This window comes from Erpetoichthys calabaricus, chromosome 11 (genome assembly GCF_900747795.2).
Source record: "Erpetoichthys calabaricus chromosome 11, fErpCal1.3, whole genome shotgun sequence".
NCBI classification, from domain to species: domain Eukaryota; kingdom Metazoa; phylum Chordata; class Cladistia; order Polypteriformes; family Polypteridae; genus Erpetoichthys; species Erpetoichthys calabaricus.
In genome coordinates, this window is record NC_041404.2 from 43,768,357 (window position 1) to 43,890,252 (window position 121,896).

Here is a 121,896-nt window from a genome sequence, read left to right on the forward strand (position 1 = left end):
GTGGACGCTCTAAGGTAGGGGGTCCTCAGTCACAGTCCTGGAGGGCCGCAGTGGCTGCAGGTTTTTGTTCAAACCCGGTTGCTTAATTAGAAAGCAATTCTTGCCACTAATTGAATTTCATGGTTTGTTAGCGCTTTAACTCTGCTGCCTCAGGTCATTCTCATATCCGAGATTTTCTTCCCCTTTCCAAATGACTTGAAGGCTAACATGGAGGAGTATTTCTCAGTCCTTCACTTTTTTTCTCTTCACTTTCCTTCCAAGTATTTAATTAAACCAAACAGTGCACAATAAATACACACAGAGGTGTAAATGGTATCAAGCTAAATGGAGAAATGCTGGTCTCTTTTGTCATTTGCATGTTATTGCTAATTAGGAGCCATTAAAAACCGAGAATACAGCTGTTTAAGACTAAAATACGCAATAAGGGTTCAAAATCTTAACAAGCGAGACAACTAAAGTGAAGCAGAAGTGTTACCTGAGCAATAAGTGCTTCTTATTAAGCGATTGGGATGGAGCAAAACCCTGCAGCCACTGCGGCCCTCCAGGACCGTGATTGAGGACTTCTGTCCTCAGTGGTAGACGTCTTCACTAACAACAACTGTATCCTGAATATTTACACAAGAACATCAGAAATGTATCCATCAAGTCAGTTTGTTTAGCCAATAGCTAAGCTGTCCCAATATCTCATCCAGATTCTTCATGAAGGTTGACATGGCGTCTGCTTCACCTACGTGGATCAGCTATTTGTTGCAGATCCCCACCACTCTTTGCCTAAAGAAGGCCTCCAGTCTAACATGCACTTCCTCTTAATTTCCAGTGGCGTTCTCGATTACACGGTTCACTATTTAGTTGAATGAAATCAGAAGGATCTACTTGATGCCTTTGAGAACTTTGAAGACCTGGATTAGGTCCCAATACTTGGATTAAATATGTTTATTTCTCTTGTCCTTAACTACTGTGCTGCTTCAAGTGCTGTTATGTCTTTCTTGTAATGTGGTGGCCAGAACCACACACCATACTCCATTCTCACTAATGCATCATTCACTCGAAACATAATGTTCCTTGATTTATATTGAACAGCTTTTACAATGTAACATCTTGCTTGCTTTTTTGAATAGCTTCTGCAAACTGCTTAGATGACAAAGAAATTGTCCCAACAAGTCAAGTCGGGAAGCAGGCGCTGGCACAGCTCATTGCCACACTCACAACACGATGAAACAACTCGGGATCCCGGTTGACAATCCCCCAGGCAGACACGCGGTCCAGTCCCACCCTTTGGCAATGATCCTCTATCTGCCGCAGCCAGGTGTTGCGTGGGCGACCCCTTGGCCTGGTCCAGCCACTCAGGTCCTCACTCCACTGTCGCACTTATTTTGCTCTAATCGAGATGTGTAGCAGATGCTGATGACACGTTTTTGATTTTTTTAACCCAGCCATCTTCATCTCCGTGATTCACATTTTCATGCTGCATGTTGTTTTGATCTGGTTTTTCCATTTTTACCCCCTTAAAAAAAACTTTACCAAAAAAATTAAAATACCTAAATACACCAACAGGAGTTTAACTGTTAAGTTTTAAGACACAACTGTTGTGCGCGGCTGCTGCTGCCTTGAGTTTACCAGGTGCAAAATCTCCCATACTGCCATTACTGATGTGGAGTTTTCATACTTGTTTGGTGTCTGTAAGGGATTTCCTCCCAGTTCTTCATAGACATCAGGTACATCTCAGTCATCTACCAATTAGCTTAAAATGTGTAACCAACGAAGGATATACATACAGGACTTCATGGTTGAGAAGCTCTTATCTGTTGCACCTACACACACAATAATCTGCATTTCTCAAACGTATTCAACATTCAAAATATGTAAATGCTAGGCGTCAATACACTTAAAAGATCTTCACACAGACAACTTGCTCTGCTCGCCAGAGTCCCCCCCCCCCCCCGAAACCCCCCTTAATCGGTGATACATTGGGAAACAAGTAACAGGAGTTTTTTTTACCTCCTCTTTGCTCGAGCAGCTGCTGGCTTGCTGCTACTGCATGCCGCATGATCTGAATTTGTGCAGCGCTTCAAACATTTAAAAGCCTGTACAGCACCAGAACGTGTGATCTCTTTATATTTAATATTTTCCGTTTGTTTGCACTAATGTGATCTTTACTCTCATTTTTGGAGACTTTCGAATTTTCCAACTTCCATTATCTCTAACCTGCTCTGCATGTGTTTCACAGGACTTGCGTCTGAAGGTTGTAAGTATGACGTGACCCGACCATCTCGCGGGAAGTGAAAAGTGTCTCTCTTCAAAACATCACGTCTCATCCCCGGGAAAGAGTCTCGTCTCGTCATTTTTTTTTTTTTATATATATAATTGAGAGATATTTGTATCTTATGAACAATTACACTGCAAATGTAACTTTCCAGCTACAGCCCCCCAACCTCATATACAAATCAGACATTCTGTCAAAAGAAACCCACCCAGCTTTGCACATCTCACACCGATGTCTATCCCACAGTCTATACTGGTTAGTCTTGATGAAGACACAGACAGCATTTCAACAATATAAAGAATCTACCCTTTAATGGTGCCGGAGACTGAGGGGGAAAAGGGACCTTTCAATGGGCATCTCAGAAAAGGAGCGAAACTTGGCCATAGATCTGCTCTACTTCTATATGTGCCAAAGATTCAACAAATCTTTCAATGATCACATTTATCTTGTTTAAAATGGTCTAAAATGTACGTAAGGCAAAATCCAACCTGCGAGTATTACCATCTAGCTCCAGCATCACTAGGCCCTACGTTTTGGGAACGCACTAAACTGACATCACTTGGACAAAAATCTTTACATACAGTGCATCCGGAAAGTATTCACAGCACATCACTTTTTCCACATTTTGTTATGTTACAGCCTTATTCCAAAATGGATTAAATTCATTTTTTTCCTCAGAATTCTACACACAACACCCCATAATGACAACGTGAAAAAAGTTTACTTGAGATTTATGCAAATTTATTAAAAATAAAAAAAAAATTGAGAAATCCCATGTACATAAGTATTCACAGCCTTTGCTATGAAGCTCAAAATTGAGCTCAGGTGCATCCTGTTTCCCCTGATCATCCTTGAGATGTTTCTGCAGCTTAATTGGAGTCCACCTGTGGTAAATTCAGTTGGTTGGACATGATTTGGAAAGGCACACACCTGTCTATATAAGGTCCCACAGTTGATAGTTCATGTCAGAGCACAAACCAAGGATGAAGTTAAAGGAATTGTCTGTAGACCTCCGAGACAGGATTGTCTCAAGGCACAAATCTGGGGAAGGTTACAGAAACATTTCTGCTGCTTTGAAGGTCCCAAAGAGCACAGTGGCCTCCATCATCCGTAAGTGGAAGAAGTTCAAAACCACCAGGACTCTTCCTGGAGCTGGCCGGCCATCTAAACTGAGCGATTGGGGGAGAAGGGCCTTAGTCAGGGAGGTGACCAAGAACCCGATGGTCACTCTGTCAGAGCTCCAGAGGTCCTCTGTGGAGAGATTAGAACCTTCCAGAAGGACAACCATCTCTGCAGCAATCCACCAATCAGGCCTGTATGGTAGAGTGGCCAGATGGAAGCCACTCCTTAGTAAAAGGCACATGGCAGCCTGCCTGGAGTTTGCCAAAAGGCACCTGAAGGACTCTCAGACCACGGGAAAGAAAATTCTCTGGTCTGATGAGACAAAGATTGAACTCTTTGGTGTGAATGCCAGGCGTCATGTTTGGAGGAAACCAGGCACCGCTCATCACCAGGCCAATACCATCCCTACAGTGAAGCATGGTGGTGGCAGCATCATGCTGTGGGGATGTTTTTCAGCGACAGGGACTGGGAGACTAGTCAGGATAAAGGGAAAGATGACTGCAGCAATGTACAGCGACATCCTGGATGAAAACCTGCTCCAGAGCGCTCTTGACCTCAGACTGGGGCGACGGTTTATCTTTCAGCAGGACAACGACCCTAAGCACACAGCCAAGATATCAAAGGAGTGGCTTCAGGACAACTCTGTGAATGTCCTTGAGTGGCCCAGCCAAAGCCCAGACTTGAATCTGATTGAACATCTCTGGAGAGATCTTAAAATGGCTGTGCACCGACGCTTCCCATCCAACCTGATGGAGCTTGAGAGGTGCTGCAAAGAGGAATGGGCGAAACTGGCCAAGGATAGGTGTGCCAAGCTTGTGGCATCATATTCAAAAAGTCTTGAGGCTGTAATTGCTGCCAAAGGTGCATCGACAAAGTATTGAGCAAAGGCTGTGAATACTTATGTACATGGGATTTCTCAGTTTTTTTTATTTTTAATAAATTTGCAAAAACCTCAAGTAAACTTTTTTCACGTTATCATTATGGGGTGTTGTGTGTAGAATTCTGAGGGAAAAAAATGAGTTTAATCCATTTTGGAATAAGGCTGTAACATAACAAAATGTGGAAAAAGTGATGCGCTGTGAATACTTTCTGGATGCATTGTAGGTACCTTGATGTCACACTCACTCCTGATCCATTAATGGTGAGGTTTGGTGTACTCCCAGATGGGGTGAAGTGCATAGGGAAAAATCGATTGTAACATCCAATACCACACTACTGGCACACAGATTTACAGTATCTTACTTAACTGGAAGAATCTGAAGCCAACTTGTACAAGTGTGGTTCTACATAATCTCAAATTAATAAACAAAAAAAATTCTTAGAGGATATTTCCTAAACTTTTATTTTTTAATATTGCAAAAATTCATTAGTATTGTTTTTGAATATTCATGCTAGGCCTGTGATTAGTTAATAGCATACGAGACCCAATCTATTACATTTAAAAAGTTAAGATACTTTATTTTTTGCTTGTGTCTCTCTTTTTCTCTTTCTCTTGGATGAAGTTTGAATCTTTTTTTGGCTTCCCCCCCCTGTATTCATATATTTTCTTCTCTCTGTATTAAGTTTGTAGTAATTTGCTCTATCTATTATGTGATTTGTTTGATTGAGTAGTACGCCATTGTAATGTTCTGCTTTTCAAAAATAAAATTTATATATAAAAAAAGGTAAATGGACGATTCCAATTTGGCAGAGTACGAGAGTGGACGTATGCATAGATGGGTTTTGTCTGGGACGGATTTCTGCCCTGCACCTGGAATCAGACTAAGTGGGCTTGAGAATGCTATTAATTATGTTTAATAAATGTTTTGGGAAAGCACAGCTAGGAGCATCACTGGAATCTGCAGTGGAAAATTAAAATCTGAACTAAAAACACCACCAAGTTACCTTTGATCACAGAATATACGTGGAGTGAATATCTGCCTAAAATTAAATGAGCCTCCATCATGCAACACAACTTATCTATGTTCCAAATATTTCTGTAGGTTATCTCTTCATACAGAAGTAACAAGTTATTCTAAACAGAATCACAAAGTAACTCATTTGCACTGCTGGTAATGCGGTTTTCTAAATTTCAGACATAAATGATCAACTCTACAATTTAATTTTGAAATAAAGTGAAGACAACTATGTCTGTTCTCCAAAGAATAAGGCTTATACAATGTATATGAAATGTACTCACATAAATTACAAAATAAATATATATTTGAGGTTAAGACAGCAGTTTCAGCTCCCTTAGTAAGCAGGATTACTTCTTCTAGCAAATCCATGCTAACAATAAGGGAGTCGACAACTAAAAAAAGGATGATGGCTCACATCTAGTAGACTGTATGCAAGTCTGCAGGGGATATGTTGTCAGGGCAATGTGTTTTAAAGATGGCTCTTTTCTGCAATACTTGATTAAAAACAGATATCCCAGATTGAAGTAATTAATTTCACTCCAGTGTTTTGTCTTTTTCCTACTAAAGACAGAACATTTTCCTGTTTACTTACTGATATAACAGAGAAATAACTGTCAGAAGAATTTCTGCCAAGAGAGGTAAATGGTGCAAATGGCAAAAAAAAAAAAACTCCACTTTAATTGCCAACAACTGCGCAGGATTTTAAAAGTGTAATATTACTGTTACTGGTATGCTTAATCACTGTCACTGTCGTCTTCAGTATCTTCTTTTTCCTCATGTGGCGTTTTCTTCCCCACCGGGTCCTCCAGCAAGTCAGAGAAAAAATCATCCTGTCCTGAAACGGCTTTCTTGCTTAATGATTTAAGGTTGCCCCCTTTCCTCTTTCTATTGCGATATTCCTTAACTACAATGTCACTAAGAGAGGAAATGTCCCAAAACTTCACCTTCTTGTCATGGGCACAGCTTGCAAGAAACTGACCATTGAAGGATTTGGTTATTTGTTCAATGGGTTCTCCCACATGCTGTCCAATGCTGCCAATCACTCGGTTTGGAAAAAGGTTGATAGCCCTGAGGGTTAGGGTGAGGGAAAAAAAAACAAAAAAGTATATTAAAATTGACTATCATTTAAGATTTATATGACAGAAGACAAAACAAAACTGAATGGTAACAAACTTAACTTGCCTTGCATTCTGAGAGGTTATCAGTAACAGTTGTAAATGAAACATACAGAGCAGCAAACACCACTCGCTACACAAGCTAATAATTTTGCTTTAAAATGAGATCACATATTTTCACTGAAATAAACTAAAATTGAGAATTCAAATAGGAGTATTGCTATTCTTGCTTCTGAACTAAACTCTGTAGTATTAGTAAAACTGGACCCCTCTGCACTCAGGATGACTTGTTGGCTAGCACTGCTGTACCAGAGATCTCATTTCTACCTTTCCTTTAATAATCAGTTTCATAGCTTTACCATATATAATTTTAAACATTTATATAATGCCTCTGGTGGTAATGTTGATATTTTAGTTATTTGGAGTTTTAAATAATTGTTCAATGATAAAACACATAAAAAAAGACAGTTTCAGCTAAATAGGAAGAAGCTACATTTCAAAATGAATAAGTTTCAAAACTGAAGATTACTAAAACAAAGATTTTTTTTTTTTTCATGTATTTGGGATTGTGTGTTTTCATTCTGTTCTATTTCTGTTCTGTCATGCAATATCTATTATGCAATATACTGTACACTTGGAAAAATGTAACAATTTATTTCAAAATGAGAATTTGTGAATTTCATCCTTCAAGACTTTGCCCTCCTGGCCAACGTGCTAGCCTCATTGCGGTCCTGCTGCTCACATATGGGGATGTGGATGTACAATTTAAACAGATTTTAATTTTTATGTGAAGTGTTACATTTGTATCCACACAATGTATAACTGCCCGTGATTGCATTTCGATTTGTTTCTCTCTATTTAATAAAATGACTTTTTCGAAGGTTTGGCTCTGAGATTTGTTAATTGTCTTTACAAAAGCTATTCTAACATGAAACTGTTAACGTTTTAATATGAATGGCATATCAAGATCTCCTTTGGTGTCTAATGTTATCCGGGGGAGATGTACTACATTACCGTTCTTGGATACATCCTTCTTTCTACAGTAGTTTGTGCGGTGGAAGACCGGACGGTGTCAACGGTTGTAGATATTCTTCGTAATATTGTAAGTTGATGTTTTCATCTTCCACACGATCACCACCAACTGTTTCAGCATAGTCTACTGATACGCATTTAACCATTTTGCCGTGTTACCGATTGATATTTTTGGCGTAAATCGTTTGACTTCCTCATTTCTAGGTGCTAGGATTGCCCGTGTACTCATTTTTTCTGTTGATAAGCTTTTGTGTTGAAATTCTTCAATAAGATTTGGACATAATATGTCTTCTTTAATTGGGAACTTAAAGTGAGGAAAACGTTAAAATTTATAAGAGCTGAGAGCACAGGAAGTGTGTCCGACAAAAGCACTCACAAGACTAACAGGTGAGAGGACCGTGGTCTTGTTTGAAAATGGGCATGACTTTTAAAAATATCACGGCAATATTCTCGTCTCGCGAACTTGAAAAAAATCTTTACCAAAAAGTCATGTCTCGTCTCCTGAAAAGTCTCGTCACATCGAAAGATTTTTTTTATATAATAGAGAGATACATTTTTTACTTGCTATTGATTTTAGCATTGTGAGGATGGGTGTCATTTCATCATGGCGCATACTCACATACGTGCAATGTAAGTCGAAATAAAACACGGATCTACAATCGCACATGCATTCTTAAAGCTGCTTTTTATACTCGGCAGAATTAATCCTTGTGTGGATCAGTTTTTGTCCTTTTTTTGTTTGTGTTTTTGCAGTGATTTTATGTTACTGATCAATTTTTTTTTTGTTATTGTTTTGTAAACGTATTTGTTCTGAAAAGTATGTAGTGATATTGTTTCTTGCTATTGGACACAGAAAATGTTTAATTATTACTTTATGTAATTTTAGTCTGAATTTGTCTTCACCTAAAAAGATGTTTTTGGATATACTGCAACCAGCTGTAAAAATGTGGAGCACTTTGGGAAAAGCTCTATATTATTTTAGTTAATGATTCAGCACTTTTATATATCATAAATCATTTCTACCAATGTAAATGAAACCTGCACTTTGCTTTAACGTTGCCAATTCAGCTGTTTACACAAAATAGGTTATAGATGGCAAACAAAAATAAAAAATACACAAAAAAGTTAGTGTTAATATATGTTTATGATCTCTCATTGATTTTTTATTTAAAAACAAACATTACAATTTCTCTGTCTTTCTCTCACCAAAAACTACCTCACACTTTAATACCCTTTAATGGTTTCATTACTAGACAGAAAAGAATTTGTGCCTTATAGGTTCCAGCACCAAGTTCAGAGATCAGATGAAGAAATGTGTGGAGTTTGCAAAAGAAAAAAAAATTGAAGTCAGTGATTATGAATTAGCCGAGAATAACCAAGTGTAGGGCAGCACGGTGGCGCAGTGGGTAGCGCGCTGCTGTCTCGCAGTTAGGGGACCTGGGTTCGCTTCCCGGCTCCTCCCTGCATGGAGTTTGCATGTTCTCCCCGTGTCTGCGTGTGTTTCCTCCGGGCGCTCCGGTTTCCTCCCACAGTCCAAAGACATGCAGGTTAGGTGCATTGGCGATTCTAAATTGGCCCTAGTGTGTGCTTGGTGTGTGGGTGTGTTTGTGTGTCCTGCAGTGGGTTGGCACCCTGCCCAGGATTGGTTCCTGCCTTGTGCCCTGTGTTGGCTGGGATTGGCTCCAGCAGACCCCCCGTGACCCTGTGTTCGGATTCAGCAGGTTGGAAAATGGATGGATGGATGGATAACCAAGTGTAGGAGTGAGTGTGTAACCTGTGCACTTTCCAGGGTTGTGCTTGTCAGGATAGTCTCTGGTGTTATGGATCTGTTGACTGATTTAAAGGTGTTACATGGGTTAACTTGCTCTTTATAACAAAACAAGTCTTAGGAATTCACCACAACCTGGAGCTGTCACTGTCTGGCACCACACACGCTGGATGATGTCAAAGTCTTTACATTATCTGCTCTAAGGCGGTCTTTCACCAAGTTAAAATTCAGAGCATCTTACCTGATTATGCCATCAATTGAAGCAGCACAAAGAATGCTGTCGGTGATTGGTAAAATGCTGTCCACAGATTCTGCTCTCACTGCAAACCGATCGCTAGTGGCACCAAATTCATCCCAGTTAAAGAGATAAATCATTCCTTCACTGGAACCACATGCGACTTTCTTCCCACGCTGATGAACACACAAAAAAAAAATGATTAAGAGCCAAAGATGGTTAAAACAAGAACTCTATTTCAAAAAAACCCTTTCTAATGCTCAACAGCTTAAAACTATCTGTGGTAAAGTCAACTCAAACCCAGTCATACCTTCATGATTGCCACTGAGGTTAGATCTCCATTCTGAAACTCTGAGGAGAGTTCAAAGCGGCGCCTTTTAATATTAAACACACCCATAGTGCCATCTCCACTGAAACATATAAAAGTTAAATTTAAAAAAATATGCTGACTGAAGATGGTCCCCAACATTAGTACACATTGTAAATAAGCACTTCAAAAGTATTAGAATGTAAGCCCATATTTCTTTCAAATTACCAGCCCCTCAAAAAATGACATTTCAGAATAGTCTGACAACAATTTGCTGTTACCTTGTGGTTAGAAGAATTTTCTTCTGAGGGTCAATAGTAATGTCACTAATGTAATCTTCATGCTGCTTCATTTCCATAAATGAAGTTCCTTTCCTTAAGTCCCAAACCTTCAGCATCCCATTATCATCACCAGTTGCAAACAGATTCTCGTCAATCAAAAGCAGGCTATTTAAAGAAGAACTGGGGAAAAAAAGTATAATGTAAAATGTTACTTAGACACAGCAAAATGAATTTTAAAAAGGCTTGAAAAGAAAAAAAAATGCATTGTTATTTTATTTATTTTTTTACACAGTTAATGCACAGACTGCAAGCTACATAACTTTAAGCATTTTCAATGCAAATCTAGGACACTTACAACCTTGAATTATGAGACTTTTTTTGATCAAATATTAAACTTAGAAAAAAAAAACATTTTATGCAAAGTTCATATGTGCAGATAAAAGGTATAGTATTTATATATCACTTAGTTCTGGAGTTATGACGTTACAAGACCCTTACAAGTTTCATTAATCACATTTAACAAAATAATTTTTTTTTTAGTTTTTCTTTCTGTTTAGTCATTTTGGTGTACAGTGATCCCTCGCTCTATCGCGCTTCGCCTTTCGCGGCTTCACTCTATCGCGGATTTTATATGTAAGCATATTTAAATATATATCGCGGATTTTTTGCTGGTTCGCGGATTTCTGCGGACAATGGGTCTTTTAATTTCTGGTACATGCTTCCTCAGTTGGTTTGCCCAGTTGATTTCATACAAGGGACGCTACTGGCAGATGGCTGAGAAGCTACCCAACTTACTTTTCTCTCTCTCTCTTGCGCTGACTTTCTCTGATCCTGACGTAGGGGGTGTGAGCAGGGGGGCTGTTCGCACACCTAGACGATACGGACACTCGTCTAAAAATGCTGAAAGATTATCTTCACATTGCTATCTTTTGTGCAGCTGCTTCCTGAAACGACATGCTGCATGGTGCTTCGCATACTTAAAAGCTCGAAGGGCACGTATTGATTTTTGACTGAAAAACAAACTCTGTCTCTCTCCCTCCCTCCCTCCCTGACGGAGGGGGTGTGAGCTGCCGCCTTCAACAGCTTTGTAGCGGCGGTGCTTCGCATACTTACAAGCCAAACAGCCCTACTGATTTGTATGCTTTCCTCTCTGTTTCCTTTGAAGAGGAAGATATGTTTGCATTCTTTTAATTGTGAGACAGAACTGTCATCTCTGTCTTGTCATAGAGCACAGTTTAAACTTTTGAAAAAGAGATAAATGTTTGTTTGCAGTGTTTGAATAACGTTCCTGTCTCTCTACAACCTCCTGTGTTTCTGCGCAAATCTGTGACCCAAGCATGACAATATAAAAATAACCATATAAACATATGGTTTCTACTTCACGGATTTTCTTATTTCGCGGGTGGCTCTGGAACGCAACCCCCGCGATGGAGGAGGGATTACTGTATGTGTGCATGTAATGGTCTTCTGTAAAAAGACATATTGCCTGCAAAAAGCCATATTGCTTCCTGGGGACAAATAAAATGCCATCTAAAAAGTGTATTGTGCTTTTAAACTATAAGTTTTTTTTAACCTCATAAAGGAATACTATATACAGTCAGTGATCGCTTTACTAGGTTAACCTAACCAGTATACTGTAAGGCCCCCATTTGCCCTAAAACATCCTGAATTGTTAGAGACATGAATTCAAAAAGGTGCTTAAAATATTCCTGTAAGATTTTTGTCCTACAGCACCACACAATTCCAGCTACACATTCATGCCGAGAACCTCTCACTGAGGCCACTTCATCCCAAAGTTGTTTTTTTGGATTTAATTCTGAGGACTGCACATGCCGTTTAGAGTGAACTGAAGTCACTGTCACGTTAATGAAATGCTTGGTAACATGGCAAATACTCCTCCCCAGAAGTAACCATTTGAAAAAGGGTAGACTGGCCATTAGAGAGTGTCCATTGTCTGTAACAATGCTTACTTCAAATTACACCCAGTTGGTTTTAAGAGGTCTTACGTGCATTAAAAAAAAACAACAACACTCCCCACATCACTGCACTGCCACCACCAGCCTGTACAGCTCACACAAAGCAGGAAGGATCCATCGATTTTTCCCCCATTTTTGGCAAATACTGACCCTACCACCTGCATATCACATCTAAAACCAAGGTTTGTTAGATTAAATTATACCTTTTTCTATCTTGAATTGTCCACTTTTGGCAATCCTACACTCATTGCAGCCTACCAGGCAAGGATATTATTTGATTATTTTAACAAGTGACGGGTTACATTCCTCTGGCCACATTAATATCACGAGTTTTCACCACAGAATAACTGCTCACTGGATTCTTTTTTTTTTTTTAATTCTGCCATTCTCTAAAAATTGGCACTACAGGAACCAACATGTTAGGCCCCAACAATCATACCATTATCAAAGTTACTACCATCTGTAAATAGCTGGGAAAGAAAAACAACACTACAGAGAAAGCTCCCCAACATCCCGTTCAGGGTTCTGATTTTGCTGTTAGTCATTCATACAATTTATTTTGACTTCTCTCCCAGTTATCAACAACAAGAAAACTCCCATTGCCCATAAATACCTGTGAGCCTTTGCAATTTTGCTAACTAATTTTCCTTGCTCCACATCCATAAGGTGAATTGATTTATCCTTGGAAATGCTGAAGAGTTCTGGGGAAAAAATAGTACTCGTAAATTAAACACTTAAGCCATTTTGGACACTTAAGCTACTCAATAATTTTAAGTACAGTGTAAATCAAGACCTTTAATACAGCACTACTGATGCAGTGTGGTACTCTAGAGACAAAAGTACTCATTGTCAAAAGAACACATTCCATGTAAATTATGACTAGACACTTAGTTTCATGTTATTAGCTAAAAAGAATATTCACATTTGCAATAAAAAATGAACAAGTCAAACTTTTTGTTATACTGTTTTGGAACAACTTCAAATTTCATTATAAAGAGGGAGAAAACAGGGCTTAGTAGTAGTTGCTAAATAAAAAATATGAAAGCATAAATCTATTTCAAACAGCTCTTAAATCAAATTAGAGTCACAGGTAAATTAACATGTAGAAGGAAATCACTTAAGGTTTCTGCTCTCAGAGAGATGAAGAAAACTAAAACATAAGCACTGACTTTGGCCATCATGTGAGAAAGCCACTTCTCTGCAGGACTTCAGGTGATGTCCAGAAGACCACAGTTCTTTGTTGCCTCCTTCTATGCATGAGTATTCATAACTACAAAAATAGAAAAAAAACATTATTACACATTGGACAAAATGAATTGGGCAATTGTGACGATGCGGGTTCGGCTCCATGCTCCCATCTGCTGTTTAGGAGCCCTTGAACCCTACACCGTCGATAATGTTACCGATGAACTAGACAGTGAGGCAACAACATAGCAAGCGGATGGTACAAAAGTGCTTTTATTTAAAATCCAACAAAACAAAAACAAAGTGTCCACAAATAAATAAGTGCAGTGCTTCCCAAGAAGAGTCATTAAATAAATAATCCATAAAACAAACGTGGAGGTTTAAAAATCAATAAATAGAACAAAAATAATAATCCTTTAAAAGCCGAGGTTAAAACACCGCTGGAAACAATCTCTTTAAAACACAAAGCCCGGTGTGTTCATCTAACTAGCGACTCCCCTGCTTCTCCCTATTCAGGCTTTGCAGCAGGGGGAGCCACTCTACCTGCAGCTGACCTTCTTTCACTTCAAAACAGGTCTGGAGGTCTCCTGATCCTAGCTTCGGTTGCGCACTAATCCCAGACCGGGACTTAGCTTCTCTCCAACGGCCAGGACTCCCACGCTGGAGATTATCTGCTGACTCCCGCTGACTTCCACGGTGAGTCACCTCCCTCGTTAGTCACTCCCACTCTTCTCAAAATGCTCAGCGGGAGCGACTACAATCAACTACCCTAGGTGTTAGATAAACACCTTGCTAAGGCCCACAGTCCAGCTGCACTCGAGCCTGCTCTCGCTCAATCTCGCGCTCTCCTCACTTCCTTCCAGCAACCTCCGTCTCTTTATCTTTCCGTTCCTCTCCCCTTCTAGCCAACTCATGCTTCTATATACAGTGGAACCTCGGTTCACGAACGTCTCGGTACACGTATAACTCGGTTTACGACCAAAAAGTTCGCCAAACTTTTGCCTCGGTTCACGACCACACACTTGGTATATGAACAAGCCAGTTTCCCTTTCGGTTTGTACGTGCCAATGATTTCTGCATGTGTTGCATTGTTCTCGGTCAGACGTGCGTGCGTGCTTTCGCTGTGAAGTCTTTGTGCTCTATTTCATTTCCCTTCCAGTTCGTACGTGCCGATTACTGTATTTAAGCACGTGTTCAGCCTCTCCCTGTTCATTGTTCTCAGTCAGACGTGCGTGCTTTACCTGTTAACTCTTTGTGCTCTACAGTATTTCGTGTGTTTTTGCAGTTAACCATGGCTTCTAAGCAAGTGAAGAGTGGCGAGAAGTAAGTGATGCAATATTATTTTTCTCTTTTTTCAAATGTTCATTTTTTCCCCTGTGCTTAAAACTCATTTAAAAAGAGTGTTTACAGTGATCGGGTTGTAATGCTATTAGCGTGAACTCCTGTAATGTTACTTTCTTGGTTGGCTTTTAAATAAAGTTTGGATTTGTTCAAATGTTCCTTTTTTTTCCCCCCTGTGCTTAAAACTCATTTTAAAAGAGTGTTTATACAGCGATCGGATTGTAAGGCTATAGCGCGAACTGCTGCAATGTTACAGAGAGAGAGGGGGCTCGCGTGCTGCCGAGAGAGAGACCCTGCGCGTGCAGCTGAGCAGGGAGCCTGGGTGTTTGTGTCAGTGTTATTCAATGTTTTTACATTAGTTTACTACTACACTGTGCATTCTATGGTGTAATTAACTATATTTGTGCTTAAAAATCTTAAAAAAAAATATATTTACATACAGTTCCTACAGTCTGGAACGGATTAATTGTATTTTCATACAATCCTATGGGGGGAAACTGCTTCGGTTCACGACCAAATTGGTTTACGACCAGAGGTTTGGAACGAATTATGGTCGTGAACCGAGGTTCCACTGTATTTCGAGAGGGCATAGGGGCTGCGGCAAATTAGCAGCCCCAGAAAAAATCATGGATGCGGACGGTCTCTCACCTGTGCACTTAAGTGAGAAACACCCACATCGCAAATCGCCCTGAGAACTGCTGCAGCCACAACCACCATACCCCCTTGCTAAGCTGCGAGCGCAGTGATTATTTATTTAAAACTGGCCTTTGGACCCGCTATACCACAGCAATACACAGAATCAAATAGCAATGCGTAATAAGCAAGTTTAACTTTACTTCTGTCCTCAGTAGATTAAGTCAAAATTACATCCAACAAGTAAAAACAAAATTCCGAAACTCAAAAATCAGACAAAATAGTCTCTATAGCAATTTGCACACAAATATTTGCCGACCAGTTTAAATAATGAACATTTTAAGGTTTTCTAAGTGCACAAGTGCCCTGCACAATACTAAACCAGTAATGTAACATTTATACGCTACAGTACTACTTCATGCAGATATACTGTTGAAACATCACCTACACATAAATATCACCATCAAGATCACCAGCAGCTAAAATTTCTCGGGTTGGGTGGAAGGCTACAGTATTCACTCCAGACTCAAACAGAATATCTTCAGGTGTCTCCCGAATTTTAGGCTCCTTTTCTTCTTTATCTTCCTCCTCCTCCGCCAACTTCTCCTGAACATACAATCAATACACATTAATTAGAACTTCCATAAATATCTCATTTTTTTTTGTAGTACTAGGGTGTTGTACCGTGTTAGCCATTATGAATGTAGAGAAAAGCCAAGCAAAATGACACCTTTTATTGGCTAACTAGAAAGATTAAAATATGCAAGCTTTCGAGGCAACTCAGGCCCCTTCTTCAGGCAGGTATCATTTTTTTTTTGCAATTTCTTCATATTACTTTATAACAAAAAAATACAGAAAAAGAAAGATGAGAATAGAAACAAATATACCTGTACTCCACAATAAAATACAAATGAGTTGATAAAACGATTACCTGCATTTTTAGTAACGTCTGCACACCAGTAGTATGGCTTGTTAGGGCAGATATCAAAGCGAGAGGAATTGAAACAAAAGTCTAAGTTGTCCCCTCCAATGTGTTTCTATTTGGTCTAATGATCCATCTTCAGGAGGTCCCCCATTATGCTAAAATACTATTCTCAAACATGTTAAAAAAGGTTCTAAGAAACATAATTGTCAGTACACAGAGTCTCAGTTACTGCACAGACTCTAACCCCTCACAGGTGTTTTGAACATGGGATCATCTCCAGATCCATTGTGTTCATTAAAAATCCCTGGTGCTCTTCTCCACATGTTTTGATTGTAACTCAGCTCTTATTTTATCCTCCTTAGAGGAACTTCTTCATCTTCTCCCCTCTCACATCATATTTAAACTTTCTGATGCATCGTCTTTCAAACCGGCTTACCACCAAATTAGAATTTTCCCTCTGGGTATCACTGCTGCTAAATGGATACTGACATCAAGATGGAAGACCTCCAAACACTTAAATGTCCACTCTTGGAAACTAGCATTTTACATTGATTTGCATCGTCGGAAGTAATTATTGGGTTACTGGAGTCTCTAAAAATGTACCAACTGAATGTAAATTGTAATATGTGTTAAAATTTCTAAATTTCATATATACTAATTGAAACTATTTTTTCTATTAGCCTTTTGATAAAAAATATAACCTCTTTTTTAATTTTGCAAGTGTTGTCTTTAGTTTTAATGTTACTCAGTTTTTGCAACTTATTTAATAAATAATAATAAAGCCACAACTACTTTAACTTTTAACAGGTTAGAGAGCTAAAAAGTAGCCTGATGATTCATATTGGCCGTGATAAAATGCTTTGGATCTTCTATGTTGTGTACTTTGACTCAACATCATACAACTCTTTGTTCTGTTGCATATCATACTGGTGTGTAGTTACTGAAGAAGACAACTAAGGACCTCTGAGGCATTTGTTTCTCAAACTACACATTCTGATGTCCTTATCCACCCACTTACCCATCAGGGCCTTCCCCCTCTTTTTCTATCCTGGTTAGCTCCAATTTACCCTCTTCTCTCAAGACAGTAACAAACACCTTTGAATGAAATATTCAGTTTCTTAACAATCTGTCACATGAGATATGAAATAACCTTCAATTTGCAAAAAAAAAAAATAGACTGACTGGCTATTTTCTGAACCAGAACTGAACCTTAGGAACGCCAGCATCTTGTAACATGAGTGGACAGGATAACAGGTTTCAGTCTTGCTAATGCAGTTTGACTGGTTTCTCCGATAACCAATTAACATCTAAACTGGACTAATTAAGGATACCATTAAGACACTGAAGGAATTGCTGCTGAAAATGTGGATTTGAAGCCATATGTGAATAAAACGATTTAAAAAAAATAAATAAATCAGTCATTTCAGGCAGTAATAGCCATTACACACACTAATAATGCATTGGCTATTTTTAAAATCAATTTAATGGTATCTTGATAAAAAAAGGTATCAATTTCTATCAAAAACATGAAACTTTGAACGACAACAAACTTTTGACCTGTACAGTATATTGGCTTAAATTACAAATGAAGTCAGAGTCGAAGGTATCATAAATTGAAGAGTTGGAGTTGAAGGTTGTGTGTATCTACTCCACAAGCCATGGTTTTACAATTTAATTTTTTCTTCAACACTCTGCCTCAAGGTAATAAATCCTGCTGCCTCCCATCCTTGAGGCATTCAGTCTAGGAGTATGGACAGGAAGAAGTGTTAACATTTTTTGAAATGTTTATGTTTTGATATAGTATGTAGGTATGTGTCAATATTGATTTATGCAAGTGTATCCATGTGTGTGTAACGTACTTGTGTGTATTGTACATATATATTTATGTGTATGTGCATTTGAAAAAATATACATTTATTGATTTCTTTTTTGTATGTTTATAGGCTCTGACACATCCCCGGACAGCTAAATCTCTCTTTGTATGATCTGTTTGTCTCTCTCTGAGGAATGGGCAAGTTGGGGGTGCAGAGGGGTTGGGTGGGTGAGTGGATTTGATAAGATTTATCCTGTATATGTATGGATGGGCAGTGTGTGCATGCTATTCTCGGTTTTGTTTCTTTTTATGTAATAACGTGAATGGCAATTTATTTTTTATAAGTTGTGTTAAATAAATTAAAAATTGAATACCAAAAAAAAATAGAAATGAAAGTGCCTAGTGCTGGTCAGGATAGGTTCCAGTCTGTCATAGATGTGAATTGGATCAAGTGTGTCTGAGCTTATTATTATGTCTTTTGACAGCTTTGGTAGTGATGCATAATTTATACCCACTGGTTACTCAGCACAGCTGACCTCATCCTTATAAAATCACAGCTTAAATGATGGCTGTAATATTAAAAAAAAAAAAAAAAACCAACAACAACCTGTTGCTACAAGTATCAGAAGTGGGCATTTTATGCAAATAAACAATACAGTAATCCCTCGCTATATTGCACTTCGCCTTTCGCGGCTTCACTCCATCGCGGATTTTATATGTAAGCATATTTAAATATATATCGCGGATTTTTCGCAGCTTCGCGGGTTTCTGCAGACAATGGGTCTTTTAATTTCTGGTACATGCTTCCTCAGTTGGTTTGCCCAGTTGATTTCATACAAGGGACACTATTGGCAGATGGCTGAGAAGCTACCCAGCTTACTTTTCTCTTTCTCTTGCGCTGACTTTCTCTGATCCTGACGTAGGGGGATTGAGCAGGGGGGCTGTTCGCACACCTAGACGATACGGACGCTCGTCTAAAAATGCTGAAAGATTATCTTCACGTTGCTATCTTTTGTGCAGCTGCTTCCTGAAAGGGCATGCTGCACGGTGCTTCGCATACTTAAAAGCTCGAAGGGCACGTATTGATTTGTGCTTGAAAAACAAACTCTGTCTCTCTTTGTCTGCTCCTGACGGAGGGGGTGTGAGCTGCCGCCTTCAACAGCTTTGTGCCGCGGTGCTTCGCATACTTAAGCCAAACAGCCCTATTGATTTGTTTGCTTTTCTCTCTATCTCTGTGACAGCCTGTGCTCCTGACGCCCACTCCTTTGAAGAGGAAGATATGTTTGCATTCTTTTAATTGTGAGACGGAACTGTCATCTCTGTCTTGTCATGGAGCACAGTTTAAACTTTTGAAAAAGAGACAAATGTTTGTTTGCAGTGTTTGAATAACGTTCCTGTCTCTCTACAACCTCCTGTGTTTCTGCGCAAATCTGTGACCCAAGCATGACAATATAAAAATAACCATATAAACATATGGTTTCTACTTCGCGGATTTTCTCATTTCGCGGGTGGCTCTGGAACGCAACCCCCGCGATGGAGGAGGGATTACTGTACATATTATGGCTGAAGCCCACCTCTGTCAATGCCATGGAGTTTATTGCTATGAAATTTTAATTAAACTGATCTCTGGATCAGGTTCTGCAAAATGTACAAACAGAACTGGTGTGAACTGGGCATGTGGAATACCACCATCATTATACATTCTGGCACAAAAATATGGAATAAAAGTAGACTAAATGTTTTTGATTTAAAATAACCCTATTTAGTAATACGTTAGGCTCCAGGGATGGCATTTTTTTTATTTTATTAAGAACAAATAGCATTCCATACAAATAACTCAAGTTTAACAAAAAAAGATTCAAAGCAAACAGAGGTTGCATATTTTATACTGCATTGTTTGTGGCATAGCAAATGAACACAATTTGTTTTATTATCTTTATTTTTTAATGTAGCTGCACACTATTGGGGCTCCATTATACCAGTTCTTTCTAGTTTTCTGGTTATTCGAATTTGTACTTGGGAGGGGAAGAACTCTAACCTCTACCGCTACGTTGTGGTTTTGTTAGAATGACATGTTTTTCACCTTTTAACTTCTTAACTAGTGCTCACTTCACTATTATTGCTCTTATGTCTAAGCATTTCTTAATAACTTGCATACAAATAACAAAGCTTTGCAGATTTTTGTGCATTAGCTACTGTATCAAGTAACAACTTAAAAGTTTATTTAGAATGAGAGATGATGAAACTCTGGAAAGGAAACAGCATTTAAATACATATGTTGTCTTATTCAGCATACAAAAATTTTTAAACTATGTTCACATGCATTAAATTCAGAAAAGTAAAAACAACAATGTAATTATACTAGAGAGTTAAGGGAAGAATTAAGACAGTAGGAAGAAAACAAGCAATAAATCAACATTTATTTAATACAACAATTGATTTTAATAATAATAATAATAATACATTTTATTTATATAGTGCCTTTCCCATGCTCAAGGCACTTACAGAGTAAATAAAGAACGGCAGAATACACAGTATATAGCATTGTACAAACCAGATAAATAAACAAGGAAGATTAAGACAGTAAATTCTGAAAATAAAAAACAGACAACATAATTGATGGTCTCGCACACACATACAGGTTACATTAGCATCTTGACAGAGAAGTAAACTGAGAGAAAGGTAATAAAGTCAAGTAGAGCTAAAAGCCTTCCTGAACAGATGAGTTTTGAGTTGTTTTTTAAAAGAATTCATGGAGTCAGCTGACCTGATTAATTTTGGTAGGTCATTCCAGAGTCTGGGTGCTATACAGCTGAAGGCCCTGCTGTCACCCATGGAGTGTAGATTAGTGAGGGGCACAACAAGATTACCAGAATCAGAGGACCTTAGTGGGCGGACAGGCACATAGTGATGGAGAAGGTCGCTGATGTAGTTTGGCGCGAGGTTATTTAAAGCTTTGTAGGTTATTAGTAGGATTTTATATTCGATTCTGTAGGACACAGGGAGCCAGTGAAGACGGAGCAGGATGGGTGTGATGTGCTCGCTGCTGCTGGTTCGAGTAAGGACTCTTGCAGCCGAGTTTTGAATAAGCTGGAGCTGTGATATAAGATTAGAAGGGGCACCTGCCAGTAGGGAATTACAATAATCGATGCGGGATGTGATAAAAGCATGGACAAGTTTCTCAGCATTAGAGAAGGAGAGGAAGGAGCGAACACGGGATATGTTATGGAGGTGAAAGTAAGAAAGTTTCTTAATGTGATTTATGTGGGCAGAATAAGATAGGGAGGAATCAAAAATGACACTAAGATTTTTTACAGTAGAGGCAGGTCTGATGAGATCACTGCCAAGATGGACTGGGAAGGAGCTCATTTTATTAAATTTCATTTTAGTCCCAGTTTGCAGGAGTTCAGTTTTATTGCAATTTAATTTTAAAGAGTTCTGCACCATCCAGGTTTTAATTTCACTAAGGCAGGTTGTGAGCTGAGAAAGCTCTGATGAAGTTCCACTTTTAACATTGAAGTAGAGTTGAGTATCATCTGCATAAAAATGATAACCCAGTCCACAGCTATGGATAATATGGCCAAGGGGAAGCATGTAAATACAGAAGAGAAGAGGACCGAGGACAGAGCTTTGAGGGACTCCTTTTGTGACTGGCGCTGAGCTGGATCTGCTCTTGCCAAGACTAACAAACTCTTGCCTATCAGTCAGATAGGACTTGAACCACTGGAGGGCAGTGCCAGAGATACCAGTTATCAACATTTTCATATCAATGTGAAAGCATATAGTAGTGTATGAGGTTGTTTCACAACTGACTCCATGCATAAACTTGAAATGACAGATGGCACAACATAAGACTGATGGTATGAGTTAAGACCATAAAGGTAGGTATAAGCGATAGGGTGACCAGATTTTTATAGTCCCAAACCGGGTCACTTGTGTGGCATGTATGCAAATCCTTATTTGTTTAATGCCTGCTATGTCTTGTTGTCGTCATCATCATCACTAGAGAGAGATCACAGCTGGGGGCAAAAAACATTTTCACAAATAAACATGCTTCTGCATTAAACTACTACACCTTTTTTGAAACTGAATTTTACATTTCATAAAACATTTGTAACATTCCTTTAGACATCTTTGGTCATTTAATACATTACATTCATGAACAAACTTAGTGTAGCTGCATAGACATACTGCACAGATATTCATGGACAAACTCAGAGCATTCAATAGTGCACAAACATTCACTATTGCTTTTTGCACATACCCAGTGCATTTGGTTTGTTTTCAAAGGTCCATGTTGAATGTTAATGCACAATTAAATGCACCGAGTTATATTCTTCTTAATGGTGGTTGACAATTGTTTTGGGTATTTGTGGATTGATCTTTGTGTTTGCTCAGCTATGTTTCTACACAATAAGACTTTTCAGATGGGTTGCCTGTTAAAACCGGGACATATTATTAAACTGTGTTCATAAGAATTAAACACACACACTTGATATGCCGTTTAACTCATCTTAACGCCTACTTATGCAAGACAAAGATTTCAAACTTTTTGGTATTCCCCCCAAATTTTGATATTTAGGCCATATATTGTGCAGGACGTTGCACCTTTATGATAAAGAGTAAACTACTAGGCCTTCTGATTATTTTTGCTCTTTAAGTTTTGCATATCACATCAAACGACCCATAGTATCCACCTACCTAATGGGATTAGAGGGGTCAAAATTACGTCTTTGCACAAAACTCTGCAAAAATGGGTACGGGTACTTGAGGTATGTGGAGTATCGTTTTATGCTATATCGAGGCTGTTGATCGTGAATATGTTAATACTTTTGATGTTGGATTCTTTACTGGTGGCACTAGCCCTTTAAAAGCCGCTCCAAGAAAGTTAAAAAATTACACATTTAAACTATAACCAGGTGGAGTATCATTTTAGATTCACTAAAGATCAGCGATTACGAATATGATGGTTTTTTTAATCCTTCACTAGGATATTTCTTTCTGTGGCCCTCTATCAGCCGGTGCAAAATAAAACATTTCTGTAACAACCGAGATGTACTCTTTAAATATTCAAACTGATGCACACATTCCAATACTTCAAACATTTGACGCATGTATTTTTATTTATTACATACTTCTACCATCCATCCATCCATTTCCCAACCCGCTGAATCCGAACACAGGGTCACGGGGGACCGCTGGAGCCAATCCCAGCCAGCACAGGGCACAAGGCAGGAACCAATCCCGGGCAGGGTGCCAACCCACCTCAGGACACACACAAACACACCCACACACTAGGGCCAATTTAGATTCGCCAATCCACCTAACCAGCATGTCTTTGGACTGTGGGAGGAAACCGGAGCGCCCGGAGGAAACCCACGCAGACACGGGGAGAACATGCAAACTCCACGCAGGGAGGACCCGGGAAGCGAGCCACTGCGCCACCCCACATACTTCTACCTCACGATTTCTTATAAATGGCCCAAATTAGAACGGTCTACGCTAATTCAGACTTCTCCGTTATTCCTCGAGATACCAGAACGCATAACCTGAAATCGGGACTGTCCCTGTCAAACCGGCACGTCTGGTCATCCCACCGTAAGAGCCAATTAGAATAAACTGTTAAAAGGTAAAATACGAGTCGGTAAAGTTAAGACAGACACTCCGAAATCCAAAAAGTATTAAGAAGGTGTTACCGTTTGGTCCTCGTCGGAGATATGCTCGTCTCCATCTCTCGAATCAGCATCCGCTGCCTGGACATGCGACACCGTCACCACGCCTTCTGCCTGATTTTTAATGGAGCAGAATTATGATATCAGCGTAATACATATAGAAGGGCACCGGTTGATGCTCCGAAGCACTGCTTGCTGCAAAGTTCTGTGACTGAATAGCTCAGCCCTGCACAATCTCGCTAAAAGATGTTTAGGGAACACTCCAAACCATTCTTGCATTACTAAAAGTGTTAACTAACCGTCATTTCAAACCTAAACTAAGATAACTCCTTTTGAAAAATAAAAGGTAACATTAACCAGCTAAAGAAACAAATGTTTAATAGAACTCATTACGCTGCATGCTCTTACCGTAGGCGCCGCCATCATTAAAGGCGAGTTTTGCGACGTTCGCAGGTCCTTGCAGATTGGAAAAAAAAAAAGTACTAAGTGGAACATTGTAAGCTAAACATGTGCATGTATTTAATTCGAATATAAACAATCTTTTAGAAATATACTTACTTACCTTTCTTTTTAATGCCGTTTTTTTTAACAAAAACACCTTAAACTCCGAAATCACCACCGGTCAGGACCCGTCAAAGAAACTCGCACATTCCACTGCTTCTTGGCCCCGCCCATCTCCTCGCCGGGGTTTGTCATTCATTAATATTTTCAAGCGAATGTACCTTCCTTCTTCGGCTTGCCAAGTGGAAAACAGTCAAGATAAACTTGGGGATCGTATTTAATTTGAATTTCATTATTTTAAAAACATTACAAGAAATGCCTTTCTGTAATGTTAATAGTTGGGTATTTAACAACACACTTTTAAATATGAAATTGTCGCACATAAATGCTCCGTAGACGTCAACCTACATTCCTTTGGCTCCTGGCCCCGCTCCAGTGTTTTATCATTTATTAATATTTTCAAGCTGATTGTTCCCTCTATCTTCGGCTTGCCAAGTGGAAAACTGTTATGATAAACGTGATCGTGTTTAATTGGAATGTCAAAATTGGAAAAAAATTGTTTGCCTTTCTGTAATTCTAATAATAGTCGGATATTTAACACTTTAAAATTTGAAATTGTTACCTACCAGGACACGTCTTGATAAACGCGCCGTAGGTGCCAGCCCACATGCTTGTGCCTCCTGGCCCCGCCCATCTCCCCGGCGGTGTTTATCATTCATAAATATTTTCAAGCACGTCATTGTTTGTCTGTTACGCTGTCGATTTAAGCTTATTTATATTAAGAAAAAACTCGTGCCCCGTGTGAGGATCGAACTCACGACCTTCAGATTATGAGACTGACGCGCTACCTACTGCGCTAACGAGGCGCCGGTGGTAGATTACATTATTGGTGGTCAGAGGTTTACAGTAAGTGATGGTGGTCATAAGAGGTGAGTGTTTCCTACAACCGCAGTTTACGGTTCGAATCCCGGATGGACCAGCCTGCCGCTTTGTCATACACGCTACAGCAACGTTACATTGTTTCTACTCGTTAACATAAGCACATTTTCTTTTATGTTAAGTAAATAAAAAAATGTTAATGAACATTTTCCGACAGAACAAGTTCACGACAAGCGCCATTTGATTTCGCTCCTAAACAAACGCCCTATTCCACTGTGACCAGTCGTTAAATGTAAACTCATGCTTTAAACACGGAACTGTCAGGTAGTCGATGTTTGTGCCCGTTACACCACAAGGATTTGTTTTTGGTTTACTGTTAACGGACTTGCTCCAATTAAAAACACACACAGCTGCTAAAAAAAGAGGAACCGCCTTATCGTGGTGGACGGTTTTGCGTGTCCCAATGATCCTAGGAGCTCTGTTGTCCGGGGCTTTATGCCCCTGGTAGGGCCACCCAAGGCAAACTGGTCCTAGGTGAGGGATGAGACAAAGTGCGGTTCAAAACAACCTCCTATGATGAATAAAAACTTTGGACGACGTTTTCTCTCGCCCGGACGCGGGTCACCGGGGCCCCCCTCTGGAGCCAGGCCTGGAGGTGGGGCTCGATGGCGAGCGCCTGGTGGCCGGGCTTGCACCCATGGGGCTCGGCCGGGCACAGCCCGAAGAGGCAACGTGGGTCCCCCTTCCCATGGGCTCACCACCTATGGAAGGGGCCAAGGAGGTCGGGTGCAGTGTGAGTTGGGTGGTGGCTGAAGGCGGGGACCTTGGCGGTCCGATCCTCGGCTACAGAAGCTGGCTCTTGGGATGTGGAATGTCACCTCTCTGAAGGGGAAGGAGCCTGAGCTTGTGCGCAAGGTCGAGAGGTTCTGGCTAGATATAGTCGGGCTCACCTCGACGCACAGTTTGGACTCTGGAACCAATCTCCTTGAGAGGGGCTGGACTCTGTACCACTCTGGAGTTGCCCCCGGTGAGAGGCGCCGAGCAGGTGTGGGTATACTTATTGCCCCTCAACTTGGAGCCTGTACATTGGGGTTTACACCGGTGGACGAGAGGGTAGCCTCCCTTCGCCTTCAGGCGGAGGGATGGGTCCTAACTGTTGTTTGTGCGTATGCACCGAACAGCAGTTCGGAGTACCCACCCTTTTTGGAGTCCCTGGAGGGGGTGCTGGAGGGCATACCTTCTGGGGACTCCCTTGTACTGCTGGGAGACTTCAATGCTCACGTGGGCAATGACAGTGAGACCTGGAAGGGCGTGATTGGGAGGAATGCCCCCCCCCCCGATCTGAACCCGAGTGGTGTTTTGTTATTGGACTTCTGTGCTCGTCACGGATTGTCCATAATGAACACCATGTTCAAGCATAGGGGTGTTCATATGTGCACTTGGCACCAGGACACCCTAGACCTCAGTTCGATGATCGACTTTGTGGTCGTGTCGTCGGACTTGCGGCCACATGTCTTGGACACTCGGGTGAAGAGAGGGACGGAGCTGTCAACTGATCACCACCTGGTGGTGAGTTGGCTTCGATGGTGGGGGAGGATGCCGTTCAGGCCTGGTAGGCCCAAACGTGTTGTGAGGGTCTGCTGGGAACGTCTGGCAGAGCCCCCTGTCAGAAGTAGCTTCAACTCCCACCTCCGGCAGAACTTCGACCACATCCCAAGGGAGGTGGGGGACATGGAGTCTGAATGGGCCATGTTCCGTGCCTCTATTGTTGAGGCGGCTGACCAGAGATGTGGCCGTAAGGTGGTTGGTGCCTGTCGTGGCGGAAATCCCCGAACCCGTTGGTGGACACCGGCGGTGAGGGATGCTGTCAAGCTGAAGAAGGAGTCCTGCCGGTCCCTTTTGTCCTGTGGGACTCTGGAGGCAGCTGATAGGTACCGGCAGGCCAAGCGGAATGCGGCTTCGGTGGTTGCTGAGGCAAAAACTCGAGCGTGGGATAGTTTGGGGAGGCCATGGAGAACGACTTTCGGACGGCTTCGAGGAGATTCTGGTCCACCGTCCGGCGTCCCAGGAGGGGGAAGCAGTGCAGCGTCAACACTGTGTATGGTGCGGATGGTGCGCTGCTGACCTCGACTCGGGACGTTGTGGGTCGGTGGGGGGAGTACTTCGAAGACCTCCTCAATCCCACTAACATGCCTTCCAATGAGGAAGCAGAGCCTGGGGACTCGGAGGTGGGCTCCCCCATCTCTGGGACTGAGGTCACCGAGGTGGTCAAAAAACTCCTTGGTGGCAGAGCCCCAGGGGTGGATGAGATACGCCCGGAGTTCCTCAAGGCTTTGGATGTCTTGGTTGACACGTCTCTGCAACATCGCATGGACATCAGGGACAGTGCCTCTGGATTGGCAGACTGGGGTGGTGGTCCCCCTTCCGGAGGGTGTGTTCCAACTACAGAGGGATCACACTCCTCAGCCTCCCTGGAAAAGTCTATTCGGGGGTTCTGGAGAGGAGGGTCCGTCGGATAGTCGAACCTCGGATTCAGGAGGAACAGTGTGGTTTTCGTCCTGGTCGCGGAACAGTGGACCAGCTCTACACCTTTAGCAGAGTCCTAGAGGGTGCATGGGAGTTTGCCCAACCAGTCTACATGTATTTTGTGGACTTGGAAAAGGCATTCGACCGTGTCCCTCGGGGAATCCTGTGGGGGGTGCTCCGAGAGTATGGGGTACCGGCCCCCCTGATAAGAGCTGTTCGGTCCCTGTACGATCGGTGCCAGAGCCTGGTCCGCATTGTTGGCAGTAAGTCGAACCCGTTTCCAGTGAGAGTTGGACTCCGCCAGGGCTGCCCTTTGTCACCGATTCTGTTCATAACTTTTATGGACAGAATTTCTAGGCGCAGCCAGGGCGTTGAGGGGGTCCGGCTTGGTGGACTCAGGATTGGGTCACTGCTTTTTTGCAGATGATGTTGTCCTGTTTGCTTCATCAGGCTGTGATCTTCAGCTCTCTCTGGATCGGTTAGCAGCTGAGTGTGAAGCGGCTGGGATGGGAATCAGCACCTCCAAATCCGAGACCATGGTCCTCAGCCGGAAAAGTGTGGAGTGCCCTCTCAAGGTTGGTAGCGAGATCCTGCCCCAAGTGGAGGAGTTCAAGTATCTTGGGGTCTTGTTCACGAGTGAGGGAAAAATGGAGCGTGAGATCGACAGGCGGATCGGTGTGCCGTTCGCAGTGATGTGGGCTCTGCATCGGTCTGTTGTGGTGAAAAAGGAGCTGAGCCATAAGGCAAAGCTCTCAATTTACCAGTCGATCTATGTTCCTACCCTCACCTATGGTCATGAGCTATGGGTAGTGACCGAAAGAACGAGATCGCGAATACAAGCGGCTGAAATGAGTTTTCTCCGCAAGGTGTCTGGGCTCTCCCTTAAAGATAGGGTGAGAAGCTCAGTCATCTGGGAGGGGCTTAGAGTAGAGCCGCTGCTCCTCTGCATCGAGAGGAGTCAGATGAGGTGGCTCGGGCATCTGATCAGGATGCCTCCTGGACGCCTCCCTGGTGAGGTGTTCCGGGCACGTCCAACCTGGAGGAGGCCCCGGGGAAGACCCAGAACATGCTGGAGGGACTGTCTCCCGGCTGGCCTGGGAACGCCTCGGGATTCCCCTGGAAGAGCTTGAAGAAGTGGCCGGGGAGAGGGAAGTCTGGGCATCTCTGCTCAAGCTGCTGCCCCCGCGACCCGACCTCGGATAAGCGGAAGAGGATGGATGGATATATATATACATCTGTAAATATAATCTATTTTTTTGTCTTCCATAGGTCCTTATCTTTTTTGGTTGCTCGAAATAGTGGCTGCCCCGATTTGTGATTTTGGAACTCTGGCAACCCTGCTCTAAAGAATGTTAACAAACCAATCTGCGCACAAAGCCTATAGACCTTCAGAATGGGACGCACCCTATGGTCAGTAATCTTAAATTCGGGGTAAAAAGCTTGTTACTTTTAAGCTGTTACACATCGTTTCTTGCTCGAAAGACCCACGCTAAAGTAAAACTTTGAATTGAGTACTGTAAATGTTGACCTAGGTTTAAAAAAAAAACGAGAGCCTTGAAAAACAGGTGATAAAAAAAAAACGCGTAGTCAAATTTTAGTTTTATTTTGGACTCAAAGCCGTGGATGAAGTTGGGTAACGTTAGTTTACCAGCTACATTTTAGTTATGGCAAAATGGCGCCTAAAACAAGCTATTGGAGCGCCAGAAAGGGATTAAAAAAAAAAAACAAAAACAAAATAAAAACGATGTTTTGAAAGTTAACAATTGATCAGTTTCGTAAACTTGTTTGTTCGTTCATCGTGGCATATAAATGCATTTAACCTCTGACAGCTTTGGTCAACTTGTCAAAGGTGAAATGGCGCCGAAGAGAAATAAACTAACAAGCAGACTAAGCTAACAAACATTGTTTAGGTAAATGAACTTGGGCCGCGTCTCATAAAATATTATTAAGTGACACAATTACAGTACAAGTTTATTTATAATATATTTTACTTAAAACATTACCGATACCAAAACCTCAACGAATACACAATTGTTGGTGCTTTATCTGAACTAATAGAAACCTCCTCACTTCTGTGATGGCATCTTTCGTCCAGCAGGAAGAAGAAGTGGGGAGGAGCCAAAACAAAAAAACTGCCAATGAACGCTCAGATTCTAAGATTATAAAACAACCAATCATCTGGAGTGGCTTTAACTCCCTCAGTGTTGCCAACAATTTAATAAACACTGGAATCGACTCAACAGTTAGTAACACTGGAAATTCAACACCCGTGATTTACCTGTACAATCATGAAAGGGCTGAATATTTGCATTTTATTCATGTTCCCACTTCTGTACAGGCAGAGAACAGCCTTCAATGATTTGTTACCGTGCACATTATGATGATGTCATATAGTGCCTTCTATGCATTGATATGACAAAAAATAATTTTTGATTTAAAAAAGGGAAGGTGGTGCAGTATAGTCAAGTTACCTTCAAGTTCAATCAGGGATGTTCATCTCCAATCCTGGAGGGCTGCAGGTTTTCATTCTAACAGTTTTCACTGCTGATTAACTCCTTTTCCCTTCATTTTAATAGCCCTGTTTTTATGGATTCAGTTTTCTGAATTGATTCTTTTCTTCATTAAATGGTAGCCAAACAGAAATGAGGCGTGAAGAGAGCAAACTTATGACCAGTTAAGTCAGGGCTTCAAACTCCAACCAATTCCTTAATTAGATGCCCATTCTTGTTGTTAATTAAACCTGTTATTTAATTTCTTGGCTTGTTGCTGCTCTCATACTGCACAGCAGACATTTCCAAACCTGTTTGTTTTCTTTTACTTTCTCATATACAAAGTATAGGGAAAGTACGGTAATCATCTAAAGATTTGATGTCGAGATTTTGATGAATCTTGACATTTTAGACCTTCCTCACTTTCTCGTATACAAAGGATAGGGAAAGTATTGTAATCGTCCAAAAAATTGACCTCGAGATTTTGATGAATTTCAATATTTTAGATCTCCCTGAGTCCAAAAATGCAATTTTTGGAATTATGTGCGTGTGTGTATGGAAACACAATGACTTGAGCAGTGATGTGCAGTGAGGTTCATGGCTGGTGAGGGACTGACTCCTTCAGAGTCAGATTTACAAAAATATGAAACTAAAAGAGTAGCTTATTCAATATTCAGCTGGCAGCCTGCACGTTGACTACTGGTTATGTTTCATATCTCATTGGCATACTTTATGCACACATAGGTAAAGTTAATATTTGGCTAAGAAAGTACGATACATTTATAGAGGCAAGAGACAGCGAATTTGTTCTGCACCCTCCATGTATTCTAAAGTTGCTGTTGTAATTCCACAATTCATACTCATTCAATACAAATGTAAGTATAGAGTGGTGTACAATAAAACGGATTTCAATTTTGACCTTGATTGAAATATTTGGTTGTTTGGAAAAGCTTTAAATTCTTATGCTTTAATCAATTTTAATACAGACTGTTCAACAAAAGGATAAAAAGAAAAACTAAATTTTGACCTTAAATAAAATATTTTTTTAATATTGGATTGTTTTTTCTTAGTCTGATCCCATTTTTTATACAATTAAAAAACGTTTATAGTCTTACCTTTATTTGTAAATGAAGTCCATGCACCTGTACTTCTCCACAAAAATCTCTCACTTTCTTGTAAAAGGCCGCTTTATTTTCATTAGTTTTAAAAATCTTTAATCTTCCAATTTGGAAGTCAGTCAGAACAAAAAGTAAAAATAAATGGACCGCTGCAGTGCACTTGACTTTCTGATATCAGTAAGTTATTGGCGCCTCTGCGTAGAAGAACAGCAGCAATGAGCACCTGTTGGGCTCACATGCGCCCCCTTTGGTGCGGCACGGGACTGTCTGCCTCACCTTGTGATTTTTCACTGCAGTTTTATATCCGATCAGCAAGACTAAATATGTCACACACTTTCATTAAAGATATTAGCCAGACTGTGGAAAGTCAGGGTGTATAATAAACGTGTCTGCACACATTATATTAGCGACATACAGAGAGACAGCAACAGGCAGGCGCCAATTGCATGCATCAACCCAGTGTGTGAGGGACTGCACCATCCAAGGTGAGGCTCCGCTCGTCGCTGCCGCACCTCTCATTTCTCTCCTGTATTTGAACAGGAAATGCGCCAATTCAGCGATTTTGACTATAAAAATGATAAATTATTGGAATCATACAGAAAACAAATTTATAGCACAGAGCAGTGGACAAATTTATTTTATGTTATTATTATACTAGCGACTTGGCGCACGCTATGCTGCGCGTTGGATGACCACAGTTGAAGGACTCCCTGTTTAAACGCGCCTGGCAGTCGTGAACTGGGTCCTTCATCGCACCGCATTTGATTTTTGCATGGGAAACAAAATTTCAAAACAAAACCCAAGATTCACGAAGTGTGGGACGCAGACTAATCAGAATCGTATACATTGTGTAAATGGTTGTAAGGAAGAGGAGTGGAGATGCGGCGTTGCGGTAATGTCTGTGAGTGGCGAGTGTCAGTTTGTTGCGAGCGAGAACGGTGAGAGCGTTCACTCGGAGTTTCTTGGGAGACCGTACGTTTCTGAATATTACGGTTGTTTTGCAATCGTAAGGACCTCTCGTCGGGTGTCTCATTGGCACGCTTTTGCCTCTTTCTTTCGCGATCACGGCGTAATCTGTCTTCTCTCTCTGTAGGGGTTTCAGTTGCCTTTCGTTGTGCGGCAGAGACGCGTCGTTGAGCTAATCTGTGTGAATGCCGAGTGTCCGTTTCTTGCGAGTGACTGGCACGCCTTTGCCTCTTTGCTTCGTGATCACGCTGTAATGTGTCCTCTCTCACAGGAGCAGGTTCAGTTGCCCTTCGTTTTGGCATTGTTCGATAAGGTCTCCTCCGTACAAGTGCACATGGGTAGCTGAAGACGGAAAGGCATAGTGGGCTGGAAGGGAGAAAATAGAAAATTGCGGCTTGAAACACATGAATTAGTGAGCAGGGGAACCATCTGACTCAGACGCGGGGCTCGAAATACTCAAGTGCACATGTAGCAAAGTGTAAATGTTATAATTTTATTTTTTTTTTTTGTTATGAACTTCCCCAAAAGAGTTGATCCCTGTAAATAGTTAATAGTATATCAACAATATAATCTGTTGTAGTACGGGCGTTAATTAGCGTCACACCTCATAACCTGCATACACTACGTTTTTGGCTCTAACGGCAGAAGCGCGGTGGACGCTGTAAGGGTAGGTTGTGGTTTTTGTTTCTTTCGTGATTTTTTTATTTCATTTACTTTGTGTTAATAATTGATTTCATTTATTATTTAATAGGCAGAGGGGAGAAGACGTTAATGTGACGCTCTGTCTATTTTCTTTACTTTTGTTTTGAAAAGGTATGCTCTCTATATATATATATATATATATATATATATATATATACAGGGCCGGATTTTCCTATAGGCTAACTAGGCTTCAGCCTAGGGCCTCAAGATCAAGAGGGGCCTACATTCAAATTGTTAGCAAAATTAAAATTACACTATTCTAAAAACAGTGAACACTAAAACACTGAACCGAAAATAAGGAGAAATTCTACGCATATGACTAATAAACAAACATAAAAATGTATTGGTTAAGATCAACGCGTATTACGTATTTTATTATCTCTCATGTAATTTACAAACTTAAAAATGGAAGGTGAAAGGGCCTCATAAGTGGAATAGCCTAGGGCCTCTTTTCATATAAATCCGGCCCTGTATATACTGTATATATATATATATATATATATATATATTTTCTTTAATTTTCACTTGTTGAGAATATATAATTAGGATTTTTTTTGTATAAAGTCTATGTGTATTGTAAATAGTTCTCTTTGGAAAATTGGATTCATTTTTTTTTTTGTAAATAGTTTTTATATGTAATGTGTTTGTATAAATAAAAATGCAAGAAGCACGGTGGATGCTGTAGGGGCAGAGGGGAGAAGACGTTAATGTGACGCTCTGTCTATTTCTTTACTTTTCTTTTGAAAAGATTTTCAGGAACAGGAAAAATAAAAGCAAAGGGGAAAGAACGGAGGGGGGTAAGCAGGAATTCTGAGAGGGGAAGGACTGGGGCTTTTCTACTGGGCGGCTATACAGCCAAAAGGAACCCGGACCCGGACACCGCGCTGGGCTTTTATTATATATTTTTTTATTTTTCATAAGCGCCGCACGTCCCTGACAGAACTTTCAAATGAGCAGGTAGAGCACAATTCCTCAAAGTCTGCCTTTGTAAACCGGCACCAGTTCAGCACACAGCTCTAAGAAGATACCTCTTGGAAATTGAAATCAATTAGTAGCCAGCGATCTTCATCTCTAAATAGCCGCTCTCTTCTAATTCTTCCATTTGCAATATCTACTAACAATGCTAAAGCAGCTATGGTAGTTGGAATAGTTTGGCCATTCCATGCACCATTATATTGTTACAGAATGATTACAATCAAGTGAATTAAATTTGTAAACGACATGCAATTAATTTTGGTGTATTTGATAAAACCTGCATCATAGATGTGAATATAAAAAAAGAAAAGCAGACCACAGAAACAGTAGCACTGCTTTGACACTGGGTGCCGCCAATTTGCAAAACCAAGAAGTACTAGGGTGTTGTACCGTGTTAGCCATTATGAATGTAGAGAAAAGCCAAGCAAAATGACACCTTTTATTGGCTAACTAGAAAGATTACAATATGCAAGCTTTCGAGGCAACTCAGGCCCCTTCTTCAGGCAAGATGTAATGATTGATTACATCTTGCCTGAAGAAGGGGCCTGAGTTGCCTCGAAAGCTTGCATATTGTAATCTTTCTAGTTAGCCAATAAAAGGTGTCATTTTGCTTGGCTTTTCTCCAAAACCAAGAAGAAATGTGTGTACGCACTGTTTATACATGAGAACCCAGGTGCTTCAACAGTAACAGCTTTATGGAAGAGAAAGCCATTGTGGAAAAAAAAAGATCACTTGATATGTCAGCCAGAAGACACATTGGAAGTCTCCGAAGTCAACTGGAAGAAGGTCCTATGGTCTGGTGAGATCAAAATTGGAGATTTCTGCCAAAATCACCATAGATGGGGTGTCCCTGGCTGCTGACAGAATAGTCCTTACAGATGACTGTGCAGTTGTGACCCACTGGGCAGGTCACTTTGAGCAGTTGTTCAAAGCTGATCCTCCGGCTTGGATGTTGGGTATCTCTGGGTCCACGGTTCTTGAGGCTGATCCTTCAATTATCTGTGAACCACCCAATCTCACTGAGATTGCACAGGTGGTGAACTCACTGAGGGTAGGGAAGGCTGCAGGGATCTATGGTATCTGGGGTGAACTTCTGCAGGCTGGTGGTAAGGATGTCCTCTTGGCAATGAAAGCAATCTTTGATTCCATTTGGGAGAGGGGCATCATCCCAACTGACTGGAAAACAGAGCTTCTCCCTATCTAGAAAGGGTAGGGTGATCGACTGGATTACGGCAACTACAGGCGGATAACACTGCTCTCAGTGCCAGGTAAGGTCCTTGCTAGGGTCATCCTCAATAGGATCCGTGATCACTTGCTCACCTACCAGTGACTGGAGCAGTCTGGTTTTATGCCTAAAAAGTCTACCATCGACCGGCACTGGCATTGAGGGTCCTCATGGAGTGCAAATGTGATTGTCAGCAGAGTTTCCTTGCAGCCTTTGTCGATTTTCATCAAGAATTCGAATCAGTTGATCGAGGTGCCCTGTGGGACATCCTGAGACTTCGTGGGAGCTCCTCAAGGTTGCCGGATATCATGGCTGGCCTGGACACTGGTACTGGTAGGGCTGTGCAGAGTGGAGGCGGGGCCGCTGCATTTTTCCCAGTTGATTCTGGGGTTCATCAGGGGTGTGTTCTTGCTCCTACTCTGTTCAATGCTTGTATGGACTGGGTGTTGGACAAGGTCGTGCAGTCCAGTGGCTGTGGGGCATCTGTTGGTGAAGAAAGATTCATTGATCTTGACTTTGCTGACGATACTGTGATCTTCACAGAGTAAACGGAGGCTCTGATCAGGACTCTCGAGAGACTGAGCAAAGAGTCTGAGTGTCTGGGCTTGTGAGTGTCCTGATGAAAACCAAGATCCAGGCCTTTAATGACCTCTTGGGCACAGCCATCAGCAGTGTGTCTGTCTGTGGAGAGTGTCGACCTCGTTGAGAGGTTCACTTACCTTGGCAGCGACAGTCATAACTCTTCCTATGAAGTCAGTAGACTGATTGGGAGAGCATGGGGGGTCATGAGGTCTCTGGAAAGGGGTGTGTGGCGGTCCCAATATCTATGCCAAAGGACAAAGGTCCAAATCTTTATAATCGTTGCTTCCTGTTGTGCTATATGGTTGTGAAACAAGGACGCTATTCAGTGACCTGAGATGAAGACTGGAACTCCTTTGGTACTGTGTCTCTTCGGAGAATCCTTTTGTACCGCTGGTTTGACTTTGTGTCGAGTGAGCGGTTACTCCCGGAGTACCGAATGAGGTACATTACCTGCATTGTGAGGGAGCATCAGATACAGCACTACAGTCATGTGGTGCGATTCCTCGTGGGTGATCTGGCTTACAGGACCCTCATTGTTGAGGGCCCGAGTGGCTGGACCCGTCCAAGGGGTCGCCCATGTAACCCCTGGCTGCAGCAGATAGATGGTCATTTCATGCCTGGAGGGTTGCCAATCAGGATCCCAAGCTATTTTGTTGTGTGGTGTATGTTGCAATGCGCATGATCACCAACCTGACCTGACTGGAGTCTAAACACTATGTTCGGCGTAAACCAAACACCGTGTATATTATCGAAAACACAACATCCCTGCAGTAAACCATGGTGATAACAACCTCAATCTGTGGGTATGCCTCTCTGCAGCAGGCCAAATAAACCCTGAAAGGATAAAATAAATGCAGCAAAATATGAGGAAAACCTGATGCATTCTGCAAGAAGCCTGTGACTTGGGGAAAGATTTGATTTCCAGCAAGTCAACAAAACCAATCTGAAAGTCAAAGCTTCACAAGAATTGTTTAAAGAAAAAAAATGTCCAGGGATGGCCAAGATAAAAGTCCAGATCTCAATCCAACTGAAAATCTGAGGCTGGAAAAGACATTCACTCACAATTATCATGACACCTGACAGAGCTTGAGCAGTTTGGAAAAGAAGAATGGAATTAAAATGGTAGTGAGCAGATGTGGAAAGCTGAGAAAAAGAGAACCAAACACGCAGACTCAAGCCTGTCATGGCTGCAATCTACTAAATACTGATTTGAACTTTTGCAATCAATTATTTTGTATTTTATATTGTAACCAATTTAGGCCACTTTGCAGAGATCTGTTTCCACTTTGACATTAAAGAGTCATTTTACACTAATCAAGGACAGAAAAACCAAATTAAATCTGAATTCACTCAATGCTTAAAAACAAAAAATGTCTAAGGGGATGAATACTTTTATAGACAGTGTAGATGGTTTGTTTTTTTTTTTTTGTTCACTTTTTTCTCGAATTGTTAACTGTTCATCTTCTGTCACTAAACACCATTTTTAAAATATTGGTTGGTCTGATATTTTGTTCCAGTTTCTATACTTCACCAAATAATAGTTTCATTTTGGGGCAGCTTAAGCAGATGGATTAACTCAAACTTCCTCATGTGGCAGAGAATGAGCAAAACTCCACTTGGAGCCAAAGATGTAACTCTACCCATCCTTTAAAATTTCCTAATCTGTTTATCCTGTTCAGGATCATGGGAAGCCCAACTCCATCCCAGTAGCACTGGTCAAAATGAGTGCATTTCCAGTACTTTAAGAACCCTAGTTATTCACAGAATTCCGATTTCAAAAACGCCATGTATGCCCTTATTCTAGTTAGAGAAACCAGGCTAAAACAGCGATTTTGAGATTTCTCCACGAGTAATCCAGGAAATGTGGGCATGTAAATCAACTTTACGGGATTGTTGTTGAGGATTTTGTAGTCTGCACAACCCATTGCACTCTGTTTGCTTCTCAGATGCTTACATTCAAAGGTAGAAAGCGAAGGGAGCGGTCACAAAGATATATTTCCTGATGCAAATGCGTGGCCAATGCCATTATTCTACCTCTTTGCTAAAATAACCTGTCTTGTTGATTCAGAATTTGCTAAATTTATGAGCTGAACATACAACACTAAGGTGAGCAGCACAATTCTCCGGAGACACAGGTTGCATGATTGCGTTCAGATTTTTGGCGGCTGATGAGATGCAACTTTTTTTTTGTACAGTTTAATGTCGGAGCATTTTCCCAAGGTAGAACTCCATAAGTGGACTTATGCATGTAAATGGACATTTTTATGACTCCAGGTAATTCTGCCTTAGCCAGGTTACTCACTTTATCCTGGTTTTGTTTGTGAAAGTAAGCAAACTCATGGTAAGAACCAACCCAAGTGGAGACACCACTCAATTGGTGGGTAGAGTCCATATGTGCATTTGCATTCATTCATTCACACTGAACATATTAGGGAATGCTTGTAGAATGAAAATAGTAAGGTAGGCAAAGGTGGATAACTGCCAGAACAAACTGAAAGTCAAGGGTAACTAAAAAAAAAGAAGAATCCTCCCAACATGAGTGATTAAATCTAGTTGAATTACTGACTACAGAAGGCATCTTTTCATCTCAGTGAGTTAGTTATACATACATTCACTTTGCAAATTACAGTGATCCCTCGCTATATCGCGCTTCGCCTTTCGCAGCTTCACTCCATCGCGGATTTTATATGTAAGCATATTTAAATATATATCGCGGATTTTTTGCTGGTTCGCGGATTTCTGCGGACAATAGGTCTTTTAATTTCTGGTACATGCTTCCTCAGTTGGTTTGCCCAGTTGATTTCATACAAGGGACGCTATTGGCAGATGGCTGAGAAGCTACCCAACTTACTTTTCTCTGTCTCTCTTGCGCTGACTTTCTCTGATCCTGACATAGGGGGATTGAGCAGGGGGGCTGTTCACACACCTAGACGATATGGACGCTCGTCTAAAAATGCTGAAAGATTATCTTCACGTTGCTATCTTTTGTGCAGCTGCTTCCTGAAACGACATGCTGCAAGGTGCTTCGCATACTTAAAAGCTCGAAGGGCACGTATTGATTTTTGACTGAAAAACAAACTCTGTCTCTCTTTGTCTGCTCCTGACGGAGGGGGTGTGAGCTGCCGCCTTCAACAGCTTTGTGCCGCGGTGCTTCGCGTACTTAAAAGCCAAACAGCCCTATTGATTTGTTTGCTAGAGATTGTTTTCTCTATCTATGTGACATTCTGTGCTCCTGACACGCACTCCTTTGAAGAGGAAGATATGTTTGCATTCTTTTAATTGTGAGATGGAACTGTCATCTCTGTCTTGTCATGGAGCACAGTTTAAACTTTTGAAAAAGAGACAAATGTTTGTTTGCAGTGTTTGAATAATGTTCCTGTCTCTCTACAACCTCCTGTGTTTCTGCGCAAATCTGTGACCCAAGCATGACAATATAAAAATAACTATATAAACATGTGGTTTCTACTTCGCGGATTTTCTTATTTCGCGGGTGGCTCTGGAACGCAACCCCCGCGATGGAGGAGGGATTACTGTATTAGGAAGACCTGTACACCTGCTTATCCATACAATTATTTAATCATCACATGGCAAAAGGTGCAATGCACAAATCAAGCAGATACAGGTCAGCAGCTTTAGTTAATGTTCACATCGAACACCACAATGGTAAAAAAAATATGAATTCAGAGATTTTGACGATGGCGTGATTGTTGATGCCAGACAGACTGATTTACATATTTCTGTAACAGCTGATCTCCAGTAATTTTCACACACAGAAGTCTCTAGAGTTTACACAGAATGGTGTGAGAAACAACAACCAGTAAATGCTGGTTATGTGGACAGAAATGTCCTATTGATGAGAGGGGTCAGATGATAATGGCCAGAATGGTTTGAGCTGACTGAATGGTTCCCTCAACTTAGACAGCCACATTTTTATAGTTGTGGTGAGCTGAAAAGCACCTCAGAACAACACATCAAACCTTGAGGCAGATGGGCTACAACAGCTGAAAACCATGTCATGTTCTACTCCTGTCAGCCAAGGGCAGTAAGCGAATGCTGCAGTGCGCACAGGCTCACCAAAAATGGACATCTGAAGACTGAAAAAACGTAGTCTGGTCTGATGAAACTTGATTTATGCTATGGTGAACAGATTTATAAGGTCAGAATTTGTGCGCCAACAGCACATATCCATGCACCAACCTACCCTGTCCTCGCTGGTGGTGTAATGGTATGGAAAACCTTTACTTGGCACACTTGGGGGCCACTAATATAAATCAATCATCATTTGAATACCATTGTCTATTTGAGTATTGTGGCTAACCAGTGTCCCTTCATGGCTGCTTGTTTCCATCGTCTTGTGGAGCTCATGCCATAATAAACTCAGGCTGTTTTGAGAGCAAAAGGAGGCACTACCCAGTATCAGTATCTGGTTATTATTTTTATAAACATTTCTTCACTAGGAAAAGAAACAAGATGTAAAAACAAAGCTCAAACGGATACCACAGCGTACCAGTTAAAGGGTGCTACATTTACACCATACAGGATATACAATTTAACTTTTACCATAACTCCACAGATCTTAGATAAAATTTCTAAGTAAAGCTTGCAGACTTTAAATCATCACTTTAAGTACAATTAATCAAAACACAACAGGAATTAGAAGTGCAAACAGATTAATACTCTGATTTATTCCACCACAGTCTGTTGTATGACATGAGTTAAATAAGTAAAGCCAGAGCACAATTATCTACAAATATTCAAGAATCAGGGATTTAATGTGAAAAGATAATCTTATTATTTTTAAAAGGAAGTCTTTGTCTACACTTGGGGAATAAAAAAAAATACGTAATTAACAGATTGGAATGGTGGAAAAAGCAGCTTCAGTATTTTGGCCTTTTCACATCAACTCTGGAAAGAGAAAAAAGGACAAGTTACAAAAGATGAGATTTCATTCAGATAGCATTTCTGGAGGCATAGTGAGACTGTGTGCTTTGACAATTATAATAAATATTCTGTCATTTAAGACATGTCATGTAAACAGGACTTACCCATCTGCTTCCATCTTCTTTCTCTTCTCAATTATCTATGGATAAAACAAACACATTGCTAAGTTACACTTGCAGCTTGATATGGTTTCTTGACTACATGGAATAAAATACAAACAATCACTGCATCTCACTAAATCTCCAATACAAATAAGAATAGCAGTATTCTTAAGAAACACCAATAGCTGTGGTAAAATATACTGGTGGCCTAGCAATTTAACCATAATCTTTTAAAACAAAGAGAAACAGAAAAAATACCCAATTTTACTTCCACTCTCAACTTGAAAACAGAGCAAAGAATGAAATTGTAAAGCTTAGCATTCAGAAAGCAAGAAGGCCATGTCTTTATTTTTACAATAGATAGAATTAAGAGTGCCAATAAATTAGACCATAATTGGTTTTTCATTGAATACTTTGTGGGGATTTCCCAGTTCTGTTTCTTTACCTCAACAACTGATATTTAAGGCACTAATCAATAGCTTGAAATCTCAACATGAAACTTAAGGAATTTGTTTCCCCACCACCAGCTGTCACATTAAAGTTAACCCATCTGTAATCTACAGTGCATCCGGAAAGTAGTCACAGCGCATCACCTTTTCCACATCTTGTTATGTTACAGCCTTATTCCAAAATGGATTAAATTAATTTTTTCCCTCAGAATTCTACACACAACATCCCATAATGACAACGTGAAAAAAGTTTACTTGAGGTTTTTGCAAATTTATTAAAAATAAAAAAACTGAGAAATCCCATGTACATAAGTATTCACAGCCTTTGCTCAATACTTTGTCGATGCACCTTTGGCAGCAATTACAGCCTCGAGTCTTTTTGAATATGATGCCACAAGCTTGGCACACCTATCCTTGGCCAGTTTCGCCCATTCCTCTTTGCAGCACCTCTCAAGCTCCATCAGGTTGGATGGGAAGCGTCGGTGCACAGCCATTTTAAGATCTCTCCAGAGATGTTCAATCGGATTCAAGTCTGGACTCTGGCTGGGCCACTCACGGACATTCACAGAGTTGTCCTGAAGCCACTCCTTTGATATCATGGCTGTGTGCTTAGGGTCGTTGTCCTGCTGAAAGATGAACCGTCGCCCCAGTCTGAGGTCAAGAGCGCTCTGGAGCAGGTTTTCATCCAGGAGGTCTCTGTACATTGCTGCAGTCATCTTTCCCTTTATCCTGACTAGTCTCCCAGTCCCTGCCGCTGAAAAACATCCCCACAGCATGATGCTGCCACCACCATGCTTCACTGTAGGGATGGTATTGGCCTGGTGATGAGCAGTGCCAGGTTTCCTCCAAATGTGATGCCTGGCATTCACACCAAAGAGTTCAATCTTTGTCTCATCAGACCAGAGAATTTTCTTTCTCATGGTCTGAGAGTCCTTCAGGTGCCTTTTGGCAAACTCCAGTCAGGCTGCCATGTGCCTTTTACTAAGGAGTGGCTCCCGTGTGGCCACTCTACCATACAGGCCTGATTGGTGGATTGCTGCAGAGATGGTTGTCCTTCTGGAAGGTTCTCCCCTCTCCACAGAGGACCTCTGGAGCTCTGACAGAGTGACCATCTGGCTCTTGGTCACCTCTCTGACTAAGGCCTTTCTCCCCTGATCGCTCAGTTTAGATGGCCGGCCAGCTCTAGGAAGAGTCCTGGTGGTTTCGAACTTCTTCCACTTACGGATGACGGAGGCCACTGTGCTCATTGGGACCTTCAAAGCAGCAGAAATTTTTCTGTAACCTTCCCCAGATTTGTGCCTCGAGACAATCCTGTCTCGGAGGTCTACAGACAATTCCTTTGACTTCATGCTTGGTTTGTGCTCGGACATGAACTGTCAACTGTGGGACCTTATATAGACAGGTGTGTGCCTTTCCAAATCATGTCCAGTCAACTGAATTTACCACAGGTGGACTCCAATTAAGCTGCAGAAGCATCTCAAGGATGATCAGGGGAAACAGGATGCACCTGAGCTCAATTTTGAGCTTCATGGCAAAGGCTGTGAATACTTATGTACATGTGCTTTCTCAATGTTTTTATTTTTAATAAATTTGCAAAAACCTCAAGTAAACTTTTTTCACGTTGTCATTATAGGGTGTTGTGTGTAGAATTCTGAGGAAAAAAAATGAATTTAATCCATTTTGGAATAAGGCTGTAACATAACAAAATGTGGAAAAAGTGATGCACTGTAAATACTTTCCGGATGCACTGTATATAGCTTGCTTTTGTTATAAATTGGAGTGTTTAATCATTCATTCTTTCTTTCTTGAGGAGTCTTTTTAATGTCAGTGTTTTGTATAATTTTGAGATGTTTTCGACACCATTTTGTTTAGTTACGGGTGCCACAATTTTCTATCTCGCATCATTCTAACAGCAACACCTGCATCTCTAGGGGCATGTCCTCAGACATTGAGACCTTGCAGTAAAGACGCGATGGGTTAAAGGCTCTACTTTCAGAGCACGTCCTCATCCGAGTTTGTGGATACAAACACTTTTTTGTCAAGCGTTTAGAACTTTTAAAATACCCTTTTCAAAATGTTGTTTTGGTGGTAAACCTTTACTTTAACAAATTTTTGACTTTGTTGATTCTTGTTTTGATGTTGGTCTTCGATTCTTTGTCGCCTGGTTTTTACAACATAACTCCTGATCCTACTCAAATTTCCTTGCTAGTTCCCTCTAGCATAACAGTTTTGTTGGTAACAACTATGTAAATTTTTTCGTATCAGTTACAGTATAGCACATTTATTAAATCTCTTTTGTATCACCCAGTGGGGACTAACTCAAACTAGTGCTTTCCCAGCTAGATCTACATAACCACTGTGTGCCCATCCGTATTAATAAAATCATCACCAGCATAATAACTTGTACATGGAAATAAACTAATGGTATGTAGCCATTTCATGCTCAGTGTTTAAGTTACCACACAACATTCCCTGTAACTTAAAATAACATTTTTGTAATGTACTTAATTCAGTTTAGAGTTGCTAGGGCCACAGCCGTTCCCAGCATCACTAGACACAAGGCAAAAAAACAGTCTTTGAAAGGATGTCATTCTATCATAGAATTCACTGACACGAAGCCAATTTAGTGTCTCCAGTTAGCCTAGCAAACACCCAAAAATTTACGTGGGAAGAAAACCCATAGACACAGGGACAAAGGGCAATCTCGCCACAGACAACAACTGGGTGAGGATTTAACATCCAGAATGCTGGGCCCATGAGGAAAGCAGCATGAAGCACTGCACCATAGTGTTGCTCAAGTTCCTTAAATACTAAGTAAAAAAAAAAAAGCATCCACACACAAACCTACACATGCACGTTAGGAGATTTCATAATTTTTTGGGTTAGATTACATACCATTTTAAAAGTGAATACAACAATAAAGCCAATAATAAAAGATTTTCGTAGTAAAAAATTAATGTGCTCAATATGATACATACTGCACTAATCTTTTTCCACTGTCGATCCAGTTCTGCTTTCTCATTGGTTTCCTTGAAGCGGCGAGTTTTTCGTCCTTCAGACATTTTGATTCCGTATTGGAAAGCAGCTCTGTTACACAGAAAAAGTACTTTTGATTAAATAAATAATCAATTAGCAAGCACGTTCAATTTAGCCACTTCCTCCAAAATCCAATGCAACACGTTTGACTACTAATAATATTAAGACTTACTTAGGCAATGCTTCCTTATTGTTCATGTATTCACTGTATTCTTCCTGTGTGTCAAAGTCCCAGCGTCCTAGGGGTCCTTTCTTGTTACCCTGTAAAAGGACAAAAATTAAATGCAATGAGAACCAGTGAATGATTTGGCTAGCTGTCACAACTGACTTTAAAAAAAAAAAAAAAAAAAAAAGAAGCCTCACTGATCTCTGGGAAAATATAGCACTTGGGGGGGGAAAAAGAATGAAAGGTGAAAATTAAATATAACCTTAACTCTGAAATTCTACAAATTTAATATGGAGTAAACCGTTTTCACCTTTACAGTACAGTTATGTTTTGAGAGGCCCAAAATCATCTTTATTGAAACATGAAAACTCTCAAAGACCCCGACTGCTTCAATGGACGCAGTTCCACTATGATGGACTCAGGTCAAATGCTTGCGGATCAGAACATTTGCACATACACTGCTACTTTATCTGCAAACATGTTGAGTTAGTCCAACAGCTACACACAAACTTTGGTAGGACGTTTCTGTAAATATTGCAAGAAATGGGTGTTGCAGGCAGGAGTCAAGCCCCTCTACATTTCCATTAGAACACAGGAGTAATGACAACTCAAAATGGGGCTTTGAAAACATATGTGAACAATAAATTATAAATCAGTGATTTCAAGCAGTAATAGACATTTACAACATTAGCAATGTTTGAGCTATATTTTAAATTCATTAAATGGATCTTTGATAAAAAAGGATCAACTTCTATTAAAAAAATTCTGGTTAATTCCAAACTTTTAAATGTGTAGTGTACCTAATAAAAATGATTGAGCAGCAAATTAACACTATAGAAAAAAAAAGCAAATGTATAATTATTAAAGCGACTTTTGACATTTCTATCTTTTGTATGTGAAAAATATGAAAGAAAAACAATCAAGACCTGGTCCATTTTGCTGTAGTCCACTTCTTCATCACTGTCTACTGCCAGATCATCCATCCTGAGTAAGGGAGAAGAGAAAAAAAAATACAGCTGAGAAGAAGCCAAAATGATGTGAAACCACCATACCAAGAGAGTATGGATAAATATTTCACAATTTTCTTTTTTAATTTAAGAACTGGATTAATATCTTGCCATTAATGCCCACATGAAAAGGTTGGAGTAGAGATTACTTACGTTGCTGGATAGCACTCAGCATAGCTGTTGGACATCCCGAAAAAATCTCCCACATGTTTAATCTCTTCACGTTTGCTTACAGCAGTGCCCAGTGTTAAGGAAGTAGAACAGAACAGAAAAATTGCCAAAGAACAAAACTTTTGATACTTTCAACTGATTTAAATTACTCTAGCTACTCAAAGCTTGTGTGTACCCTGGGTTGAAATCCCATACCAGGTCTGTATGGTGCTTGAATTGTCTCTCCATATCTATGGAGGCTCTTCCCTACCATTCCGAAAGATGTGTATGTGCTGTATAAACCAGTTTACTCCAAAATAATCCTACGTGAGCGAGTTTGGGTGTGTACATGACTGTATCATTTGATGCCTTCTCAAAGACTGGTTCTTGTGTCCTACTCCACTGAGATGGGCATTAGTTTATCCAACCCTGAATTTGATTATAATGGTTTGACAATTTTATGTTACTTGTATGGTTATCCAAGCTGAAGATGAGTGATATCAATCAATATTTTATATACAATCAATTATGAAAGCCACCAAAAGAAAGTGCCTAGGCATGCAATGATGTGTAGTCACTATGTAACTGGACTTGTAAAGCAATGGGGTGTGCAAGTGCAATTCTCATATCATTGTACCATGGGGTAGTGTTTAGGAAAGAAAGGCATTCAAGTAAAAGGTTGGCATGTAAAATAATTACAAACACATTTTTTTTTTAGCAGTGGCATCTGAAACACAATATACTGAACAGCAGGAGAATATGTAATTATTGTTTGACAATCACTTCCACTTTTTAAAAGAAATCTTGTCTTATTAGCCCATACAGTACATGCGACACATCTACTACCTACACTGCAAGTATCAAGAGTGGCCTTGCCCCAATGTAGTTGAGTCTCTACTAGTACAAGCTGATGTGACAACTGAGTGAAAGTAGCTGCATAGAAAGTAGGAAATACAAAGCAGCACACTATGTGTGCTAAGATAACACGTCAGAATGCACCCACAGGGTTGGAACTCATATTTTTATTCACTACTGCAAAACAGAATCCCAATGTCTGGTTTTAACACTTTAAGCAGTGACTTTCCTTAAAAAAAACAAAAACTCAAATTTGTGTAATGCTTCATAAATAATTAAATTCCAAAATCAACATGACAAATACAATACATAAGATATTAATACCATGTATATAAAAAGAACTAAGTGTATTTTAGAAGGATATTTTTCTACATACCATGTATATAAAAAGAACTAAGTGTATTTTAGAAGGATATTTTTCTACACCCTGCCATCCAGGGGTTCCAGCGAACTTTACATTAATTGATTTAATCAACTCCTTTGCAGTACCAGGACCTAAATAAAGAACACACAAAAAAAGTTTAGGAAATTAAATAAACAAACAACCAACCAACAACAACTTGCTCATAAATCCTGACAAATAAAGTAGGGTAAATCACTCCTTCCTGATCAGGTCTTCAGTATACAAATAAGTAATGGTGCTTCAGGGAAAAGAGTGTCTAATGCATTTCATCTTATCCCAATTTTATGCAAAGTTCTGCAATTTTGAATGGATGACACTGACTGGAGAAGGCTACAAACTACTGCAAAAAACATAACTGACGGAGTCCTGTCTAAACTAGAGAAGAGTTTGATTTTAACTTGTATAGTTTTTCTATTTCTTTAAATCATGGCAGGAATCTAATATTTTGAATGCTTCTGAAATGTACAATGTGCATATGTACAAGGTAAGCGGGAATATCCATGCCAAAGGTCTCTAGTCAGTCTTCTTCTTATGGAGTCATAAAATGTTATCTGCTAAATCAGTTTTTGCAAATTTTTGCTTCTTCAGGTTACTTATCTTTTAATATTAAGTACACTAATCAGATAAAATGTTGCAAAATAAAACAAAGCTATCATTACTGGCACCATGGCCTAGTGTGCAAGTCAGTTTTCCCACTACCTGGAGGTTTCCTTTGTTCTCCGACTTTTCCTTTTTAGATCTGAAAATAAACCTTCACACAAAAGGTTCAGAACACTTTGGAAAACAAAAAGTCTACTCTCAAGTGCACACTTGTAACAGGACTCGGTGTGAATCTGCTACACTATGTACAATTACACCACCAACTTGCATAGGGAACAGATTTGGAGCCTTCTGGGATGGGGAATGGTACCTCTACATATCTAAAGTTTCCAATAGCATTAATTCTGATATTTGACTGGCAGGGGGCACTATAAAAAAAAACAACAAATTTAATATTTCTCAAATTTATCACTAAAGAAAAGCATTACAGAAAACTAATAAAAGAAAAAAAAAAAATCACATACCTTTATCCACTTCAGCTGTCTGAAAGAGCAGAAACAGAAAGTATTTTAGTACACAAACTAAAGTATAATACACATTTAAGCTAAGTTTTTAAAAACCAATCGTGTCTGGGATATTTAATTTAAAAAGAAATCTCTTGCTTGAGTTGAGTTATTCAAACAGTACACCGGGTCATATTAAAACTACAAACAGAATACAATTAATTCTTACTTCATCATCTGGTTTTGGTTTTTCAAAATAACTGTGTCTCCGTTTCTCCTCTTCTTTGCCTCTCTCCCTCTCACGCTCTTTCTCTCGTTCTCTCTCCCTTTCTTTTTCACGCTCCTTCTCCCGATAGCGTTCTTTCTCTTTATCTTGAATTGCCTTGGAAGTGGATGGTATGTAGTCTCCAATATCATCAAAAATGCTGTGGAAGAAAGCATATTTAGTTAATGTTTAAGTATGGTATGGAATAATCTCTAAAACACATACAGGACAATTCTAGGTAAAGACTAAAAAAAAATGAAGGGCATTTAGCGATATTTACATTTACATTTACATCATTTAGCAGACGCTCTTATCCAGAGCGACTTACAACAGTGCTTAGTAGTCTACGACTGTTCTTCAGTCTTTAAGGCTAGGATTAAATCTACTGTCATTAAACAAGTTACCGCTGACCAAGTTGTATACAAAACCCTGCTAGAAGAAAATAGTAAGTTAGTACAAAAAAAAAAGGGTAGAAAAAAGAGTATGGGGACTTTAGTCCAAGTGCTGTTGAAAGAAGTGTGTCTTCAGGCGACGTTTGAAGACAGTGAGGGTCTCCGCTGTTCGTACAGCAAGAGGAAGTTCGTTCCACCACTGAGGAGCCAACACTGCAAAGAGTCTTGATGCATGTCGTCCTCTTCTTTTAAGTAAGGGTGGTTCGAGACGTGCAGTGCTTGATGTTCTGAGACAGCGAGAAGTGACACGCTGCTTGACCAGTGCTGATATGTAAGGTGGTGCAGCTCCAGTTTTGGCCTTAAAGGCAAGTGTTAGGGTTTTGAACCTGATGCGGGCAGCCACAGGGAGCCAGTGCAGGTTCCGCAGCAGAGGTGTAGTGTGCGAGAATTTGGGAATATCAAAAACGAGTCTTGCAGCTGCATTCTGGATCAGTTGAAGTGGTCGTGTTGCCTTTAGTGAAAGTCCAGACAGCAGAGAGTTGCAGTAGTCCAGCTTAGAGATGACCAAGGTCTGGACGAGAAGCTGAGTAGCCTCTGTAGTGAGAAAGGGGCGGATTCTCCTAATGTTGTAAAGGAGATATCTGCAGGACCTGGAGAGGTTGCTGATGTGTGGAGAGAACAGTAATATATGTGATATGTGGATCCACAGTAAACATTTTTGAAGAGGAAAAAAAAAATCAAAATTTGGACCATCTGGTAAAAAATAACTACATGGAACACATTTCGAAAAAGTCTGTTTTTGTTTTTGTTTTTCTTCTCCTTCCTTTCCTACCTTCTCATTTATTCAAACAATCTGAATAATTCATATTCCGATTGATTGAAATAGATCTCACAAATTAAATTTTCTTCATGACACAGCACAAGTGAGGAACACAAAAAGCCTAACCTTATATAAGCCTTCATAATAATAATAACTCGTAAATCTGACCATTATTCAACTCCAATCATTTTGCATCTTATCAAATTTTTAGTGCTCTACTTGCAGGTCAAGACTTTGAGAAATCAGACAGACTGAAACATTAAATGATGAATAATAAATTAGTGCCACACTATCTGTCTAAGAAATGTTTCAGTTTTTTTAAATGTTATCACTGTATCATAACTTTAAACCATCAGTAGAATTTAAACTTTACAGTTAAAGAAATGTCAATATTTTTTGAATTGCAAAATCCTAGTTCTAGTTTGTGTAGTTTTGTCTTATCTCTCTGACTAACAGTTCAGCTTGTGCAGTTAGTCACTGTAATATGCCAAAATCATGGAAGCTTGAAGTCTAGGTAGAACCCTACCCGGTAAGGTATCCTTTAAAAAGAGGCCTTTAATCAAAGCCTACTTCACAGTAAAAAAGGCTCCACTGAAATTTTCCATGTAATCCCAGTTAATGCCTTGAATGCCACCAGACGCAAAGTACAAGGCCATTGACATGCTGCAGGCAGGTATGTTATGTCCCAACGATGCCACACACTATGGTTTAAGCTGCTTCACTGTGTCCTAACTGCAGGCAAGGTTTCAAAAACACCAATAAGACAGTTGACTGACCAAGATCTGGTCACACTCAACTGACCTCACCAGTGGAAGACAGACACATCAAACTGGTTTATCTGAGAGATCATTTTAGATCTGTTACCTGTTACTGCTGCTGAAACTACTGGCATATACAATGACAGGAAAAGTGTGGGACAAACTACATGCTGTTGGTTTTAGAGCAAGGTGACCTGTTAGAGGCCTTCTGCCTACACCTCCTAGTCAACTGTCCTGAAGAATGAATAGACATAAGAAGCTTTGATGGGAGCACACCACTCAACCCAACTAAGCTCAGCAATCGTAAAAAAACCAAAAAAAAAAAAAACAAGAATTTCGGAGGTCCCAAAAGTTCTACTCTCTAATGCACTACTTGGTGATTTATTGTATGGGTCCCCGTGAGAAGAAAAACATCCACATTTTTGTGTGAAATTTTCCCTTATCAAGTTTTCAACTGTGTCTCCTTGTTCTTGTTGAACTTGGTTTAAAGTAACAGTCTGGAACTACTGCACTAAATACTTTCATAATTAAAAAAAAAAAAAATCAATCATGTCACCTCTTAATGTTTACTTGCTTAAAAGGATCAGCTCCTTGAATCTTCCTTCATAGCTCATGCCTCATAGACCTGCAATCAGCCTAGTGACTCTTCTCTAGATTTTTCTAGTGCTGCACTCTCTTTTCTGTAGCCTAGAGACTAAAACGGTATGCATATCACATATCATCAAGCATTCATTTTTAATTTTTATAATACAATCACAATCTTCTATAATACTCTACCATGGCTGTTTGTTTGTCTGTCCAGGATTTTAAATCACCTGTAGCTCGCAAACCGTTTCACCTATTGACTTGAAATTTGGTACACATATACTACGTGACGTCTACTATCCGCGTTCGGGGTGATGATTTTATTACTCTTTTTATTTGTTTGTCTGTCCAGGATTTTAAATCACCTGTAGCTCGCAAACCGTTTCACCTATTGACTTGAAATTTGGTACACATATACTACGTGACGTCTACTATCCGCGTTCGGGGTGATGATTTTATTACTCTTTTTATTTTTATTTTATTGTAGAATCAACTCTCGGAAGCGCGCAGCAGGGCGGCTGTGCGACGCATGCGTACGGGCGTCGTTCTCATTCCCTACCACCTTCGCTAATCATTCTTGAGGCAGATTGAAGACTTAAGTGCCAGATTAAGTGAAAAATTAAAGAAAACGTACTAAGTAATTGCAACACAAAAACTAACAATCAGTTTTAACGCGAAAAGATACCGACGAAAGGAGAAGCAGCGGGCCGCTAGGGTGGAGTAAAGAAGAGCTGCTCAGGAAGCAGCAAGCACATCAACCTCTGAGCAAATGAATGCTAAACGTACAGAGAAAGAGTATGAAAACTAGGAATGATCAAGTCAAGTGTATTCACTGCACGTTATCATGCACTGCACCATTACTGGTATAAAATGTTCTCTGTTACTACCTTGCCCTTCATGACTCTAATGCTTATGTAACTTACACCCAGGTCTGATTATCATAAAACCATTCACTAGCATGCCTTTCATGGAACAGAGTTATTGATTGCACTTTTAAAAAAAATATCTGAATTTCACCTGTCAAAAAGTAGTATCTAAACCAGGGGTGGGCAAAGTCATTCCTGGAGGGCCGCAGTGGCCATGGGTTTTTGTTCCAACCCAGTTGCTTAATTAGAAAACAATCCTTGCCAGTAATTACATTTCACGGCTTGTTAGTGCTTTAACTCTGCTATGTCAAGTCATTCTCATATCCTAGATTTTTTTTTCATTCTAAGGATATCATCCAAATACTTTGAAGTGTAAAACGGATGGGTAATTCTCAATCCTTCACTTTTTTCTCTTCACTTTCCTTCCAAGTATTTAATTAAACCAAATAGTGCATGAAAAATACACACAGGTGTAAACGGTAACAAGCAAAATGGATAACTGCTGGTTTCTTTTATCATTTGCATCTTATTGCTAATAAGGAGCAATTAAAAACCGAGAATGCAGCTGTTTAAGACTTAAATAAGCAATAAGGGTTCAAAATCTTAATGAAGGAGATAACTAAAATGAAGCAGAAGTGTTTCTAGAGCAATAAGTGCTTCTTACTAAACAATTGGGTTGGAACAAAAACCTGCAGCCACTGCGGCCCTCCAGGAATGACTTTGCCCACCCCTGATCTAAACAGTAAAAAACAATGTTTTATCCAGATGCTATAAAGTTAATCTCTTAACATACTTGAAGGAAAAGGTGCACAATTAAATAAATACTTAAATCAGGTAACATTAAACAGGTTTTATTACTCTAGTCTAAGCTGAACATCCACTCTGATATCAGCAATTCTTAGATGGGTATTAAAAACCATGACACCAAATAAGATGTTGCGCCCTCATTCTTTTATTAAGATGTATAAAGCAACCAAGTGTAAACTCTCCAGAGTAAATATACATACGTGACTTGTTGGCTGAGAGTTTTTTTTTTTTTAAGTGATAAATTGTATTAGTTAAACAGGTAACATATTTATGAAGAACCTATACTATAGCATTTTAAAACAGAAAGTAGAGCTTTCCAGGGATATAAAAAAAATCTACACTATCTTTAGATAACAAGCTAGTGATCAACACTCAGATTAACACAATTATAATAATGAATACACTGATCCCTCACTATATTGCGCTTCGCCTTTCGCGGCTTCACTCTATTGCGGATTTTATATGTAAGCATATTTAAATATATATCGCGGATTTTTCGCTGTTTCTGCGGACAATGGGTCTTTTAATTTCTGGTACATGCTTCCTCAGTTGGTTTGCCCAGTTGATTTCATACAAGGGACGCTATTGGCAGATGGCGGAGAAGCTACCCGGCTTACTTTTCTCTGTCTCTCTTGCACTGACTTTCTCTGATCCTGACGTAGGGGGTGTGAGCAGGGGGGCTGTTCGCACACCTAGACGATATGGACGCTCGTCTAAAAATGCTGAAAGATTATCTTCACATTGCTACCTTCTGTGTGTAGCTGCTTAGTGAAGCGACATGCTGCACGGTGCTTCGCATACTTAAAAGCTCAAAGGGCACGTATTGATTTTTGACTTTGTTTTTCTCTCTCTCTCTCTCTCCCTGCTCCTGACGGAGGGGGTGTGAGCTGCTGCCTTCAACAGCTTTGTACCGGCGGTGCTTCGCATACTTAAAAGCCAAACAGCCCTACTGATTTGTTTGCTTTCCTCTCTGTTTCCTTTGAAGAGGAAGATATGTTTGCATTCTTTTAATTGTGAGACAGAACTGTCATCTCTGTCTTGTCATGGAGCACAGTTTAAACTTTTGAAAAAGAGACAAATGTTTGTTTGCAGTGTTTGAATAACGTTCCTGTCTCTCTACAACCTCCTGTGTTTCTGCGCAAATCTGTGACCCAAGCATGACAATATAAAAACAACCATATAAACATATGGTTTCTACTTCGCAGATTTTCTTATTTCGCGTGTGACTCTGGACCGCAACCCCCGCGATGGAGGAGGGATTACAGTAATCATTTATTACAATTGTACATTCCTTATGCTGGAATTTATCTTAGCAGCAACAAAAACAAGGGGGGGTGTCTATTTTTAATGTGAGCTTTCTCCACACACTCACAAAGAAGCTATTATTAGTTTAGTTAGTCTGTTTGGCATCAAGTTATTGAGTATGGAAGAAAACCTATAAAAACACTGCGAGACATGCAACCGCAGCATCAAAGAAAACCCAACATCTTGAAGCTGTGATAAAAAAAAATCATAAGACAAATTAATTAATAGTTGTGAGGTTTGGATTTATATTTTAAAGTAATTAAGCACAATTAGCAAAGTTCCCTTTATCATGTAAAAGCATTTTCAGGTAACCTAGGGCAGCTGAAACAGGATGAAAGTCAGACTACATTAGGCTGTCAGCAGGAAACTATACGTTTATTTGCTGTATGAGGAAGGCATCTGCCTTCAGCTTCTTTGCTATTAAAGAAAGGAGCTGAAAATGGCTAAGCAAACATGCGATGCTTGACATTAATGACCTACGTGTTTTTACTGACCGTGTTTACTTATAATTTAGTACGGTTCATTTTGGCCTGTGTCCGGCTAGTAACTGGAAGCAGCCAATGATGATAAGAAGCTTTGTATGATATAAGTAATCTAATTCTGTAACCTCATCTAGCAGAAAAGGTGTGCATCTTGTTACAGAATGCTGTGTGTGTCTAGCTCAGGGGTGGGCAAACTATGGCCTGCGGAAGATTGGTACAAAATTCCCCAAATCAAATCATATCACAATTATGACTGCCTTCATTTGACCTTGTCCTGTAATGCCCGGCGTTCCACCAGGTGGTGCATTAGGCGCAGTGATACATTGACTTGATTTTGCGGAGCCCGGGTTACTCTCTGTTATTACTCTGCTACTGTTCTGAACCCATCTGCAACAATGAGTGGGCCAAAGAAAAGAAAAAGCCGACAGTGAGTGCCTAGTGTTTAATAAGGAATGGACAACTAAATACTTTTTTACTGAAGTCCAGTCAAAGGCTGCATGTCTTATTTGCAAAGAAACCGTTGTGGTTTTAAAGGAATACAAAATCAGCCGTCACTTTTCCACCAAGCATGCTAATTACGCTAACAACCAGTCAACGCAAGAACTGACGGCTACCGCTCAGAGGTTGGCAGCTAGTTTGCAGGCTCAGCAAAACACCTTTATCCGACAAACTGCCATACAAGAATCAAGCACGAAGGCAAGTTATGTGCTGGCATTCAAATTACCAAAGACCAGCAAGCCTTTCTCCGAAGGGGAGTTTCTCAAAGAGTGCATAGTAGAGACAGCAGGTATCTTGTGTCCTGAGAGCAAGAAAAATTTTGAAAAAATTAGCTTATCACGCAGGACAGTGACTTGCCGTGTTGAGCTAATTGACGAAGACATAGCTAGCAAGTTAAACAAAAAAGCGGAGTCATTTACATTATGTTCCTTGGCACTGGATGAAAGTAATGACATAAAGGACACTGCTCAGCTTTTAATTTTTATCAGAGGGATTAATGACAATTTTGAGATAACGGAGGAGTTTTTGGCCATGGAATCCCTAAAGGGGAAAACGCGGGGAGAGGACTTGTATGACAGCGTGTCGGGGGTCATAAATAGGCACAACGTTACCACAGATGGATCGCCAAATCTGACTGGAAAAAACGTTGGGTTGCTCAAAAGAATCCAGGAGAGGGTGAAGGAGGACAACCCTGAGCAGGAGGTAATTTTCTTACACTACCTAATCCACCAGGAAGCACTGTGTAAATCCGCATTGCAGCTTGACTACGTAGTGAAGCCAGTTGTAAAACTAGTTAACTTTATTCGAGCGAGGGGATTTCAGCATCGTCAGTTTATTAAGTTTCTTGAAGAAATTGACGCTGATAACCAGGACTTGCTTTACCATTCCAATGTCCGCTGGTTAAGTATGGGGAAAGTATGTCGACGAGTGTGGGAGCTCAAACAGGAGATTATCTCATTTTTGGAGCTACTTGAGAAAGCTGACGATTTTCCTGAGCTGAGTGACACAGATTAGCTTTGTGATTTAGCTTTTGCTGTGGACATACTGACACACATGAATGAGCTGAACGTGAAGCTACAAGGGAAATACCAGTTTGTGAATGAAATGTACACAAACGTCAGAGCCTTCAAAACCAAGCTAGCTTTATGCTCAAAGCAAATGTCAAACAACTCATTCGCTCATTTCCCCACACTGGCTACGCTGAAAGAGGCCCCTCGACCAATCTGACACCATCTTAAAGGAGAAGTTCAACTCTCTTAAACTGGATGAATTTCATGCTTCATTAAGCGCAGCCAAATTTCCAAACATCCAGAAGATGGCACAGAGGATGCTGGTGTTGTTTGGCTCTATGTATGTGGGTGAACAGACTTTTAGTGTGATGAACACCAACAATGCACCCCACAGATCCCAGTTGAGTGATGAACATCTCAGATCTGTTCTGAGAATTTCCACAACAAAACTAACACCAGACTTCGATGCACTGGCAAAACAGGGTGATCAACAACATTGTTCCCACTAAAAGTGAATGTAAATATTAACACTGTAATGTCTTTTTTATGTTTATGTTTGATATGTATGCATCTAGTGCTGGCCCGGTCCGTCTGTCAAATGTTAATGGTCAATGTGGCCCCTGAGCCAAAAAGTTTGCCCACCCCTGGTTTAGCTACAGCGTCCTGTAATAGGAGTGCTCCCCCTTCGAAGAGAATAAATGGTTATGATTTGAACTTCCTCCTGCCTGTTTTCTCTTAGAGGTTTTAGGTCACCCAGGGGTGATGGGTCGTTGCTTCCACAAAGCTGAAAAAAACCTTTAAGCTAACAGATTAAACTAAACACACTCAATTACTTATTACTCACTTTAGATCTGCTTCTACTGGCTTTTTTTCATCAAGTTTTCCTAAAAATAAATTAAAAAAAATAGTGACAAATATACAGAGATTACCACAGATATAAAAAGCAAAACAAACTGATTTTGCATAAATCAATTAATTTTGCTTTATAAAGTTACAAATATTTTATTATACATATGCTTTTTCATTTAATGACACAAAAATGATATATACCTTTTTCTTTCTTTTTCATCTTTTTATTCCGTGTTCCCTGGCGCAGATATGACAGAATCTGAGTGAGTTTGCTGATGACAATATCGTTTGTTGTAAGAGTGGTTTGTGCCTAGATAGAGAAAAAGAAATGTGAAGACTGTTTACTAAGAACTGAGTTTAAAGTTAAAAAGTAAATGTTTCTATCTGCTAATGTAATGAAAAATTGTATATTTACACTACTGCACATAGACAGTTATGCATTTCTTAAAGTTATTTGAGAAAACACACAGCTATTGGCAACATGCAGTTGGCACCCCCGATGCCTTACAAATCCAGTACTCTAGGTTAAAATCCTGCACTTAGTTACAAATTTAGCATTAAAGTTTTATATTAATCATTAGTCCCACAATTCTAGAAAATATACTATTCAGATTTTGCCTATAGTAGTACAGAGATAAACAAATAGCCAAGATTATATGCTTGAAAACAAAAAAATTATGCATGTAAAACAACTTATTACAATACCACAAAACAAAAATTAATCTGTCAAAAAAACCTTAAAAAAAGGTTTCAATTTTCCCATCGTTTTTACACTACTTTGAATATATTGCGAGATTACATTTTGATTAAAATAGGCTATTATATTATACATAAGATAAGTAAGCAATTTAATTTTTTTCTCCCATAAACATTCTATATTTATTTTGTGAATTCAGCAGCTCTCTATGCGATTTTTGTTTAATCATTAATTAACTAAATGTCATTTGTTTTGCAGCATCGTAGCTAACATATTGGTGTTATAATTTTTTCGTAAAAACCAAATAGGAATTTTATTTTATTTTTTAATATGTTCTATAATCCATCCATCCATCCATCCATTTTCCAACCCGCTGAATCCGAACACAGGGTCACGGGGGTCTGCTGGAGCCAATCCCAGCCAACACAGGGCACAAGGCAGGAACCAATCCCGGGCAGGGTGCCAACCCACCGCAGGACACACACAAACACATCCACACACACCAAGCACACACTAGGGCCAATTTAGAATCGCCAATCCACCTAACCAGCATGTCTTTGGACTGTGGGAGGAAACTGGAGCGCCCGGAGGAAACCCACACAGACACGGGGAGAACATGCAAACTCCACGCAGGGAGGACCTGGGAAGCGAACCCAGGTCCCCAGGTCTCACAACTGCGAGGCAGCAGCGCTACCCACTGCGCCACCGTGCCGCCCTGTTCTATAATCAAAAAACTAATTTACTTAACTAATAAAAATTGAAGGTAAAGTATACAACAAATATAGCTATGATATTTAACTTATAATAATTATTTATATAGGTAAAATATTTAACGTTTAATTGATTGTAAAAGAATTTCAATTGGAAGAGACTAATTGAAGATTCTGTCTTGTATGTCTGTTATCATCCACTTGACGCACCGAATGTTTGCACAATTATTGAAAATTGCTAGAATCAATTTGGACATGGCCCGTTTCTCACATGGACAACTTTGTGTGGCATGTTCAAGGGTACAAAGTCCAGAGAACCTTTATATATTGGCTAAAGATAGAAAGACTAAAAACATTGTATATAACAAGGTACTTCAGTAAACAATACAAGCACATTAGTGAGTCTTCATTGTCTGTTAATTTATTTTTAAAGTTATGGGTGTTTTTTTTTTTTTTTTAAATTATATTTTTCTCAATTAAAAAAAAAAAAAACAACAAAAAAACACATTTCCTCCCGGGCAATGCCGGGTATTTCAGCTAGTATTGGATTACTCTACAAGCCCAAACTAGACATTTACATTTAACTTATCAAACCCAGAAGAATGTGATTTCTGGACTGATACATAACTCCAATTTTCCCAAGCCAGACAGCTTTATTACAGTTTTTTTTTCCCTTATTCAATATATTATTAAAATCAGTTACACTGTTGAAGATGTTCATTCAAACTTGTTTTACCTCCATGGTGGGACAGTCCGCTTTGCTCCTAATTAACGTTGTTGGAATATCTGTGTCTGCATATTCATCTTCCAAATCCACAACATAAGCCATTCTTCCCGGAAGAAATAGCTCATTTCGTTCCCCTCCCCGGTTTCTGAACAAAATGCGGTAAACATTCCGTCCTTTAAGAAGAATAAGAAGAAAACTCAAAAAGCTGCATTCAGAACAGAAGCAAAATTCAAATATTATATTGTCTTTAATAATACAAAGTAATTTTATGTTCCTTACCAAGACGTGTCTTGAATTCAATTTTCTGTTCTGGGTCTTCATCTTTTCTGAAAATGCAAAATAAAAAAAAAAAAATGGTAAAAATCTATGCAACAGAAAAAAAAAAAAAACAGTTCAAAACAATTCCATGGTTCATCTTGAACCTCTTTATTCTACGATTAATTTTTTAGTTAATGTAGAGAACATGCAAAGCAGTCGAATAGCATTATTGAAAAAATATTTACATATCAAATTTTAAACAAAGTAAAAGTATGGTATACTTTTATTTAGAGAGGGGTAATCCCTAATTTAGAACTTAACTTTTAACTTTTATTTAAAAGCTATACTTTTGATTTTTGTTTTTCACTTTAGCTGTAAAAGGTAACTTTTGAATAAAACTCCTTACCCTACGTTAACATTCACTGTTCTACAGAATATTTGTTTTTGGTAAATACAACATGTTAATTTATTCTGCAGTTGGAAAACAATACAAAAAATGTTCTGTTGTCTTGCTTATAAAATAGAAAAAATGACAGCATAAGTAGAAAACAAACCAAGGTAGGATAAATGATTATAGGAATATTAAACAATTTTATTACCAAAGTGTTTTTTTTATTCTCAAAAATATTCATGCAACAGTTACCTTTTTGGGGAATAACAATAACCAGAATCTATGGGGAACGTATCCAGTACAAGGTTATCAAGTTTAAAGATGCTATCCCACCTTTCAGGAAGAAATTCCATCTTATTCTAGTCTCTCTGGAGTCTCGATCACGCTGATGCCTGTGCTTTTGTGAAGTCTCCAGCACTTATAAGCACGTTTTTCTCTGTCTACTCTGCAGAGTGTCTAGGGGTTGTGAGTTTGAGTGGAAAGCTGCGGTTTACATCCAATACAGAAAATTCTGAAATGCTGGTACCATTTCGTTTTACAATTTTAGTTTTTCTGTAATTATGGTGCCAATATACCTTGTAACTCTAATGAGTGACAAACTTTACTTTTGTAGGTTTTTTTTTTTTTTTTTTTTTTTAATGTTTAATGCCTGCCAGATATGCTGAGGTGAAGAGTGAAGAAAAGATTAACTTAAATGTCATCATAAATATTTAACCAATGGTTCTTTACTTACTTTACTTCTTTTTGCACCTTTTCCATCATTTCTTCCTCTTCTTTCTCCTTGCTGGTAATCTCAGCACGTACCTGAAATCAGAAAACTTTGACATCAACCTTAAAAATATATGAGAAACTGAAATTAAAGAACAAACTTACCATGACTAACCCTCTATTTTTAACACCAACTATTTCTGTAGGTGGATGTAGCTACAATGTAAATGCTCAGTTATCCAAGACTACAGTATCTTTGCATTAACAGTCATACAATGAACAGTCCTGCACTGCTCTAGAATCTGTTTACCACGGTCCTAAATGAATCACTCTTCATGTAAGTTCTAAAAACTTTATCTTATATAACATTTCAAGTATTTTTAAGTAGCCTTTGCATTAACCATTCATTTTACAAAGCACGCAGAAATGTGACACACTTCAGTAAAAGAAAGAAAGAAAGAAAAAAAGAAAAAAAAAGCAGTGCTACACAGCATCAATGTGCCAAGAGTGTGTGCTACAGTATTAGTGACTTTAGCTGCAGTGATTATATTAAGTTTAATTCTTGGACATACGTATTTTGTCCCAGAAGGTTATAAAAAGTATAGTCAGAAAAAGAAGAGTTTACACTGAAAAATAAACGGCAGAAAAAAAAAAAAAGGAGTTTCAAATTAACATCTGACTAAAGCAGAAAACACACAGAACATGACAAAAAAAAGGCTAAAATGATTATTCTTAAATGATTGACTGACAAAAAATCATTACTATCCATTTTCATTCTGAGTATGCTGGTAAAAATAGTAAATCACAGTATTTTTTGGTGTTTTTAGTATACCTCTCCCTTCTGACCGCAATCCCCTCGATCTGCTGCTGTGGCTGCCTACCTGCATCAATAATCCTGTTCAAGTATGTAATTCCCAGTTACCAATGTAATACACCTTACCTAAAGATAGTCACCAGGGAACCTTTCAGTAGTCTGAAATGTACATTTGCCAGGGAGAAAAAAACAAACAAAAAAAAACCCCACAAAAATACTTCTATTGATACTTACTTTCTGCAGCAAAGCAAAATCCAACCCTTTCACCAAGTGAGTGTGCTCCATGTCACCACCCAAGAACTTGGACTCCTGGATCAGTTGTCTTCTCTTTTCTGCTGCAGATTTATCCCTGTTCAATTGAAAAAAACGAGTTGTAAAATTACTTAGAAAATCAAAGTCAACTAACTGGAAACAGGGAGAACAGCATAGATTCAGTTTTAGGTCTTGAATAAATTTAGTATAAGTAAAAGATTAGACAGTAGTACGACTACACAAAAAAAAAGTTAATTGTTTAAAAAAATTGAATTTTTGGCATATGTGCATCTTTACATCTTGTAAGGAAAATACTCAAAAATGCAAATCAACAGGATGAAATCAAAATACTCACGCCTCAGCTGTGGGTCCCACTGCCCTATAGTTTGCAGTGGTACTAATGAGCTCCGTTTCTTCATAATCCTTATTTACACCATCTCGACGTTCTCTGGCTCTGTCTCGGTACTTCTCTGCCAGTTCACGCTCGCGCTCCAGCTCTTGTTGACGAAGTTTGGCATAATAACTGAGAGGACGGGAAACAAAACCCCACACATTTAGATAAAAATTCATATGAATAAAATACAGAAAAGTATTTAATAAAACCAGAAACAAGTGGCTCAAAATACACAGGCTGGTCATTTTGATTTAATATACTGTCAAATGCTTGTTTATGCTAAGATTGCAAAAAATAAATGTTATTTTTGTACCACTGTTTGTGATACACCACCCGAGACTGATTCCACTCATATATTATATATATATATATTATATATAAAAAACAAAAAAAAGTCCAAACAGGTCCTTTCTTAAGCTCCAGCACAGTGCAGCAGTAATTACAGCTGCAGCCTCACAGCTCTATATTAATTTCAGACCAGACACTGTCTTAAGTGTTGCAGGTTACACTGACTGGCACTTGCAAATGGGGTACTGCATAACTAACGTGACCATACGTCCCGTTTTGAACGGGACCATCCCGTTTTTAGGTAGCCTATCCTGTTGTCCCCAAGCACAGCTTCAGGACGCCGAAATGTCCCGTTTTCAGAAAGAGAGCAATCCACTGTAACAATGTCAATAAAAGGTGCGAAAAATAAAAAAAATCTGACGGTAGTGCCTATTAGTGTAGTGATGACGGCATGTGCAATACGTCTCTCACACATGCAAGTCGGTCAGAAGCCTGCTAGCTCGCTCGCTACTCAATTGCGAGTACGCGTAGACAGCTTGCGCATCTTTCTTGATGACTGATTATTGTTTTTTTTATTGACGTGTGTTATTGTTACTCCATTCGTAATTTAATGGAAAAATTGCAAGAAAATAGCTGCAGTGGTGTTGAAGAATATATGAAAACTACAGCTGCTGAGTTCTATAAAATAAGCAAGGAATATCTGGAGCAGTGGACTTTGTTCTGTGAAGAATTAGAAATACCTGAATGGGCGAATTTAACCAAAATACCTACGTGGGAAGAAATTGAAAGTGTAATGGTTGTATTAATTGAAAAGGGATTTATTGATTGTAATCAAGATACAGAAGTATTTACTATTTCTAACAGAATGGAACACTGGGAATGTTTCAACCGAAAGTCGTTGGGTGGGATTGTTCAAACACTTTCACACCAATAATTTGAATCATACGAACTTTCGTATAATTATTGAATATATTTTATGTCTGCCCGGCACTAATGCACCCGTAGAAAGGGTCTTTTCTCTTATGAATAAGTTGTGGACAAGCGAAAAAACAGAGTTGCAAGTCACAGTTCTTAAAGCAATGTTAATTACTAAAGTAAATTTTAAAAAATCATGCCAAGAATTTCATTCTTATTTGAAATCAACACCAAGTATCCATCCATCCATCCATTTTCCAACCCGCTGAATCCGAACACAGGGTCACGGGGGTCTGCTGGAGCCAATCCCAGCCAACACAGGGCAGGAACCAATCTCAGGCAGGGTGCCAACCCACCGCAGGACACACACAAACACACCCACACACCAAGCACACACTAGGGCCAATTTAGAATCGTCAATCCACCTAACCTGCATGTCTTTGGACTGTGGGAGGAAACCCACGCAGACACGGGGAGAACATGCAAACTCCACGGAGGGAGGACCCGGGAAGCGAACCCAGGTCACCTAACTGCGAGGCAGCAGCGCTACCACTGCGCCACCGTGCCGCCCAATCAACACCAAATATACTTAAGCAAACTTGTTCTTCAGAAACATAAGACCACATAAATTATTTATTTTCACGTGTTCATTCCTGTTGTTTTCATTAATTAATAAATAAAAACTATGAAGAAATATGCGTTTTCTTGAATACACATACTATTACCTAAAAACTAGTAGATGTGCCGTTTTGAAGAAAAAAAATAAATGGTCACGTTATGTATAACTAACTATGTCCCAAGTATTTACCTTGCCTAAAATAATGCATTGAAATAATCATGTTTGAAAAATTAATGAGTAACTTTTTGATTTACAGAATTTTTTTTTTATATTATTAAGTTATTTTAAACTAGTTTGCTTTAAATTGCGCCAGTGATGATGATAACATTATAAAAAGCAGATTATTACTGGTCCTTGCTATCAAGCAAGTCTATGTTCTAAGTAATTAGACAGGAGGCTTATCAACATCAAAGGTGTGGTATGTGGATCTCCCCTTCACTTTCCACTCCATTACTTGTCAGTGAGCCTTTGCCTGAAATTCACCACCCTGGTCAAGATGCAGCCTAGAGTGCTCATTCAAAATGTGTCTTTCCTTTCATTTTATAAGGCCACTACCATATCGGTTCATGTTGTGTACCAGCCTACAGCCTCTTCTACACTTTGCAAGCTATTATTGGCCAGAATACTTCTTTTTTATCATTTAATTGTATTTATTATAAGAAGTATTATTTTAAATGACTGTGTATAATTCTATTTTTCTTTGTCCCACCTTTTCTTTTTCCTTCTGCGAGCAGCTGGATCTTCATCTTCATTGTACTCCCTTGGCATTCTTGAAGTAAACAATGAACAAATTTCAAGTTAATAGCTTTACTTGTTACAAGTACATTGGAAAACTAATTCTAATTGCATATGTTCTCTCAGTAAACGATGAAACACAAATGAAAAGAAAACACCTAGTAGTAGAATCATAAAATGTACTTTATAAAGGCACACTGATCAACATACTGAGTCGAAGATCATAGAATATCTGCAATTCATGGGGTCTGGAGGTGCTTTATATCATGAAAATTAATATAAAACCATAGCCAGGACTAGAACATAATACGTATCAAAAAATCCCAAAAATGTGTAATTTATACTGTCACTCACTCATGATGACGAGATTTTGATGGTGGAGCAGCGGATGGAGCCGCTCGTGGTGTCATCAACAGCTTTCTAAAATCCTCATTGGTCAGCTTGGATCTGTAATATATTAAGCAGTTCATTGGATAAGAATCAGAGAATTGGTAATTCATCATTAAGTGTTTTTCATTTTAAGCATTACAAACTGTAAACCTAGAACCACTATTAAGTAAATATAAATGGATCATAAACAATATTTAAAAAATAAACTAAATATTAAAGTTATTATAGAAGAGGAGAAGTATAACATAATATTTACAAAGCTATTGAATCTAATTCACAACTGACTTCCCTGCAGATGGGGTCAGTCTATCATGGGACCAAATTAAATTCATACAGGTTTAATTTGGAATTGTCAGTTAGCCTAATCAGCTCGCCTTTGAGAATCTCTGATGAAAACTGAAGTTATCTGAAGGAAAACACATGCAGTCACAGACAGGAATGTTTAAACAAGACATAGACTACAACCAGACATGGGATGTGAACTCTAAAAGCTCACTCTGAATTTCACTACACTCTGTAATTATGACAATAAAGATTATATAAATGTCTACTTTAAAAATGAGTAAGCAAAATATTTCTAGACGTTAAATGAAATGCATCACTGAAATTGCTTCAGTTGCAAACAGTCTTTGAACAAGCTGGTTGGCACTGCAACTATAAACAGATCAGCTTAAATATCCTTATATCTTAATGACATGAATACTATTATAAATGTCAGATCATATCGGTATACTGTAGTCAAGGCGTTTCCTTACAAAGGAGCTAAACCTATTTAAACTATTCAAACAATTTATAAGAGCATGTTGTTTTGGTACATACTGTGTGGTATATAAAAAAGATAAACAGATATTTAACCAAAAAAAAAAAAAAACACAAAGAAACGGGACATACTGAAAAGCTGATCGGTGATCGTCCAAATCGTGGCCATCTGGAGCCAAAGGGTTTGAATAAGATTCACCTAAAGGAAATAAAAAAAAAAAAAAAGATACTTTTGACTTTTGCATTCCTACAACAGTACCAAACTGATGTAAAGCAAAGCAAGGAGGAAGCCCACACATATTTCACAGATATATCCTATATAAAAGAGAACAGAAATGAATGTTTAGTTGATACATTCTTACTCTGGAGTCATCATTTGAAATTATCAGCTTAGGGTATTAAAAATAATCAGATACTGTAAAATTACACAAAGCAGCTTTACCACTATAGTAGTGCAGTATTTCTGTAAAACAATTCATTTGAAATATTTTCTACGATTTTTTTTTTTAATTCTGGTGTTTCCCCACATCAAAAACATAAATACATATATGCAGAAGATAAATTAGTGATTGCACACACACAAAAACTACAGATGTTCGTGTTTAACGCTTATCAACCTTTCTATTCTGACGCATGTTTACATGGCAGTTAAGCCTTTTTTTCCAAAGCAACGAAGAGCAAACGAAGAACAAACCATCGTTACGATACTCACTGTCTCTCTCCGGCATTTTTCAGCCCTGAAAATCCTTCAGTCTTAATATAAGAAACTCCTATATGACAATACTTAACAGAACACGTAATATGTTTTTAAAACATTCGACTAGTTTGTCCAGGAAAGAAAACGGAAGTGGCAGGAAAAGCAGACATACGACATGTACCGATTCATCGATTCACGCAATTGATTGCTATGACTTATTTTTTTTATTTGTTAATATTTTGATTGGTCACCTTGTTTCTAAACTCCACCCTTTTGCTCACGCTCAGTTTTGTAGAGCTCCTATTGGTGTGTCACCTCCGCTTAGTGGGCGGGGTTACGACGGAGTCTGAAAGGTGAACAATATGGCTGCTGCGGTAGTGAGAAGCTTGGGGGACGAATTTGGGAAGAAACGTGAAGGAAATTCGATTGCACTTGTGTCAGAAGTCTGCAGCGAGTCAAGGTGTCAGGTAATGGAACAAAACGAAAAGTTTCTTATTCAAATGAACAGAAATGTGAAATAACAAAAATGTAGATAAGATGATGGTTTGCTAAATTTACCATCTCGAATTTTGCCTCTTGGCTTTGTGAAATTTGTCGAGTTTTCCCGAAACTAATCTAAAGTTTTAGTAAGGATATATGTTGATTTAAACGGGACAAGTAGATCGATTTTACAAAAAAAATTAGAGGCATGAATAAATACTAGCAAATGCAGAAATGATTGTAAAATAGTGTTCGAGTAATCCCACAATTGAACAGTTCTCATGACTTTATACCAGCGGCAATACGTCTTTGTAATGCCCAACTATGACTCTGATTCTGTTCTATTCACCTTTAGCGAAGTTTTCTTTCTTTTAGTGGTGTGTATTATGGGGCTATCTATCTATCATAAAAAGATAAATTCCCCCCTTTTGGACAAATGAAGAGTATATCTATCTTAATTCTTCATTTATCACAATTAATGGTGGACAACCCTACAAAGAGCATTATAGTCCAAAGGACAGTACAGTAAAAACTAAAAAGGGTCAAATACAAATGATCACAATAAAAGGAGCGCAGAGAAGCCTGAAATTATGACTGACAATATGTTGTTTTTTATGTATGTTGTAATGTATACAAAGAATATAATTGAGACTTGATTTTTATATTGAAACAGGGATTTCATTGAGCAGCACTATGTGACACTGAAGAAGGCCAATCCGTCATTTCCAATTTTAATAAGAGAATGTTCCGGAGTTCAGCCCAAACTCTTGGCAAGATACAGTAAGTTGTAATATGTCTCTTGTATTTTTCTGTAATAGTGGTTTAGTACAGTGCAGATTTGTGAGAGTCTGACCTGGTAGCAATTGGCACAATAAAGGACACTAGTCGATGACCGGGCACATTCACAGTCAGTCACACACACTCCTACAGACGTCCATCTGGGGCCTGTTTAGATTTGTGAGTTATCCTAATGCATATGCATCCCATGCAAATAGGGGGAGAAAGTGCAAACTCCACACAACATGGCCATGCTGGGTTTATGATCAAAGAAAAATATTATGGCCCAATGCATTTTTTTGGAATTAAAAATAAATTGGTTGATTTTTTTGAATGGCAGTAGTTTATGTTTCCATTCTTAGACAATGGAGTACCCCAAGGACCAAGGTGGGATGAATGCTTTTCAATGCTTGTGTGACTGTAGTGTTCTCCAGACTTGTACTTCTCATTTTCTCCAGACTGTGACTTCCTGAGAACATTCTTCTTCCTTTTGAAGTTTTCCTTTGAACGTCTGTTGTGTTGTGGAACAGTAGCGAGGGTGGATTTATTCTTAGAAATACACTTAAAGCACGTGACACTTTAACTTAAAACAAGTGAATTCCATCAGCAATTTGTAGTACTGGTGGAGTACATAGTTTGTAACAACACACTTAAACTTACTTAATCCATTTCCAGGTTGTTTGGGAATAAAGCCCATCCAGGTAACCCTGGATGCAACACAGGATCCAACCTTGGACAGTGAGGTGCAGTTCACACATACACACTCCTACAGACAGTGAATTTAGAAAAAAACGTTAACCCAACACACACACATCTAGGAGATCTGGGTTGAAAAGCTCATGTCTCCGGGTGAATGTGGAGTCTTAATATGGATAGCAATTTCACATCAATGTCACTATATCTGTACGGCAGCAGCACGAACTGTTGTGTCACTGTGCTACCCTTCCTCATAGACCATGAGGGATCAAGTAGATTTGTGCCTTACCTAGTAAGATAAATATCAGTAAAACCAAGCAAGTTTTATATTTAGCGTAATACCCATTGCACTTGTTACATTGTTCACAAAGCTTCTTTTTACATCACTAATGTATGGATATGGACACGATTTTTGGTACCCTTACAGCTCATTGGGTGCTGTAGTGTAGCAAAGTGCTGTATGCCTCCTGAAAAGTGATTGAATGAAAAGCAATTGTCCCATGTACAGGTGCTGGTCATAAAATTAGAATATCATGACAAAGTTGATTTATTTCAGTAATTCCATTCAAAAAGTGAAACTTGTTTATTAGATTCATTCATTACACACAGACTGATGTATTTCAAATGTTTATTTCTTTTAATGTTGATGATTATAACTGACAACTAATGAAAGTCCCAAATTCAGTATCTCGGAAAATTAGAATATTGTGAAAAGGTTCAATATTGAAGACACCTGGTGCCACACTCTAATCGGCTAATTAACTCAAAACACCTGCAAAAGCCTTTAAATGGTCTCTCAGTCGAGTTCTGTAGGCTACACAATCATGGGGAAGACTGCTGACTTGACAGTTGTCCAAAAAACGACCATTGACACCTTGCACAAGGAGGGCAAGACACAAAAGGTCATTGCTAAAGAGGCTGGCTGTTCACAGAGCTCTGTATCCAAGCACATTAATAGAGAGGCGAAGGGAAGGACAAGATGTGGTAGAAAAAAGTGTACAAGCAATAGGGATAACCGCACCCTGGAGAGGATTGTGAAACAAAACCCATTCAAAAAACGTGGGGGAGATTCACAAAGAGTGGACTGCAGCTGGAGTCAGTGCTTCAAGAACCACCACGCACAGACGTATGCAAGACATGGGTTTCAGCTGTCGCATTCCTTGTGTCAAGCCACTCTTGAACAAGAGACAGCATCGGAAGCGTCTCGCCTTTGGACTGCTGCTGAGTGGTCCAAAGTTATGTTCTCTGATGAAAGTAAATTTTGCATTTCCTTTGGAAATCAAGGTCCGAGTCTGGAGGAAGACAGGAGAGGCACAGAATCCACGATGCGTGAGGTCCAGTGTAAAGTTTCCACAGTCAGTGATGGTTTGGGGTGCCATGTCATCTGCTGGTGTTGGTCCATTGTGTTTTCTGAGGTCCAAGGTCAACGCAGCAGTGTACCAGGAAGTTTTAGAGCACTTCATGCTTCCAGCTGCTGACGAACTTTATGGAGATGCAGATTTCATTTTCCAACAGGACCTGGCACCTGCACACAGTGCCAAAGCTACAAGTACCTGGTTTAAGGACCATGGTATCCCTGTTCTTGATTGGCCAGCAAACTCGCCTGACCTTAACCCCATAGAAAATCTATGGGGTATTGTGAAGAGAACGATGCAATACGCCAGACCTAACAATTCAGAAGAGCTGAAGGCCACTATCAGAGCAACATGGGCTCTCATAACACCTGAGCAGTGCCACAGACTGATCGACTCCATGCCACGCCGCATTGCTGCAGTAATCCAGGCCAAAGGAGCCCCAACTAAATATTGAGTGCTGTACATGCTCATACTTTTCATGTTCATACCTTTCAGTTGGCCAACATTTCTAAAAACCCTTTTTTTGCATTGGTCTTAATTGATATTCTAATTTTATGAGATACTGAATTTGGGACTTTCATTAGTTGTCAGTTATAATCATCAACATTAAAAGAAATAAACATTTGAAATACATCAGTCTGTGTGTAATGATTGAATCTAATATACAAGTTTCACTTTTTGAATGGAATTACTGAAGTAAATCAACTTTGTCATGATATTCTAATTTTATTACCAGCACCTGTATACTGTACCTACATGCCTTTGCTATGTCATTGAGTAAAGCAAAGCTAGTGTGAAAACAGGTAGTATTGCTAATTCTAAGAAGGTATTCTAAAGTGGCCTGGACACATTTATTGGTACCTCTGTACAAGTTCATAAATAATTGGATTAGAATGATTTTTAAAACTAGCTGTTCTCTTTAATTAGTACCACATATGTCTCCAATCGTGCATTCATTCAGTCTATTTAAATGGAGAAAAATAGTCACTCAGCTGTTTGGTATCATGTGGCCCACACTGAACATGGACTTGAGAAAACAGAAGAGAAAGTTGTTTGAGGAGATCAGAAAGAAAATTATAAACAAGCACGTTAAAGGCAAAGGGCAGAAGACCATCTCCAAGCAGCTTGATGTTCCTGTCAGAACAGTTGCAAATATTATTAAGACGTTTATGGTCCATGGGACTGTAGCCAACCTCCCTAGATGCAGCCGTAAGAGGAAAATCAACCCCAGAATGGGCAGAAGGATAGTGAAGATGGTAGAGAAAAAGCCAAGGACACCTTGCAAAGAGATACAAGCTGAACTCCAAGGTCAAGGTCTTTCAGTGTCCGATCGCACCATCAGTTGCTTTCTGAGTGACAGTGGGCTCAATGACCCGTGTGGACTCCAGTGTTGAAAGAACAACATAAAAAAGCCAGACTGTATACAGTGCTTCTGGGAGAATGACCTTTGGACAGTTGAGACAACTAGAGCTCTTTGTCCACAGAGGGAAAAATGAAGCTTTCAAAGAAAAGAACATCATACCTATGGTGAAACATGGAGGAGGCTTGGTTATATTTTGAGGCAGCCTCTCTGCATCTGGCACAGGGTGTCTTGAGTCTGTGCAGGGAACAATGAAATCTCAAGACTATCAACTTTCTGGATCAAAACCTACTGCCCAGTAAGTGTCAGAAAACAGTATTTCAGTCACAGGTCATGTATCCACCAACAGGGTAATGACCGCAAACCACACAGCTAAAATCACCCAAGAATGGCGAAGAACAAAACATTGGACTGTTCTGAAGTGGCCTTCTATGAGACCTGATTTGAATTCTATCAAACATCTGTGGAAAGAGCTGAAACATGCAGTCTGTAGAAGGCCCACTTCAAACCTGCCACAGCTGGAGCAGTTTGCACAGGAAGAGTGGGCCAAACGTACCTTTTGACAGGTGCAGAAGTCTCATTTTGAGCTACAGGAATTGTTAGCAGTAATTGCCTGTAAAGGTTGTGCAGCAAAATATGAGGGGTACCATTATTTTTGTCAATGCCATTTTCATTTGTGTTGTTATTTAAGATATTCTGTTGAATCAAAACTTTAAAAGTCTTTTTTTTTTTTTGTTAAATACGGAATAAACAATGATGGGTGCCAGTTATTTTTGTCAGTGTCAAGTTACTTTAGAGACAATTGTTTTTTTTTTTTTTTTCTCTGGAGGGGTACCAACAAATTTGTCAATGTCTGTAAAACTGTTTTACTGGCTTATGCAACCAGTCTTCATCATTTGTGTAGTTTTACCAGTGGATTGTAGCCCTTCAAACTGGGAAGTAGGTGGTGGTCACATGGGGTTAGGGCTGAAGAATAGGATGGGTTTGATGTCTTTTTGAAGTCACAGTTTTGTAGAGCAGTTTTTGCAGTGGGAGTGGGCAGCGTTGTCTTGAAGTGAGGGGATGGCTGACAGTTTTCTCACTGCTTTTCCTTTATTTGTTACTGCCTAAGCCAAAGCAAACCAATATAATACTGTTGTTTGGACTAAGGGGCATAATGATGTTTGCATATTTCATCCCCAGTTTTGAACCACTTTATAAATTTCTCAAAATTGAAATTCATATGGGAATGTTTCACTGCAAAAGTCAACAGTGACTTTGTGTTCATGAAGAACAGAGTCAGCTGATCCGCAACAAGTAGTATTTGCTATCTTATATAATATCAGGTTTTGATTATTAGTTAGGATTTGCTCCACGGTCCTGCGGTGGGTTGGCACCCTGCCCAGGATTGTGTCCTGCCTTGTGCCCTGTGTTGGCTGGGATTGGCTCCAGCAGACCTCCGTGACCCTGTGTTTGGATTCAGCGGGTAGGAAAATGGATGGATGGATTTGCTCCACGGTGGCAACATTTTGTTCCAATATTGATTTTGACGACCTGCCAGACCTTGGCTCATTTTCAAGGGATGTACTGTCACTGCAGAATTCTGCACCTCATCTCTTGACCGTGGCATGCATGTACAGCAGACTGGTCCCTGTACATGTTTGATAGGCAAAATGGATTTCTGAAAGCTTCCTGTTCTCTATCATTACAAATTCAGTGATCGCACAGCACTTGATGTTGTGGTTTTTGGTATTCATTTTGACTTGGTTCTAACATACAGTACAGTTCAATGCAAAACTTTGGACACCCCTGGCCAATTACATAGTGTATTGACATGTGAATTAAAAAAAAGCTTGATGTTGAAGTTGTTGTTACTAACTGAAAGAATGGCATTTTTATGAAAATGTTATTGTACAGTAATGCTATTTCTTTAAACTGGGAAAATTAATAATAAAAAAAAGAGCAAATGTGGCATTTGCAAACGGTTGAGCACCTTTTTAGTTGCAAGGTCTCAGATCTCATTAGCTCATTAGTCTGGTCAGGTTTAACATATTAATTGTTAGTCTAGTCAGGAATCAACAGCTGATGAGTCTTATAAATTCTTTGACCCTTCAAACATTGTGCAACACTCAACAACCATGGGTTATTCCAAACAACTGACTTGAATATCTAAAAAATGCACTAATTTAATGCCAAATAAATAAATATCAAAGCACTTCCTGTTTGCAGTTTCCACATTTCCAAAATGTCATTAAGAAATTAGGTGTTAAGGAGAAATGTGGAGGTAAAGGCAATATCTGGAAGATCAAGAAAAGTGACGGATGAAACAGCTTGTATACTGTGCATTAAGCAGAGCAAAGCAAACCCACAAGACACACACACACGCGACTGCAAGGGCCCTTCAGACAGGTCTCTCGTAGAAAGGAGTGGTGGTGTGTCACACTACTATGCAGCAGTGCTTACACTGACAGATAAGTTAAAATAAAATGTGTTTAATTTTTTTGGGGTGAGTTGCAGACTAGTTGGATTGAGTTGCTGTGTATGCCACCCTAGATGGCTGAAAGGCACGGGAGCACACCACAACTTCACCTGACTCTCAAAGATTATGTGAATGAACTCTGTGCTAGAAAATCACTGGAAACATTGTGTATTGTGATATGTTTTAGAGTAAAGAGTGAGGATGCACAACTGCAAGGGGTTTTGCCTAAGTGAATTTCTTACCGGTCCCACTGTCTAATCTCCAGCTACTGGTCCTTGAATAACACAAACCTGTTTGGTATCAGCTTACATGAAAATATTGGCTACCACTGCATGTTTAGTTACGAAGCATATTAGATCAACGTATATTTATACCCAGGAATTTTCAGAGTGACAAAAGATCAGAATGACAATTTAGTGTATTATCCATATCCCGTTTACCAGGCCCTTAAAGGAATACTCCACCCATAAATTGTATTTTTATACATATTATGTACCCCATTTTTTTTTGAGATGGCTGGGAAAAAATGTAATCTAGTGTTTTTATGGAGAATGGAGATAAAGTTTCTGATAGAATAGACATCTATGGAGACCAATGCTGGACCACAACGAAAACAGTATATATAGAGAGAGGATGGAAGCACGCACTGACACAGCGTGTTGCTGCACCCACCACATGACAAACCACCTCAGGATCCCAAATTAGAACCTGAGTGCAGCCAAGCAATGAGTGACACCTCAGCACCACACTAGTAGTGGAACAGTGTGATGTGTTTATTTTAACAGTGGCTGGAGTGCCATTCCTGCCACCAACCCCCACGTTTTCCCTGCAAGTTGGAGGACCTGCTTGCAGGGCTGGATGCAAGCTAATGTCCTACCCAGGACGGAGCATTTGCAGGTTAAGGGCCCAATGGAGTGGAGTCACTTCTTGCATTTACAGGATTTGCACTGGCAACCTTCAGACTGCCGGTGCAGATCCCTAGCCTCAGGGCCACCACTCTACCTGAATGGTATCCTCTTTAATAAAATCTGTGTGTGTGTCCAGGTGTCCGTGTGTGTGTGTGTCTTCTAGTGAAGTGCGCATGCGTGGGGCACGGTGCGATGCGCGATATTACTGTCAGAGAAAGTTAGAGGCGTTTTACGGAAATACAAACCAGTATTACTGCGAGAGGAAATTGCGAGAGGTCCTCACAGGTGGCGCAGTAGTAGTGCTGCTGCTTTGCAGTAAGGAGACTGTGGAAGATTGTGGGTTCGCTTCCTGGTTCCTCCCTGTGTGGATAGCGCTTTGAGTACTGAGAAAAGCGCTATATAAATGTAATGAATTATTATTATTAAATTAAAGGTACACAATACAGTGACGCATATTACAGCCACATACAAGCCAGTATTACTGTCAGAGGAGATTAAAGGCATATTACCGACGCGCACGCCTGTATTACCACCAGATAAAATTAAAGGTATATTACGGACGTACAAGCCAGCGGACGTACCAGACAGTATTACTGTCACAGAAAATTAAAGACACACAATACACAGCGGCAGCCCACGAAGAACGGTCAGCTTAGCAAGTAAACATCCACAAAAGAAAGGCTGAAAGAGAGAAAAATACGACCAACAAAAAGAATGAGGTCAAAGTCCCTTGCCATTTAATATAGACTGTTCCTACTAATGTTTATGCACTACTTTTCTAGCGCCCGTTATTGTAACAGGCTAAATGACTAGTAATATAATAATATAAAATGGCACATGATAAAACATCAAACATTACTATAGCCGTATGCTCACAATGGACAAAACACATGCATTTTTTGCTACATTATTGTTAAATATTTCTGGGAAATGGGAACAGTACAAGCAGAAGAAACAAGTTCACGCAGGATCGAGGTGGGTTTTCAATTCAAAAGCACGGTTTCACGTGAACACGTTTCTTCTGGGTGTACTGCTTCCATTTTCCAGTAATATTCAACAATATTTTGGAAAATATACATCTGCTTTGTATGTAGTGGGCATATGACTGGATGACTTGATTTGTGGATTATTTGACACGAGTGACGCAAGCAAGATGGACATCATGGATGCTCTTGTATGTTTTCTGTCACCATAGACACTAAGTCTGTTGTAAATGGTCATCTCCATCCTCCATGAAAACATTACAAAATTTTTCCTTACCCATTACTGCAAACTACATGGGCTAGGTAACATATAAAAATATAATTTTTTATATGGAGTATTGCTTTAGAAAATAGAGACTTTGTCTTTAACAGCATAACCTTCTTATTGGAAGGCAGTTTTCATATTTTGCCACAAAAAGAATCTTTAAAAGTTGGCCAAGCTATATACAGAGTTGAATAAAAATTCAAAATTCATACCAAGTAGTGATAATAAGAGTAACATCGTAAGGTTTTATGTTTAATGTTCCACATGAACGAAAGATGTTAAGTATACTTCTGTTTGTGGAAAAAATGCAGACTTTGAATCAGCAACCAAAAAAAAAAAAATTGTTAAAAAGAAAAAAAATTGACTTGATATGCAATTTTGTTTTTCTCTTCTCACAGGCTTTGGTAAGGAACAGAGTGTACCGCTGGCCAGTATGAATGCAGATCAAGTAGCCAAGGCTTTAGAGTCCCTTGTGAAAGCAAAACCCTGAAGAGATTTGTGGAAGGGGACACAATTGCTGGGCAGACTTTGCATTGTTGTGTATATTTGTATTTATGTTAAAAGGAATGTTGCTTCAATGGCAATAAAATACCCATTGCTCACTCTAAATATTGTCCAATTATTGCGTGAAAAGTAACACACATGCCAGTCTGCTGTGAAAGATTTAATGTCATATTATATTAAAAAACACTTTAAAAAAGCATTTAGCAATTAATGTGTCAAATTTCTTTTGGGTTATTTTACTTCATTCTTAATTAGTCATAATTCTAACAATTTCATCTTTACCTCCACTATAAATGTCTTTAACAGCTTTAAAATAGTTGAATACATTTATATAGTCCAAATATAAAAGATTGTCACATCTATCAAAGTTCATTATATGACAAACAAAAAAAAAAATTACTAATTTGGGGTAAATGTAGACATAATGTTCACCATACAAAATCCTTTTCTCTGTACACTCCGAGGCTGGCCACATGGATTTCATTTGCAAGAAGCATCACCCTTCAAACAAAAAAGAAATGTTTGTGACAAATGCCTTGAATGCTCTGATACGTACAATCTGCTTAGAACAGAACTTCCAAATCAGTAGGCTGTTCAGCTTGGCTTGTTCAGTAAGTTGGTGCAAAATGCATTGTTAATTTATTCCAAGTTCAAATTATTACATATACAATATATCAACTTGCCTTGCGCCCTGTGTTGGCTGGGATTGGCTCCAGCAGACCCCCGTGACCCTGTGTTAGGATATAGTGGGTTGGGCAATGACTGACTGACAGTATATTAACACTCATTATTTTAAGCAGTCGTGACTTCTGCATCTCCAGCTGTGGTTGTAAGCTTACCTTTTCATTTTCACACATCAATCTGTCCATCACAAGATTGCAAGTGAGGAAATGACGAGTGACTGAGCGAGTTCCAGCAGTTGAAACATTCATCCACTTCCAAACTTTGTGATTATTATGTGAAGTTTTTACTTATTATTATTGTATTGCATTCAATGCACATGTCCTACTAAATGTTATTAAATCACATTTTAATGAACATTGAAGTATCAAGTCCTACAATACAGATGTATTCTTGAGCTGCTGTTTTTGTCTGTGCATTCATGTTAATCTTCTACCAATCCATAAATCAGTAACTCGACTATTTTTTAAAGCCAACCCACAAAGCAGTGGAATGTGCTTTCTTTAAAATGGCCCATGGCAGCCTTCTTCGTTTATCAGGGTAAAATAATGCAGGATTTATACCTCTTCTGAGAAATTCTCAGCCCTTTTACATTAATCACTTTTCAACTTAAGAGTAATTTCTGTGCCTCAAGTGCCAACAATGAAATATATTTTAAGAAATGAAAAAATGAATCATACATTAGGAATTACTAACAATGTGTCATCCAAATAGCTGGCATATGAAAAGACTTTCCTCTACATTTTCAGTTATGTCCTGACATTTGCCTCTCACATGCAAAACTGTCCTGGATTATTAAATGTTCTAAAAAAGATCAAGAGCTTTGGCAGACTGAATTGAACTTATCACAGACGACCAAAATTGAAAATTAAGTTTCTGATAAGGAAAATATTTTCTAACAATCAAGATGTGGAAGCAAGCTAACTAAACTACACTTCAGTAGAAATGTGCACAGTGCCTTTAGAAAGTTCAGACCCCTTCACGTTGTTCACATTTTGTTATGCTGCAGCCTTGTGCTAAAATCATTTAATTTTTCCCCACATCAATAAACTCTCAATATCCCAGAATGACAATGCAAAACAGGATTGTAGGATTTTTTGCAAATGTAATAAAAATAAAAATCACACTATTATTCAGATTCTGTGCCATGACACTTGAAGTATGGCTCAGGTGCATCCCAATCCCATTTTATGGATCATCATTGAGATGTTTCCACAGCCTGTTTGGAGTCCACTTGTGGTCAATTCAATTGATTGGATCTGATTATAAAGGCAATAACCGAGACACAAGGTAGAAAGAAAAGTACAACTTAGAGAGAGGATTGTGTCAAGGCACCGATCCTGGGAATGTTACATAAAACATTCTGCAGCATTGAAGGTTCCCAGAATCACAGTGCCCTCTGTAATTCTTACATAGAATAAAGTCGGGAGCAACCATGACTCTTCCTAGAGCTGTAGAGCTGACTGCCCAGACAAACTAAGCAAAGAAGGGAGCAGGGCCTTGCTAAATGAGATACCAAGATAGCAAGAACCCAATGCACACAATTATAGAAGGCACACAGCCATCTATAGAAGGTCCTACAGGTGACCACGTGTATCATAGCAAAAACCAAGCCATTGGGTCAAAGGAAAGGCCAGCAAAGCTTAGGCCACAGATCCAAGGAAGACTACAAAAATTTCTGCAGTTCTGAAAGTTTCTAAAAACACAGTTTCTTCATAATTCTTAAATGTAAGAAGTTTGGAACAACTTCAACTTTTCCCAGACCTGGCCACTTGGCCAAGCGAAGCAATCATAGGGGCCATGGTAAGAGAGGTGATCTAGAACCTGGTGGTCACTCTGGATGTTCTCCACAGAACCTGTGTAGAGATGGAAGAAATTTCCAGAAGGATAACCACCACTGCAACAATCCACTAATGTGAGTTTTATGGTAGAGTGACCAGACTACACACAAAATCCCACCTGGAGTTTACAGCTCATCATCTGTACAATACCATTCCAACAGTGAAGTATGATTGTGGCAACATCACAGTGTGCAGTTGTTGAGCAGCATGGACTGGGAGGCTACACAAGATTGAAGGAAAGCTTAATGGAACAGAGTACAGAAAAATCCCTAATGAAAACTACTCCAGAGCACTCTGTACATCAGACAGGGCCGGAACTTCACCTGCCAACAGGGCAATGACCCTAAGCACAAAGCAAAGACATCATAAGAGTGACTCAGGGGCACCTTGAGTGGCCCAGCCAGAGCCTGGATTTGAACTCAGTCGAACATCTGAAACCTGAAAACCACTGTCCACCGACAGTCTCCATCCAATCTGGCAGAGCCTGACAGGATCTGCAGAGAACAATGGCAGAAAATCTCCAAATTCATGTGTGTAAAGCTTGTTGTGTCAAACCCAAGAAGACTTCAGGCTGTGTTCGATGCTAGTGCTGCTTCAATAAAGTACTAAGTAAAGGATCTGAATACTTGTGCCAAAAAGAAATTTCAGGGTTTTTTTTTTTTATTCTTAATAAATTTGCAAACATTTCTAAAGTCATGCATTTGCTTTTGTCATTTGGAAATATGAGTGTTGCTTGAGGAAAGAAAAACTTAGTTTCGATGATTTTAGCGTAAGCCGAAGTGAAGGGATTTGAAAACTTTCTGAAGGCACTGCATGTCACAAAAGAACACAGACCAACGTGAAAAATACCTGAAACAAGTTTTATACAGAATCAAAGGAAAACAACAAGCTCCTAACAGGCCACATACACTGCTCTTTGGCTCTGCTTCATTTAAACTCTGGGCAATTTACTGAATCATGAAGAAAGGTCTGTTCCAGTAACACTCTAAAGTTAATACAGTGATCCCTCGCTATATGGCGCTTCGCCTTTCGCGGCTTCACTCCATCGCGGATTTTATATGTAAGCATATTTAAATATATATCGCGGATTTTTCGCTGCTTCGCGGGTTTCTGCGGACAATGGGTCTTTTAATTTCTGGTACATGCTTCCTCAGTTGGTTTGCCCAGTTGATTTCATACAAGGGACGCTATTGGCAGATGGCTGAAAAGCTACCCAACTTACTTTCTCTCTCTCTCTCTCTCTCTCTCTTGCGCTGACGTAGGGGGGTGTGAGCAGGGGGGCTGTGTGCAGCTGCTTCCTGAAGGACAGGCTGCACGGAGCTTCGCATACTTAAAAGCTCAAAGGGCACGTATTGATTTTTTTTATCTGTCTCTCTCTCTCTCTCTCTCTCTCTCTCTCTCTCTCTCTCTTCCTGCTCCTGACAGAGGGGGTGTGAGCTGCCGCCTTCAACAGCTTTGTACCGGCGGTGCTTCGCATACTTAAAAGCCGTATTGATTTTTTTTTTTGACTGCTTGCTTTGCACTCCTTTGAAAAGGAAGATATGTTTTGCATTCTTTTAATTGTGAGACAGAACTGTCATCTCTGTCTTGTCATGGAGCACAGTTTAAACTTTTGAAAAAGAGACAAATGTTTGTTTGCAGTGTTTGAATAACGTTCCTGTCTCTCTACAACCTCCTGTGTTTCTGCGCAAATCTGTGACCCAAGCATGACATTCTAAAAATAACCATATAAACATATGGTTTCTACTTCGCGGATTTTCCTACTTCGCCGGTGGCTCTGGAACGCAACCCCCGCGATGGAGGAGGGATTACTGTACTGTACAGTTCGTGGAAGTTTCTAGGCTTTCACAAATAACATTTTGTACACTTGCACTCTTCTATTAATAAACACTGATCCTCCTTAAGAAGATCTGAACCATGAAGAAAAAAACAAACAAACAAAAACAGCAGACTGCATGTCGAAATAAAGATAGTAAAGTGTTTTATTCAGCTTGTGCGACACTAAAAGTTAAACTCCGGCCACTTATAGATGGCCACCTACCAATCACTTTTAAGCCAAATGATGTAGCAGAGTTAAAGATGCTAAGATTTGCACTGGGTGTGACGAGGATGGACAGGGTTAGAAACGAGGACATTAGATGTTCTGCTCCAGTTGGACAGTTGGGAGACAAAGTCAGAGAGGCGAGATTGTGTTGGTTTGGACATGAGCAGAGAAGAAGAGATGCTGGGTATATTGGAAGAAGGATGTTAAGGATAGAGCTGCCAGGGAAGAGGAAAAGAGGAAGGCCTAAGAGAAGGTTTATGGATGTGGTGAGAGAGGACATGCAGGTGATGGGTGTGACAGAGCAAGATGTCAAGGACAGGAAGATATGGAAGAAGATGATCTGCTGTGGCAACCCCTAACGGTAGCAGCCGAAAGAAAAAGATGATGATCATGCTTGAAATGCAAAAGAACAGCTGGGACTGATCTTTGGCCAAATGATTGGTGGATCACTATTTTTGATAAGTACAGTATATGTGAAAGGCAGACTGAAGGTGCCATATATATTGTACATTCAATATACAGTATTGCTATAACAGCTCAACAGTGTAGGAAAGAGTACATTTTAAAAAGTGTAGCACAGTGGATAGCAATGCTGCCACAAGAAATTTGAAGACTGGAGGCTCTACATGTGGGAGTGGCTGTTCGCATCATTGTGGCCTGGGATAGGCTGAAACCCCTGTCAGTTTTGGTTCCTGTCTTATGCCCAGTGCTGCTGTGCCCCCCATGACCCTAAACCAGACGGATGGTCCACAAGTTGCACAATCAACAAAGAGCTAACAATATTTTTTTTTTCGTCTGAAAGGTAATTAAATACAAGGACTTACTGGTTTAAAAATGTGATCCAGAATATATGCAGCTCGTACTCTAATCTCTTTGTCTTTGTTGTACTGCAAAGCTTCTAGAGCGGACAATCCTTCCTTATTGACAAGCGAACTGCTTACCTGTGTGTGAAATAAAGGATGAGACAAAGGACTGGGCTTTCTATGGTTCTGTTAATTCATTCCTCCCCTTTGGTTAATGTTAAATAAGACTTTTCGATATTAAAATTTGAATTTGAGACAGAAAGTATTAAAACTTTACATTTAGGCGGAGCAGTTATCCAAGGTGACATACATTACAGTTGGTGCAGACACATTTGGTAACAACATACATTACAGTGTAAATAGTTTAATATATTATTTATCAGGGGTTATGGAACATATTGTAATTAATTGTGTAGTTGAGGCAGTGCACTTTCATTAATTCAACTTTGTTTCACATGAGAACAACCAGAACCTGAACTCCTCAGATGGAAAGTCAAATGGACGTTTTACCTTTTTTAGTTTCCAGTTTGACAGTACCTGACAACTGCTTGACACAATCATCCAAAGAAGTTCCAGGCTGAGCTGCACCACCTCAGGGTCTGCCATGATGAGAGTTGCACAAACAGCTTGCAGAACCTCTTGCTGGTTGATTTTCTTGCAGTACTCCGGTCCTTTCTCTGCAATGTTGCACAGCAGTCTAAGGACCTAAAATCCAATGTCAAATATATTTTAAGTGCCATATGGGATTGTCCGGCATCCCATCCAGAAAGAAAGGTGATCCTTTGCCTGGAAGGGAGGTAAGAAAGATGGAAGGATTGGGAGAGTTGGCCCGTTCAGAGTATATACTCCCCCGACATGCCAGAGTGCAGCATCCACATATAGCTGCTTCCATTTTCCAGACCACGGGGTAGGCAGGTAATTGTTGTCCCGTGGGATAACCCTGCTGGGTGCCATGGCTGCCACCAGAGGAAGCTACAGGGATTGACTATCCCTACTTTATGACACTTCCACCTGACCTGGAAGTACCTCCTCTGGACTTCGCCCAAACACTAGAAGTACTTCCATAATATGGCTTAAAAGGAGCCCACCGCCTCACCTTGTGCAGTCAGAAACAGGAGGCAGCAGACAACATTTGTGAGGAGGAAGAGGAGTCAGGAGGATAAGAAGAAAGATGAAGGTTTCACCGTCCCTGTACATACAGTGCTGTGTAAGGTAGCTGAACAAAATAAAAATGATATTTAAACCCATGATTGTTTCTGTCAATTGTGTCGAGTGTTTGGGCTCAGTGGCAGCCCCATCTGTCAGAATATGTATAAAAAACCTCACTCAGTATTCCTTGGGCTCCCAAATTTCATTACAAAACATTTCAGCTTTATGACTTACCATGACATTTATTCCTTTGGCAAAAGGCAGGTAGTAGATCAATACAGAAATCAAATTCAAGTGGATACAGGTGGAGCAGAGCTCAGCATCTTCAGCTTCATGGAGAGAGAAAGAAACAGAATTTCAAATATGTGGTTCACAGAAAAAAAACATTTGCCTCAGAGATACAAAGAGCCACTAGAGTTCAAATTTACATTACAGGCTAGCATTCCCAACCAAGTGGCTATGACACTGGAGTGGAAATCAAAGGTCATGGGTTTAATGCCCATCATCTACTCTCTGGGGGTTCCAGCCGGAGTTACTTAACTTGTCAATGGTCACCACTGTGGCTGGGCTACTCAAGTACATTTCCAGAGTTACCACTTAGCCACTCATGTGTTGCCTTTGCTTTATACTTAAGGTCAGTGTCTTTTTGCCAGGTGATCCTTCAACCCAGTTTTGGGTCCACAGTACTCTGGAGCAGGTTTTCATTAAGGATATCCCTGTATTTTGCTATCCCTCAACTGTGTCTAGTCTGTCAGTCCCTGTCACTAAAAAACACCCCAACAAGATGCTGCAATCACCATGCTTCATCGTTGGAATGGTATTCCACAGGCGATGTCACTATTCTTGGTTACATCATAACAAAGGACCTTGTTACTCACAGCCTGTGAGTCCTACTTAAGTGTCTTTTTGCAAACTCCAGATGGGCTTCCATGTGTCTTATACGGAGGAGAGAGGCTTCTGTCTGGCCACTCTATCATAAAGCCCAGATTGTTAAGAGTGTTGCAGTTATATGAGTGTCCTTCTGGAAATTTCACCCATCTCCACAAAGGTTCTCTGGAGCTCAGCCAGAGCGACCACCAGGTTCTAGATCGACCTCTCTTACCATGGCCCCTATGATTGCTTCGTTTGGCCAAGTGGCCAGGTCTGGGAAAAGTTGAAGTTGTTCCAAACTTCTTACATTTAAGAATTATGAAGAAACTGTGCTTTTGGAAACCTTCAGTACTGCAGAAATTTTTGTAGTCTTCCTTGGATCCGTGGCTTAAGCTTTGCTGGCCTTTCCTTTGACCCAATGGCTTGGTTTTTGCTATAATACACGTGGTCACCTGTAGGACCTTCTATAGACGGCGGTTTGCCTTCTATAATCATGTGCAATCAACTGAATTAACCACAGGTGAACTCAAAATAAGCTGTAGAAACATCTTAACAATTATCAATATAATGAAATGTGCAGTGTGATATGTAAGGGTAGGAGTACTTGTGACAATGAAATACTCCAGTTTTTTAATATATTTGTAAAAACTTTTAAAATGCTGTCTTTGAATTGTCATTCTGGGAGATTGAGAGTTATTTGATGTGGGAAAAATGAATTTAAATAATTTTAGCACAAGGCATAACAAAATGTTAAAAAAGTGAAAGGGTCTGAATATTTTCCTGAATTCATGATGGATGGATGGATAGAAAAAACACAATGTAGTAGAAAGCCAGATATAGTTGTGAAAGTCATTGAATACCACAATTCCCCATTAGGGAAATTCACATGTTCCAAAAACACCATATAACATAAAAATACACTAATAACTAGAAAGAAAACAGTGCAAACTTTTAAATAATGCTAAATGCATAACTGTATACAAAATATAATATTGATATAATGATATAATAAATAGGCCTATTGTCAATGTGTCTCTTAAACTATAACTGGCTAGGGCAGGGGTGGGCAATGTCAGTCCTGGACAGCCACAGTGGCTGCACGCTTTTGTTCCAACCCAGTTTCTTAATGAGAATTCAATTACTCCTGATGAAGCTCTTATTGCTCAAGTGACATTTTGATGCTTCATTTTAGTGGTCTCATTTGCTAAGGGTCCCCACCCTTAACTGCTTATTTCAACCTTAAACCGCTGCATTCACTTTTTTAATGGCTCCTTATTAGCAATAAGATGTAAATGACAAAAAAGAACCTTACATTGCAGACTAACAAGCCATAAAATTAAATAAGGTCTGAGACTGGAAAGGATTGGTTTATAATTAAGCAATTGGGTTGGAATGAAAACCTGTAGCCACTGTGGCTCTCCAGGACCGACATTGCTCAACCCTGGGCTAGGGTAAAAACATCCATGATGGGATGACTTGATATGAGATGTGATGGTCATCTGACTGCTCATAAGCATTTACTCAGTAGAATGTGTGTTCTTATTCAGTTTGGTTATTTCTGGAGCAAACACACAGTCCTAAGAGTTTAAAACAGCTGACACAGTTCTGTGGAACCTGAAATTCACTTATGGAATGAAAGTTGCATGAAAAGAAGCTAAATGTATACATCTTTTACAGTCATACTTATTTGTCTTATTATCTCCACAGTGGTTACTAATGATGGATATATAAAGTTAATATACATACATATATTAGTAGTATACTGTCAAAACCACTTAGTCCAACTAAACATTACAGGAGCTGGAGTCTATTCTAGCAGCATTTGGCACAAGGCAGGGAATGGGGCATCAGTCCATCACAATACACACACACGCTCACACACACTTTTTCCTGCTAGGCCAATACGGAGCTGCCAATTATATTTCCCATCTTGGTGATGTGTGAAGAAACCCCATACAGACATGGAGAATATGTGGAAACTTCTAAACATTGCAGGAGCTGGAGTCTATTCTAGCAGCATTTGGCACAAGGCAGGGAATGGGGCATCAGTCCATCACAATACACACACGCCCACACACACTTTTTCCTGCTAGGCCAATACGGAGCTGCCAATTATATTTCCCATCTTGGTGATGTGTGAAGAAACCCCATACAGACATGGAGAATATGTGGAAACTTCACACATATAATGACAGGCTGCTTCATTCAACCACAGAATGCTGGATATGTGCTGCTGCAATTCTCAAGGAGCGCTTTACCAGAGAGCATGCAATCAGTGCTGTATATAACATAGCATTACCAGTTGCAGTATGTGGGGCTGCACCTTAAAATGTAACAAACTACTTTGCATAAAAACCAAGTACATAGCCACATCACTTAGGATAGACCAAAGCCAAGCATAACACTAAATTCATTCCTTAAGTTGTTGAGTATTCAGTGATAGTTTCACAGGTTGTACCCATGGGATCTGCTGGTACCTGTTAGATTGTTGAGAACCCAGAGACTCTCTCTTGCCATGAAAGAGTATTGCTGGAAGAAGTGGCAAACAAAAGCACAAAGCGCCACCAGGATTCGTCCGTCCTTCAGATATGCTCGGCACTCCTGGCCATGGCTGGCTGACAGGTTACCAAGGCAACGCAGCAAGGGAGAGATGAGCTGTATGACAGAAAACACATCAGTTGTATTCCTTTAGAAACATGTCACTGTTGATAAGTCCCACAAAAGGCAAACCAGGTTTGTATAATATTGTACAGTCAAGTTAAGTTTTCCTTAAAATTGCATTAAAACAGTTGGGCATGAAAAAACAGAAAAGATAAAAATGTCAAGTGGGTTTACTGAAAGACACATGGAAGAAAGATCACAAAGGAAAAATAAAGACATGAAGATCCTGCTTTGGCATTGCTACCCTCAACCAGATGAGGGTAATAATGTGCCTACCACTTGTCTCTCTCTCTCTCTCACTGTACAACATCTGTTTCACGCCCCAGGTGCTTATTTTCCAATACAGCAATATCCCCTGCCAATGGGTAAGAGTATACTGTCTCTATAAATCACTGGGGATGCATTCTTGTCTGGCTTAATGTACTTGAAAGACTAAAGGCTGTGCACTCACACTCGGAGATTCTGACATTAATTTCTTACTGCAGGCATATTTTAAAGATCATGTTTCACACATGTTCATTGAATAGAATTGTGTCTTGATTCATGCTGAAAGTCCCATCATCAGGGCACAGTACCCCAGAAGTAAAGACATACTAGTCCTCTCTCAGTATGTTACATAAACCACTTCATAAGTCAACAGAACTCATAACAGTACTTCCAAAATATACTATATGTCACAATAACAAACAAACAGTTAAAAGTTCTTACTTAACAGGAGCTATTCTGATTATAATAGCATTTAACTGTTTAAGAAGGGACATCAGTAACTAGAAAGTTCCATGCCACTTTCACTGAGTAACAGTTTGAGAAAACATTAATAATTTACATTTACAAGGTAAGTGTGCGGTGTAAAAGTGACTAAAAAGAAAACGAGTTCAATTTTTTTTTTCACGTGTACATAGTACAATGAAATTCTTACTTGCATATCTCCTCAGAACAGTTGTGAATAACACAATACCAACAAAGACAAATACACACACAAAATAAAGTATACATAGCATTAAACATATAAATATAAACACATATAAACATATACATTCACTCTCTGTATGTGTGTGTGTGTATGTTTTATGTTACAATGCTTATACAGTATATTTACATTCTATATTTATATTAACATGACAAATTGAAACAAATAAATTGTCTAGCTTAAGTTCTACCAACGTTTGAAAGCTGAAAATGTGTTTACATTGGATAATACAAAAAATACATAGAAATATGGAATATTATTTATTTTCTAGCCACACTATGTTTTGAAGAAAGGTAACAGAATAATTTAAAAGTATTTGCTATTTCTCACTCTCCATGTACCTTCAGTGCTTTTTCTCTGTATTTGCATGTGTCTGAACCTCTCTTCATTGGTGCTCTCAGACTCGGTCATTATTTTCAAGGCACCCTTCATGCCTCCTGTCCACTTTTATACTTCTCATCTTTGAAGGTGACTCTCTATCAGTGTGCCTCCTATGCCTCGTTGTGTGTGACACACTTTCTATTTTGACTGTGTCATCAAAGCGAAACTGATCAATCACCTTGCTCTGAGGGATAGGACACACACACTCATACACATATACCTTAGTCTATTATTATTATATACAGTAATCCTTCGCTATATCGCGCTTCGCCTTTCGCGGCTTCACTCCATTGCGGATTTTATATGTAAGCATATTTAAATATATATCGCGGATTTTTCGCTGCTTCGCGGGTTTCTGCGGACAATGGGTCTTTTAATTTCTGGTACATGCTTCCTCAGTTGGTTTGCCCAGTTGATTTCATACAAGGGACGCTATTGGCAGATGGCTGAGAAGCTACCCAACTTACTTTTCTCTGTCTCTCTCTTGCGCTGACTTTCTCTGATCCTGACGTAGGGGGATTGAGCAGGGGGGCTGTTCGCACACCTAGACGATACGGACGCTCGTCTAAAAATGCTGAAAGATTATCTTCACGTTGCTATCTTTTGTGCAGCTGCTTCCTGAAACGACATGCTGCACGGTGCTTCACATACTTAAAAGCTTGAAGGGCACGTATTGATTTTTGATTGAAAAACAAACTCAGTCTCTCTTTGTCTGCTCCTGACGGAGGGGGTGTGAGCTGCCGCCTTCAACAGCTTTGTGCCGCGGTGCTTCGCATACTTAAAAGCTAAACAGCCCTATTGATCTGTTTGCTTTTCTCTCTGTTTCTGACAGCCTGTGCTCCTGACATGCACTCCTTTGAAGAGGAAGATATGTTTGCATTCTTTTAATTGTGAGACGGAACTGTCATCTCTGTCTTGTCATGGAGCACAGTTTAAACTTTTGAAAAAGAGACAAATGTTTGTTTGCAGTGTTTGAATAATGTTCCTGTCTCTCTACAACCTCCTGTGTTTCTGCACAAATCTGTGACCCAAGCATGACAATATAAAAATAACCATATAAACATATGGTTTCTACTTCGCGGATTTTCTTATTTCGCGGGTGGCTCTGGAACGCAACCCCCGCGATGGAGGAGGGATTACTGTAGTACATTTTTGGTGTGAATACTCCAAATTGGCGAAAAATACAATGTGAAGAAATGTTTGGGCAGACACCGTTATTCCAGCTGATTTCTAAGATCAGGATATATTAACAGGTGCTTACAGATGTACTTTTTACAATTGGAGCTCTCACATTTGAAGTAGTGTGTTCAGGGTCACACAGTGAGTCATGGCTGGGAATTTAATTGGCAGCCTTGTGGTTTAAAGTCTGGAGCTGCCAGGCATTTTGTGTGTAGTGACTAAGGCATTGTTCTTTAAATCCAACGGCTGATGGTTGAATCCCTACTCCTTAAACTGTAAACAGCTGTAATATGCATTGAGCTGATAAGTCATTTTGGATAAAACTATCAGCAATCAGAATCCATAGGTTTCAACTGGAATATGGCACAGTTTAAAATTTAAAACAGAGATGGCCGCAGGTAATGTGCAAGATGACTGAATCAAATGATATTCATAATTTAAGTGTCAAGCGCTGTTTCCAATTCAGCAGTAGTGAAACAGATCCAAAATCTTAACTATAGTTAATGATTAAAGAGAGTGAAAGGAAAAAAATATATTTACACACAAAAAAATGACAAATTCTTTGAAAGAAAAAAATAATATTTACACACAAAAAATGACAAATTCTTAAAAAATGTCAGTGCATAGTTAAGAGCATGTAGCTAAGCTGCTTAAAGGCATGCGTGCTTTCAAAGTACATGCAAGATCAGTCTGGAGTTTAAATTCTTATATGTTCCTAATACCCAAGGAAATAAAATTTTTTTTTCAGTGTAAATGTGCTATATAAAATAAAGACTGACTATCTCAGCATCCCTTGGTCTACTCCTGCTGGATAGCTTAATGGCTCCAAGGTCACATTTCTATTTTCGTGTGTTATGAGTTTTTTTTTTTTTTTTTTTAAAAAAAGAAGTGAGCCACTGTACAGTACATACCAGCTGAAGACCTTGTGGGATTGCAGGGTCTTTCAGCACAACTCCGCCCAACTCCAGTAACAAAGATGAACACTTCGCGGCTGCACCTTGAGCCATCAGCAAGCCATTGTCTACGTTACTAGACAAAAACAGAAATAGACTAAACAGTAAAAATAAGAAAGCAATGAAGAGGCAAATTATCTACAAAAGCATTTTTAAAGTATTCACCATGAAATATGAAACATGAATAAAACTAGGGTGATAATTAAAAGGATTAATAGTTTTAAGAGGGGCAAGATATTTTGTTACCTACAGACGAGGTAGTGTAAACACCAGGCACACTCGATCATTGTCCCTATCCCAGAGGTAGATGTCCCCTCCAGTAGTCTCAGTAAATGACTGGGTAGACTGGACTCAAGCACAGCTCTGTGATACACACACAAGACAGCCAAAAGAGAAACAGGAGATTTTATAAAGGACCTTAAATTGGCATCATCACTAATTTATGTGGATAATTAAAGCAAAAAAAAGAGGTTAAAGTTACAATTCTGATCAAGTATATAATCTAAGAGATTAGGTAATTAACTCCATTCTTCCATAGCTAAGGCATTATCTCAGCAGTACACATCACTATACTACTTCTTACCCACTGTAGATGTCTTTCCAGAACACACAATGATGGAGAAGCTCAAAATACTTTCAGTAGTAGACCTGTAGAAAAAGGGCTCTACTTCATATGACACTCTCTTCTTTTTTGTTTTCAGAAAGTAAAGCCATGACCATGACAAATATGCTGGACCTCCATGTTAAAGTACTGAAAATGGTGGTGCCCAGGAATTTTTTAAATTCTCCACTACCTCTACAACTTGACCATTATAAATAATAAAGAAACTGTTCTGTTGTAACATTTCAAATTCTTAACCACAATTTGGTTAGTTCTTTTGTTTTATTCACATGTAAATTCTTAGGCTTGAAGTCTGCAATATTCTTCATACTGTATATCTGTGGGGGGTACTGCTGTGTTTTTTCACATATAAAAAGATATATAGGTTAGATTTATCGTAAACTCTAAAGTGGCACTACATGAATATAGTAAGTGATGTGTGAGTGAATATTTTCTGCAAATGACTGGCACCTAGTACTGCCTGGAAGACCACTGAAGCACAATGACTATGTAATAGGATAAGAAGGTTTAGAATATGAATAATTCAATTAATAAAGAAGCAGAGGCAGGGCAAAATGTTTGGTTCTATCTCAGTATGAAACAGTGGTGAATCTTGAGACACTCACTTCATACTGAATTGTTTTGGAAAACTTCTGTATAAATCTTTGCAATGCTAACTTTTAGATGAGGGCCTCTTACCGTACTGTTGCCTCAGAAGACTCTTTGCCTTGCAAAAGCTGAGAAAGGGCATACCCAGCAGCCTCCACTACAGCAACATGAGGTGACTGAAGAAAAGGAAGGAAAAAAAAAAAAAGAATGTCTTTTCCACACTTTTGCTTTTAACCCTTGTGCATAAAAATGGCTACAATTTCTGTGACATTACCTGAAGGCATAACGCCAAAGAGGGAATCACACCCTGAGCCAAAAGCTGCTTTCTGACCGCTTGTTTCTCTGCTGCCAGATTTCCCAAAATGTTGAGACACAATTCCTAGAGAAAGCAAAGTTTTGTTAGGAGTAGGACAAAATTGAATAGCTTTTCTCTTATGGTATGGTATGGTATGTCAGACTTTTAAGTCTAACTCGTGGACCTAACCTTGAATGTTCATTTCACATGAAACCACAACCCAGCCAAAGTGAATTTCCTTATAAAACGAGGGGATGAGGGTTGTTTATGGAAAAGCATTCACATCTGAGTCTCTTCAACTGATATTACAGTATCAATCACAACTGAATAACAAAAACATGAGCATAACCTACACACCCAAACACCTAGTCTTGGGTTTTTTTTGTGATCAGATTTTTTATTTAAAAGTGAAAAAATAATAAATTTAGAAAAGAATTATTAAAAAAAGGAGAAGCTCTCCTACTAGGGACAGGGGAAAAATCAATGGCAAAAATCAACGAAGGACAAATGGAAACAAAGGATCAGTAAAGAAAGGCAGATGGAAGTCCCAATACAGTGGAGACATGTACCACAAACATTTACGAAACAAAACTAACAAAAGGGTCCCAACAGCAAGTCGCTTATGAGGAGTATGATATTAGATGAATTCAGAAACTATTCAGACCTCTTTGCTTTCTGTACACTTTATTATGCTATAGACATAGTCTAATCTTAAATGGATACATTTGTCATTTTTGCTCATCAATCTACATTCAATAATTCATAATGATTAAGCGAAAACATGATTTGAGAAAGGTTTAGTTATCAAAAATCAAAAACTGAAATCACTCATTCATGTAAGCATTCAGACCCTTGTTTCAGGACTTTGCAGAAGCCACTCTGGCAGCAATTATGCCTTCAAGTCATCTTGGGTAAGTCTCTACAAGTTCTGTATACTTGAATTTGGGCAGTTGATCCCATACTTCCTGGCAGATCCTATTAGGCTCATAGATTAGATGGGAAGCATCTGTAAACTGCCATCTTCAGGTTATCCACAGATGTTCTATGGAGTTTAACTCTGGGCACTGGCTGTATGCTTCGGGTCATCGTTGTTCTGAAAGGTAAACTGTCACCCCAGTCTGAGGTTGTGTGCACTATAGAGCACATTTTCCTCAAGGACCTCTCTGTACTTGGCCACATTCATCCTCCCTTCAATTCTGACCAGTTTCCCTGTCCCTATCATTGAGGAGCACCCCCAAAGCATGATGTTGTCCCCACCATGCTTCACCAGAAGGATGTCATTAGGCAGGTGATGAGCAGTGCCCTAACTTTGCTAGGCAAAATGTTTAGTCTTCTGCCCAAAGAGTTCAATTTTTGTCACTTCAGACCAGAGAATCTTTCTACTCTTTTTTTTTTTTCTTTCAGAATTCACTGTCTTAATCTTCTTTATTTATTTATCTGGTTTGTACAATGCTATATACTGTATACACTGCTGTTCTTTATTATATTCTGTAAATGCCTTGTGCATGGGAAAGGTGCTATATAAATAAAATGTATTATTATTATTACTCATGCTCTCAAAATCATTTAATTGCCGTTTGGCGGACTCCAAGCCAACTGTCACATGACGTTCACTCAAGAGTGGCTTCTATATTTCCACTCTGCCATAATCTCCAGATTTGTGGAGTGCCGCTGGAATGGTTGTTCTTCATTCTCAGCAGAGAATTTTTGAAGCTCTGTTAGAGTGACCATTGAGTTCTTGGTCGCCTCCCTGATGAAAGCCATTCTTGTCTAGTTACTCAGTTTGGCCAGACTGACAACTCTAAGAAAAGTCCTAGTGGTTCTGAAAATCATCCATTTCATATTGAAGCTACTGTACTCCTGGGAAAGTTCTGCAAATGGTTTACTACCCTTGCCCTGATCTATGCTTCACCACAATTTGATCACAGAGGTTTACAGGTAACTCCTTAGACTTCAAGGTGTGGCTGTTGTCCCGGCATACAGTGTGAACTGTGGGAACTAATACACACAGATGTGTGGTCTTCTAAATGATGTACACTTAACTCAGTTTGTCAAAGGTGGACTCCAAGTTCAAAACACATCTCTTGGATAATTGGATTCTCCTGTCCACAGTCTGGAGTATTACAGCAACGTGTTTGAAAACTTAAATAAATGAGAGATTTCTGTTTGTGACTTTTTTTTTTTTATATTTTTATTTTATTAATTTTCATTGTAATCATTCCATACAAACAGATCAATTTATAACCCAACAAATTTGAAGACTAATCAAACCCCACCCCTGAGAAGGAGAGCTTAGCTAAAGGAAAATTGCTTTAGGCTTTTTAATAAGGCAACATTAAACAAAAGAAAGGGAGAAGTAAATATCTATGTAAATAAGAGATGGAGAAGGGAGTTAAATGCAATAATAGTTATTTCTCTTATTCTAAAATAATATTGATTAAATCCTGCCATGTTTTGAAAAAATGTTGTAAGATCCTCTAACTGAAAATTTGATTTTTACCAATTTCAAATAATATAAAACATCGGTTTCCCACTGACTTATAAGAGGAGAATTACGATTCTTCCAATTTAACAAAATAAGTTTGCGTGCCAAAAGTGTAGTGAATGCAATCACCATTTGCTTGTCCTTCTCCACTTCAAGTCCGTCTGGAAGAACACCGAACACAGCTGTTAATGGGTTAGGAGGAATTGTGATACCAAGGCTGTCTGAGAGGCACTTAAAAATTTTTGTCCAAAATGATGTTAGTTTAGTGCAGGCCCAAAACATGTGACCCAGTGAGGCAGGAGCTTGGTTGCAGCGTTCGCAGGTTGGATCCTGCCCTGGAAACATTTTGGACAGTTTTAAGCGAGACAGATGAGCTCGATATTTAATTTTTAGTTGAATAATTCTATGCTTTGCGCATATAGAACTCGAGTGAATTTTCTGCTTTGCTACCTTCCACTCCTTTTCTGATATATTGATTAAGAGATCTTCTTCCCAATGTCCTCTTGGATCTTTGAAAGGTAGGGACTCTAATAAGATTTTATATATTGCGGAAATAGTGTTTGTTTCCTCGAAATTGAGCAGTATTTTTTCCAGTATTGTGGAGGGTGCAAGGTGGGGGAAATCGGGCAATTTCTGTTTAACAAAATTTCTAATTTGAAGATAGTAAAAGAAATGTGTAGCTGGGAGGTTGAATTTTGAACGTAATTGTTCAAAAGATGTAAATATGTTGTCTATATAAAGATCTCTGAGCATTTTAATCCCAAAACTTTTCCAGGTATTAAAAACTGGATATACTTGCGAAGGTTGAAAGAGGTGGTTCTCTTGCAGAGGTGCCATTGATAAAAGATTTTCCATCTTAAAATGCTTTCTAATTTGGTTCCATATTCTGAGTGAGTAAAGCACAATTGGGTTATTAGTATATTTGCGATAACTTTCATTTATTAGAGAGCAGAGCAGGGAATATAAAGAAGTACTACAGGATTTTACTTCTATTGCGGACCAAGCCTGTGTATGTTCATTTATTTGTGTCCAGGTTTTTATGGCTTGTATGTTTGCTGCCCAGTAATAAAAGTGAAAATTAGGTAAAGCCATGCCACCTTATGCCTGAGGTCTTTGTAGGGTTGCTCTTCGGATACGTGGGTGTTTTGAGTTCCAAATGAATGAGGTTATTATTGAATCTAACTGTTTAAAAAATGATTTATTGATATATATTGAAATGTTTTGAAATAAAAAGAGAAGTTTAGGAAGGATATTCATCTTAACAATGTTAATTCTTCCGGCTAGAGTGAGATGAAGGGTTGACCATCTATGCAAGTCTTGCTTAATTTTTTCCATACAGACGCCAAAATTTTGTTGATAAAGAGCTTTATGTTTACTTGTGATATTTACCCCTAGGTATTTAAACTGATCTGCTATGGTAAAAGGTAGGGTGTCTAATCTAATATTATGTGCTTGTGAATTCACTGGAAAGAGTATACTTTTATTCAGATTAATTCTAAGACCAGATATCTTTTGAAATTCTGTTAGTGCTGTTAAAACAGCAGGGACAGTGTTTTCTGGGTCTGATATATATATCATCTGCATATAGAGAAATTTTCTGTTCCAGTCCTTCTCTGACAATCCCCTTTATCTGATAAGAATTTCGGCAGTGAACCGCCAGTGGTTCAATAGCGATTGCAAACAACAGTGGCGACAAGGGACATCCTTGTCTGGTACCACGTTCTAGTTTAAAGTAGTCTGAGCAAATGTTATTAATACAAACTGCAGCTTCTGGATTGGTATACAGTAGTTTGATCCAAGCACAAATATTCGGGCCAAACCCAAATTTCTCCAATGCAGTGAAAAGGTAAATCTATTCAATCATGTCAAATGCCTTTTCTGCGTCTAATGATAGTAATATCTCTGGGGTGTTTGATTTTGCTGGTGAATATATAACATTAAACAAGTGTCGGAGATTTGAAGATAGGTGTCGGCCTTTAATAAATCCAGTTTGATCTTGTGATATTACCGAGGGCAGCACTTTCTTCATCCTTCTAGCTAGGATTTTTGAGAGTATCTTAACATCATTATTCAGGAGTGAAATTGGTCTATATGATGCACATTGTAACAAGTCCTTATTTTGTTTAGGAAAGACGGTGATTAATGCTTGTCGAAATGTTTGAGGTAGTATTTGGTTGTCTCTATCTTCTGTAAATGTTGCCAATAAGAGGGGAGCTAGCTGAGTGGAGAATTTCTTATAAAATTCTACGGGGTAACCATCAGGGCCTGATGATTTCCCGCTTTGTAGTGACTTTATAGCGTCTAGTAATTCTGTTTGCATTAGAGGTTTATCCAGTTCCTCAGCACTTAAAGCATCTATTTGTGGTATTTGTGAATTATCCAGAAATGCATTAGATTGTGTGTTGTCTTCTTTGGGCTCAGTGGAATAGAAAGACTTATAGTAATCTCTAAATGTGTGCATTATTTTATTACGGTCGATGATTTCTTCTCCATTCTTGTTGGTGATTACTGGTATTGCATTGTGAACTTCTTGTTTATGAATTTGTTGAGCTAAAAGCTTATTAGCTTTTTCTCCGTGTTCATAGTAATGCTGTCTAGACTTATAAATAAGTTGTTCAGTTTCTTTAGTTGTTAAGATGTTAAGTTCTGTATGTAGGGCCTGCCTTTTCCTGTGGAGAACTTCATTTGGACGCCTGGCTTGTTCTTCATCTATTCTAGTAATTTCATTTCTTAGCTCTGACACTTTCTTGGTTTCTAATTTATTTCTGTGGGAAAGATATGAAATAATCTGTCCTCTTAAGAAGGCCTTTAGAGTTTCCCAGAGTGTTCCTGCAGAAACCTCTGTGGACGTGTTTGTCTCTAGGAAGAAGCTGATTTGTTTGGATATAAATTCTGTGCAGTTCTCGTCTGCCAATAAAAGAGGGTTAAGACGCCATCTGCGAGGTGAGTGTGAGGGGCTTATTGATTTTAGCTCCAAGACTAGAGGGGCATGGTCAGAGATAACAATTGTGTCATATTTGCATGATTTAATTGTAGTCAGGAAATTATTATCTATAAAAAAATAATCAATTCTTGAGTAGGTATAATGCACTGGTGAGTAGAACGAATATGTTCTTGAGTTTGGGTTAAGAAACCTCCAGGGGTCTGATAAGTTGTGATCATTCAAAAACTGTGTAATTATCTTTGCAGTATTAGATGTCGTCCCCCCTGTCCCAGGAGTCCTATCTAAGAGTGGATTTAAAACACAATTAAAGTCCCCAGCCATTATAATTTTATGAGTGTTCACATTGGGAATGGATGCAAATAGATTTTGCATGAATTCCTTATTATCAACATTGGGTGCATAAACATTTATCAAAATCATTTTACTGTTATATAAGTTGTCCATGACCATCACATATCTCCCTTCAGGGTCCGACACTACATCTGATGCTACAAATGGAACTGTTCTATGTATGAGAATTCCCACCCCTCTAGTTTCTTTATAAAGCTAGAATGGAACATTTGGCCAGTCCAGTCTTTTTGTAATCTGAACTGATCCTTGGTTAGTAAGTGGGTCTCCTGTAGAAATACTATTTTAGCATTTAAGCCTGTTAGGTGAGAGCATACTTTCTTTCTCTTTAATTCGTGATTCAGGCCTTTAACATTCCAGCTCACAAAGTTAACTGTCCCATCATGGAGACATTGATTCTGAGTTTTTAATGTCATTTATAGTTTTAATTGGTAATATGGCAGTTTTAATCTTAGTTTCAAGATTCCCCATGAGTTGTTGCATTTTAGCCTATTGTTGCATTGATATTTATAATTATAAGAATTACAAGAATAGATTAGATATAACCTGCTCTCCTTCTCTCCCCCCTTTATCCCCCCACACCCCCATTTTGCCTCCCCACATGAGGCTAGATCCCACTTCGCGATATTCCAGTCCTCTGACATACGAAGAGACAGAGCACGTCCAAAACAAAACAAACCCCACCCTGCAGCGGCGTTACAGAATTAAAACAGAGATATCTTTTGCAGTTAAATTCTTAATACTATCTGCCGAAGATGTTCTCATTAACAATATTTAAGCTTGAAATAATCTTCAGCGCTTATAAATTAAGATATTAAGATTAAAAAAAAAAAAAAAAAAAAAAAAAGAAACAACCCTGGGAATGATTTTAAAAACTAGTCTAGGATAAACCTGGTAATTCCTACTGTAATAGTATAATGGTAATGGTATAAATAGTAGAAAAAGCAATAAACCAAGGGTATGAAGTTAAACAGTCTACTTTAAGGTATAGTAAAATAAAAAAAAAAAAAAAGAAGAGAAAAAAAAAAAAAAACGAATCCTACTTTAATTACTTCCACATTTTCACACTCACGTCTATAACTCTATAACTCTGATTAAAACATAAACATATAAAGTCCAGATAAAGAAAAGGAAAAAAAAAAGGGATGTATAATTATAATACCAGTCTCTTTAAACATGGATCCAGAGAGCAGATCATAGGTCCTTCCCGTGCCTTGATAGAATATGGCTCCTTATTAACGTTCAAAAAAGTGTCGGAAACAGCTTCCATCCATCCATCCATTGTCTCCCGCTTATCCGAGGTCGGGTCGCGGGGGCAGCAGCTTGAGCAGAGATGCCCAGACTTCCCTCTCCCCGGCCACTTCTTCTAGCTCTTCCGGGAGAATCCTAAGGCGTTCCCAGGCCAGTCGAGAGACATAGTCTCTCCAGCGTGTCCTGGGTCTTCCCCGGGGCCTCCTCCCGGTTGGACGTGCCCGGAACACCTCACCAGGGAGGCGTCCAGGAGGCATCCTGATCAGATGCCCGAGCCACCTCATCTGACTCCTCTCGATGCGGAGGAGCAGCGGCTCTACTCTGAGCCCCTCCCGGATGACTGAGCATCTCACCCTATCTTTAAGGGAAAGCCCAGACACCCTGCGGAGGAAACTCATTTCAGCCGCTTGTATTCGCGATCTCATTCTTTCGGTCACTACCCATAGCTCATGACCATAGGTGAGGGTAGGAACATAGATCGACTGGTAAATTGAGAGCTTCGCCTTGCGGCTCAGCTCCTTTTTCACCACGACAGACCAATGCAACGCCCGCATTACTGCGGATGCCGCACCGATCCGCCTGACGATCTCACGCTCCATTCTTCCCTCACTCGTGGACAAGACCCCGAGATACTTGAACTCCTCCACTTGGGGCAGGATCTCGCTACCAACCCTGAGAGGGCACTCCACCCTTTTCCGGTTGAGGACCATGGTCTCGGATTTGGAGGTGCTGATTCTCATCCCAGCCGCTTCACACTCGGCTGCGAACCGATCCAGAGAGAGCTGAAGATCACGGCCTGATGAAGCAAACAGGACAACATCATCTGCAAAAAGCAGTGACCCAATCCTGAGCCCACCAAACCGGACCCCCTCAACACCCTGGCTGCGCCTAGAAATTCTGTCCATAAAAGTTATGAACAGAATCGGTGACAAAGGGCAGCCCTGGCGGAGTCCAACTCTCACTGGAAACGGGTTCGACTTACTGCCGGCAATGCGGACCAAGCTCTGGCACTGATCGTACAGGGACTGAACAGCCCTTATCAGGGGGGGCCGGTACCCCATACTCTCGGAGTACCCCCCACAGGATTCCCCGAGGGACACGGTCGAATGCCTTTTCTAAGTCCACAAAACACATGTAGACTGGTTGGGCAAACTCCCCTCCTTTAACCGTCAACCCCTCCTTTAACCGTCACCTTATCGTGGTGGAGGGGTTTGCGTGTCCCAATGATCCTAGGAGCTCTGTTGTCCGGGGCTTTATGCCCCTGGTAGGGCCACCCAAGGCAAACTGGTCCTAGGTGAGGGATGAGACAAAGAGCGGTTAAACAAACCTCCTATGAAGAAAAACCATTTTGGACGGCGTTTTCCCTTGCCCGGACGCGGGTCACCGGGGCCCCACTCTGGAGCCAGGCCTGGAGGTGGGGCTCGATGGCGAGCGCCTGGTGGCCGGGCCTGCACCCATGGGGCTCGGCCGGGCACAGCCCGAAGAGGCAACGTGGGTCCCCCTTCCCATGGGCTCACCACCTATGGGAGGGGCCAAGGAGGTCGGGTGCAGTGTGAGTTGGGTGGTGGCCGAAGGCGGAAACAGCTTCTTTAGTTTTTTTTCAGCTTCTTCTTTGCTTAAGAAAATATAATGTTGATCTTGAACTTCCACTTTCAGTTTGGCAGGATACAATGGTTTGATATCGGCTTTCCGTAGCAACTTTTTAATGTCGATGTAGGATCTGCGTTTTGCAGCTGTTGATGGTGAGAAGTCAGGAAAAATACGAATAAGACTATTTTCGAATATAATCTCTTGCTTGCATCTGAGAAGTGCCATCACAACATCTGTTTGTGACTTTTAATGAAGCTGAAAATCTTCCAGAAAACATGTCTTCATCTTCGTGTTATTTGTTATTGAGTATAAATTGATAAGCAAAAATGGTAAATTTATACATTTAAAATTAAATCCACAACACAATAACGTGTGCAGAAAGGGGTCCAAACACTTTCTGAATACATTGTACATTTTGGTTTTACAGAAAATTTCTCAGAATACTAAAGAAAGATTTGTGTGACTGTGATACTCAGAAGTGACATCATGCAAGTATTACCTAAAAGACATAGTGGCACTCTAATTTCACTGCAGAATTAAAAGTTTAAAATCTTGACAAAAAAGAAACCCTGGGGAAGGATTTATAATTATAAAGTCATTTCTTCTGCGTTAAAGTCATTTCTTCTTCGTTAGGATCATTTTAAATAACACCACAGGATATGACAATGAAAATTGGATAAAAGCAGATTTCACATAAAGGGCTGAAAAACATACGGAATAGGAGAGTTATAAAATAAATAATCTGGGGGTCCATAAAAAAATCACCTTAATACCACTAACACTGGTGGTTATTTTATTGTCACACATAATATTGAACAGTCCTTTTTCATCTAATTAAGTTACTGTGCCTTCATAAAGACTTCATAATGTCTTACTTTTTCTCCAGGAATCATACTTCCACATTAAGTGCAAGGCATTTATTATAGGTACAGTTACAAGTACTTCTTTTATCACAAAAACCGGCCACTTATACATTTTAAGTAGTAGGTCACGCACATAGTACACTGATCAATATAGAAATTCGCTCACCGTGAACTTTGGACTCTGACCAGAAAGGAAAGTCAGCAAGTATGGTGTGGCAGGAAGGCATGCCAGTGCAATACTGGCCTCATCTGACTGGGACAGTTCCAATAGACAATAAGCTGCCTCGAGCTGACAAGCAGCATTAGAGCCGCTGAAAACTCCAACCAACACATGGACAAAACTGTTCAACCTGCAGAAATGAACAAAGAAACAATCTGATAATAGTAAGGCATTGTATTATGAAAGTCATTACATAAGAAAACATCTCACTCGTGTCAGTGGTGTAACTAATTTGTCCTCTTCCAGCTCTTTGGTACTCTCTTCCTAAATGTTTCCATCAGGGTACATCATTCAAAAATATCAACTTTAGACTGAAATGCCACAGTCTTGCAGCTTGCTTTTAATGCATTTAATTACTATAAAGTTTATTATTATAAAGCTGACAATTAAGTCTTGTCTGCATTCATAATGCTATTATATATTTTCAGTGGATGATAGTGAGGAGACAAGGCAGTCCAGTGGCTGTCATTTAAATTCACTGCACTTTTACCCTGGTTCAGTACCTCTTTTGAGGCACTTTTGTGTACAGTGTTCATGTTTTTCCTGTATTTGTATTGGTTTCTTCTCAAACTCTAAAGACAAATGTCCTTTTCCCATTATTGGGCTGACCCAATAATATTTAATAATAAAAATAATAATACATTTTATAATTTTAGCGCCTTGGTCAGGTGTAACCCAGATCACTATCACTTTGACCAAGTTAATTTTCCATTTTAGTCCATACCAATTAGAAAAAGGTTGAAGTGGTTGTAGTGAGGAATAGGTGGCAAATAAAGCTAAAGTGGATAAAGTAGCTTAATATCTAATGTACAAGGTGATATGCTCAAAAATTTGTATGCATTTAGAATCGCACAAAAGCATGAAAATGAAAAACTACAAAAGAATATTATCAAGTGCTCATTCAATAGCTTGCAACAACAGGCTGACCTGAAAGCTACAGTATCTACCACATATTCAATAAAATTTGTGAACTCTTCAACAGGGGCAAGCAAAAACACTTCATGCCCCAAGGCTAAAGAACATGAAAAATGTTTAATGCAAGCTATCAAAATCTCTTTTCTGAAGTGTTTCATATTGATTAAAGAAGAAGTAGGAATGATTACTGCAGTGAGGGTTGTTGTGCAAGTGGACACTTGCCTGAGTGGAATCATTACGCAAATAATGCTGCATTAGATTTACTCTGTTGCATCACCATTAACCACCATGGCAATATTGGATAGTTATGTTTTTGTACTGTTAGGCTTCTCAAGATGGGATCTGTCAGTTACCCAAGTACCCTCATGGAAAGAACTTTCGACCAACAGGACATTGTATTTATTAAACAAATATGTAGTGCTGAAGATTTAATTGTTTTGCAAGCAAATTTTACTGGGCTGGTTTTAATAAGGGCGGCATGGTGGCGCAGTGGGTAGCGCTGCTGCCTCGCAGTTGGGAGACCTGTGGACCTGGGTTCGCCTCCCGGGTCCTCCCTGTGTGGAGTTTGCATGTTCTCCCCATGTCTGCGTGGGTTTCCTCCCACAGTCCAAAGACATGCAGGTTAGGTGCATTGGAGATTCTAAATTGTCCCTAGTGTGTGCGTGTGCCCTGCAGTGGGTTGGTGCCCTGCCCGGGGTTTGTTTCCTGCCTTGTGCCCTGTGTTGGCTGGGATTGGCTCCAGCAGACCCCCCGTGACCCTGTAGTTAGGATATAGAGGGTTGGATAATGGATGGATGGATGGATGGATGGTTTTAATAAACTTTTAGACTGCGTAAGACATGGGCTGAAATTACCAAAAACATTCTCACCTTGCATTTACCTATTCTGCGTTTGCCTGCAGAAATCCTTACAGTAGTGCATTTTCACATAAAGAAACTATTGAGACAAATTTAACAAATTAAGTGAAGAAAAAACTAATTAATATAGAGTTGAAATTTGGTGAACAATAAACTAATTAATATACAACTACATAACGTTTAGAGGTGATAATCACATTTATTCTCAACCTGCTGACCTGGCAAAATCAATTTACAACATGTGTTCCCAGCATGTCACTGTGCCACTCTTCTCAAAAAACAACAATTTAACTGTTTCTAAAACTTCAGAGGACCATGTTGCACACCGAGGAAATATCTCCTGAGCAAATAATGATGAAAATAGTGGTTTTCTAAAAGATCTACTATTGGACTCATCCTAAGGACAACTGCATTTTAGAATCACTGAAATAAATTGCAAGTACACCACTTAATTCTTGCATTTTTTTTCCAGTTTATACTAGACTAGCCAACCCGCGGCGTTGCATACGCCGCATAATTATTTATTGATGGGTGAACACTTCCCGAAAGACACAGTTATCCAAATAGGGTGGGTTTGAGGATACGACTGAGTGAATGAAAAGATGGAACTCAGGAGAGAGCAACATACAATTGTCCGTGACTGAAAACTGGGTTTGGCAGATACAGGCATATCTTTTTGAAAGTTTGGCCCTGTGCCTTATTAATTGTCATTGCAAAGGCCAATCTAACAGGAAATTTGAATCTGATGGGGTCAGGGAAATCCGGGGAATATGGATAGTTTGTGAAATTGTTTTACACTCTAGTACATTGTGGTGAATGCTGGTAACAGTCAGTCTAGTGCCTTTACAGAGACTTCTTGCTGGCATGAGGTTTCTGAGAAGCATGACGATTGAACCAATTTTAAGTTTGTGTTTATGCGGAGGCATGCGAGTGGGAGTAAGACTGCTAAGAAATTCCTCGGGGAATGAAAGTTGATGTGCGGGATCGTCTGTGATGATGGAGTCAACGCTGGTGAAAGTTACTTCGTCGGTAGTGATAAGTTTCAGTTCCTGTTCATTAAGGTGTAGCGAGTCTTCGTTGGTGATGCTTAATATAGCTCGCGTACCGAGATGTTCCGGAGTCACAGTTGAGAAGTCGATGTCGCCACATAGTTGTTGAACGGGATCAGAAATAAAAGGAAAACAATGTGAAGGTAATGTTGCAGGTGTTCCGTTTCTCCCGTCTTGCGAAATCTTGTTCGTGAGGAAGAGCTGTCATATTTGTCGTCAGTGTAAGTACATGCATGTGGCGCCACAAAGGTTGCTTGTTAATGCAACCTCTCTGTCGTGCGTACCCCATGACGCGGGAGGAGGGTTAGAGTTGGCGGGCGGGGCTCTGTCTTGTGTGCGTGCGTATCACATGGTTGGGCAACTTGGTGGATTATATATAGAAAAGCAGCCGGTACTGAAAAGAATAATGAAAAGTCAACGTGGCTCAGAGGTGCATGTCGACTGTAGCAGAGACAAAAGCAACTGAGGCAGTGTTTGGTGAGGTACTGCGTGCCTCGAGAGCAAGGGTGGACTCGGGAGGAGGGTTAGAGTTGGCAGGCGGGGCTCTGTGAGTTGGCGGGTGTGGCTCTGTCTTGCGTGCGCCTTGCTTGCCATAGACTTGCGTGCGTCTTACTTGCCATGGTCTGGTCTCTGTCTTGCGTGCCATAGTCGGCTGCTTAGTGAATTGTTGGTGGGCGGGGCTCTGTCTTGTGTGCGTCTTGCTTGCCATGGACTTAGCGAATTATATATATATAGATATTGCAATTTATTTCTGATAACCCGCAGATTGTTATTGGAGTCATTGATAGACGAATTACCAACAATTGACTACATTTCAAGTGAACATAAGTAAATTCAATGAAATTGTGTTGAGTAGCTCAAATTTTTGACCAAAACAGATGTTTTAATGGGGGGTACACTTGTAGATGTGAAGACTGTAAATTCACACCACTTTCAGATTATTTCTCAATGGTAAGCCAGTGAGGCGAAGGATTTTTATGCATTAGGGTTGTGATGTTTTTAAGTTTTATGTTAGTGCTTTTAATGGAAATAGGCTGACTAGCAAAAACAGATTACTGTATTCCCTTATTGTTATCAGGCCAGATATTATTTTACATTATTTAATGTAAAATCTGGCAAAAGGATTTTAATCATGTGTAAACATTCCCTTGCATATTTAAGAAAATGTAATAAACTGTTAAAAAAACAGAACATGCAGTTAGTAAGGGGCTGTGTCAGGAAAAAGCTAAAACTTACTTCCAAGATGAGTAAAACAAGGTTAGAGATACAATGCTTTGGCGATGTACCCTTTATCTGATGAAGGTTATACTGCTGAAACTTTGTGCCTCAAAACATTCTTTTTTATTAGCATGAGAATGACCTTTACTTTTTTCCTTTTCTAGTACATTACAAATGTATTCAAATCTAAGAAATGTTAAAATATTATTCAGCGCTTGTGGAGCTCAAAAACCACCCAGTATTACATATGCAGATGGGTTACTATACTATTATAATGCTTAAGTGTAACAAATTTATACAAATAAAATGTACCATTAATTAAAGGTAGACACATTTTTCCAGGGCATCTGAAGTTTTTGGAATTATGTAAGAGGTTAAAGTTAATGTGCAGGATGGGGATGGTCAGCTGTATACTCTGGCCATGAGATGGAGAGATGGGAGCAAATGTTACTTGCCTATAAAATGTATTTGAATTTTACTGATGGATCTCGGTAGCCTACCTTGAGGCTATAAAAGGGAAGAACCACATACTTTGAAGATGATCTGTGCACAGCCTGCCCTGTTACAAAATAATGCCTCCTGTTCTCACATGTAGTAGGAATATGGACAAAGTTGGGATCCCCGCTATCACCCTCATACTATTCCACCAGACTTCCCTTCATTTGTTTTTATTTGGGAATAAAAGCAGACATTAAAAGCTAGTTTCCTTCTGTGCTTTATGCGATCTATTTGCTGTTGCTCTGACAGTTGAAGAGCAAAATTTGCTTCTTTCAGAACAACTGCAATTTTTGAAGAACTGTTGTCCCAAGAAGGGTGTGCCCCTTATTATTGGAAATATACAAAAATAAAACCAAATGTTCTTGTTTAAAAAAGTGCAGAATACACATGATAACACATACAGAATATGATTACTCACCTGACAAAAACCTGCTGTGCCTCTTTCTGTCGTAGAGCTTTCCTGACAGAACGGAGGGCAATGACTTTTTCAGCACCGCTATGATGTATCCTTTGAAACAGTTCATCAGCCTTTGATGGCAAAACACAAAAAAACACAACTAAGCAAGGCGTTCCATTATAGTTTCAGTAATAATTAAGATTTGTCAACTTCATTCCTGCATTTACATTTGAAATCACTAAGTTTGAAACCCAGATTAACTATTAAGAGTTATCAGAAAGACATTTATGAGCAGAATGTAAGGCAAGAAGCTGCCACTTTCAAACATGAAGGCTATTTCATTAATATGCAGATAAGTTGCCAGAATGAGGAAATGTGAACAAAAGCAGAAATTAATGTCACCGAAAACTTGATCCAGCAATTATCAAAAACAAAGCTTAATATGATTTCTGAAAATCTAACATTGCGGCTTAAACACTGTCACTTTTCACCCTCCTCCCATCTGGGAAGTGACTAAAGTCCATTCGGACACGCACCTCCAGGTTCGGGAACAGTTACTACCCAACTGCAATCAGACTCATGAACAATCAGTAACCTTGTGTCACCTCCACTGCTACCTGCACATATACTTCTGCCACTGTCTCTATTTATTCCTGGGATTTTGGTTTTATTTATTTACTTATTTATATTCATTTATTTATTGTGTGTGGGTTTTTTTTTTTGTCTGTGTTCACTGTCTGCAGGGGCACATGCAAGCAAGTATCTCATTGTACATGGTACTTGTACTTGTACACATGACAATAAAGAATTGAAATGAAACTGTAAAATTACAAAGTGAAACAATTGAAATGAAACTGTAAAATTACAAAGTGAAACATGCAAAAAAAAAATCACAACAGCTTTGACCTCCTTAGCATTAGTGTCACTTGGGCAAATGTATAGATACATTTTGTGTAAACGTTAGACCCGCGGATTGGCTGTAAAGTGCTGACAGCATTAGCCCCGAGTGTTACTCAGGAAATGGTATAGGCGTGTCTTACGTAAGTGCCAGGCCCGAGCGTTACCAGGGCAACGGTGTAGACGCATCTTCTGTGTATTGTATTGTATTGACCCCCTTCTTTTTGACACCCAATGCACGCCCAACCTACCTTGAAAGGGGTCTCTCTTTGAACTGCCTTTCACAAGGTTTCTTCCATTTTTTTCCCTACAAGGGTTTTTTTTTTAGGAGTTTCTCCTTGTCTTCTTAGAGAGTCAAGACTGGGGGGCTGTCAAGAGGCAGGGCCTGTTAAAACCCATTCCAGCACTTCTTGTGTGATTTTGAAATATAGAAAAATAAATTGTATTGTATTGTATTGTATTTTATCTTCTCCAAACCTCATAATGACACCTCGTAAGAAACTTTTTTCGGCAGACCAGGTGTTTGCACAATCTTGAAAATGATAATAGCAGTGATGTTGTGGAGCCTCTCATCGGCAGTGATGAGAAAGTGAATCTGTCTTCAGGCAGTGGAATTGAAACGGACAGTGAAACTGAAAACGATTCTGATGAATCCGAAAGTAGTGCTTGCGTTTGGTTTTCTGTTGACCCCTCTTCAAATAAGCCAGCACCACCTTGTTTTGATTTTGTGGGGCAGTCAGAAATAAAAGTGAACATTGACAGCCAAGATCCACTTACTTGAAGTTATTTCTTGACGATAACGTGATCAAAAGACCTGCTGTTGAGACGAACCATTATGCTGAACAGTATCAGATAAATGACCATACACCTAAGCAGTTTTCCCTTTCAAAGATATACCACAGAAAATACAGATTTTGACAGGACATATGGAATTAGCATCATCATTATCAATATTATTCATTTCATATTATTATTATCATTATACTTTTTACACTTCTGACTTTGTACTTATAGTGTTTTACATGTTTTACAGTCAAATAACGAGAATTAAAATGTAATTTTTTCAAGCCAAAAAATTCAACACTTTTTAGATGTTTTTTGTTTTTTTTAGAAAATATGTAATGCTAAAGAGGTTAAGTAAAACTCACCTATGTTAATAAGCGTAACCAATCATAAGAGTCTCATGCCATAACATACATACAGTATACATTATCAGTATTGCTCACAAACATCAACTTTTTTTGTTATGCTAGATTAACTATTTAAAAGTTCTCTGTACATTTGACAGATTTAATAGGCTATCCTATATCGCTGCCAAGAGGGAATACATTACACAATCGCCATATTAAGATTCTGGATGTGCAGAGTATAAAGAGACAAAGGGCCTGGGTTATACACCATTTGGATGTTGGTGTGTTGTTGACTTTATATAAAATCTCTTTACAGTTCTATACCAATCCGAAATGGACATGTTGAAACAATATTAACAAGGCATCCATAACACTATAAACAAACAAATCCCACACAACTGTAGGGATGGTTGACTTAGTAATGATGTGAACAAAAGTAGTGCACTTCCTTCTTCTACTTCTACTACTACTAGTAATACAAGAGCAGACTCGTGTCTTGTTGAGGTTATTTGCCAATGTTCTTCTACTAAAAAAAACTTGTATTTCAAAACAATTTGGCACAGTACTACTGGAAGTTGATTGAAATTTACTGTTTTGTTAATACCACTAAAGCTGATGCCACATTTCACAATTTCTAGCTGTGGAGTATGTCAGATTTGCAGACTGCATTTGCTGATCTCATTGTGGGACCACGTCAATTTATTGGAAAATTGTTGGGCATGACACATTTAGCCAAACTTTCAGCACTGTTTTGCTTGCCCCTTTTTCTGATAGTGAATAACGTACTGTCTGATGGAGACAGTGCTGTCCAAAAGGTTAACAGGTGTGGTGAGATCAGCCGCACTCTGACTTTTTTTTTCTTTTCTTCCATAGCACATAAACGTGAGACATCAGATAGACAAGCTTTTATTCTGTTTCTGATGTTCAAAACACCGGCATTCCTTAGTTCTTGTCATTGCATTATACTTCCCGATGAATAGTCATTGGTTGTCAGCTCTTATGCACAAAGAGCCTGCCTCTAGGACAAAAGACAAAACTGAAAAGAGAGAAGTGGACTAACTAGGTGACTGCCCTTCACAGAAGCACACCATTGACTGCTTCCAACTACATGAAATTACACAAATGAAGGTTATGACGGGAAAGTTATTAAATGTATTGTTTTGTTATTAATTATCATTTTACAATGTGCTATATTTTATCCAGAGTAGACTCTTTATTTCACTTGTTATGTTGCTTTGCTATGACCTGTCGAAATGGCCATTATCATTACTGTATGAGAAATATAGCATTTTTGTCATACCAAAATCTTGTGAAAGAAGAGGCTTAATGAAACGTACGATTACAACCTTATCTATACAAGGACACTTCATAAGTAAGAATTTGGAATCTTTGTCTTTATAAGTATATACATAAGCAGGACTTATTTGGATTTGGAGTTTTAAGCATTAGTGCTTCAGACGTACATACAATAAAGATAGCTGCCTTGCCCGACTAGTGTTTTTTAAAGATTTTTTTCATTCACATATTCACCAATAATTTTTTTTTTTTTTTTTTTTTGTTCTTTATTTCGTCTTATACGATTTCTCGTATTAGAAATTTGTTAGTTTTCGCATACCCCTTGGGGTTAGAGCGCAGGGTCAGCCATTGTACAGCGCCCCTGGAGCAATTACAGGTTAAGGGTCTTGCTCAAGGGCCCAGCAGAGTAGGATCTCTTTTGGCAGTGACGGGGATTCGAACCGGCAACCTTCTGGATACCAGCGCAGATCCTTAGCCTCAGAGCCACCACTCCGCCCCATGACACTATATGTACATTTTAACATTGTTTTTGATCTTCAGCTTACCTGCTCTTTTGACAAGGACTCAGAATTTCCACTGACTTCTTCCTGTTCTAAGATATCCCGTATTAGCCTCTTACTGATCAGCTGCTGATCTTTACGGGCCTTTCTCAAAGCTGCAAGGAAAACAATATATTTATTTTCATAAGCTTTCTGTAATCAGCTACCCAGAGGAAAAAAAAAACAAAACTTTACAATGCAATTTTCTCTTCTCTGTTGTATGCAGAAAGCACAGTTATGTCAGGGTTTGAATCCCTCTCCTGCTTTCTTTCTCCCTGTTATTGCAGACGTTTTCAGCACAGGTACTCCAGTTTTCCTTTCACATCCCCAGAGATTTTTAGGCCAGGCTTAGGTTTGGATAGGTTAGGTTAATTAGTGACTCTAAATTGGCCCTTGTATGAGTGTTCTTATGACTACGTTTATTAGTGGGCACTATAGTGTTATTTCCTGCCTTGTGCCCAATGTTGCCATCTGGTCCTCCATGTGCTTAAATTAAATTAAACTGGCTTTTTAAAAAAATGTATAAACTGCAAGATGTGTAATGTACCACTGACTATATATGGAAAATTAGTGCTATAATTAGAGCTGATACCTAACAGCTATTCAGGTTCAGTCTCAGACCTGGTTACTGTGTGAGTGGAATGTGCATGTTCTCTCTGCGTCTGCATTATTTTTTCATTAGACACTACAATTTCCTTGTATGACCCAAGAAAGTGGATGCTAAGTTAACTGATGACTCTAAATGAACCTTACTTGACCGTCTGTGCCCTGCAACAGACTGTCCTATCTGAGGCTAGTTCCTGCCTTTTGTTTGATGCTAAGGGAATAAACTTGACTTGTTACAAGCTTTTATTGGAATATGCAACTTCAAAAACTGAGCATTTAAAATCACTGAGCTACACAGACAGCATACAGTGTTAATTATGCAGCCAGTTCTGAACTAAATAAAATATTACTTAACACTAGAATTACCAAAGCCTACAAAAAAACTCGTAACTCCATCCCACCTTAAATCCCTTCGCACCTCTCCATCAGCGTCTTTTGTCTTTTAAGTGTGTCAATAAGCAGCAAGCAGCCTGCTATCACATCCCCCCACCGCCGCACAAAGTTTTCTCAGCTCAAATCTGTTTACCTGCGTGTCAGTTGCTTAGAGTTGTATAGACTAATTACTATATCGTTATTTGGAACACATACATTTCATGTGTGTTCCGTGTCTACAACAATCTATGTAAACACATCATTAAAACAGAAGCAACAAAATGTAGACATGAAGCATAGAATGTGTGAAGCCTGAAGTCCAAATATCAATAAACACTTTCACAAAAGGTACAAGTATAACAAAACAAGTGCGCTTTTATTCAAGAATATAACTGCAGAAAAAGAACCCACGCTAGGGTGCGACATCGACACATCTTAAACACGACTGCTTTTGTGGCGTAACGGTAAGAGCTGCTGACCTGGTAATCAAAAGGTTACGAGTTTGATCCCGCACGACTCCGTCTTGAGAAATAAACTGCTTTTATTGTTACTATTTTAGAATGAAAACATAAATTTGATTTCAGTCTGTAACAGCTGGTGTACATGTATGGTACTTGTAAAGGTTAGCATTGTTTTTTTTATTCAAATTTATTTTCCCAGTTACGTTCACACTCCCCCTGATCTGACACTGCTGTTTTCACATAAAGACGCGCTATAGCAGAGGTGAACTCGGATGAGGACGAGGGTTCTATATCGGAGAAAGAATCCACGTCACACTTTTGCCGTCCCTGTATTTTGTATATAAAAGCCAGATCAAATGTTATTTACCTTGAATTATTTACTTACTTCCTACAGCGTAAAGTCACAAGTAGACTACAGAGCTTCCTGTGTTTGATCGACATGGGCATGCTCAAATAGTGCATGTTTAATGCCACGAAAAGTGTATGCTGACACTTCAGTACACAAGCAATGGTGTGAGAATGCAGTCAGACTTCTTTTTTGGGCACATACACCGTTCAGATCTAAAAACTAGAGTGGAGAGTCGCTCATGTACTGAAGAGTCTATAACTGCAGGTGGAAGCTGCCATCGCTGTACTTTGTATACAAGAGCCAGATCGAATATTATTTACCTTGATTTATTTACTTATCTTCCTACACCATAAAGTCACAAGCAGACTGCAGAGCTTCCCGTGTACATATACAAAGTACAGGGACGGCAAAAGTGCGACGTGCATTCTTTCTCCGATATAGAATCCTCGTCCTCATCTGAGTTTACCTCTGCTATAGCGCGTCTTTATGTGAAAACAGCAGTGTCAGATCAGGGGGAGTGTGAATGTAACTGGGAGAATAAAACGGAATAAAAAAAAAAAAAAACAACACCAACCTTTACAAGTACCATACATTTACACCGGCTGTTACAAACTCAAATCAAATTTATGTTTTTATTCTAAAATAGTAACAATAAAAGCAGTTTACTTCTCAAAACAGAGTCGTGCGGAATCAAACTTGTAACCTTTTGATTATCAGTCAGCAGCTCTTACCGTTACGCCACAAAAGCAGTCATGCTAAAGACGTGTCGATGTCGCACCCTAATGCGCTTTCTTTTTCTGCAGTTATATTCTTGAATCAAAGCACACTTGTTTTGTTATACTTGTACCATTTGTGAAAGTGTTTATTTGATATTTGGACTTCAGGCTTCACGCATCATGTCTACAGTTTGTCAATTATTACTAAAACATGAAAAACATTTCTGTTTCAACGATGTGTTTACATAGATTGTTGTAGACACGGAACACACATGAAATGCATGTGCTCCAAATAACAATATAGTATTTACTCTAGTCTATACAACTGTAAGCAACTGACACGGAGGTAAGCAGACGAGCTGAGAAAACCTTGTGCGGCGTTAAGGGGGATGTGATAGCAGGCTGCTTGCTGCTTATCGACTCAGTTAAAAGACAAAAGACGCTGACGGAGAGGTGTGAAGGGATTTAAGGTGGGACGGATTTAAGAGTTTTTTTTTGTAGGCTTTGGTAATTCTAGTGTTAAATGTCTTTCATATGTGCTTTATGATAGTTAGATCAATATTTGTACCATGGGGAAATTAAGCAACTATGAATGACTGGCAACATCTGTATCCTCTAATGGTGTCCATTATCAAAAGATCTACATTAAATCTCTCTGAAATGATTTCTCCTTATGACGGTGGTCACTGTGAAAGGCACTATACAGTATGTAATAAAAGATATACATTGTCATCTTTGTAACTTTGATTCTTCTTAGAGAGATTTTATTGAATGAGGAAGAAGTGTAGCTGGTCCTATCAAAGTACCTATGCCCTTTTATCAGTGAGTAAATTCAGCAGAGCCCTCACCTTTCTCATACTCCCTTCTCTTATGTTTAAAGTCTTCCAGACTGCTACTGCATTGGCGTTGTAGCTTGTGAGGCACACATTCCAATCTCCACATTTGCCCTGGACATAAATTAAATACATTAAAAGGAATAGAAAAAACACATAACAGAGAATAATTGTTTGCTTCGACACAGTAAAAAAAAAAATCATATAACAGGTACTAAGTTCTGCTTGTGAACTCTACAGTATAGACCAACTCAAAAAGCCCGGTGAAGATGACAAGTATAACATGAAGAACAATGTGGAGACACAATTATTGAATAAACTGATTGGAGTTTAGAAAAAAGGCTCATCAAGTAAAATGGTCTCATTACCTAACAATGAGTAAGGATGAGGTGATGGCCAGCACTTCAATGGCCAGTGAAGTCATCAACAGAGAGGAAGAGATATGACCTCAGCATATGAACAGGGGTCTGAAGATGATGACCATAAAGAGAACAGTGAAGACCTGCACATAAAATGCTTCAGAGACAGGGATGCTGGGAAAGGAAAAATGAAACAGGTCAGAGGAGTATAAACACCCTTAATTCCTCTGTGTATGTATATGACAAGAAGACAAATCACTATCAATTGGTTTCAGTAAGCAAACACAAACATTTTGCTAATTTAGTCTTCGATTTAATTCTAAATACCTTGCCACCAACTGATGACTCCTTGTGAACACAACTAGATAGGATGGCAAGATGTCACATGACTGAACACCGCCATATTACCTGTACAAACCTTTATACTGCAGCAGAGTGTTTTATTTTCACAAAGCTCCTCTTGAAGTCTATCAGTGCTTCATTTTTTGGAGATTTTCTGCTTTTATTGTACTGCTACTGCTAAGCCCAACTAAAAAGGTAGTAGTAGTTCTATTAATATTGTCATGTGTACAGAGTACAATGAAATTGTTACTTGCATGTCTGACCAACATGCAGTACCCTACAACTCTCTGGCACCCTGATAAACAACAATGTGGTGTGATTTTCATACCTATCAATCAATCAATCAATCAATCATATAGATAGATAGATAGATAACAACATCATGGCGCCGCAGATGGCAGCCTCAGTGCCTTGTTCCTTGGTGCTTTCTCTGCTTTTGTTTGTTTGTTCAGTGATAAGCTGTCCCCCTCTGATCACATACAGCAGAGAGGAACTCTTACACATCGGTCAATTCGCTGGTGAAATTTTTTCACTGTCTTTCACTCAGACAGAATACTTTATAGAACTTTTAGTCGGAGGAGCAGCCGCCCTTTACGGAATTAGAAAGAGACGCCGACGAGGGAAGCGAGCTGGAGCGCTTGTTAAACTGCGCCACCGGGGATTTCGAACTGCGCTCCCTTCAATACACCTCGCGAACGTCCGCTCTTTGGCCAACAAGATGGACGAACTGCTACTGTTAAACAGAATAAACACGGACTTTTCCAGATCTGCCGTCCTGTGCTTCACTGAAACCTGGCTTGGTGAGCACATCCCCGATAGCGCATTATACCTGCCGAGCTTCCAACTTCTCCGTGCGGACCGCATCACGGAGCTCTCGGGGAAAACGAAAGGAGGCGGAATCTGTTTCTACATAAATGAAGGTTGGTGTACAGATGTCACAGTACTAATCAAAACATGCAGTCCTCACTTAGAGTCTTTTTTCATTGACTGTAAACCGTTCTATTCACCGCGGGAGTTTACCTCGTTTATTCTGGTTGGTGTTTACATCCCACCTCAGGCCTGTGTTAGTGAAGCATTACAACACCTGGCTGACCAGATAACTAACATGGAGCACAAACACCCGGACTCCCTGCTCATTGTTCTTGGTGATTTTAACAGAGCAAACCTCAGGCAAGAACTGCCAAAATTCAGTCAGCATATTAAGTGTCCTACCAGGGACAAAAACACACTGGACCACTGCTACACTACATTAAAGGATGCTTATCGCTCTGTCCCTCATGCTGCCCTGGGACTCTCTGACCACTGTTTGGTTCATCTTCTCCCGACTTACAGGCAGAACTTAAGATCTGCAAAGCCTGTGGTGAAAACAGTGAAGAGATGGACCAACGAGGCAAAGCTGGAACTACAAGCCTGCTTTGACTGTACTGATTGGAGTGTTTTTGAGTCTGCAGCGACAGACCTGGATGAGCTTACTGACACTGTGACATCCTGCGTCAGTTTTTGTGAGGATATGTGTGTGCCCATGAAATCTTTTCGCACATACAACAACAACAAACCCTGGTTTACTACAAAACTCAGGCAGCTTCGTCAGGCTAAGGAGAAGGCCTACAGAAGTGGGGACAGAATCCTGTATAATCAGGCCAGAAACACATTGACAAAGGAGATCAGAGTAGCAAAGAGGTGCTACACTGAAAAGCTGGAAAATAGGTTTACAGCCAACGACCCTGCATCAGTGTGGAGAGGTTTGAAAGACATCGCCAACTACAGGAAACCATCCCCCCATACTGAAGAGAACCATCAACTGGCCAACGAGCTGAATTTGTTCTACTGCAGGTTTGATAATCCCTCTTTCACACCTCTCACCCACGCCAATCAAAATACACTCCCAGCACTCATTACCAAGCCCCTGCCCCTCCCCACTGACACCATACCTGCACTCAGGATCTGTGAAGGGGACGTGAGTCAGCTCTTCAGGAGACAGAAGATCAGGAAGGTACCAGGTCCAGATGGTGTGTCACCCTCCTGTCTTAAAGTCTGTGCTGATCACCCACCCCCATATTTACACAGATCTTCAACAGATCCCTGGAGCTATGTGAAGTTCCCTCCTGCCTTAAGCGTTCCACAATTATCCCGGTTCCAAAGAAAACCTCCATCGCAGGGTTAAATGACTACAGGCCAGTCGCCCTGACGTCTGTGGTCATGAAATCCTTTGAAAGACTGGTGTTGACCTACCTGAAGGACATTACAGACCCCCTGCTTGACCACCTACAGTTTGCTTACTGAGCAAACAAGTCAGTGGATGATGCAATCAACATGGGACTGCACTACATCCTGCAACATCTCGACTCTCCAGGGACATATGCTAGGATCCTGTTTGTGGACTTCAGCTCGGCGTTCAATACTATCATTCCAGAAGTCCTCCACACCAAACTCACTTGGCTCACTGTACCAGCTCCCATCTCCCAGTGGATCAAAAACTTCCTGACAGATAGGAAGCAGCAAGTGAGACTGGGAAAAATCACATCCAGCACACGAACAGTCAGCACTGGTGCCCCCCAGGGATGTGTCCTCTGTCCTCTGCTCTTCTCCCTCTACACAAATGACTGCACCTCAAGAGACCCGTCTGTTAAAATCCTGAAGTTCGCAGATGATATGACAGTCATTGGCCTCATCAAGGACAGTGACAAGTCTGTATACAGACGAGAGGTCAAACAGCTGGCCCTCTGGTGCGGTCAAAACAACCTGGAGCTGAACAAGCTTAAAACTGTGGAGATGACAGTGGACTTCAGGAGGAGCCCCCCCATTGCTGCCCCCTCTCACACTACTCAACAGCATTGTGTCTGCTGTGGAAAACTTTAGGTTTCTGGGATCCACAATTTCCCAGGACCTAAAGTGGGAACTAAACATAAACACAATTGTTAAAAAGGCCCAGCAGAGGTTGTACTTCCTGCGCCAGCTCAGGAAGTTCAACCTGCCTCAGGAGCTGCTCATCCAATTTTACTCTGCAGTAATCCAGTCTGTTGTTCTCTGTTCATCTATCACAGTCTGGTTTGGCTCAGCCACAAAACAGGACAGGAACAGACTTCAACGGACAGTCAGGATTGCAGAAAAAATCACTGGTGTTGATCTGCCCTCCATTCAAGACTTATACAGATCTCGAGTCAGGAAACGGGCAGAACACATCATTGCAGACCCATCACACCCTGGTTACAAACATTTTCAACTTCTTCCCTCTGGTAGGCGCTACAGAGCACTGTACGCCAAAACTACCAGACATGTGAACAGTTTCTTTCCTCAGGCCATCACTCTCATGAACACTTAAGTCAATCTCACAGCATCAGGGACAATACTAGGTAAAACCGGAGTCCAATTCCTTGTATGTGTACATATACTTGGCCAATAAAGCTGATTCTGATATAGTTTCTTTATCTATCTACTTATTATTTAATGTATAGCATTTCACATCTAACCATCAATCACAGAGTGGCTTACATATCTATTGAAGAGTGCCATCCCGAAGCATTAATTTATTTATTATATAGTGCCTTTCATTTTTATCTATCATAAAATAGTAGCAATACTTCTATTGTTAAGTAAATTTTTACTCTCTAAAGCACTTTGACTTGGTGTGTGTGTTACTGGTGTTGTACACAATGGTGATGTTAGGCATTTTTAGGACCTAAAAGTGTTGTTCAGCAACTGGATTGCTCACCGCTTGTGAAAAGCCGTCCCTGGACAAGGCAGAATTATAATCTTGGAAGGGTATGGACAAACCAAAAGAATAAAGCATAGAGTGCTATTATGGTACAATTATTTAAATTCTTTTTTTTTTTTTATCATTAAGCAACACTCAGTACCCTGGAATTACAAAGGGAAAGCAAGTTTTTAGAAATTTAATGAAAATAAAAACTGAAAAATTACATTAACAGAAGTATTCCGACCCTTTACTCTGTACTTTGTTGAAGCACCTTTGGCAGTGGTCTTCTTGGATTTGTCACTTGGATATTTTCTTCTCTGTAGATCACTGTCGGGCAACCGGTGTGAATTTTCTAGGGGCGCCGCGAAAACTTTTGTAAAATATTTAAAATTGCTAGTGTTTTTGAACTTTTGGTTGATTAAAAAGGTAATGTTAAAAAAATATATTTTATGTTGGAAAAACAGATAACGGTTAATCAGATTGTTGAATAAACGAATGTATTTATTTTGAATGCAAGTTAAAATTTTTGCTGTTCACCACTCATCATAATATCAACACCAGCGGTGTCAAAAACACATCTCGTGAGACTTAAAAAGTCTCGTTGTTAGAAGATCTCGCTCACTGGAAGCTCTTATCTCTGTGAGCAAGGTTTTTCAACACTTACGGAAATGGAGTCTAAGAAACGGGGGAGACTTCAAATGATCGAAAAGGAAATGCGCGTCTGTCTTTCGAAAATTGATCCTAGCGTCAATCTCATATGTGCTGAAAAACAATCTCAACATTCACATTAATTAAATATAAGATTTATCCTTTGATTCCTTTATTAATAAAATGTCTTTCAAACTTGTAAAATTAACTGTTTTTATTAGCGATTGTCCATAGATTGTGCCGTCACGACTTTATTTATGGGCAGTCCCTCAGGTGCGCCGCGAAAGAAAATTTTTGGACTTAGTGCGCTGCAACTCGAAAAAGGTTGCCTTTCACTGCTGTAGATCTTCTCAACCTCTGTTAGGTTGGATGGAGACTGTCAGTGGATAGTTATTTTCTGGTCTCTTCAGAGAGGTTCAGGTCATTCACAGAGTTTCTCTGTTCAGCTTTCCCTCAACCCGGACTAGTTTTTCAGTGCCTGGTGCTGGTGCTTCACTTGAAAATGCTTTATTATGATACTGTTTCAGGAAGGCACAGTGGCAGGGGTGGCATGGGTTTCTTCTGGGTCCTCCCATAGTCCAAAGACATGGAAGAACAATTTACTGTGATTTGGTCTGTTCTGGAGGAAACCACGGTTAGTGGATAACTACAAGTGCTGTGGTAAACTACACAGCTGGTTTTCTTTTAATATAGTTGTATCTTACAATATTCTTCTTGAAAAAATTACGTGTACAGTATAAGCTATTTTACAGTGTGTGTGTAATTGCAAGACACGGATCAATACTCAAGAACTATCTTGGCTTGAAAAAAATGGGAGGTACTTGTAAGTTTTACATCTTGTCTGAAGAAGGGGCCCGAGTTGCCTCGAATGCTTGCATATTGTAATCTTTTTAGTTAGCCAATAAAAGGTGTCATTTTGCTTGGCTTTTCTCATCACCACTAGTGATGTGTCGTTCGCGAACGAGCCGGCTCTAAGAGCCGATGCTTTGAAGCGAACGAGAGGAGCCGATGCCCGTCGAACAGAGCCGAAGCTTCAGCAGCTCCTGCTCAGCTCTGCTGAAAATCCATTCGGCAGGGGCGGGACTTTACTTATATGGGCACACAGAACATTGGCTCATAATGCCGGCTCGTTCACAAACAACACATCGGACTAGGATCGTACCATTATGTGAAAGAAGGAAGGGGGGCAGACGCTCCGAAGACAGTGAGTGTTGGTACAGGCCAGGTACACCGAGCGTGTGTCGCTGCGACAGATGAGGAGCCAGATTTAAATGCAAGCGCATCGTGAAGAAAAAAAGAAGAGTGAAGAAATGAGTGAAAGCCGAAAAAGAAGCAGCATCTGGCTGCATTTCAGTGATATTGGAGACTGCAAAGCTAAGTGCAGAATTTGTAATATGAAAATATCCATTAGGGCAGAGTCAACAACAAACCTGCACAGACATATAAGAACCACCCACCCATCCGTGCAACTGGAGGAGAGCGTGCCCTCTCTCCTGCCATCCACTGACCCTGGAAAAGAGCCAAGTACTTCTGCTGCAGCATCCACTGTCTTACCGAAAACTGCAGGTATAACACGGTCTTCAGTTCAAACCAAAATAAGCACATTTATTCCAAAACAAATAACGCCACACAAACAAATAAGTGTTGATGAGGAGCTGGATAAAATGATAGCTAGCGACTTTCAACCATTTTCCATTGTGGAGGACAGAAGATTTACAACTTTTGTACAGGCCTTAAACCCCATGTATGTTCTCCCTAGCAGAAAAACTTTGTCCCAAACAATTATTCCATAACTATATATCTGAGGATGGAGTACAACACTGTGCTTTCAGAAACCACTGCTCTGGAAAAAAGGTAGCATTTAATGACAACAGAGCTGTGGATGAGGCATTTCAAAGAATAAGTGCAGCAGCAGCAAGATGCAACCCCGGCAGCCTGTCTGCTCCTCCATCAGAGGGCCAAGAGGAAGAAATTGGAGCAGAGGCGTGTTCACAGGAACCACAAGCTTCTGCTGTGTGGAGGCTATTTGACGAAAGAGCAACAGGAGACACTGCAAGGAGAAATCCCACAGCTGATGCTATGCTGGAGTTGAGGTCCTATCTTGAGGAGCCCCTCATCCAAAGATCTGAAGACCCAGTGAGCTGGTGGGAGGCCAAGGCTGCAGTCTACCCACGCCTGGTTAAGGTAATGGTAGGAAGACTTTACATTGTCGCTACATCGGTCCCCTCAGAAAGAGTCTTCTCAAAAACAGGACAAATAATCACGGAGAGGAGAAATCGCATTAGCCCATCTAAGCTGAGGCATCTGGCATTTCTGAATGCCAACCTGGACTAAAAACTTTTATTCAAAGAGTCATAGTGTTGTGTTGTTGTTGTTGAGTTTGGCCTTTATTTAATTTGTTTGCTGTGGAAAAAATGCATAAAAATACGTAATGTCTGAAAACAATGAATAAGAAATTGCTTATACACAAACCATTCATAATTGCTTAATTAGGCTAAAATATAAGCATCCAAGTGATACTAAACGAAGAGCCATTCGGGAGCCGTAAGAGCCGGCTCTTTAAAGGGAGCCGATCCAAAAGAGCCGAAGCTTTGAAAAGAGCCGGAGTTCCCATCACTAATCACCACGATAATTTGAACTCGGCACGCGTGCGCGGTGTTTTGACGGAGGTTATGCTTTACTGCATCCTGCAACTTTGGCGACAATATCACGTGATAAGCTTTCGCTTTATAGTCTACACCAGGGGTAGGCAACGTCGGTCCTGGAGTGCCACAGTATGTGCAGGTTTTTGTTCCAACCCAGTTCCTTAACAAGAACTCAATTATTGCTGATGAAGCACATATTGCTTAAGTGACATTTTAATGCTTCATTTTAGTGGTCTCGCTTGTTAAGGTTCTCCAACCTTAATTGCTTATTTCAATCTCAAACTGCTGCATTCAGTGTTTTAATTGCTCCTTATTAGCAATAAGATGTAAAAGACAAAGCAGCCAGCAGTTCTCCAGCTAGCTTTTTTCCAATTACATCTGTGTGTGTTCATCATGCACGGTTTGATTTAATAAAACACTTAATAGAAAAATGTGACAGACTGACAATGATCTGTTTTAGGCTTCAAATCATTTGGATGATATCCTTGGAAAGGAAAAAAATCTACGATATAAAAGCCTTACATTGCACAGACTAACAAGCCATAAAATTAAATAAGGTCTGAGATTGGCAATGATTGGTTTCTAATTAAGCAATTGGGTTGGAATGAAAACCTGTAGCCACTGCGGCTCACCAGGACCGACATTGCCTACCCCTGTTTTACATCTTATTGCTAATAAGGAGCAATTAAAACACTGAATGTAGCAGTTTAAGATTGAAATAAGCAATTAAGGTTGGAGAACCTTAACAAGCGAGACCACTAAAATGAAGCATTAAAATGTCACTTAAGCAATATGTGCTTCATCAGCAATAATTGAGTTCTCGTTAAGGAACTGGGTTGGAACAAAAACCTGCACATACTGTGGCACTCCAGGACCGACGTTGCCTACCCCTGGTCTACACTCCTCTAGCCCCTGTTCCCCCAACCCCAAAGTCCCCGGATTGGTCTAAAAAATTTTGGTCACCTTAAATATATTCAACTTGAAAAATATCGAACTCATCCTTAAAAGTCCCGGGTCCTCGATGTGTTTCTGAGTGGGTTTCTTCTGGTTTCCTCCCACAGTCCAAAGACATGCAAGTTAGGTGGACTGGAAACGTGAAAAAAGGCCGGGATGTGTGTGCACGTTTTCCCGCAGTGATAAACTGGCGCCCTATCCAGGGAATGTTCTTGCCTTGTGCCCACTGATTGCTGGGATAAGCTTCGGCTACTCCGAGACCCTGGATAAGTGGGTTAGGAAGATGGGTAAATGTATAGAAGATCTTCTTTCGCTGGCTAACCTAGGCCCGATAGCGGAGCATCCCCCGTCCTCGACAATCCCTTATGAGTAAGGTGAATGTACTACTACACCAGTCGAAGCAAACACAAGAAGCAAGTACTCACCGCTTTGGTTGAATAATCAAGCCAGTACTGTACAAACAAAACTTTAAAGCCAAACGTTACTTTAGCGCTGTACGTCATAAAATGCGCCAAAATTCCAGTCGCAAAATGATGAGATCAAAAGAAAAGCCAAACAAAGTCCATGCGGCGAATACTGCGCGACAGCACCATCTGCCGACCAATGCTAAGAAGTGCGTAGAAATAAACACATTGACTCGTGACACATAATAATGAGTGCAGGTTAGTGCAGCTTAATGCGGGCACCACACTTCAATTTAGGGTTGCCAGACGTCTCTTATATACGGGACATTTCCCATATTTGATAATTTTGTCCCCTGGCCCGTACTGACCTTTCAGGGACACCCAAATGTCCCGTATTTAGTTCATTTTCAAATTTCGTAATAAAAATATATTTTTACTACCTTCTTACTGTACTTAGTTGTAACTTTATAAGTAATTATACTTTCTTTTCTCAGATTGTCTTGATGAAAAGAACCCAAA

At 39.7% G+C, this 121,896-nt stretch overlaps 4 protein-coding genes and 1 non-coding gene across 5 annotated transcripts; 1 reads left to right on the forward strand and 4 right to left on the reverse strand.

The window, feature by feature from the left end:
* Positions 1–4,770: 4,770 nt before the first annotated feature.
* wdr55 (WD repeat domain 55) lies at positions 4,771–24,147 on the reverse strand. The gene is made up of 10 exons (XM_028813025.2): positions 24,129–24,147; positions 23,975–24,022; positions 23,591–23,680; positions 15,605–15,762; positions 13,167–13,267; positions 12,611–12,698; positions 10,022–10,201; positions 9,744–9,843; positions 9,440–9,609; positions 4,771–6,351 (listed from the first exon to the last, which is right to left on the reverse strand). Exons 2-10 carry the CDS (start codon positions 23,990–23,992, stop codon positions 6,018–6,020), a joined length of 1,239 nt encoding a protein of 412 aa, XP_028668858.2. The 5' UTR covers positions 23,993–24,022; positions 24,129–24,147; the 3' UTR covers positions 4,771–6,017.
* A 713-nt stretch (positions 24,148–24,860) lies between these two features.
* trnam-cau (transfer RNA methionine (anticodon CAU)) lies at positions 24,861–24,933 on the reverse strand. Its single transcript has one exon. It is a non-coding gene; the product is annotated as a tRNA-Met (tRNA).
* A 15,012-nt stretch (positions 24,934–39,945) lies between these two features.
* Positions 39,946–65,854, reverse strand: ik (IK cytokine). The gene is made up of 20 exons (XM_028813026.2): positions 65,687–65,854; positions 65,107–65,173; positions 64,180–64,272; positions 63,800–63,859; positions 61,230–61,397; positions 60,857–60,971; positions 59,834–59,904; positions 58,731–58,777; positions 58,461–58,624; positions 56,519–56,627; positions 56,313–56,352; positions 47,910–48,105; positions 47,702–47,720; positions 46,651–46,729; positions 45,383–45,466; positions 45,149–45,206; positions 44,229–44,317; positions 43,999–44,107; positions 40,575–40,609; positions 39,946–40,434 (listed from the first exon to the last, which is right to left on the reverse strand). The coding sequence occupies exons 1-20, from the start codon at positions 65,700–65,702 to the stop codon at positions 40,407–40,409; spliced, it is 1,647 nt and encodes a 548-aa protein (XP_028668859.1). The 5' UTR covers positions 65,703–65,854; the 3' UTR covers positions 39,946–40,406.
* A 164-nt stretch (positions 65,855–66,018) lies between these two features.
* ndufa2 (NADH:ubiquinone oxidoreductase subunit A2) lies at positions 66,019–75,562 on the forward strand. The gene is given in 4 exon segments (XM_028813028.2): positions 66,019–66,060; positions 66,062–66,138; positions 66,825–66,931; positions 75,352–75,562. Coding segments are annotated over 4 exon segments (303 nt in total). The 5' UTR covers positions 66,019–66,033; the 3' UTR covers positions 75,444–75,562.
* A 40-nt stretch (positions 75,563–75,602) lies between these two features.
* On the reverse strand, positions 75,603–121,548 carry tmco6 (transmembrane and coiled-coil domains 6). Its single transcript, XM_028813027.2, has 15 exons — positions 121,399–121,548; positions 112,697–112,861; positions 112,344–112,442; positions 108,998–109,107; positions 105,151–105,260; positions 100,142–100,325; positions 90,474–90,578; positions 90,290–90,375; positions 89,236–89,352; positions 88,948–89,065; positions 85,323–85,500; positions 82,210–82,304; positions 81,364–81,531; positions 80,848–80,964; positions 75,603–75,958 (listed from the first exon to the last, which is right to left on the reverse strand). Exons 3-15 carry the CDS (start codon positions 112,435–112,437, stop codon positions 75,938–75,940), a joined length of 1,503 nt encoding a protein of 500 aa, XP_028668860.2. The 5' UTR covers positions 112,438–112,442; positions 112,697–112,861; positions 121,399–121,548; the 3' UTR covers positions 75,603–75,937.
* Between the last annotated feature and the right edge of the window lie 348 nt (positions 121,549–121,896).

Coding starts and splice junctions, on each gene's coding strand:
- wdr55 (XM_028813025.2), bottom strand. Junction 13,268..15,604: donor CTTGATGGTGATATTTATGT/GTAGGTGATGTT, acceptor CTATTTTTGTAG/TTATGAATACTCATGCATAG. Junction 6,352..9,439: donor TCAATTGATGGCATAATCAG/GTAAGATGCTCT, acceptor CCTAACCCTCAG/GGCTATCAACCTTTTTCCAA.
- ik (XM_028813026.2), bottom strand. Junction 45,467..46,650: donor GGATGGCAGGGTGTAGAAAA/ATATCCTTCTAA, acceptor AACACTGGGCAC/TGCTGTAAGCAAACGTGAAG. Junction 45,207..45,382: donor GCTGAGTGCTATCCAGCAAC/GTAAGTAATCTC, acceptor TCCCTTACTCAG/GATGGATGATCTGGCAGTAG.
- tmco6 (XM_028813027.2), bottom strand. CDS start 112,437: ATGTGGAGATTGGAATGTGTGCCTCACAAGCTACAACGCCAATGCAGT. Junction 89,353..90,289: donor TCTTCTGAGGCAACAGTACG/GTAAGAGGCCCT, acceptor TGTGTATCACAG/AGCTGTGCTTGAGTCCAGTC. Junction 82,305..85,322: donor GGTTCTCAACAATCTAACAG/GTACCAGCAGAT, acceptor CTCTCCATGAAG/CTGAAGATGCTGAGCTCTGC.